Raw genomic sequence first — 144179 nt, forward strand, 5'->3', positions numbered from 1 at the left:
CAGGAAATTTTAATTTCAACAGTCCTGAATAAAAGTTTGACAGCTTCCATTGTAAAATACACGTTTGAATTCCACAGAACAAAATGCAGTGATGTGCGATAGAAGAATACTGTGTGAAGAGGTGTGGCACTGCACTTTGGCACACTTAAGACTAAATAACTTGCCTTACATTTCCTTGAACATATGTGTTTTATATATCATACTCTTCAGAAATACGTGTGCTATAAAATGAATACATTTTTGAAAAATCAATTTTTTTTTTTCAGATTTATGGTGTACTGTCTCAAACGCACGAGGAGGGGGTGGGAGGGGGGGGGGGCGCCACTATGAAGTTGGCACTATGTCAGGTTGGTGGGGAACATGTGCGGCAGGGCCAGTGCTGTATGTGTAACACTAGCCTCCACACTAGTATCAATGAGAAATCAAAAGCCTCATGTCCAGTCTGTAATGTAAACCCCAGAAGATAAGGAGTGTTTGCCAACTGTTTGTTGTATGATGTGCACTGTATGAGGGATGTGGGCTGGGGTGCCTAAACCAGTCTGTGCCCAGAGTTCACGGCACAGGGAGGGTGGCAGTTCCAAGTGGCATCTTCAAATGTAGCATGAAACCAGCAGAGGCAGTACACAGGATGAGGATTAAGCAGTGCTGCATGCATGCCCTATATTGGTTCTGTGGAGAGCTTTCCTGTGGTTTGGCTGCTTCCTCGGTAGAGGTGGGAAGGGATCAGGAGACAGTGCGGGTAGTGCATGACAGTTATTGCCAGAGGGCTGTGTGTCGCCCTGAGCAACCGTGTGCACTCTCGCATGCCCTCTGCTAGCTGAGCAAAGTGAACAAAGTGGAGTGAGGTGTGGGAAGGTGGGAAGTGGTGTGTAGGTGTGTGTACGTGGGGGGGGGGGGGGGGGGGGGTGGGTCAACATTATCATCCAAATGACCATTCAGGCTTGCAAGAATGTGACTGCCACAGAATGCTACATGCTTGATCTGTAAGGTGTAACTTACTTTGCAGTGGATCAGAAGCATGTGACAATAATTGTAATTGCAGTCCGTATAGGAGTTGGAGAGACATAATGTCCACAATACAATATCCCACAAGAATTCGACATTCAGTGACATGCAGAGTTACCACCAAAGTTGGGATGGGGTCCTACATCCTAAGTTCTCATTGTGTATAATATGATGCACAAGCTTGGAACGTCGAGAATGTTGTCCCCCGAGGTGAACCATGTACATGGATTGTCTTTCAAAATGGAAGTAATTAAGGAAACCCGCCGAGATGAAACAGTTTGCATAGATGTTGATGTAGGAGGTAAATCTGCAGTAACCGATGAAGGCAGTACAGTGTTGGCAGCGGTGAAATCTTAATTGAGCAGTTGAGGGTGTCCCAATGAGGCATCACCTGGGTTTATCATGGTGGGTTGACGTGATGACCGCATGCAGCAAAAAACGCAGTAGGAACAAGACTGGGGTAGGATGGCACACTACGGATGACCAAGGTCATCGAAGGTAATGTTGCATTAACATGCAGAAGATGGATGTGATATGATGTGTCTGTCACCCAAGGCCCATGTGAGGGGCTGAGGACGCACAACACAGAAGGTGCAGAAGTGTGGTTGACCATTGTGGAAGGTATAGTTGTAGCTGCAGAATGTGAAAACAGAGAAGTTGGAACATATAGAGTGTGGATGTTATTTGTATTGCAGAGACCCCAGGTCACCGAGTGGCAATAGTGAAGTACGTAGTACAGTAGTTGCACATTGCGAGGTAAGATCAAGGCTAGGTTAACAGGTTGGACAATGTCCAACGTGCTAAAATTGACATAACTGTGTGGAAACAGTGAAGCTGGTGCACTGTTTTCATGCCATTACGCAGTCAGTGAGGTTAGAGCATCCATTCAAATAGCTTAGGGGCAGAATTGCTCCAGCATCAGTTCAACCACAGAATGTGGAGCACGACACATCTGAGATTCACAGTGTACTGATGCAATGTAATGTGTAGTACAGGGTTTGACACATTGTACATTGCAGGATTCATAGTTAGTAAGGTGCAACACTTGGAAGTAAACAAACACCAGAATAACTTTTAACAGAATATAGGTCGGTCTGGGGCTGTACACACTCAGGTCAAGAAAACACACCAATTACACTTCTGGTACAATGCATCCAGATGCTACGAACTGTAAATTGGTAAACATAGAAGTCCGAGCAAACGTAGCTGCATTGTCAGTCCGTGAACAAGTGCAAATCCACACGATAGGCATCAAAAATTATGTTCGTGAGCACTGCTGGCATCACCAATGTGGCAATTCAAGTCCTAACGATGACATGGTAGAGGATGGAAATCAACAATAAGTGATTTGTTGTTAAAAATTTTAATCATACATAGAAGCACAATACAATTGAACAAGACACAAAGACCAAGAGAGCAGTCTCAAAGACCATAACATCAAAAATGAATGGTAGTGTTCTAGTGGAGAATGGTCACCAAAACGAACAATAGAAATTCTATTCCAAATTGTCATTTCTCATTACATACTGATTCACAGTTAAATGTCTGACAGTAAATATTTCATCCAAAGATGGCGTTATGGAGCTGTGACAGGTGATAAATACAAATGAAACAATTTTCTGTACAATGAAAAACCAGTTGAATGTCACAAATTTAACTTTTTTTTTTTTCTCTGGATGACTAGTTTCGGGCTGAGACCCATTTTCAGATCACTGTAACATAGCCAAAAATTGCATTTCCATAGATGCGAAAACCATGTCAAAAATGTGTAATGAACAGCACATTCAGAATTATCTGTATGCATTGTAACTGTTCATTGCACATTTTTGACATGGTTTTCCAGTCTATGGAAATGCAATTTTCGACTATGTTACAACGATCTGAAAATGGGTCTCAGCCCGAAACTAGTCATCGAGTGAACAAAAAAAGTAAAATTTGTAACTTTTGATGGCTGCTCATTGTACTGATTAACACAAGTTAATGTTATATTTTCACACATTCTATTTAACTCAGTTTTAGAGAAATAATCAGGACATGGGACAAAGGAGACAATGGGGTAAAGGTTGGGAAACACAAGGACAGGAACATTAACATGAAATGTCAGGTCTTTGCTCGTGATGTAGCCATCACAACAAATAACAGAAAAAAATCCAAAGCTCTACACACTTTACATGAAATCTCACCCATTAGCAGACCACAAATCTAATATGAAAATACATAGTACATGAACACAAAATCCGTAGACATATACCCACTGGAAGCGAAAAAGATAACACAAATAGAAAGTTTTAGATATGTGGGAGAGAGTGTACAGAAAACAGGACTGAACTCGACATCCAATGAAGAAAGGATTACAAAACAGATAGCATATAGATTTATGTGGAACTACTACAACAAAGCAGTATCTCCATCAACGCCAAACTAAGATACATATAATACAGTAGTCTTACCAAAACGCCTCGTATGCCTCAAAAACATCAGCATTCAAGGGAAGAACAAAAATCAAAGAGACAGAAAAATGAGAGAGGAAAATACTGAGAAAGATCTACAGCCAATTCAGAAAGTGGATATCTGGATAAATAGTCTGATAAAGGAACTGTATGAACAGACAGTGATGATTATAAACACCAGGAAAAGGAGACAAAGTTTACACATACATAGGATGAACAAAGGCCGACTTGGCAAGAAAATTTTTAACAGACCAATAACTTATATACCGAAAACTAACTGTGCCATGGAAACAATGGAAGATCTTAACAAACTAAACATCTCTACAGATGACAAGACAGATGGAGAAGGAGAGAGAGAAAAAATTGGGAAATGGAACTTTCAATTCCAGATTACAAAGGTTTTTCAGGAACCCCCAAATGTTCCTTGCAAGATGGTGCACACACTTGAGACTCTGAAAATTTTAGTCTATCCCTCCCTCTTTTGTTGTCGCAAGTATCTTTATTGTTAACTCTTTTAATAAGTTTTGAGAGGAGAAAGATTTACAATAAACTTTTTACTTATCTTCTTTTCTCGTAGTTGGTTCCACTTCTTCATGTCTAGGGGCTGATTCTTGAAGCTGAAATTGTTTACATTTTAGTTTCTCATGGTTCCAATTGATGTAATTAGTTTGGAAGAATGCCTGCACTGTATTTTTCTTTTCACAATAATTTATTCTCTCACATTTTACTGTATTACACGTCTATTGAATCTTCAAATTAACAAAGCCAAAATTACATTGTTCTTCCAAAATACAAAATCACATCCAGTGACATCAGAGGCATGCCCACTACTGCTTACTCTGCAGTAATAACAGTATTCCAAAAGGTTTGCAAGTTTTCTTGAGAAATGAATTTCTATAATTTATATTATTATCTTATAAATGACTCCAGAAATAAACATAATAAATAGTATCACATTACATAATTTTACGACGACTACTTGCACTCTTTTCAGGAATCGTGGACTGGCCATCTGAAGTAAAAATGTAGTTGCAATGTGGGAAGACAATTGTCTACCACTGTTAAAACACAAATTGTTAATCCTAGAGTGTTATTTTCCAGCTGCCCCAAACATGAGGTACGGACACTGACCAAACACCACCCAATCCGAGAACAGATGTGAAAAAATGGAAAGAGCATATATGAAAGTAAGCAATATGTACAACAAAAAATGTTTATCTGGAGATGTTAAGTTGTTGTTGTTGTGGTGGTGGTGGTGGTGGTGGTGGTCTTCAGTCCTAAGACTGGTTTGATGCAGCTCTCCATGCTACTCTATCCTGTGCAAGCTTCTTCATCTCCCAGTACTTACTGCAACCCACATCCTTCTGAATCTGCTTAGTGTATTCATCTTTTGGTCTCCCTCTACGATTTTTACCCTCCACACTGCCATCCAATACCAAATTGGTGATCCCTTGATGCCTCAGAACATGTTCTACCAACCAATCCCTTCTTCTTGTCAATTTGTGCCACAAACTTCTCTTCTCCCCAATCCTATTCAGTACTTCCTCATTAGTTATGTGATCTACCCATCTAATCTTCAGCATTCTTCTGTAGCACCACATTTCAAAAGCTTCTATTCTCATCTTGTCCAAACTATTTATCGTCCATGTTTCACTTCCATACATGGCTACACTTCATACAAATACTTTCAGAAACGACTTCCTGACACTTAATTCTATGCTCGATGTTAAAAAAATTTCTCTTCTTCAGAAATGCTTTCCTTGCCATTGCCAGTCTACATTTTATATCCTCTCTACTTCGACCATCATCAGTTATTTTGCTCCCCAAATAGCAAAACTACTTTACTACTTTAAGTGTCTCATTTCCTAACCTAATTCCCTCAGCATCACCCAACTTAATTCGACTACATTCCATTATCCTCGTTTTCCTTTGGTTGATGTTCATCTTATATCCTCCTTTCAAGACACTTCCCATTCTGTTCAGCTGCTCTTCCAGGTCCTTTGCTGTCTCTGACAAAATTACAATGTCGTTGGCGAACCTCAAAGTTTTTATTTCTTCTCAATGGATTTTAATTCATACTCCGAATTTTTCTTTTGTTTCCTTTACTGCTTGCTCAATATACAGATTGAATAACATCGGGGATAGGCTACAACCCTATCTCACTCCCTCCCCAACCACTGCTTCCCTTTCATGCCCCTCGACTCTTATAACTGCCATCTGCTTTCAGTACAAATTGTAAATAGCTTTTCGCTCTCTGTATTTTACCCCTGCCACCTTCAGAATTTGAAAGAGTATTCCAGTCAACATTGTCAAAAGCTTTCTCTAAGTCTACAAATGCAAGAAACGTAGGTTTGCCTTTCTTTAATCTAGCTTCTAAGACAAGTCGTAGGGTCAGTATCGCCTCACGTGTTCCGATATTTCTACGGAATCCAAACTGATCTTCCCCGAGGTCGGCTTCTACTAGTTTTTCCATTCATCTGTAAAGAATTCGCATTAGTATTTTGCAACCGTGACTTATTAAACTGATAGTTCGGTAATTTTCACATCTGTCAACACCTGCTTTCTTTGGGATTGGAATTATTATATTCTTCTTGAAGTCTGAGGGTATTTCACCTGTCTCGTACATCTTGCTCACCAGATGGTAGAGTTTTGTCAGGACTGGCTCTCCCAAGGCTGTTCTAATGGAATGTTGTCTACTCCCGGGGCCTTGTTTCGACTCAGGTCTTTCAGTGCTCTCTCAAACTCTTCACGCAGTATCATATCTCCCATTTCATCTTCATCTACATCCTCTTCCATTTCCATAATATTGTCCTCAAGTACATCGTCCTTGTATAGACCCTCTATATTCTCCTTCCACCTTTCTGCTTTCCCTTCTTTGCTTAGAACTGGGTTTCCATCTGAGATCTTGATATTCATGCACGTGGTTCCCTTTTTTTCCAAAGATCTCTTTAATTTTCCTGTAGGCAGTATCTATGTTACCCCTAGTGAGATAAGCCTCAACATCCTTACATTTGTCCTCTAGCCATCCCTGCGTAGCCAATTTGCACTTCCTGTCGATCTCTTTTTTGAGACGTTTGTATTCCTTTTTGCCTGGTTCATTTACTGCATTTTTAAATTTTCTCCTTTCATCAATTAAATTCAAATTTCTTCTGTTACCCAAGGATTTATACTAGCCCTCGTCTTTTAACCTACTTGATCCTCTGCTGCCTTTACTACTTCATCCCTCAAAGCTACCCATTCTTCTTCTACTGTATTTCTTTCCCCCATTCTTGTCAATTGTTCCCTTATGCTCTCCCTGAAACTCTGTATGTACAACCTCTGGTTTAGTCAGTTTATCCAGGTCCCATCTCCTTAAATTCCCCCCTTTTTGTAGTTTCTTCAGTTTTAATCTACAGTTCATAACCAACAGATTGTGGTCAGAATCCACATCTGCCCCTGGAAATGTCTTACAATTTAAAACCTGGTTCCTAAATCTCTGTCTTACCATTATATAATCTATCGAAACCTGTCAGTATCTCCAGGCTTCTTCCATGTATACAGCCTTCTTTCATGATTCTTGAACCAAGTGTTAGCTATGATTAAGTTATGCTCTGTGCAAAATTCTACAAGGTGACTTCCTCTTTCATTTCTTAGCCCCCAATCCATATTCACCTACTAAGTTTCCTTCTCTCCCTTTTCCTACTGACAAATTCCAGTCACCCATAACTATTAAATTTTTGTCTCCCTTCACTATCTGAATAATTTCTTTTATCTCATCATACATTTCCTCAATTTCTTCTTCATCTGCAGAGCTAGTCGGCATATAAACTTGTACTACTGTCTTAGGTGTGGGCTTCGTATCTATCTTGGCCACAATAATGCGTTCACTATGCTGTTTGTAGTAGCTTACCCGCATTCCTATTCATTGTTAAACCTACTCCTGCATTACCCCTCTTTGATTTTGTATTTATAACCCTGTAATCACCTGACCAAAAGTCTTGTTCCTCCTGCCACCGAACTTCACTAATTCCCACTATATCTAACTTTAACCTATCCATTTCCCTTTTTAAATTTTCTAACCTACCTGCCAGATTAAGGGATCTGACATTCCATGCTCCGATCCGTAGAACACCAGTTTTCTTTCTCCTGATGATGACATCCTCTCGAGTAGTCCCCACCCAGAGATCCGAATGTGGGACTATTTTACCTCCGGAATATTTTACCCAAGAGGACGCCATCATCATTTAACCATACAGTAAAGCTGCATGCCCTCGGGAAAAATTACGGCCGTAGTTTCCCCTTGCTTTCAGCCGTTCGCAGTACCAGCACAGGAAGGCCATTTTGGTTAATGTTACAAGGCCAGATCAGTCAATCATCCAGACTGTTGCCCTTGCAACTACTGAAAAGGCTGCTGCCCCTCTTCAGGAACCACACGTTTGTCTGGCCTCTCAACAGATACCCCTCCGTTGTGGTTGCACCTACGGTACAGCTATCTGTATCGCTGAGACACGCAAGCCTCCCCACCAACGGCAAGGTCCACGGTTCATGGTTCATGTTAAGTTAAGGCATTATAATACAGCAGTAAAGCCAGCAGTCCTACTTACATTTCGATGCAAAATTGCTTTGGAAGATTCGGAAAAGATACAAAAAAAAAATCTTGTGAAAAATATTAGTCCAATCAACAATAAAGAAGGCAAATCTGTTTTGAGATCAGATAAGGAAATATACTCACATACTGCCATAAAATAACAGATGAGATCAGGAAAAGACATGTTATACTCTATGGGCATCTAAAGAGAGTGGAGGAAGATAGATTAACAAAGAAGATCTACATTCTTTCAAAAGAGGAAAATAGGCAAAGAAAATGAGTGGAGAGGCAAGACAAAAAGGACTTAAATCCAAATTGAGCAAGAGACGTTACTCAACAGAAACAAATTCTGAATAGTAATCAAGAAATTAACAGGTTTCCAGGAAGATTGATAGGAAACAACTAGAATCAAAGGCCAGATGAGAGAAAAAGAGCTCTTTCTGAGAAAATGAAAAAGTTTTGGAGAAGAATGAAGGAAAATCAGGAAATTAGTGGGCAGAAACAATGAATATATGAGAAATTTTTGGAAGGAAGAGACAGAAAAAAAGGCTATGAAAATAGATTGGGTTTTTGTGCTCTGATAAAGAAGGAATTACTGATAGTAATAATAATTGTGTATGTCTTTAAAACATCCATGAGAAGTGTGTAAACCTCTAAAGGAGTGTGACAGTTGAATTTTGTCATCAACAGGTTGTGGAAGTGAAGGTTGGCAGTTATTATTCTGTAGGTTTAATAGACACAGTGGTGCTCTGGCGTACTATAATAACGTGTGTGACGAGGGCCTCCCGTCAGGTAGACCGCTCGCCTGGTGCAAGTCTTTCGATTTAACGCACTTCGGCGACTTGCGCATCGATGGGGAAGAAATGATGATGATTAGGACACCACAACATCCAGTCCCTGAGCGGAGAAAATCTCCGACCCAGCCGGGAATCGAACCCGGGCCCTTTGGATTGACAGTCTGTCGCGCTGACCACTCATCTACCGGGGGCGGGATCAATCCCTACTGAAGATGGGATGGGGAGATGGTTCTTTCTTTGGTTCTGACTTCCTGTGTTCTTTTTTCTACTTTTTATTCACCTTCTCTATCTTAATTATCTCTTTTCATAAAATTTCCTTGTATCAATCCCTCTTATTTGCAATGCAGTTTGAATTACTGACCATATTTAATAAACACTTTCATTAAAGGCAGTTTGCTGAGGTATAACAGGCATAAACCATTGTGCAGCAAGGGCCAAGTGATAGTGAATGACCACATCTAGTTAATGTGCTCATTAATAAATACTAGCCTGATATAAGATGTGTAGAAAGAAAGTAAGAAATGGGACAAAAGATCAGATAAAATTACTGATTTGAAATGGATCTGTGGTCAGGTTAGTGACTGTAGGTAAGAAAATTATTTGAAAGACAATGAAAAAGATGTAATTAGATTTAAGTGAACATGTGATAAATATATATTGCCTTTTGGGTTCCAGCAGTTATTATGTTAAAGGGAGTTGGAAGTTTACAGTCTGAAAACTGCCTTTTTTTACAAAAGGAAACGTACGCGAGGGACCAAAGTCCATGGGTTTGATATGTGATGGAAATGGGAGAAAAAACCTTGAATTCTTTATAAATGAATAAGCCAGGACACCAAAAAAAAAAAAAATTTCATTGTAGTGATAATTAGAAATGGTAAAAAAGTTGTAATTCTATTTTGGGTCTGTTCTGGAGGGTGCATTTAATAGCCTAAGTATTGTTTTAGGGCTTGCCAAAGGGATGTACAATGTTAATTTTTGATAAAAAGCTGTCTTTAAATATGTGCTGCTCTTTTGGGTAGGGTTTTGTTGTAAAAAATGTTTAATAAAAAGTTTTAAATGATTAAGAGATCAATCAGTGAAAACCGAAGTCTTCAGCTGTACACCATTGATCCTTAGAAGTAATGATGATGAAGGAATAGTAAGTAAGCTGTGCTACGAATGATAAAAGAATATATAAGAATACAAAAATAAAATTAAAGAAAAATATTTAAAAGCAAGTGATGCTGAGTCCTAAGAATACACTCTTCTAATTCAAGCTATAGTTAAAATTTGTTAACACACTAATACTATTCTTAACCAGCCCAAATTGTCCATTATGGTGAGTGAAAAGATAATTACATGCTCTAAATATATTAGACACGTTTGGTTTCAAATCTCATAAAAGCAAACAGCAAAAATTTTGAAAACTGGTGTATGGATTCCAAAAGCCAATGGTATGCTTACATTATATGAGGCACTGAGAGCACAAGCGGACTAACCCCGGAGAAGTCAATATGGAGGAAACAGGTCTCATAATACGGGCCCACAAAATAATGTATGTTTGTGATACATTGCAGCCTTGTAACATGCATATGATGTAACTGTGGTTTTATTGAACAATATTTTGACATAGATAAATTACAAAAGTACTATATAGTAGAATATTAGCAGTTTTGTTGTGGCTTAGTCCATTTTCGCTCCAAGTAGTTGAACATTCTCAATGACAGGTCCGTTAGTACGCTGATGCATGTGACAATAGTATTCATTACTAGTATACATTGTACACATTACATGTAACATTTTACATTGGTTTCTGTAATGTTACGCATTGTGTTACATTTCAAAATCATCCACAGGCAATGTTTCTACAGCATTTGATGACGTTTGTAAAGTTTTGTAGAAATCATGATGAAGTGGAGGTACATACGGAAGCAAACTTAGCAGATCCTTCTTTTTTGCCTCTGTAATTACATTTCCATTAGGATAAAGCAGTTCGAGATTGCTGATGCATGTGGATGTTCGTTTGGCCACATCAATTTCCTGAAATGGCTCTTGGTTTTGGTTCGAGTATTTATACAATATTTTGAATCTGTTGGTTGCTTCATACCGCAGCCACTGTATGTTCAACCATTGTACTTTACAATTGCCAGAAGACATTTTTCGATTCGTGATGTTTCTTTCGAGTTGTTTTGTTGAAAAGAAACATTCCGCATTCATATTAATTACCTTGAATGGATTCCTTTTTCTGGCACTCACTACCACATCATTCCAGTGTTTAGGACGGTAAATATTAGGAAAATACTTTTTTCGTTTCTGAACTAAGCCAAAATCCTGATCACAGGGCAGGTACGAGTGTCCGCTAACTAAAAATTTATGGTCTATTTCCTTCACAGAGAACTCTGAGCTGTTGACAATGTATTGGCACAGTACAGCAACCTTTATGTTTCTATTCTGGCCTCCGCACTGATCAGAGTGCATAATTAGTTTTTCAGTCCTGACAAAATTGCGTATGAAGTACAGCAAACAAGAACCAATTTCTTGTGGCCCTCTCGACGCAATGGATTCATGCCACAGAAACATGTATACATCATCATTGTGCATATTGTGGATGCCAAAGCAATATGTCCACAACTGACGTTTGTAATAGCAAACTCCAGTTGAGATGATCGGTGTAGGCAAAGTTTTCATCAAATCAAATGTTATCACTGTAACGTTACCATCTGATTTGCTAAGCAATGTATCACTATGTAAACCTGCCCGTGCATACGCAGCTTTTTGCTGATGGAATTCACGTTCTGCAATTAACTCCGTCCTCTCCTTATCATTATCGGCAGCTGTTATTTTTACCTGCAAAGCATCACATGTTCGACAAGAGTCGGACACTGGTGGATGAAATGACAAATTGAAGTTTTCGTAAAAAATTTTGCGGAAAATAAAATGAGAAACGGGCATTTGCTCCTCTGCACAGTACAGTGAATACATGACTGATAAATTTAAATCTGGTCCTAAATACTTTCTACCGTTATTTTTATGATACGCATAATGGCTTTCATACGCCGGGAATTTTTCTATGAAATGTTTTACTACATCAACTTTGTGGCGAGGTGTTTTATTACCAGGTTCACCTTTACCTCTACCATCACGAGGAGGGGTGGCTTTTTCCCCTTTATTCTTGAGTACCCTATCGATTCTTCCAGCAGATACGGCTAAAGTATTCTGAAAGAATCTTTTGCACACCCTCGTTTCAGACCCATTTGAATTGAGCAAGTAATACAATCTCGTCTTCTCCCTACGTGAATGTTGCTGACCTACGTAAGACCGTGCTTTATCAATGACTTTAATCATGGTAAACAGGAAAGCCGACTGCAGATCGTGGCTGCCTAAATTATAAAACTCATTGAACACTTGTTCCTGCTGTTCTTCGTTGATGTGTTTGTGGCACTCATACCGGCACGTACACTCGCTGATTTTCCGCAATTCCTTTCGAGGTACAAGGTTACCCTTACGGTTTACATACTCTTGACCTAGAGCTCTCCGTTCTTTCCTAACGTTACGAAGCCATTTATCTTCGTTTCTAAGGCGCTTCTTTCCTCGGCTCCGTACCACGGCATCGTCGTTCGTCTCTGGCACGTCCTCTGGAACAGTTGTTGCTGCAGCCGTGCTCGCTCTCGCGTCTCCCGGCACTTCCCCATCGGACGCAAACATCTCTGTAATAACAATATCCATCCCTCAATGTAATATTAACTACACTACAGTAATGGTCAACGTGTGCATTGGTATCCACAGGCGAAGCAATTGCTCAACACAACTCGGCGGGCGGTAAAACATTGTTGTACACATAACATTACAAGTGATCGTTACTTGATTACACAAAATAGCAATACATAAAGTATTGTTTGTATGTCATTCTGTTTTCGTATGGAAAACAACCTGCATTTTCTGAACAAAGTCACCATTCGAGATACGGTACATCTAGACGTGTTTGCATATGAACGCGTTAGTGTACAATCGACAATGTTATCCGCAAAAAAGGAATGGAACACAATAAAAACTAACCTTCCAATTGCTCCTCCACGCTTTTCGCAGGGGCTGCCATGCTGATCAACTGAAATACACGTCCACGTGGTCACTGGTCCAATACGTTGTTCCACACTAAATACACAAGTCTTTCGTTCGCCGGCGTCACGCGCAATGGCAGTGGACGGAGAGCATAGAGCACAAATGGACTATGACGCATAGTCCACTCCTGCTCTCAACGGTATCTATCGGCGGTTGAGTGCAACAGCAATGTTTACGTTGCTACATTAGACAAACCTTCAGATAAACAAACAGATCAACATGCATTGCATAATACTCGTATACTGTTATCACAACATGTCAATACCTCAAATTCACAAAAAGTGTGGGTTAGTCCGCTTGTGCTCTCAGTGCCTCATATATTTTCTGTTTTTCTCCACCCAGATCTCATAGGAGTGAAAAAGTACAACTGTTCAAAAATGCTGTTCCACAGCAAACTGAAAATAATAAGCGAGTCTGCAGAGTTTTTAAACCAAAAATTTGGCTTCTGTTGAAATTTCTTGGTGGTTTATTATCTTCTTCACGTCCCACCTGTCGTATATGACATGCAGAAGTGGTAATCTTTGTCTGCATACAGAACCCATGCAATACCAAAGATACATGTGTCAATAATCTGATCACCTACCACAGCAAATTTCAGTGCTCCGTACAGTCAGTCATGAAATCAGCTATTGTTTATCTGACATCCACAGTGTAAGAACAGCAAAATGATGTTAAGATTTTATAAAGGTATGTTTTCATTAATTTATTCACATCCTATCTTGAACCAATGCTGTTTTTTTTTTTGTGAACAGACTATGAAAGGTGGCAAGACTTTTGGATTTGGCTTTCTTTCACTCTTAATTATTCAGTTCATGAAGACAGGGACAATTAGGGAATTTGTATTGATATCTGATGACATTTTGATTGACATATTAAGGAGGGTTGACAATGGCTAAGTACTAACATTAGTACCTTATTGCATGGAGTAATTAAAGGTGACATGACTGTATTTATGCTTTGGTGGACAGTTACAGCTGTAGCTAGGTGAGGGAAGGCTCAGTGTGTGTACATAGCGAAGAAGGCTGCTTTACTGCTGTCAATTTGTGGAATAAGAGGGACTTGGACACATGTATGTCAGGTGACCCTGGGGGCCCCGGCTGCCGGCTGCCACTGTTACACAGTGAAACTCATGCTGGCGGACACAGGCCGTGAAGGGGGGGGGGGGGGGGGGAAGTCTCATAGCCTCAGGGAGAGATAAGCACTTAGTGAGCTGCTGCCGAGCTGCGATGGCCCGGTGCCTTGATAACTGTTCTTATCCAGGGAGAGAGCGTTCTTCTGAATCTCCAGGTATCCACCTGATGTTTCCTGTGGACCTTCCTGTCAATATCCATATCTGCTAGGATCGTGAAAAACATTTTGCCATGGTGGCTGAAATAGACCAGCATGGCAGGACGCTCATCACAATGTTGCCAGGACAGCTCTTTTGTATTTTAGAGTCATGGAGGCACCCTCAACAAGCTGCTTCCCATGCATACAGAGAAACAGTCTCTTGATTGGGACACCAATTGTCACGTCAGAAGATGTGCCAGTGGCGCCTATTCTTTGTCATGTATAGCAACAGGATTGGTGGAGGAGAATTTGCCCACCTTCTGGAGGGAGGCTGTATGGAGGATAGAGAATTTTGCAATTGGTGTGTGGAAATGCTGACACATTATTATTGCGTGATTTAGCTTTTTCAGAGTACCCCCCCCCCCCATGCCTTGTTTCTGGAAAACCACAGTGAAGAGATGGAGTGAACATTCAAGTGGAGTAAGATCAGGCTTAGGCTGTGGGAGGTGTTGAATTGGGTTGTCAGCCAATGGCCATTATAGGTATTAGACTGAGGATTTGGGACTTGCACATGGGGAACAAGATGAAGGTCCACTGTCTGAGTGGATGCAGGGGCACACTGGTCACCACATTGCTGATCCCAGCTGGTGTATGGTAAGGATTCTGCAGCTCCAGCACATCAGGAATTTTTAAGGTGTATTTTCACTGCCCACACCAAGCACTTTAAAACAGCCGCAGTCACTGTCCAATTTGCCTTTCGTGGCAGTGTGCAGCTTTGCAGTTCACAATCACTGTCAATGTATTAGTCGGATCATGTTACCATAGTTAATGTTAGAATAGGAGTTAATTTTCCACCCACTCCCCAACTTTGTCAACCAATTAATTTCATTGTACAATTACTTTGATGCAATCGATGTTGCTTCTATCATAGGGCACAAGTTCAGCAGAGGTGCTTGATGAATCATCAAGTGGTGATGAGGCTAATAAGACCACTTTCCCATCAACTGACACAGAATCTGTAGTATTGTAATCTGATGATAATTCAAACATAGCAGCTCCACTATTACTCCTGTCAGAATGACGAAGTAATCCCCCTTGGTGCCATGCAGATATGTTTGGGCCCTTGCAGCTCAAATAGCTTTAGAAAAAGCAGTTTGGGAAGGATTACGACTCGAACCAAACTACTGTAGCTGTATCGTCATTCATTCGACCTAAATTGTGTCTCTCCCCTTGAATTTTGAGTCTCATTTTTCAGGTGCGGCTTACATTTGAGTAAATACGGTAATTAAACCTTACACAGATTTTGTATTTTGCATATTATGTTTCTTAACTTGGGTACTGTACTTACACATCTGTACATTACACATTTTTCTTGTAACACTGTTTTTTATAATTTGAAAGGTATTTTCAACAATAAATGGAAATGAAATTTTTTCAAATTTACCCTAAAACACAGTTTATTTTCTGTCTTCATTTCTAATAGAAAATCGGTAAAATGAATACCTGGGTAATGCTGGGTTTGTCAGCTAGTTACAAATAAATATGATTTAAGTGTACATGATGAAGAAGCTTCAGAACAAAATATACTTACATTAGCACAGTGAGAGCTGTAACAGCACTCACACCAGCATGGCAAAAGGAAATGCACTGTTGAGTGGCATATATTACCGATAAAATCAAAAGTCTTCAACTGCAATTATACTGAGATAAGCACTGGTGGAGATGATTTTTTTTTTTTTTTTTTTTTTTTTGCCTCATAAAATAAAATAAAAATTAATGTGTTTTTCCAAAACAGACACATGAGTCTTACTTCTAGATTAGAGACTATTTAGGTTCTTTGGTGGTGGGGAGGAAGGGGGGAGAGGGAGCGAGTCTGGGGGGGGGGGGGGGGGGGGGGCGGAGAGAGTGGAATGTGGTTGTGAATAAAAGAGAGTGCGACAACTGGAGATCACATACGCTTGGTCACTGTAACTAATCCTTTAGATAACTTCAAATTGTGAATCAAATACATATGGTTAAAATGAACAGTTAAAAATGACATCAGCTAGCTGCTTTTAGGAAATTTACTTTAAAATATCTACAAAACAGACTGCACAAAAATTCAAGCATATCTCATAAAAACTGAACACAATCATGTATTTCAAAATTCATGAACAATCCTCTTAAATTTAAGGGTAACACGGAAAGTTTTAAGGTGTGCATTGTAAATTAATAAGCAACTTGTAAATCTCAACAATTAAATTCAGGAACATTTGTAGCTCAGGAAATTTGGGTCCCATATAAACTAAATGGAAAAAAAAAAAATGTACACATTTTATAAAAAATATCACTATACATTTTTTTTTTATTTTCAGCTACATAGTATGTACAAAATCATTCAGATAAAAAAATTAAAATCATGGATCTGTTCCATTTTTACAGACTACATATCCGAGGTGCTCCATTTGTGTGCTTCCTCTTCTCGAGCTCGCCTTGCATTTAATTCTTCAAACCATTTCTTTTCATAGCCATTAGAACGGTCAACTCCATCCCAGCGATGTCCTGGTGGTATACCAAACCTATTTGGTAAGTATGATCCTTGGTATTTCGGTTTTTCTGAAATGAAAATAATGAACTCAATGAGAATTAAAAATCATTTCAAAATGTGTTTCAAACCCAATAACATAAAACAGAAGCTTACTATTGAATAAATAACACTACCCTCATACAATCAGACAAATACATCAGGAAAATGCACAAAAACATGATGAAATTATTTTTGACCATTGACTCTTTCTTTCTTTTTTTTCTTTTTAAGATTTCTGCTTCATATACTATGATCCTGAGATAATCAGGTGCAACAAAAGTAAGCAAAAATGCAGTGTGATTTACCAGTGCAAAATGTATTTACTCTACCTAAAAATGAAGGCCATACTGCAGGAAATTTCACCCAGTTCACAAAAAGTCTTCAGAAGTCACAAAAGTGGCATAAAACCAACTGCACTATGAAAGAGGGCAACACCTTAATGCAATAACATAACAGATTACAATGGTAAGAACTAGAAACTACTAAGAGCTTTTCAAATGACTTAAAATGGGCACTACGAAGTTAACCTTAAATTTAGATCATGAAATTTGAGATTATTTACATGTCTCATATCTGTTCGAAACGTGGTAAAAAAAGACATTTCTTTAAAAGAACTTCATATATAATCTGCAAACATACTGCTCCCCTCTCTTATGTTTACTGAATAGCTGCTGCTGTACTAAATTTTACGATAAATGTGAATACAGACGCAAAGTCTGCTGAAAATGCAGAAATACAAACTTACCTAATACACACTATTTAATAAAGAATTATTTCCAGGTGCATTATTTTATCAGAGATAGTTTGAAATAATTATTTTCTGCACACACATGTCAAAAATAAACAAATTTTTGGTTATTGGTGCTGCACATCATCTGGCAAAGCCCAGTTCGGAAAGATAATGTGCGTAAGAATGTGTGTGCAAAATAAAATGTGGACAAACACATCATCATATCAGTGCACTTGATACTCTGATGCCGTGCCATGCCGTCTGTAGGCAGTCAAACTGTCTGTATAAGATATAACCCACGTAATGCAATGTTGCACTGAGCCATGGGATCTAGCATCTGGGAACAGGAGGGGGGGGGGGGGGGGTTGAACAGTGGCTGAATCAAATAGCATTAGAGGTATGACCCAAACTATCTTGTTAACAACACTCTGCCAACTTCAGCTAGCAAATGTGTGGTTGCCATTTCCAAAAGCTTTGTGTTGTGCATTGTTCGTTGTTTTCTCATTTTGAACTGAGTGAAAGACTAATCCTGGAATTACCACTCTCACAACACCAAAAGATGTCAGTGATCCCTCTGACAATATGGCAATGTAGACTGCTGCCCCGTGAGAGGGGAGGCAGGGCTTGTTTCCCTGCACTGCTCCTTTCCCCTCAAGTGGTCAATATTCTACTTTGTTTATACTCATGGCCATCTGTCAGTTCATGTGTCTGCACTCTACAGTGGAAAACAATACATATCACATATTTAGATCACACTGAAATTCTTCCCCTAGCATTTGAATACAGTTATTTTCAGTTCTACGCTAAGTGTCTTGAAGATTCTATCCTTAGCATTGTCACATATGGGTCACATGGCTATAAGTGCCCATAGAAGGTCAAATTAATATTCTGCAGATTTTTTAATTATCAGATTGGGTGGGAAAGGAAAAATAGTGTTGAGAAACATCTTAAATCAGACACACATTCAGTTAACTGATGGGAAAATGTTGCTGTTTCTCAACAGAAGTGTCATTTGGTGGAACTTAAATATAGCCAAAAGAAGAAAATGAAAGGCCAATTTAAACAAAAAGCTGTTAAAGTTTTCACAAAAGCAAATATTCCAGTCAAAAAGTTCCTCAATCACTTTTTTAATGATTTGAAAACACTAAGCCTTTGCTTTCACTCATGCAGCATGACAGCCTTTTAAATTTGTATGTCTATTTTTTTTTTTTTAATTAATAAAGGGGGAAAGGGAGAGGAAAATTATACATCTTCCAGTACCAAATCATGACAAAATTTAGAGTGGAACTTCATTTTTAACACTATCTGCAGGCTGTACATATGAACAATGAACCTGTGCAGTGCTTCTCTTCAACTCAACATGTATTCAGAAAATAATTTTTGGCCTACTACTACTACCACCACTACCACCACCACCCTACTACTACTACTACTACTACTACTACTACTACTACTACTATAGTGTGCACATTAGGTTATCAATCAGCCATGAGTGTAAACAAACCAGAACTTAAGACCACCACAGGGAGAGGAGCAATGCGAGGGGGCAACCTTGCCCTCCCTTTCATATCACTGGCAGCCTACACCAAAGTTTTTCGCTTCATCAAAAGCACAACTGACACACAATGATAGTGATCATCAGATGGGAAGTTTACACATTATAAATCACTAAAATAAGAAGGCAAAAGGGCACTATAAATTCCTGAAACAGGAAATAAAGGAAAACCTTACATTATGTCCATTTATTTACTAGACTGCACTAGACAAAAACACAATCAGCATAAATATGTTACTATTGTTTTGAATTATATTTTTAAAGTACCTTTAAGTTTTAAACAAAACGCTAATTGTACATGACAGAAAAGTGAAAATGTTTCTTGAAAGCCTACACGTTACAATGTCTTGCTTCTCAACATCAACAGAGATAATTGTAACAAACTAGAAACAGTGGACAATTTTATGGCCCACTTCTACTGCAACAGACTTGCCATCTTGTAAAATTTTTGAAATGTTTGGATCAGGAATTCCAAAAAACTTTTTATACTTGAAACTTCCTGGCAGATTAAAACTGTGTGCTGAACAGAGACTCGAACTTGGGATCTCTGCCTTTCATGCGCAAGTGCACTTGCCTGTGAGCACACACTCCACTGCAGAGCCAAAATTTCATCCTGGCATTTTATATTTTTTGATAACTGATACAGCCCATTCCCCTGGCACTCTCTCCAACTTTTGCAGGCCAACATACACAATTTGCACTGACCTTTCCAAAGGTGCCCTGTTTCTTGAAGATGGCAGATCACTTGTAACCAGGAACCAAACTCAGCCATAGGAAAAGTTATGGTAAAGCATTTTTCACTTACAAAGGTTCACAAATTTTCTTTGCAGCTTCAATCAGAGATGCCTTATCCTCCAGAGCAATATACTTGGGGAAATTTTAAGTAACGTAAGCTACTGCTGAAATACATGTCTCCCATCTTGTTAAGGTAGTCTGAGGGAAATTGGGGTAAATCTGGTGCAATGTTTTTAAATATCTTTAAATATTGGAGCTTTTACAAAGATTTTCTTAATACTGGAAATCAACTTGTTGACACCCAGAAAAAGCCAACCCTGTGATAGCCATGTGCTACACTGTCCATGTGGAGCATGTTTGGAAATGGGACTTCTAAAGTTTTCCCAGCTTTGTTCATGTATGGTGCAGTATCCAAGATGAAAAGTACTACACTGTTTCACTGAATTTCTTCGGGCTACAGTAACATCAATGAATTAGTAAATAACAGTGCAATAGTTGAATTGTTAACCATTTCCAGATACACTGTTATAAGCAGGAATGCTTTTACTGATTTGCCTTCTTAAGGATCTAACTGTCCAGCAATGACACTGGTAATAAAAACCATCCACAGGATCACTTGACTCGTCGATGGAAATAATTTTATTTTCTTTACTTCATCTTTAATGATTTTTATTACTTTATGGTAACATTCACTTATGTAACCCCCTTTTTTTTTGCGAACTTGACTCACTGGACACAGATTCATCCTTATACTCCTCCAAAAACTATCTTAATGTAAGATTCTGTATTTTCCAGAAAGGGTTATGGTTGTTGTTGTTGTTGTTGTGGTCTTCAGTCCTGCGACTGGTTTGATGCAGCTCTCCATGCTACTCTATCCTGTGCAAGCTTCTTCATCTCCCAGTAATTACTGCAACCTATGTCCTTCTGAATCTGCTTAGTGTATTCATCTCTTGGTCTCCCTCTATGATTTTTACCCTCCACACTGCCCTCCAATGCTAAATTTGTGATCCCTTGATGCCTCAGAACATGTCCTACCAACCAATCCCTTCTTCTTGTCAAGTTGTGCCACAAACTCCTCTTCTCCCCAATTCTATTCAATACCTCCTCATTAGTTATGTGATCTACCCATCTAATCTTCAGCATTCTTCTGTAGCACCACATTTCGAAAGCTTCTATTCTCTTCTTGTCCAAACTATTTATCGTACCAGGGTTATGGTATCAATAAAAATTTTGCATAAATAAAATGCAAATTGTTCTTTCTGACGCAATGTTACAACTGCTGCTGGAAGCAAAAAAATCTTTCTCCCAGTAGTCTTGGACAGTGCATTTTTGTGTTTGGTTGAACTAACAACATGTTGAGAAATGAAATATTTCTTTTCGTAATTTACTGATTGCTCACATATTTTGCACAGAAGTATTTTACCATCAGCAGACAAAACATTGGACCTAGAAGCATAAGTAACTTGGCAATTTGCTGTGTTAAAGGAACACTGCATTTTGACATGTTACTAGCTACCCTGCAAGACAATACCATAACAAAACCTGGAAGAGATGAATAAAAAATAGATAAAAAATAAAAAAAAACCTTCTAGCTTTGGCACTTGTTGCTTTTGAAGAAGGTATGATCATCAGTGGAGACTTTAATAATCCAACGAGCAAATGGGAAAATAACAGTTTTGTTAGTGGTGGGCATGACGTGACATTACTACAGTGAAACCACTATTTTACAGTTTCTTGAGATCCAGACTTAAAAAAACACAAAATTGAAGAGAAAATGCAGAATCAAGGACAATGTTAAAACCTCCAAAATATGAGCAAAAACACATGAAACTGGCATATATGATGAAAAATTATAATCCTGTTCCATACACTGTACAAAATCTGTGTATGTGAAAGAAATTAAAGTACGATACAAAGTTTATACAATTATTTGTGGTAATAAATTTACCAGTTCTTAAGAAATCACAGATGAGTAACAGCAAGTAAAAACTGACACTAGTGTTCTGGGTACAACGTAATTGAGCTATTTTCCAACATGCTACAACAAATTATAAGTCGAAACATGTGTTTTTGAGAGATCTTTCTTTTGTGCTCGCACAGAAAAAAAGCAAAAATTGATGAATATGGTGAATTAAACCAAAAACTGAAATACAGTGAAAGGTGTTGGAATCTTACATGCGGGGTATGTGCTTTCCTCCTATAGCCAATGGAAGTGCAGCATACTATGGTGACAGAAGTGCAATGACCTCTAGTATATTGCTTGTAAACTTTTCCTTGTTTATTGTGCTGATTAGTCGAAGTGACGTGTTCTGCAGTATTGCCAACGTGCACCGTTTGCACTTTGGACTCATCGCTTGCTGTAGGGTAAACACAGCAGGTTTCACAAAAGCACGTATATACACAAAAGTTTCCTTCACATGTGTTGTTTATACCAATGAATATGAATTAAAGTTAAGCCTCCTGTGATTTCAGTGTTTCTCTGTCCCAGCAATTCATACATTTACAACACTCTGCCTCCCATCACAACACATTAAACTTCAACGAGGACTGCAACAAAGACGAACAAGCCATCGCACAACTATTCGTCAAATACATCCTGTTAATTGCACATAGCAAATGGAATAGCCTACACTGGCTACAGTTGGTACACACATGATACATTCTGGATTCTGTCAACAGACTCCGAGCAAAACTACTGTAAGCAAAATTAATGCACAGTAGTGAAGGGCGTACGAGGTATAACTATATAAAGTAAACCTAAGTGGGAGCTGCAGTCACTCCATTTGCTATACACCGATCACATCAGCCGTACTTTGGAAAGAGCCACCAAGTAAGCTTGCTGCTTATCACTCTATATGCTAGAAGCCACTGCATTAGTGTGATGTCACCATGCTATACAGCTATTGGCTGCAGATGGAAAACAAACATCTGAGATGATGTAATCCAGCAACTTTCACATCTTTCACAGATTTCAGTTTATTTCCCCACACAGGCTATAAATTTTTGCTATTTTCAAGGTGAAAATAAAATGAAATAATGCTCAAAACTGCATGTTTTAAGGATAATCTGTGGTAGTAATGTGTTGGGAAATGACACAATTACCTCATACAAAAGCGATAGCGCAAGTGATAGTCTTTTCAGTTACATACTGTACAGTATTCCTAACAGCAAAACCCACTTTTTTCCTAATAGATCTGCTATATGACATAAAATTTTGAAATTTCTTTCTTGGTTGTTTATGAATTTGCAATTTGGTTATGTCAGCTGATGTTATGAGCATTGGTAAAATTGGTACCTAGGAGGAGAAAAATTAAATTCTCCCATCAACTTTGGCTTATAGCTTCTGTGCCCATTTATAGTTTATAATCCAGTACTTTAGGAATTTCAAATGTTTCATAAGGTAAGGTCTGTAAACTTAATATGTGTGTTAGTGTGGTGTGGCAGCTGCACTGAATGTTGGGTGACATAACAAGTTGCCAGGAAATGGTCCACCTTTCCTTGATTTTGACCAAGCATATTCTTTGAGTCTAGGTGTTTGAAGGAAAAGGTTGATAATATTGTTGCTGAATACAGTAGCACATCGGAAATACACGCAAAAAGACAAGACAGAGTTATAAGTGGCACAAGAAAAGATGGCAGACGGGCCGCTTCCTCACTTACTGGCTCGATCCGTCACTCTGCCTGTCCTGGTTTTCTATTGATGCCACAATCCAGCAGTAGTTTCATCATAATTGTGCGGTGGAGCTAAACATTGCATATTGCAAATGGCATTGGCAATGCGGATCATGGATTACACCAGCATTTCCTCTCTCACGTCTCCCCTCTCCTAAACAGTCTAAAATATTCCCTTACCTCCGCCACCAGCCACGTTGAGAACAGTCTGTCTTCTGTGCCACTTGTAAGTCATTCAGTATCATCATATGTCGATAAGTAGGAAACAGAACGAAGTCAAGCAAAATGTCAAGTATGAACAAAGAATTGAGGTAAACATTACTAGGAAGAAACATAAAATTGGCTATTTATCTCATGGGTTTTTGAGAAGCACTAAGAATTTATGGTGTAGAATCGCGAAAAATGTAAAATCGGAGAATGTAAAATTGGAGAACATAAAATTTAAGTTCCACTGTAAATGTCTTCTCTGAAAACTACCTAGAACAGATAATTTGGAGCCCCATTAATGATGGAAATAAAGACACAAAGGAATAAAAGGTGTTAGCTGCCAATTGGCAGTGATTTATATCAATGGTGCAAGTTGAAAATTTGTGCCAGACCCAGGTCTCCTGCTTAGTAGGCAAATGCGCTGACCACTATGCCACCCGGACACAGTTGTAACCACAATTGTACAGACTACCCTAGCACGCTTCTCAACACATCCAAATTCTCAAATTACATCACACACTGGTGACGTAGTGCCCCTGCTCATTAGCCTCATTGCTTGTGACATCTAGCCCATTCCTGTACGAGTTTGAACTAGGTGTGTATCTGCACTGAAGAGATCACTGGCCGTCATCACCGTAATGATATACAGGGTGTCTCACCTAACTATGCCACCTCAAATATCTCTGGAACAACAATAGATATTCAAAAACGATTTTCATTAGCATGAATGTACAGCAGGGGCTTAGGAAACCAAATACTATGAGAAATTTTAAAACATAAATAAATACTGTTTTCAACACAAACTTCTGTATTTTTAAATGGACACCCTCTATTATTTCGTATGCAATCAATAGCATGAAAAATCACAAAAATAATCCCATTAGCTGCATCACAATACGTCAATTACATGTTCTACCAACCAATCCCTTCTTCTTGTCAAGTTACGCCACAAATTTCTCTTCTCTCCAATTCTATTCAATACCTCCTCATTAGTTACGTGATTTGCCCATCTAATCTTCAGCATTCTTCTGTAGCACCACATTTCGAAAGCTTCTATTCTCTTCTTGTCTAAACTATTTATCATCCACATTTCACTTCCATATATGGCTACACTCCATACAAATACTTTCAGAAACGATTTCCTGACACTTAAATCTATACTCGATGTTAACAAATTTCTCTTCTTCAGAAACGCTTTCCTTGCCATTGCCAGTCTACATTTTATATCCTCTTTACTTTGACCATCATCAGTTATTTTGCTCCCCAAATAGCAAAACTCCTTTACTACTTTAAGTGTCTCATTTCCTAATCTAATTCCCTCAGCATTACCCGATTTAATTCGACTACATTCCATTATCCTCGTTTTGCTTTGGTTGATATTCATCTTATATCCTCCTTTCAAGACACTTCCCATTCTGTTCAGCTGCTCTTCCAGGTCCTTTGCTGTCTCTGACAAAATTACAATGTCGTTGGCGAACCTCAAAGTTTTTATTTCTTCTCAATGGATTTTAATTCATACTCCGAATTTTTCTTTTGTTTCCTTTACTGCTTGCTCAATATACAGATTGAATAACATCGGGGATAGGCTACAACCCTATCTCACTCCCCCCCCAACCACTGCTTCCCTTTCATGCCCCTCGACTCTTATAACTGCCATCTGCTTTCTGTACAAATTGTAAATAGCTTTTCGCTCTCTGTATTTTACCCCTGCCACCTTCAGAATTTGAAAGAGTATTCCAGTCAACATTGTCAAAAGCTTTCTCTAAGTCTACAAATGCGAGAAACGTAGGTTTGCCTTTCCTTAATCTAGCTTCTAAGACAAGTCGTAGGGTCAGTATCGCCTCACGTGTTCCGATATTTCTACGGAATCCAAACTGATCTTCCCCGAGGTCGGCTTCTACTAGTTTTTCCATTCGTCTGTAAAGAATTCGCATTAGTATTTTGCAACCGTGACTTATTAAACTGATAGTTCGGTAATTTTCACATCTGTCAACACCTGCTTTCTTTGGGATTGGAATTATTATATTCTTCTTGAAGTCTGAGGGTATTTCACCTGTCTCGTACATCTTGCTCACCAGACGGTAGAGTTTTGTCAGGACTGGCTCTCCCAAGGCTGTTCTAATGGAATGTTGTCTACTCCCGGGGCCTTGTTTCGACTCGGGTCTTTCAGTGCTCTCTCAAACTCTTCACACAGTATCATATCTCCCATTTCATCTTCATCTACATCCTCTTCCATTTCCATAATATTGTCCTCAAGTACATCGTCCTTGTATAGACCCTCTATATACTCCTTCCACCTTTCTGCTTTCCCTTCTTTGCTTAGAACTGGATTTCCATCTGAGCTCTTGATATTCATACAAGTGGTTCCCTTTTCTCCAAAGGTCTCTTTAATTTTCCTGTAGGCAATATCTATGTTACCCCTAGTGAGATAAGCCTCAACATCCTTACATTTGTCCTCTAGCCAACCCTGCTTAGCCATTTTGCACTTCCTGTCGATCTCATTTTTAAGACGTTTGTATTCCTTTTTGCCTGGTTCATTTACTGCATTTTTAAATTTTCTCCTTTCATCAATTAAATTCAGTATTTCTTCTGTTACCCAAGGATTTATACTAGCCCTCGTCTTTTAACCTACTTGATCCTCTGCTGCCTTTACTACTTCATCCCTCAACGCTACCCATTCTTCTTCTACTGTATTTCTTTCCCCCATTCTTGTCAATTGTTCCCTTATGCTCTCCCTGAAACTCTGTATGTACAACCTCTGGTTTAGTCAGTTTATCCAGGTCCCATCTCCTTAAATTCCCCCCTTTTTGTAGTTTCTTCAGTTTTAATCTACAGTTCATAACCAACAGATTGTGGTCAGAATCCACATCTGCCCCTGGAAATGTCTTACAATTTGAAACCTGGTTCCTAAATCTCTGTCTTACCATTATATAATCTATCTGAAACCTGTCAGTATCTCCGCTGGCTGAATTGGCCGTGCGGTTAAAGGCGCTGCAGTCTGGAACCGCAAGACCGCTACGGTCGCAGGTTCAAATCCTGACTCGGGCATGGATGTTTGTGATGTCCTTAGGTTAGTTAGGTTTAACTAGTTCTAAGTTCTAGGGGACTAATGACCTCAGCAGTTGAGTCCCATAGTGCTCAGAGCCATTTTTTTTGTCAGTATCTCCAGGCTTCTTCCATGTATACAGCCTTCTTTCATGATTCTTGAACCTAGTGTTAGCTATGATTAAGTCATGCTCTGTGCAAAATTCTACCAGACGGCTTCCTCTTTCATACCTTACTCCCATTCCATATTCACCTATTACGTTTCCTTCTCTTCCCTTTCCTACTATCGAGTTCCAGTCACCCATGACTATTAAATTTTCGTCTCCCTCCACTATCTGAATAATTTCTTTTATCTTATCATACATTTCATCAATCTCTTCATCATCTGCAGAGCCAGTTGGAATATAAACTTGTACTACTGTGGTAGGAGTGGGCTTCTTATCTTTCTTGACCACAATAATGCGTTCACTGTGCTGTCTGTAGTAGTTTACCCGATTTCCTATTTTCCTATTCATTATTAAATGATACCCCTGCATTACCCCTATTTGATTTTGTATTTATAACCTTGTATTCACCTGACCAAAAGTCTTGTTCCTCCTGCCACCGAACTTCACTAATTCCCACTATATCTAACTTTAACTTATCCATTTCCCTTTTTAAATTTTCTAACCTACCTGCCCGATTATGGGATCTGACATTCCACGCTCCGATCCGCAGAACGCCAGTTTTCTTTCTCCTGATAACAACATCCTCCTGAGTAGTCCCTTCCCGGAGATTCGGATGGGGGACTATTTTACCTCCAGAATATTTTACTCAAGAGGACGCAATCATTAAACCATACAGTAAAGCTGCATGCCCTCGGGAAAAATTATGGCTGTAGTTTCCCCTTGCTTTCAGCCATTCGCAGTACCAGCACAGCAAGGCCATTTTGGTTAGTGTTACAAGGCCAGATCAGTCAATCATCCAGACTGTTGCCCCTGCAACTACTGAAAAGACTGCTTCCCCTCTTCAGGAACCACACATTAGTCTGGCCTCTCAACAGATACCCCTCCGTTGTGGTTGCACCTATGGTACGGCTATTTGTATCGCTGAGGCACACAAGCCTCCTCACCAACGGCAAGGTCCATGGTTCATGGTGTTATGAGGTTCAATTTAGAATTCAACAAGGCAATAAAAGAGTATCAAATTATCTGCAAGTAATATCTGAAACATCCTTTCATCCCAATCAACACTTCACAAAGTTACATACAGCAAGTTACAGCATAAAAATTTTCAATAAAATTACAGATCAGATCACAGGATAGGCAAAATAGCTTCTGCATCATATCAGAGAACCGCAAACGTTTAAAAAGTGGCAAAACCATAACTATTTCTCTGCTGCACTGGATGACAATGACAAATGCATTAATGTTTGGCTGAGGATAAAATGCAAACTAAACGATAATTTGTCAATATTTTACAATATGAAATGTAATCAGAGACAAAATTTCACTTACTAACTTACCAAAAATTTACTTGGTAACTTATCATTATCCATTAATCAAAAACCAATCATTATAAGAGCATTTGTGACTTGAATTATTTACTGCAAAAACATATAACATAACAGATCCCATTTAAACGTTACAAATGGGACATGTATTTCAAATCATAAATGAAGTCTGTTTCACACTGTGGTCTGAAGCGAACTTCGTGACATTAAAAAAGACATGAATCTGGTTTCAATCATTTGGAATCAAAGAAACATCTTACCTATAATGCCCTACCTATGATAAGTTACATGCAATGGCCTAGTAGCAATCTCTGCCAATACCATCATTTACAAGACATAAATAAATCTCTTCACCTAAAAAGTTAATGTCTTTGTTTTAATTTTTTTTTTAAATAAGGTAATTACCTTTGACACCTTCTTCCTTTTTCTTATTTCGGATGTATTCAAGCATTGGATCACCTTCTCTCTCTTGGTCCCGCAAGTGTCTCTCCAGATCTGCATCATCAGCATATCTGGCCAATGGTTTTGACATTTCATACAAATCTTCCTTTAACTTCTCTGTTTGATCTTCCACTTGCTTCAACCTAAAATATATAACAAGGTAGATTTTAATGTTTCATCCTAAGTATGTAGATGATGATGCCTAATAATACGAAGAAAGTTTTTGGATGTAACTCTAAGCTTCTGCATAATTACATATGAGGTAAACTGTTCACTAGCTATGTCTTCTATACAATACAATTTTAGTTTATCTACATAGGTTATGCTCTATTTAACAAAATATCATGACAAATTATAGAGAATTCTGGATGGAAATACTTTGAGAATTGAATGTTTTATCACAGGACTAATGAATCAATAAATACCATGTGGACCTCAAACACATCACTCTTTAGTACCTGTGTATATTCTCTAGGCAGTAATGCACAAGTTATAAGTTATCTTGCAAAATATACATGGATATACCAGACAAATGGTATTTTCCATGAAAAGTATTCAACTTTTTGTTCTCTTGTGAGTCTTCCACTAAAGGCTGCAGTTACCTCAGAGTCAGAAAGTCTACAGTATTGCATATACTGCAAGTCTAGCTCCCGAGTTTATTACATCAGTTTTTCCAATTAGGTCCACAAAGTGACAATTAAAAAGGTCTAGGCCTCTGTCATCATGTACCAGTTCCCCTTTCTTTAATAACTAAAAACAGTTTACCCATTTTACTAGTTGCTACCCTCTGTGGCAGTGAATTTATTATTTTTAGAAATCCAGCGATCAACCACTTTTCTGGAGCAAATAAAAACAAACAAAAATAAATAAAAACACACAAAAAAAGCGACTGGTTGCTGTATTTCTTCAACAAAATACCTCAAACATGCTCCTTGACCAAGATCCTACAGCTAAGGTTGCGAAAATGACCCCTGGGCAATGGCAGTGCTATTGTCACCTTCCAACTGCAAAGCACAAGTGGCTGCAGGTGATACAACAGTAATCTACTGTGCTGCAACAACACTGAGATGACACATATAAAATTGTGTTACGCGAATGGTCAAGATACATGTGCAAAGCAGCAGTGCCTATCCCAAAATAACAGTTAGCAACCTCTTTCGTCAACTCTACAACAGATTCTTTCAACCATCTTTTTGAGGCATTGGTCTTCTGACTGGTTTGAAGTGATCAGCCACAAATTCCTCTCATGGACCAATCTCTTTATCTCTGACTACCACTTGCACCCAACACCCTCAATTATTTGTTGGATGTATTCCAATATGTTTTGCTGTAGTTGTTACCCTTTACAGCTCCCTCTAGCACCATGCCAGTTATTCCCAGATGTCTTCACACACATCCTTCCATCCTGTCCCTCCTTCTTTTCAGTGTTTTCCTTATGCACCTCTCTTTGCCAATTTTGCAGAGTGTCTCTTCATTCATTAAAGACCACCTAACTTTCAACATCATTCAATAGCAACACATCCTAAAAGCTTTGATTCTTTTCTTTTCTTGGTTTGCCCACAGTCCATGATTCTCTATGATACAGTGCTGTGCACCAAACGGAAATTCTCAGAAATTTTTCCTTCAAATTAAGGCCTATATTTGATAACAGTAAACTTCTTTTGGTCAAGAATGCCCTCTTTGTATGTGCTAATCTACTTTTTTTGTCTCTTTGCTTTGTCTATTCTGTTTATTTTGCTACTACAGCAGTAGAATTCCTTGATAGTGTCCAGTTTGTAGTCATCAATTTTATTGCTAATCTGTTCTCTGCTATTCCTATTACTTTCATATTTCTTCAGTTTACTCTCCGTAGATATTCTGTGTTCACTAGACAGTTCATTTCATGCAGTAGATCCTGTACCACTTCTTCACTTTCATTGAGTTAAGCCATGTCATCAGTAAATTATATTATTATTATCCTTTCACCCTGAATATTAACCCCGTTCTTGAACATTTTATTTCTGTCATTGCTTCTTCGTTGTATAGACCAAACAGTAGAGGCAAAGGCATGCAGCCCCTTTAACTCCCTTTTAATCAGAGCAATTCTTTCTTGGTCTTCCATTCTTATTGTTCCATCATGATTCTTAAACATATTTTCTATAACCCATCTTTCCCTACAGCTTAGTCCTATTTTTCTCAGAATTTCTAACATCTTTTACCATTTAAAATTGTCCAATGATTTTTCTAGGTCAACAAATCCTGTGAGTGTGTCCTGATTTTTCTCAAGTCTTGTTTCCATTATCAAGTGCAGCATCAACATTACCTCTCTGGTGCTTTTACCTATACAAAAGCTGAACTGATTGCAATCTAGCAGCTTTCCAATTTTATTTTCCACTCTTCTGCATATTATTCCTGTCAGTAGCTTATATGCATGAGATGTTAAGATGACTGTGCCATCTAGTAAACTATATTAACTCTGGAACAATATGCAGCTTTTGATATTTTAGTAATGTTTCTCACTACATACAAATATTCATTATGTGAGCAATAACGTGTACCAAGTTGTCGAATCCATTTAAATTATTTTCCTTAACCATGGCTTCTTTCATACTATGTTGTGGCAACAATTACTATTTTTACTAGCAAACAGTTACGATCAATACCATATACATCACATTTATATACTCTCAGGTGGCATATTGCACATTCTTCTAACTGTTGTAATATTATCAATCTTTCTGTTTTCCTTGTTAATATTTAAACATGACTTACGTTATCCACTATGGCCACCTAGATTTCAATAACACCACATACACTAATGAATAGATAAATTAGAGCACACTGCATATATTCTTATACATAAAACATTTTCTTTTATGTTGTTACTGTTCCGTACAATTCTGATGGTAAGATTAACAACTGATGTCCACTGCAAAGCACAAAATATTTTTAAAAGTTCATTCAGGATCTTTCTACAAATTAATACTGAAAACACTACAACTCGTTATTTGACACTTCTTGTTTGTTAGGCCTCAGTCACATTAAGTTCCTGTTTCTTCCACTGACACATGACCTTGTACTGCAATAATACGGTGTTAGCAAACAAGAGAAATTTGTTAACATCGAATATTGATTTAAGTGTCAGGAAGTCGTTTCTGAAAGTATTTGTATGGAGTGTGGTCATGTATGGAAGTGAAACATGGACGATAAATAGTTTAGACAAGAACAGAATAGAAGCTTTCGAAATGTGGTGCTACAGAAGAATGCTGAAGATTGGATGGGTAGATCACATAACAACAGCAAACAAGAGAATCAGACATTGTATAATTGTTTTCATTATATGCTTTCTTAGCTGTCATATCAGCTAATTCTCGTGGGGTTTGGTATTCTAAATTAATGAGGCACTCCATCAGCATATAGGATTTTCTCCATTACAAGTACTAATAACACACACTGAGAAGATATTCAATGCGGTGGCTGATGGAAATAACAGAATGGTCAAAAGCCTAAGGAAGGCAAACGAATTTTGACTAATAGTAATACATGTATGCAGGAATGAGAATCACATTCTACCTTCATGGGAGTTGTGCCCATATTTCCCATATGTTGCTTGGCCCTTGCATCACAGCGTGATGTGATAAAAACTGATGGTATCTGGAACACTGTAGTAGGTGCAGATAGAGAGCTATACCTTACAGCTAATATGCCAGGTGTGGTATGTTGTGGGAGCTACATCTTTAATTTTCTTTATAATTTAGGATGTCAACATTCCCAGCTACCTATTATTTGTTTATTAATATTCATGCCCTTCAAGTCTGTGAGGAATAATACTTTTTCAAATATTAAGAGTAGAACATAACTGTCTTAAGTGAAGAGTGAAAGAAATTTTGCACTCAGAAATATAGTGACTTGACATAACAGTGCCATGTATCAGAGGATTCTCATTTATCAATCTTTTAATGTTCTTAATAGCCCTTTTCGTCAGACACGGAACTCTGTATCTCTCATGTCTTGAGCAATATATGTTTGGAGGAAACTGTAATGAAATGTTTTGAAGGGAACAAGGATACACCAGTTGATGGGAAAAGAATAAAATAAAATACATAAAATTCACTGACAACATGGTGCTTTTGGCTAACAGATAATGAACATGGAATAAAATAACTCATGGTCTGAGTGTGACATGGTATGAATGAGGGATGAGAATTGATAGCAAGAAAACCACGAGTATGGTCACAGGTAAGAAACACACAATATTGGGAAGGGACAAATTGAAAAAGTAAAAAAATTCAAAATATTTACGCACCTTATTAATGAAGCTAAGCAAGCATTCAAAAGGAAGTAGCTACTATACAGAATACTGAACAAACAAATGACAAAAAGACTGGTTAAATGCTTTGTGTGGAGTGTAGTTTCATACTGTGTAGACACATCGCTGACAAGGAAAGACGCTGAAAATAGAATGGAGAGGTTTGAGATGTGGGTACATATATATGTAAGAGGACAGAAAAGATAATGTGGACAAAGTATTATGAATGAAGTATTACGAAGAGTCAGCAAAAATAATACAGGAGATATTAAAGAGAAAAACAAGCTGACTAGAACACTTGTCTAAGAAGACAATGCTTACAAACCAATGCTTTAGAAGGGATGGAGAAAGGAAAAAGGAGGAGAAAAGATAGTAGTTGACAGATAAAGTGAAAAACAGATATGGAAAAAAAAGGACAGAAGGCAGAAAGATTTGGGGGTAATATTATGAAAACACTTGTTAACAGGTAGAATACTACTACTACTACTACTACTACTACAACTGAAGATCTGAGCTAATTAGTTTGGTAACAACCAATATTGCATGGAGTGTTAAGAGTAACATGTGATGTCAGTTTCTTGAGTAGCCGGGAAGATACAGCTCTATCCAAACAGTCCTGTTACATCTGGGAAGGACTGGTAGAACTAGGCATGTATGACACAGATTGTCAACTTATGACTGTTTTTCCTCAACAACCACCAACACAATTAGGCACTGCCCCCCACCGCTCCTCCTTTCCATCCCCTTTGGTAAAATTTAAGCCACAATATCCAGTCACTGAAATGCACAGCATTTCATAGGCATACCCAATGGTGGTCACACTAAGTACCCAGAGTTTACAGCATTAGAAAACTGACTCATCCGACCAATCCAAAGGTTGGGATCTTAAAATTTGCCAATACTGATTGGATACAGGATAGACATGCCAGAGTCTGTTTGGAGGCCAGACGATCTCTCTTAGTTCTTAAGCCAATGTTTTAACCCAAAATACGATAGACTGTTTGAGAGAGAGAGGGAAGTACAGTTAGAAATGGGGAAGAATACTGGGTTACAGTATTTTAGGTGGGTTGGTGGGTGAGGGGAATATTACTAAGAGAAGTAAACAAATGTTGCATATTGAACAGAAGGAAAGGAAAAGATATGAAAGGATCAACCAGTTTACTGATCTATGTCTTTCACTTCTACCTCAAAAAAGTCTGGGAAGTCCAGGATGGAATAAATATTTAGTGGTCTTATCATTGTGCCTGACTGCAGCTCAATACCACCTCTGTGTGGGGAGTAGCAATCTATCAATTGTTGATATGTCCACAGGATTGTTCTATCATCTGCTTTATGTAATACACGTTTTAATATGTTTTACACTACAATACTCTAACGTTTGCTATTGTTGTTGATGGATTTAAAAGGACTCAACTATGAAGTTGGCAGTCCGTCCAGCCTCTGGTGAAGAGAAATAAATCAAGAGAGAATCGTTAAAAGTTCCCAAAAATTGATAGGTCTATTACTTTTGATTAATACCTGTAATGTGTCACTTTACATAAAGAGGATTAAAAAAGAAATAAGCACCTAATAATAGTAATATGCCAAAAGAGTGAAAGACACACATATACAGCATATTTAAAAGTAATTGTCAACTATTTTGAAATTTGGTAGTGAGAAATGAATACTTTCTCAAATCTGTACATTTGCTCCTGGTGGCTGAAGACATTTGGTTGTCAATATCTCTGTCTCTCTGACAACAGACAAGATAAACATTAAGGGAACGAATACTGTACAGCCACAGTCATTGTCACAGCGATTTGTCGACAGTGTTTACTACTTTACTTGTCTCTCTGTATTGAACTACTCTAGTGTACACATCAATCTGAGTGTTAAGTAGTCCACAGGCAGTTATTGTGTTTGCTTGGAATGTAGGTACTGAAGTTTCAGTCTTGTTAGTACATGTTATTGCACAGTAAATTAACTGCAACACTGTGTTTGTATCGTGGTGTCATATCTACTTACAAAAATTGCTTACTGTTATGTTTATTATTATTATGTTTGTTCTGTTCTTTACACAAATCATTCAGTGCATTTTCTTTTCTCTACCCCATGTCAGCAATGGAAGTGTACTACTTCACAAGTGATATGATGGAAATGATTTTCTGCTACGGGTTGGCAAATGGAAGAAGACCGTGAGCCAGTGCCCTCTAAGGGGGGAAAAATATCCACATCACAGAGTATCATCCAATAATGTGTTCAGCCAACTTTTTCAGCATCTTAAGGACAGAGGTTCTCTAGCACCTAAAAGATGAAGAGTGGATGGCATCTGTCAGTTCACATACAGCAAGCCACAACCTTGAAGGAGCAAGTGCTGCATTTACTGGACTTATGACCTGGAACCAGTGTGCGATGACGCAGCAGCAGAAGGTGTGAACCATTCTCTTTTCTGGGTGGTGCTACACGAATAATTGCTGTATCCATACCATCTTCAGTGCATCCAGGCGCTAAGGCCAGAAGACCAGTGTAGTAAATTGCAATCCTGTCAGCTGGTTGGTTTGTGGGATTGAAGGGACCAGACTACTAGGCCCATTGGTCCCTTTTTCCACAAACTTTAAACATCCACAAAGAAGGAAAAAAACCAATGGAGATGACAAGAGATGACACAGGACAAGAAAGACACAGACAGAGACCATAAAAAAGGAATTCAAATGACACCGAGTGTGATAGTGGTTGGCCGACCATAGAACAAAAAAGGAAAAGCCAACCACCAAGAAAGGCACTAAAAAACCCAGTCTAAAATCGTAGGCCAAAGGCCAGACACAACACAAAAAAAAGGACAAACACTTAGATCAAGCGATAAAAACCCCCTGCACAAATAAAACTCAAAACTAAATCTGCCATCACAACGTCATCTGATAAAAGCGCAGGAAGTGCATCAGGCAGCGCGAACGTCTGCCTGAGCAGAGTTAAAAACAGGCAGTCCAACATGATCTGGACAATAGTCAAAGCTGACCCACAGCGACATAAAGGCGGGTCCTCGCGGCGCAATAAATGGTTGTGTGTTATCCAGGTGTGGCCAATGCGCAGCCGGCAGGGGACAACAGAGTCCTTGCGAGAGACCCGCAAGGAGGAGCACCACGCACCGGGAGCCTCCTTGATGGCCAGAAGTTTGTTGGGTGAAGGAAGGGTGCACCATTTTTCACCCCAGGTGTGAAGTACCTTCTGCCATAAATCTGACCTGAGGTCACTCTCTGAAAGGCCAATCTCCAAGGCTGGTGCACCAACAGCCTGTTTGGCCAGCATGTCAACACATTCATATCCCGGGATGCCAACAGACCCAGGGTCCACACAAAGACCACAGAGCGGCCGCAACGGGCAAGAGTATGGAGGGACTCCTGGATAGCCATCACTAGATGAGAGCGAGGGAAACACTGGTCAATAGCTTATAAACCGCTCAGGGAGTCTGTACAGATAACAAAGGACTCACCTGAGCAGGAGCGGATATACTCTAGGGCGCGAGAGAGGGCTCGGCAGTGAAAACAGTGCAGCCAGCCGGCAATGAGTGTTGTTCATAATGATCCCCTAGAGTAAAAGTATAACCGACACAACCAGAAACCATAGAATCGTCAGTATAGACAATGTCAGAGCCTTGAAATGCGGCAAGGATTGAAAGAAAGCAGCGGCGGAGGGCCTCATGAGGGACTGAGTCCTTCGGGCCCTGTGCCAAAGGCATGGGCGGGGCACACACCACGGGGGTATACACAGGGGGCCCCAGTAAAGAGGTGGGAGAAGGAAAAACTCAAGCCCAGAGAGAAGAGCTCTGACTCGAACTGCGATCATACACCCTGACCAGGGCCGCCGTTCCGGTAGATGGACGACTGACTGAGGGAACAGGAGACTATAATTAGGATGCCCAAGCAAGCTATAAACATGTGTAGCATAAGCAGTCAGTAATCGTTGGTACCGGAACCGCAGTGGAGGGACACCAGCCTCCACAAGTATGCTGCCCGGAAAGCTCCAGTGGCGAGTCAGATCCCACTGTGAAGGATGGGGTCAAGCAACTGCAATGTGGAAAGTGATGCCGAACCATAAGCCAGGCTCCCATAATCTAGACAGGACAGAATTAATGCCTGGTACAGCTGTAGAAGGATAGACCGATCGGCACCCCAGCTGGTGTGACTCAATCAACGAAGAGTGCTAAGATGCTGCCAGAACATCTGTTTAAGCTGCCGAATGAGGGAGCCAAGCCAACCAGGTATCAAAAACCAATCCCAAAAAACAATCCATCTCCACCACAGCAAGAGGTTCACCGTCAAGATAAAGCCGTGGCTCAGGGTGAACAGTGCGTCGCCGGCAGAAATGCATAACACAGGTCTTGGCAGCCGAAAACTGGAAGCCATGCACTACAACCCAAGACTGCGCTTTGCGGAAAGCGCCCTGCAGCTGCCATTCAGCAGCTGCAATGCCAGTAGAGCTAAAGTATAGGCAGAAGTCATCAGCATACAAGAAGCTGAGACAGACATTCCCACCGTCGCAGTGAGCCCATTAATTGCAATTAAAAAGAGGCAGACGCTTAAGACAGATCCTGAAGTTACACCTTGGCCTGTATGCCTGTTCAGAGATGATTCATAAGCAGCAAAATCCTTGGGTTATGGAATGGGGTGAGGTAACAAGATGTTAGGATACTATAACCCCTTACATTACTGTTGTTTGCTATTTTTTAATATTTTTCTTAAACTTACTCTTACATGTGGCTGCATATTGAGGTGTAATATGGTATACTGACAGGGGTGCAACAGCAACTGGTTAAACCGTAAACAAAAGCAACAATAATCTTTGCCTGCTGACAATTTTTTATGTATTATACACAATGTGAATAAAATTTGAATAGTTCATTAACAGTGCTCATATGTGCATAATTAAGTGTGTGTGTGCGTGTGTGTGTGTGTGTGTGTGTGTGTGTGTGTGTGTGTGTGTGTCAATTAATTCTCACAATATTCTTAAAAGAGTTTGATGTAATTTGTTACACAGTACATAAAGAATAGTTATACATAGTTTAGGGGAAAATAAGTAGCAAGTGGAACTGTATATGGCAGTATCACATCATTTTGGTAGGAATGCTATAACCATATTGTGCCCTGTGGTTGGCAGTGATTGCACAGCTGAACTGGAGTTGCCACCATTGGTCTCTCAAAGGTGGAACAGAAACTTCTGCAAGGAGACTGTCGACAGGACTAGTATTAATGGCTCCAGTTACTAGTATTTTACTATGGAGTACAGTGTTTGATACCTGAAGTTGGATAATGCTGTTGTACAACCATAGTCGAGGCAAGAAATTTAAATTTTGTAAAATCTTAGTAAAACCATCCAACTTGTTCGCACAGGACTGTAGCTGAGGAAATGGGTAGCGTTAAATTCCCTCATGCAAGTTTACCTCGAATTGGCGTATGTGTAATATGCATGATTACTGTCAAATATTAGTCATAAAATGCAGGATTATTGAACTACTTGTAGCAGCTGATCACCTAAGTAAAGCTCAGGATGGAATGTGCAACCCTGTCTACATAAATACACACATCAAAAGAAGTTTTGCATCGCTCCAGTTCCCAGAACTCCTGAAGATTCGCAACCCCATTGTGCACATTGTGTGAATGACTTCCTTCAGGATAACGACATCGCTTGACTAGAGTGGCCAGCATATTCTCCAGACATGAACTCTATCAAACATGTCTGGGATATACTGAAACGGGCTGTTTACGGACGGCGTGAGCCACCAACCACTCTGAGGGATCTACGCTGAACTGCCGTTGAGGAGTGGGACAATCTGGACCAACAGTGCCTTGATGAACTTGTGGATAGTATACCACGACGAATACAGGCATGCATCAATGTAAGAGGATGTGCTACTGGTTGTTAGAGGTACCGGTGTGTACAGCAATCTGGACCACCACCTCTGAAGGTCTCACTGTATGGTGATACAACATGCAGTGTGTGGTTTTCATGAGCAATAAAAAGGGCAGAAATGATGTTTATGTTGATCTCTATTCCAATTATCTGTACAGGTTCCAGAACCGAGGTGATGCAAAACTTTTTTTTATATGAATATGTCTCCTTGTGTCTGTATATGTGTGGATGGATATGTGTGTGTGTGCGCGCGAGTGTATACCCGTCCTTTTTTTCCCCCTAAGGTAAGTCTTTCCCCTCCCGGGATTGGAATGACTCCTTACCCTCTCCCTTAAAACCCACATCCTTTCGTCTTTCCCTCTCCTTCCCTCTTTCCTGATGAGGCAACAGTTTGTTGCGAAAGCTTGAATTTCGTGTGTATGTTTGTGTGTCTATCGACCTGCCAGCACTTTCGTTCGGTAAGTCACATCATCTGTGTTTTTAGATATATTTTTCCCACGTGGAATGTTTCGGTAAGTCACATCATCTTTGTGTGTGTGTGTGTGTATATATATATATATATATATATATAAAAAGAAAGATGATGAGACTTACCAAACAAAAGCGCTGGCAGGTCGATAGACACACAAACAAACACAAATATACACACAAAATTCAAGCTTTCGCAACAAACTGTTGCCTCATCAGGAAAGAGGGAAGGAGAGGGAAAGACGAAAGGATGTGGGTTTTAAGGGAGAGGGTAAGGAGTCATTCCAATCCCAGGAGCGGAAAGACTTACCTTAGGGGGAAAAAAGGAAAAAAGGAGGAAAAAAGGACAGGTATACACTGGCACACACACACATATCCATCCACACATACAGACACAAGCTTGTGTCTGTATGTGTGGATGGATATGTGTGTGTGTGCCAGTGTATACCTGTCCTTTTTTCCTCCTTTTTTCCTTTTTTCCCCCTAAGGTAAGTCTTTCCGCTCCTGGGATTGGAATGACTCCTTACCCTCTCCCTTAAAACCCACATCCTTTCGTCTTTCCCTCTCCTTCCCTCTTTCCTGATGAGGCAACAGTTTGTTGCGAAAGCTTGAATTTTGTGTGTATATTTGTGTTTGTTTGTGTGTCTATCGACCTGCCAGCGCTTTTGTTTGGTAAGTCTCATCATCTTTCTTTTTAGATATATTTTTTCCACGTGGAATGTTTCCCTCTGATATATATATATATATATATATATATATATATATATATATATATATATATATATATATATATATATATATATATATATACACAAAGATGATGTATTCAGGTCAAAAATGGTCATCAGACACTGAAATTAATAACTTGTTATATAATATCATGGTCTGGAGCTGGGATAAATATAAAAATGCCTTCCTGGATAACAGCGAATGTTTGTTGAGACTATGTCGCAACTCTTGAAACTTATAAGTGTGCTCACACGGATTCCAAACAAGTGATATAAAATTTTCCAGAAAAGGGGCATAAGGCCCAATCGAGTGGTGGTGTGCAATAGCATCACAAATTGTGCAATCTAGGTGCAGGAAATGACTGGTGGAAATTTATTACTATTTTTCAAACAACTACCCAATTGTTACAACAAACAGCCATTATCTGTGTTTGGTGTGTATTTTCCTGGTTTCAACATGGGTACATTGATGCTCTCTCGCCACTGAGGGAAAATTCTCCTTCTTGCCCAATGCAACTGTAAAATTCTAGTGTTCTTTCTACTGTTACCGCCCATGTGTTGCAGCATTTGACTGTGAACTTTATAGTGTCCTGGAGAATTATCCGAACATAAGACAATGTTAGATTCTCATTCCTTAAAAGGGACATAAATTTCACTTGCTGGGAGCAGAAGGGTAAAGTGCTGCATTTTGCCAAGTATTGATAATCCGTGAAAGGATCATAATTACTAGATGCAGATATTTCCAAAAAATGTTCTGCTAGTACTTTTTGCAATATCCTCAGGGTCTACATCAATATCTGCATCTACATAGATACTCAGCAAGCCACCGTTACAGTGTGCAATGGAGGGCACCCTATACAACTACTAGTCATTTTCTTTCCTGTTCCACTCACAATTGGAGCAAGGGGAAAAATGACTTTCTATATACCTCCAAATGAGCCCTAATTTTTTGAATTTTATCTTCATGATCCTTATGCACAATGTATGCTACCGACAGGATCATTTGCCACTCAGCTTAAAATGTCGGTTCTCTAAATTTTCTCAGTAGCTTTTCTCAAAACAGAATGCTGCTTTCCCAAAGCAGCTCTGTAACACTTACATGTTGTTCTAACCTACCAGTAACAAATCTAGTAGCCTACCTCTGAAATGCTTAGACGTCTTCCTTCATTCTGACCTGGTACGGATCCCAAACACTTGAGCAGTACTCAAGAAAAGTTTGCACGAGCATCTTACCTGTGGTCTCCTTTACAGGTGAACCACTCTTTCCTAAAATTCTCCCAGTAAACTGAAGTCGGCCATTCGCCTTCCCCACAATTCTCACACACTCATTCCATTTCAAATCTCTTTGTAACATTATGCCCAGATATTTAAACGACACAATTGTGTCAACAGACTGGGTTCTATTACTTAAAAGGTCTTTGGGCTACCCACATATCTGGGATTTATTCCATATGCTCATTTCTTCATTAACAGCCTGAAATGGGGCACCATGTCAAATGCTTTCTGGAAATATAGAAATGTGGAAGCTGCCTGTTGTCCTACATCCATAGTTTGCAGTATATCATTCAGAGATATCAGATTTCTGAAAAATAATGTGTACAAATGTAGCACAGTTTATCTGCATTTGATACGATGGCAAGTATATCCACAGAATTGCTCTGAACATTTCCTTTTTCATTTTTTAATTAAAAACTGTACTTTCACCACAAGTTTTTAAATAAAATAAGTTGTTCATTGATAGATGTTGTTTATAGTGTTGGAACACTCTTGTCCATTCTCTAACAGCCTTTGGGGTTGCTTCACACCACCAAGGAATGGGTTAGTGATGACAAGAGCCCAGAGAGAAGGGGATAGTTGCAACTGCAGTAGCACAACAGCAGCAGTAGAATCTTTCACCACCTCATTGATTGCTTCCTCCTGATCAATGCTGAAGAACGCTTTGGAAGTGTAGGTTCACATGATGACTTTTAAGAGATCAGTTGGTACGAATTCTTTATTTATTTGGTCTGGTAGGGATAGTTTAGTAGGACATTGGTATTACTTATTGTTATCCAAGCAGACACATGAACAGAGGTGGCTACAGCTTCAACTCTGGTGTTAAGCAACGATGAGGTGTTTGAACATGTCAGTATACAGACTGCTTCAGAATTCTCCTCAGTTTTGCAAAAGGCATGGCAATTTTTGATTTTAGCAATGGTTATCAGCTGATGAAGATTTGCTAGATGGCAACAGTAACCATTACACCACCACTGAAAAATGGAAACTGTGAATGTGAAAGAGTGTATGGGTTATTTTGCTGGTTGTTTCTACACTTCCTGTGAGCATGGTGCGATATCCATGCATAAGGGTTCATCTGTTTTCAAAGGATGTTGCAACTGCTGCACCACATTTTTATTTCACTTCTATATTTTTTGATGATGATGACAATGATGATTGTGCAGACATGTGACCATCCACATATGGCTCTTTCATCCCATGGCTAACTCAGACTGCAGACTGCTGAGTTTGGGGAGCGCCTCAAAGTAGGAAGCCGATAAAATGTTTATACACTTGCATTTTTCATTCTTTCTTTCATACAGGGCAAGTCAGTGCGTGTAGATAATAACATACTGGAAAAATAACACACTTGGGATGTTGTTCGCATGGCCTAACTTCAGGCAGTACTCTTTCACAAATACATTCAGCACTGCAAGAACTGAAAACATCTTGTAGGTGGAGAAATATAAGGTGTAGGTTCACATATGTAGAGTATGACTAACCTTTACAGGAAGGATGTTCTCTTCTAAGGCAAGTATAAAGGCATCTGTGTCCACACCATTGTCCTCTGGACCTCTCTATAATGTACAAAATGGACTATTTGTCATTCTACATTGGGAAGCCATTCGTTATCAGCCTGACCTTGGATAATGTTGATGCTTTTATGCAGAATAATAGTGACAGTATGTCTCCCAGGTCAGTGCATGTTTGGTTGCACATGATGCAGATTTTGAGCAATAAAGACCTATTTCTAGTTCTCTCTAATGTGACTACTTCTCCAAGCATACCAGATATTACATAAACCATCCTGTTCCATTTCTCAGTACTTATCCCTTGTCCCATGGGATATTCAGAGGCAGAAATGCTATAGGTTGACAACTTTCTGCATCATCACTGCTAGCTTTGTCTGCTGGGATGGCCGTATCCTGTTTAATTTGTCTCATGTGGATGTTTGTCCTGATGCAACTCCAATCACGAGGCTCTGCATGTGGGCACCATCACCCACTGTATGGGTCACCTGTTGGTTGGTTGGTTGGTTTATTTAAAAGAAGGGGGAAGGGACCAAACTACGAGGTAATCGGTCCCTTTTTCCTAATGAAACAATGCCACAAGTGTGAGACTAAAACAGACGAGATGTATAACACAAAATGGAAAGAAAGGAAAAACCACAAGAGCAAAGGAAAGGCAACAAACAAAAGAGGACAAGAAAATAACAGAGAGTAAAACAAAATTAAATTACAGTGGCTGGCCGACCAAACTTAGATAAAATGATAAAACCCACCCTCACGAATAAAACATAAAAATAAATCAGCCAATGAGGCATTGTCAGATGAAATGAGCAGCAATGAGTCCGGTAACCCAAGATTTTGTCGCAGGGCAGTCAAAGTAGGTCAGTGCACCCGAATATGGACTACTGTCAACCGTGCGCCGCACCAACACTGAGGCGGGTCTTCAAGGCACAAGAGCTAACTGTGGGGCACCCAAGTGTGGCCAATGCGGAGCCGGCCATGGGTCACCGGCTTAGTGGTCACTGCTAAGAGTACCATTGTCCAGGAAAGACTGGTACCTACTCCATGGTTTGGATGGGGAGTTCACAGCTCAAGAATCACAAAATGGTACCTATGTTGTTAGGGGGTTACAGCCAAGGGGTACCCCTACAGCTCCATGTCAAAACAGCTACTGTGCTGCAGTTTTGGTGTGTACTTAAGCCCATATGATTAAGGTGTGCACAGGGTCTCTGCACAGTGTGGACTACGTGAGCACCACATAACGTGTCTTCACCTAAATGATCTTATGACTGTAGAATGAAAAAAAGTAGGGGACCATATCCTAGAGGGGGCCCAAAAAATATAATTAAATATCCAGAAATCATGATTGTGATCACAGCCATGATGTCCACTTGGGAGCACACCTAAAATCACAATCCTTCAGAACTCTGTGTGTCACCATCCACGATTAAGGAAGGAAAACTCAAAAGAAAGGTGCTTTTGAGGAGGAAAGGCTCCCTTGCAACTGAAAATGAAAGTTATTAGATGCAGCAGAATAAGAATTCCTTCCTTACATGATTCTGTGATTATTACAGTTAACTACTCTACTCAGTCTGTAACCCCCCCCCCCCCCCCCCCACAACACACACACACACACACACACACACACACACACACACACACACACACACACACACACACACCCTCTCCATCTCTCTCTTCCCAATAAAGTGAGCAGTTTCTATGCAAAACTGAATAATTCGGGACCGGGGAGGGGGGGGGGGGGGGAATACTTTGTTACTTTAGTTTGTAGTATGTATGCTAGTTGTTAAACCTTACCCTCTGCCCCATCTGGAATATTTTGACTTTTGTTCAGCTTCTGCTATTTGCTGCTCTTCTCGGTCCCGGGCCTCTTGTTCTAGATTCCTTCTTTTTCCTGTCTTCCTGTCTCGCAAAATAGCACTAACACCTTCTCCTGACACTGATGGGTCTAACTGCAAAGTAATATTAACCAACACAGCTGAAACTAAAAACAGAACTATTAACTTTTCTATTTAACATATGATTAATCACTTAATTTAATAATTTTTTGATACTTAATATTCTTCTTTTATAAAGGGAAAAATGGGATTAAGTAAATCTTTAGAGCTTATTACAGAAGATATCAAAATGAGATATGATAACATCACAAATGGACACAATACTGCACAATCTGTCAGCTGTTCAGTCAAATTCTAGTTACCACGAAATCTGAGATATTTAGAGATAAAACTAACCAAAGAAGAGGCAAAGAAGAACTCTTAAATGCACAAACATGTTTACAGACAGACCCACATCTTTGAAAAGCTCACTGCAGTTTTAATGTAGACAAATTATTGTAAACATATTTGCATGGTTCAAGGATTCACTGTCCAACAAAACTGGAATTAAAGCAGGACCAACTGATATAAAATGTTAATATACCGGGAGGTTATAATTAAACTTTTGCTACTTGAGGGGGTCCCTCATGAAAAACAAATGCCCGTAGACAATGAAACTTTGTGGAAAAATTTGTAAGGACATTCAGAAGAGAAATAATGAATAAACCACCAAAGGAAACGTGTTTTAATTACCACCTGAGGGGTAACTTTAACTGCACACCATGTTTGAGTTCCAAGTTATAAACATTGCTGAATGTGACGACCACCTGCATCCACGACAGCCTGGAACAGCACTAGGGATACCATAACTGTTCGCAATACTTTTCAAATGGTTGACCATGGAATGTTTAGCTGTCGAGACATGGCTCATGCATTGCTTAAAGATCACACATTGTGTCCAGATACTTGACCATGGTAACAGTAACTTCTTCAATTTATGGCACAATTGGCAGTTGGACTCTCCAAGGAGCAATTCCCAAATCACCAGTTAATTCAAACCTCTGAATCATGTTGTTCTACTCCTGTGCAAAAAGAGGACTTCGCTACACTCTTTCACTGTACTGATACTCAAGAAGAGCAGCATCATTGTTGCTATTGTTCTGACAAAATAGCTTTATGAGCAACGTTCTGATCACCTTGTCCTGAGCCAGGTTCACTGTCTGCAACAGTAATGCAGTCTTGTGTATCAGCCCTAAGTCACTGTGCCAGTACTGGCACATAATGGCAAGTCATGTCACTAACATTACTAACAATGCAAACCCTGCAGCACAACACAGTCTCAACATAATTTCATCCATTGGGTATCCAAATGGTAAAAAAGTTTTCTGTCAACACTGGCTCAAGTAGAAAATTTAATTATAACCACCCGGTAAATAATGGCACACCATTTCTTTCAAACCTTCCACATATTTTACTTCTCCCCCCTCCTCCAACACACACATCAAGAGCATATTTGGGCCTATTTTACATCCCTATCTTTTATAATGTTTTAAAATAACAACTTTATTTTTATTTCCCATTCAGTTTCTATCCAAATTAAAATATGTTTAAGATTTGGTGCTGCTGTTAGTCTTTCTGAACTTTTTACAGTCTAAGTAGTAGGCCTATGTTAATATGGAACATTACATTGTTGATTGAATACCAAAATCCATTCTTTATGTTAACTACTTTTACTTGTGTGATAAAAAGTTAAAATTGGACAAATAAGGGAGAATATTAAGAATTACTAACCTGGGCAAACATTTCACGTTCTCGTTCCTGAAAATCTTGAATCTCCTTTTTCAGTTCGTCTTTGGATTGCAAACCAGCTTTCATTCCATCTAACATTTTGGCATTACCTTTTTTTGCTCTTCCAGGACTATTTCTGGTATCAGAATTTTCTCTCCTGCTCCTTGTATCACTGCTGCCATCCTGCTTTATCTTTCTATGGGAGGTATCCTTAGACTCGTTTCTGCTTCTTTCAGGAAAGGTGTCACGGGTTTTTGTTGCTCTGGTTTCCTGACCATCAGTTTCAAAAGATTTCTTCGAAGAAGACTTAACTTGTGAATACTTCCTAGGGGGTGACGCATCAGAATCATTATCTGACTTGTTTCTACCAGAAGGTGAATTCTGCCTACGCTTCCAACGTGATGGTTCTCCATAATTTCTTGAAGGTGATACACTATCCCTGCTATGTTGTCTGTTCACTGAATTTTTGTCTTTGTACTTAGAGTGAGTTTTTTCAGAACTGTGACTTTTATGCAAGTTATCAGCAGTATCTTTCATAAATTTACTTGCAGAATCAAATCCAATACTCTTCTGATTGCTTCTACTTTCTGGAGATTTACTTCTTTCATTTCTGTTATAAAACTTTTTTGCAGGAGATTTTTGGTCAAACTTTCTATTTCTTATGAGCTCAAAGTCATGTTTCTTCACCGAGTTTTGATGGCCTTTCTCTACATTGTACTGGTCTATATTTTTCCTTTGTGATGACCCAATAATGTCAGAATGATTTTTTGTTGCTCTTGAGGGTGAACTGTACCTCTTGGTAGTTCGGGACGGTGACTCTCTATGTTTTGAGCTCCCCTCTGTACTGCCATCTGGTAACTGTTGCTTGTGTTTCTTGCGAGAAGACTGTTCTGATCCTTGTTGGTACCTTGATCTTTGAGCAGTGCGTTCATCTGGATACTGCTTCCTATGTCTACCCTGGCTGCTGGTTTGATGCTGTTTCACTTTTCTAGGAGGCGATTCAGAAGCATGCTGCCGCTCTCTTTGCTTGGGTGGTGATCTACAATACTTCACTGGCCTTCCTTGTGGTGATTCATCTGCTCCTGGCTTTCTAACTCTATGAGGAGATGATCTGTCAATAAAATCTTTCCTTACTTTTCTTGGAGGAGATTCATCGGAATCCTGTTGCTGATTTGATCTCCTAGGAGGTGATACATCTGAATCACTTTGATTCCTTGATCTCTGTAATGAGTATTCATCTGAATTCGATTTCTGTGACTTCCTGGGTGGTGATTCATCTGAATCATATTTCCGTGAGTGTTGCACTTTTTCAGTTGCACTCAGTTTTTTCAGTCTTCCAGAGTAATCAACATGGGGTTTCTCCTGAACTTTCTCCTTGTCCTTCGAGGGCATTTGAAACTCACGAGACTTTTGCCCTTTCCTTGGAGGGGATGCATCAGAGTCATTATCACTTCTATGTACAGTTTTTTTCAATTTTGCGTGTGGAGGGGAAATATCTGCATCACTATAGTTTTCGTTAGTCCTTGACAATTTGTTGTTCTTTTTTGGTGCTGCTGAATCATCTAACTCGCTGGAATTTCTTATAATTTCATTCTGTAATGTTTCTTTCTTCTTAGAGTTGTTACGGTCACTAACTTCTTCTGAACTTCCATTATACTTTGGCTTTTTTGTAACTGCTGGTTTTATGTCAATGGCTGTGATTTTTACATCATCAAGACCATCCTCATCAGCTACAACTTTCCACCGCTTTGTCCCAAATTGTTCCAATCTTTTAACTTCTTCAGGACGCTCATCAATTATTCCTGCAATTTGTGGAGCATCTTCTGCTAAGTTGTACAGCTCGATTTCATCATCATCTAGTGGTCGCATATTCTTTATGTCGATGTCATCATCCACAATGCGGAATCTGGAACAGTATGACAACAGAACTTAATGTGCTGTTTCATCTGAGTACAAGACAGTATATCAAAAGCTACAAAGAAAATCATTTGATTACAGTTGACATCAAATACCTTACATCATGGTTAGAATGTACTCTTCAGTAGCTTATGAACTCAGTGAAATGTTTTTATGAGCACGCATCCACATGCTTGTTTCCTTTTATCTAACAATCTTAGTTTACAAATACTTAAATATCGTTGTAAACATCTGATCAAAAATTTCCATTAGTATAGTACAATCCCACAACTGATACAAATCTCACAAAGTGAATGAAAAAAGTTTTTTGCTCTCACAAAGGAATCATTGATAAAATGTCATTTACACTAAACTACATGTGGATACTTTGTTATTCCCCATGATTTTCCTTTAGATTAGGAGTAACCAATCTTTTCATCCACTGCCCACTCTTGTATCTCTGTCAGTAACGAAATTTTCTAACTACCCACCAATTCCACAATTACATTCTTTTATAAAATAAGGAAGTAACTTCATAAAATTTATGAAGCAGAGTTATAGCAAGTTAAAACATGTAATAATAATTACTTTCCAAGTGCTTAACGTCAAAATTTTATGAAAATATAACAATTTTTTTTAAAACCCCTACTGCCCACCAGGAAAGGTGGAATACTCAGTAGTGCATTGCAGGGACCAGGTTGACCTTCACTGCTTTAAATGGTGAACTAAATATTTTTTGTAGTAAGTAATAGCTCACTGTGGTACAAGCTACCTACTGCAAAGAACTACAAAGAACTACAAAACATAACACTGAAAACTCTGAAATTCACTTTGCCACAAAATAGCTATCAACATTATTACATCAGACAACATACAAGCCAAACCCATAAATATATTTCTACTTTTGAATTGGGACTACATTAAAAATAATTGGCCACTTTATGTGATAACTGTCACGGAGTATAACCACCTTAAATATTAGAAAAATATCAATTTAAAAATGGCTTCATTTGTTCTACACATATCATCATCTGGCTTCACAAAACAAAGTAATGTATGAGGGAAAAAAAAGAAACAAGGAAGAAAAGAAGGTTTTCAAGTGCATGTCATATATTCAGACCTTATTTCAATAGTAATACACATCCAATTTAGTTAATTTCAAGAATTGAAGCTTAAACATAACTGAGTGATGACAATAAAAAGAAACAGTAATCCCATCCAACAAGTGATGGACTGTAATATTCAGGTATCTCAGTCGGAGAAATGTCATTGCACAACTATGTTTATGCCTCAGCATCTCGAAATAAACAAAACTGAGCGTGTACCAATACTGAAATAAGGCCTTCATATGTATTCAAGATATGAAACTCATTAAGTGGAACACAATGTCACTGTAACTAACAATGGTACACCTACAAAGGAAATCAAATACTAGCTATATCTCTAGTAGTTTCCCCATATTTGGATCCACAGGCTCAAGGTGTTTTCTGAAGGACAAAACCATTATTCCTACCACAGGCTTTTTAAATTGTTGGAACAAGCTGAAGTCTTAAGTCAACACTTATGTTGCATTACTAGCCAGCTTTGACCAGTGATCATTTTTCAATGACAGCTGTTGATGCTTAAAATTACTGCTGTATTTGACAATGGAAATGGACAAAAATTAAATAGTATAGGCAATGTAACACAAATGTTGAAAGCGAAAGAATCATTCTGCAGTCAGCTTCAAATGCCAATTCTCTCGATTTTCTCAACAGTGTTCTTCGGAAAAAGTGTTGTCTTCTCCATTTGAGTTCCCGAATACTTGTGTGTTGTCACAACTTATCAGTCAAAAATCCAGCAGGCCGCCTCTGAACTCATTTGATGCCTTCCTTTAATCCGACCTGCTGCCTATCCCTAAAACTCCAGCAGTGCTCAAGAATAGACTGCATTAGCAAACTATATGTAATCTCCTATCCCAAAATTCCCCCAATAAACCAAAGTCAACCATTCACCTTCCCTACCATAATCCTCACATGCTCGTTCCATTCCACATTGCTCCGCAACTTGATCCCAGATATTTAAATAATGTGGCTGTGTCAAGTAGGATGCTACAAGACACTACTAATGTTATATTCAAACATGATGAGCTTGTACCCCCCCCCCCTCGCCCCCCCTCCTCCTCAATTCACATAAACTTACATTTTTCTATATTAAGAGATAGCTGCTATTCATCATGCCACTAGAAATTTTGCCTAAATCATCTTGTATCCTCCTACAGTCACTCGACTTCAACATTTTTCATGCACCACAGCATTCCCAGCAAACAAATGCAGATTACCACTCATCCTGTCCACCAGATCATTTATCTATACAGAAAATAATAGTGGTCCCATCACACTTCGCTGGGGCACTCCTGACTATATCCTTGTCACCAACAAACATTCGCTGTCATGGACAACATACTGGGTTCCATTACTTAAGAAGTCTTTGAGCCACTGGCATGTCTTGAAACCTATTCCACATGACCATACTTTTGCTAACAGTCTGCAGTGGGGCACCGAGTCAAACACTTTTTGGAAATTTAGAAACATGGAATCTGCCTACTGCCCTTCAGCCATAGTTCGTAACATATCATGTGACAAAAGGGCAACTCTACATGTATAATGCTTTCTAAACTTGTGCCGACTTGTGGACATAAAATTCTCTTTCTCAAGGAAATTTATTATATTCAAACTGAGAATATGTTCAACAGTTCTGCAGCAAATTGATGTTAAGCATTCTGGTCCATAATTTTGTGTGTACTTTCTTTTACTCTTCTTATATACAGGTGTCACCTGTGCTTTTTCTCAGGGACTTTGTGCTGGGCAAGAGAATCTTAATACATGCAAGCTAGAGAAGGGCCAATGCCATAGAGTACTCTTTGTAACATTGAACTGGGATTCCATCTGGACCTGGCAACTTACTTGTTTTCAACTCTTTTAGTTGTTTCTCTAAGCCAGGAATGCTTATTAGTGTGTTGTATATAAGGGCATCAGTTCAATGGTCAAATGACGGTATGTGTGTATGATTCTCTTGCTTGGACAATTTCTTGAACATGAAATTTAAAACTTCACCTTTTATTTTGTTATTTCGAACTGCCACACCAGAGTGCTCAACGAATGACTGGATAGCCTTAGACACACTTAGTGATACAGGAGCAGAATTTTATTGAGTTCTTGGCCAGATTTTTTGCTAAAGTATGACACTGCAGTTGTATGCTTCATGCTTAGATCTCACAGATGCATGAATTCCTAGAAACCATTGCTTGTCGTTTTTGTATTTTCTTTTGAACTGACAGAGCAACAGCCTTTGCTTCCACAGCAATTTCTGAATTTAGTTGTTAAACCATGGTGGGTCTTTTGCATCCTTAATACTCTTACTAAACTCTTAGTTCTCCTGATCACGATTTATGATTTGTTTAAGCTTTGCCCATAATTTCTCTATGTCTATCTTACTTGATTTAAGTGATGTCAATTCATTGTCTAAGTGAGATGCTAACAACTGCTTATTTGCTCTTCTTGACTGATTTATTAACTTTTGTAATCATAACTGGTGGTGGGAGGATGTATTGGACAGGTCTTGCATCTAGGTCTGTAACAGGGGTATGAGCCATGAGGTAAGGGGTTGGGGGCAAGGGTTGTGTAGGGATGGACAAGTATATCGTGTAGGTTCCGTGGATGGCAGAATACCACTGTGGGAGGGGTGGGAAGGATAGTGGGCAGGACACTTCTCATTTCAGGGCACAATGAGAGGTAACTGAAAACTTGGAGGAGAATGCAATTCAGTTGTTCCACTCCTGGGTGGTACTGAGTTACGAGAGGGAATGCTCCTCTGTCGCCAGATGGTGTGACTATGGGAGGTAAGATAAGGTACAGGAAATTTGTTTTTGTACATGGTTGGGAGGATAATTCGGTCGATAAAGGCCTCAGTGTATTTTGATAGGGACTACTCGTCACTGCAGATGTGATGGCCACAGGTGGCTATGATGTATGGGAGACGACTTGGTATGAAACGGGTGGCAGCTGTTACAATCGAGGTGTTGCTGGTGGTTAGTAGGTTTGATATGTACAAAGGTACTGCTGCAGCCATCTTTGAGGTGGAGGTCAGCATCTAGGAAGGTGGCTTGTTGTGTTGAGAACGACCACGTGAAGTGAATAGCAGAGAAGGTGTTAAGGTTCTGGAGGAATGCAGATAGGGTGTCCTCACCCTCAATCCAGATTGCAAAAATGTCATCAATGAATCTGAACCAGGTGAGGGGTTTAGGATTCTAGGTGTTTAGAAACGATTCCTCTAGATAGCCCACAAATAGGGTGGCATAGGATGGTGTCATGCGGGTGCCCTTAGCCATACTGTGAACTTGTTTGGGAGGGGAAAATGTTATTTCACAAGCAATACGGAAAGTTGATCAGTGAAAAACTTACATGGAGCAGTTGCTACCACAATCCCTGACAAAAAACACTACCTCAAAAAAATTACATTAAAAGACCTCAGTACAATTTGGTAAGAGCATCTTAAGTGGATGGAACAGACGTGGCACAAAGGCAGGAAATCCTTCTCCTGTCTATATGAAACTTAAATACAGAGAAACATAACTCCAGTTCAAATAAAACAAAAAAAGTTTCCAGTCATTAGTTCATTCGTTAACTGCATTGTCTCTAGACCATAATGGCACCCTCTTGCTATGATGTGGAATATGTGACTCTACACCTGACTGTGTGGGGTGCCCATGAGGGATTTTTAGATGAAGTACACCACCCTCCAATCCACGTAATGGTAGGTGTTAGAGACTTCAATGTACGGGTGTGATTCAAAGAAACAGCCTCCACAAATGTAACGATTAAAATCCTTATCAGATGCTGAGATAATCATGACCATGTGCCACAGTTTGAAGCTCTCCTAGAAAGCAGTGGAGCCCACATGAAACTACATACAGAAAGCTGATTAAACTTGAAATTGATAGCTGTGAGAATTTTGGGGGAAATTCAAGTGTGTTTCAAAAGATTAGCAAAATGGGAGATGGAAGTACTGGATTTGTCACAGTACACAAGAATCTCCAGTCCATCAAGGCAGAAAGTGAAGCTGCATGCAATACTGTTTGGGAAAAACTCAGTACCAAGAATGAGCATAAACTTATAATAGGGATTTTATCAAAGACCATTCATCACACCTAGATGTATGTTGAAAACTACACAAAACCTCAGTTTGCTAGTACATATGTTTCCATACTGTCATTGGAAGAGACTAATCATCCATCAATCACTTGGGATTATTACAGATTTTAAGTAGCGGGTATGGCAAGACACTCTGCAAAACAATACTGAATGCTTTCTCTGAAAATTACAAAGAACAGACAGTTCTGATACTCACTAATGATGAAAATATATTCGATCTAATAGCAACAATCAGACCTGACCTTTTTGGTTGGTTGGTTGATTTGGGGGAGGGAGACCACACAGCAAGATCATCAGTCCTATCGGATTAGAGACGGTAGTCAAGCTGTGCCCTTTCAAAGGGAGCATCCCGGCATTTGCCTGAAGCGATTTAGGGAAATCACAGAAAACCCAAATCAGGATGGCCGGATCTGGATTTCAACCGTCTTCCTCCAGAATGCGAGTCCAGTACGCTAATCACTGCGCCACCTTGCTCAGTACCCAACCTTTCTGTCAGAACTGACAATTATTACTGAACTAGATAGGGCACCTAACACAAAAATGGAGGTTTGCGTGTTCAGAATGCTAGATAAAAGTGGCAATAGTGTCATATCTCAATGGGACACTTTGAACATTTAGCCCTGGACAGAAGCAGGTGGAAGAGCTGTTGCTCAAGTTTAGGATAATACACTCCTGGAAATTGAAATAAGAACACCGTGAATTCATTGTCCCAGGAAGGGGAAACTTTATTGACACATTCCTGGGGTCAGATAAATCACATGATCACACTGACAGAACCACAGGCACATAGACACAGGCAACAGAGCATGCACAATGTCGGCACTAGTACAGTGTATATCCACCTTTCGCAGCAATGCAGGCTGCTATTCTCCCATGGAGACGATCGTAGAGATGCTGGATGTAGTCCTGTGGAACGGCTTGCCATGCCATTTCCACCTGGCGCCTCAGTTGGACCAGCGTTCGTGCTGGACGTGCAGACCGCGTGAGACGACGCTTCATCCAGTCCCAAACATGCTCAATGGGGGACAGATCCGGAGATCTTGCTGGCCAGGGTAGTTGACTTACACCTTCTATAGCATGTTGGGTGGCACGGGATACATGCGGACGTGCATTGTCCTGTTGGAACAGCAAGTTCCCTTGCCGGTCTAGGAATGGTAGAACGATGGGTTCGATGACGGTTTGGATGTACCGTGCACTATTCAGTGTCCCCTCGATGATCACCAGTGGTGTACGGCCAGTGTAGGAGATCGCTCCCCACACCATGATGCCGGGTGTTGGCCCTGTGTGCCTCGGTCGTATGCAGTCCTGATTGTGGCGCTCACCTGCACGGCGCCAAACACGCATACGACCATCATTGGCACCAAGGCAGAAGCGACTCTCATCGCTGAAGACGGCACGTCTCCATTCGTCCCTCCATTCACGCCTGTCGCAACACCACTGGAGGCGGGCTGCACGATGTTGGGGCGTGAGCGGAAGACGGCCTAACGGTGTGCAGGACCGTAGCCCAGCTTCATGGAGACGGTTGCGAATGGTCCTCGCCGATACCCCAGGAGCAACAGTGTCCCTAATTTGCTGGGAAGTGGCGGTGCGGTCCCCTACGGCACTGCGTAGGATCCTACGGTCTTGGCGTGCATCCGTGCGTCGCTGCGGTCCGGTCCCAGGTCGACGGGCACGTGCACCTTCCGCCGACCACTGGCGACAACATCGATGTACTGTGGAGACCTCACGCCCCACGTGTTGAGCAATTCGGCGGTACGTCCACCCGGCCTCCCGCATGCCCACTATACGCCCTCGCTCAAAGTCCGTCAACTGCACATACGGTTCACGTCCACGCTGTCGCGGCATGCTACCAGTGTTAAAGACTGCGATGGAGCTCCGTATGCCACGGCAAACTGGCTGACACTGACGGCGGCGGTGCACAAATGCTGCGCAGCTAGCGCCATTCGACGGCCAACACCGCGGTTCCTGGTGTGTCCGCTGTGCCGTGCGTGTGATCATTGCTTGTACAGCCCTCTCGCAGTGTCCGGAGCAAGTATGGTGGGTCCGACACACCGGTGTCAATGTGTTCTTTTTTCCATTTCCAGGAGTGTATTTGACCACGCAGTGAATAGATCTGTTCCTTGTAATATAGTTAATGATGGGAGAGATTCTCCATTATATAGAGTCACCTTAACTACTACGGAAACAGAGACTACTACATTGGATGCAGAACACCGCATGGGCTATGAACAGAAAGATGCTAGCCTATCAAGAAGGAACATATATGAACTGAGTTCAGCCTTTCTGCTTTTGATTTGCTACCTTCAACTTCAGTCCCTGTCTCATCCATGACCATCTTAACACTAACTTTGGTGTCACTAATAGCCTTTACAGGTGACTTCTTTAGAGTAATAGTATCTAAAAATATATCACGAAATCCAAAGGAATTCTGATTATATGTAAGGCTATTAGTGACACCAAAGTTAGTACCAAGGCACTTATAGATGAGACAGGATTTGAAGCCAAGGTCTGCCAAACAAAAGCAGAAAGGCTGAATTCAATTCACTAATGTTCCTTTACAAAGAAAAATCTATGACTATTGCCACAGTTTAATTCTCGCATCACTGCAAAGGCAGCGATCAGATTCTACACAGAATTTGCAGCCGAGTTAGCTTTCTTTTATATGTCATATACACTTAGCCAGAACATTATGACCACCAATCTACAATCAATATAATGCCATCCCAACAAAAGCAGTGTCACCTGGCATGGAAAGATTGGTAGTCAGAAACACGCATGGTGTAAGGAGTATCAGAAAGTGTGCTGTCTGTGTGCAGAATGGGGAAGGCTCACAATCTATTCGAACCTGACTGAGGGCAGACTGTAATGGCTTGGGGGCTCAGTACGGGTGTTTTGGAAACTGTACAACTCGTCAGATGTTCGAGGATGCTGTGGTGTGTGTCTTCAACACATAACGACACCGTGGTGAAATTGCGTACAGATATCATGGGGTTGGGTAGCCAACCCTCATTACAGATGACAGACATCACAGGATGGGCAGACTGGTCAAACAGGACAGGCACTGAACTGTGATGGATCTAATATCACACTTCAATGCTGGGCAGAGTACAAGTGTGTCTAAAACACACAGTGCACCGAACACTACTAACAATGGACCTCTACAACTGATGACCCATGGATGTGCCAATGTTAACACCACAATTTTGGCAACTATGACAGACATGGGCATGTGACCATCATCACTGGACATTGACAGAGTGGCAGAGGGTTGCAATACCTTCTTCTTCAAGCCGGCGGGAGTGAGCGAATCTGTCGTCTCCCATGAGAACAGCTCCTTGACACATGTACTGCAGAACAGAGACAAGCTGGCAGCAGCTCCATTATGCTCTGGAGAACATTCAAGTTGGCATCCATGGATCCAGTGGAAATCATGCAAGGCATCATGATTGCCAAAGAGTATCAATAAACTGGCTGCAGACCATATATACCCCTTTATAATGATAATATTTTTTGACGGGAGTGGCATTTTTCAACAAAAGACCAAGAGTATGATGGAGTGGTTCAAGGGACACAGCAGTGAGTTCTACTTTATATCCTGCCCCCCCCCCCCCCAACTTGCCAGATCTGAACCTGATTGAACACATCTGGGATGTGATTGGATGTGGCATTAGAGCTGACCCCCCCCCCCCCCCCCTTCCTGGATTTACAGGAATTAGCTGACTTGTGTGCACACTTAACTCCCTCCAGTTACCTATCAAGGCCTCATTGTTTCCATGCCATAACATGTCGCTGCTGTTGCCTGTGCCACAGGTAGAAATACTGGCTAATAGGTAGGTAATCATAATGTTGTGGCTGATTAGTGTATGTCATAGATACCCCAAAGAAAAAACTGTGCCAAATAGGTGGAAAAAAGCAGAAGTGAGGTACAACCTAACATTCAATATCTCTAATCTATTGTAGAAACATAGAAGAAATTCTGAATACAGATATATCTAGGTATATCTAACAGAATGACCTCCCCTCCATGCCCACCAATAACATTCCAACTATCAAAACACAAATCACTTTTCTCACTTGAGATCCTTGAAAGATGTGGATAATTGCAGTAGCACAGATTCAGTATTTCTTGACTTCTGAAAAGCATTTGACTCAAAGCCACCCCTATACTTACTACAAAAAGCACGATCATATGCAGTATCAAGCAAAATTTGTGACTGAACTGAGGATTTTTTGGTCAGGAGAATGCAGCGTGTTAGATTGAATGGTCAATTAGCAACAGATGTAGAAGTAGCTTCATGTGTGTTACCGAGAAGTGTCTTGTGACGCTAGCAGTTTATGTTTTACATTACTAACGTTGTGGACAATATTAATAGTAACCTCAGACTTCACACATGGTGCAGTCATCTATGATGAAGTACAGTCTAAAAAAAAGCTGTACAAGTGTTTGGCATACCTTAGCAACTTGTTTTAAATTTTCAGAAATGTAAAATTTCGTACTGCAAAAAGTGAAAAAACTTAGTATCCTGTGAATATAGTATCAGTGGGTCAGTCTAAATCAGTCACCTTTAACAACAATTCTAGGGATATGAACTGGAACAGTTGTATAGACTTAGTCCTAGGCATAGCAGGCAACAGTCTTCAGTTAATTAGTATGCTACTAGGAAATGCTATCAATAAACAAACGAGACTGCTGACAAAATACTTCTGCAACCCATCCTAGAATATTGCTCAAGTGTGGGCAACCAATACCAAATAGGACTAATCAGAGGATACTGAACACACACAAAGAGTGGGGCATAAATGGTCATGTGTGTGACCCAGGGGAGATCATCATGGAGATGCTGAAAATAATAAACTGGCAAGTGGTTGAAGATAGTTGTATGCTATCCAACACACCTACAAGAACCAGCTTTAAATGAGAAATCCAGAAATACTACAATCCACCTTTCCTTATCCCTGTAGTGCTCCGAAGATAAAATTATACTAATTACAGCACAGACATAGATGTTTAAGCAATCATTCTTCAAGTGTTTCTTACATGAATATAACAAAAAGCAGCCCTAGGCAAGTGGTACATTGGGAATTACCCTACGTCACACACTTCACAGTGGTTCGCAGGGTATGGATGCACACTTTCTCAATGAAAAATGTAGCAACATGTATGTCATTTATATTACCATCTCTTACAATAATCTTATGGAACTTTTTCTGTTGTTTACATATTGTGAATACCACTTATATAGGAAAATTAAAGAATTGTGTTATCTCTTAACAGTCACAGAGTTTGTCTTATTTCACAAATAACTGCTAATTTCACATTCACATTTTTGTGAAATTTTTCTGTCTCTACCTATAGCAGATTAATGCATGGAGCACAGAAACATGTAACAGAAAATAACATTCACTCTAGCTTTATAGCATTAGCTCTTTTTCCACCTAAAGTACACAACAACAACAACAACAACAACAACAACAGACACCTAAACGTACACTCCTGTGGTCAGCAATGTTCCCCATTCCCTCAACACCAGCTGGAGTGCACAATCACATGTTTTATTGAACCTGGATTAATCTGAAACCATCAGTGACTCTTTGGCCTACAATGTTTGGTGTTTGTACTGTAACACGATGTTTTCACTAAGCTGTTACTGTTCATCAGTATCCCCTGAAACTGTTTAATCCATATTTGAATCAACTCACAGAAAATGAATGAATGTATGGATATTTTCAGTAAGATGGAACAACACCACACAAGCCATTGACAACCTTGTCAAGAGTGCACGAAGTTTGGCAAGAAGAAGACAATCAGCAGAGGCTGTGCAATCACCTGTCCACCTTAACTGCCTGAGTCCTCTTCCTGTGATTTTTTTCCTGTGGGGCAAACTGAAGAGTCACATGCACTGAAATAATCTTCATACACTGGAAAAGTACAAGCAGAGCATTGAAAATGCTTTGTTGATACCCTTCAGGTAGACCAATGTGTGGCTCACAGCTTGGTAAATCAAGCACAGTGCTGCATTGACATCAGCGGTGACCATTCCAGCGTCTGACATTCAGGATTTATCCCTTGTCAGTCTTATAGCAAAGATTTTTGAAACAATTTTATGCTGTATTAGGCTCCATCTAAAGTAAGTATTTTTTATTGATGTTCACCTCTTTTCACACAAGGTCTGTAAAAAGTATAACTGCTTCTGTGCATCCACATGTATTCTTGCTCTTAGTAGTCTAATTTTATCATCAAAATTTATGTGAAGACATCAACTGGATATTAAATTTCCCAAGACTTCAGCCACAAAACAGATGCTTCGAATTTTTTAACTAGATTTAATGAGGCATTTGATCTCTGCATCTTTGGTTTAATAATCTGACTTAAGCACAGATATGTGATACACACTGTGTCCCAGTACCAATTCAGCTGAGAAAAACGGTTTCTAACAAATTTTCAATATAAGACCCCCCCCCCCCCCCAATAAGTTGGCATCTGACTATTTATTGACAACAAGCTTTAATATACCCTCCATCTTCTGATCAAAATAGCCAAGTCACACTGGCTTGCTAGTGTGGACATTGCCATCAACAATGTGAAATACTTAGCTATATATTATGAAAATGGCCTGCCTCGGTAAGAATTGGTCACACCAACCAGAAGATGCAGTACTATCAAAACTAGTCAAGATTTGAGGAAATCATACAGCAGTCTCTTGTTGGTCACATCATCTTTCTTCAAGGTCTTGTAAGGCGTGTAGCACCATCTGCACAAGATAAATTTATACACGGACATTTGGAAAGTAGTGTCTCTTGTCACTTTTAGCACCAACACTGCATTACAGTTATGGTTTGTGTGTGACAGTGTCTCTCCCTCCCCCACTCTCCCCATTGTTGCTTTCATTTTCTGCGTATGTAGTGTAGTCTTAAATTACAAATGTTGGACATGACAAGTTTAGCAGTCACGTGTGTGACTAAAAACCAAATGGTTGCAGGATCAAATATAGGTCATTAAAATTTGCTAAAAAATGTCTTGATCACATAAATATTTTATTTAAACTGGTGACTGGTTTCAATTTATTGTACTTAGATCATCTTCAGATCTTGTACTAGTGAGAGTGGTATATCAGCTTCGAGGTGACAAATAATAACAATAAAGTGACAATATTATGAAAAGATAAGTTGCCACTCACCATATAGCAGAGATGCCGAGTCGCAGATAGGCACAACAAAATGACTCTTACAAATAAAGCTTTCGGCCTACGAGGGGCGTTTGAAACGTCCATGCAAAGTCCAAGAGATGGCACCACTGGCGTGTATCGAGGTAGTTAGTAGCATCTTCGGAAAGAATGCACACCAAGTTTCAGCCATATCGGTCTATTTCTTTGTGTTTGGCATTTGTGTGAATCAAGGAAGTCGAATGATTGTCAAAAAATGGACGAAAAATAATTGTGTGTGGTGATTAAACATTACTTTACGAAAGGCAAAACGCTTCAAGAGACTAAAGAGAAGCTTGATAAAAATTATGGTGACTGCACCTTCAATTAGAACATTTTATAAGTGGTTTCAAAATTTTCGGAGTGGTCATATGGGCACAAATGCTGCTGAACATTCTGGACGCCCTGTGGAGGTTATGACTCCAGAAATCATTGATAAAATCCATGATATGGTGATGGATGACAGAAGAGTTAAGGTATGCGAGATTGCTAGTGCTGTGGACATCTCGAATGAACGGGTACAAACATAATATTTTGCATAAACATTTGGACATGAGAAAGCTATCCGCAAGATGGGTTCCGCGATTGCTCACGCTTGAGCGAAAACAGAATTGTGTGAAGTGTTGCATGGATGGTTTGCCGCTGTTCAGGAAGAATCCGCAGGACTTTAAGCATCATTTAGTCACTGTGGATGAAACATGGATAAATTACTATACTCCTGAGACCAAACAATAGTCTAAACAATGGTTTACCAAGTGAGAATCAGCACCAAACAAGGCGAAGACTATTCCTTCAGCCAGAAAGGTTATGGAGAGTGTCTTTTGGGATTTGCAAGGGATGATGCTCATCGACTATCTGGAAAAGGGTCCAACTATTACAGGTGCATATTATTCATCATTATTGGACCGTTTGAAAATCGAGCTGCACACACCTCAGCCATAGTGGTCACAAAATTAATGGAAATAGGATTCCAACTCATTTCACATCCCCCCTGTTCTCCAGATTTTGCTCCCTCAGACTACTATTTGTTCCCCAATTTGAAGAAATGGCTGGTGGTACAAAGATTTTATTCAAACGAAGAAGTGATTGCAGCAACTAATAGCTATTTTGAAGACTTGGACAGTTCCTATTATTCCGAAGAGATCAACAAATTAGAACAGCGTTCGACGAAGTGTATAAGTCTAAAAGGAGACTATGTTGAAAAATAAAGGTTTACCCCAAACACGTAAGTAGCTTTTATTTTTGCACAGACTTTTCGAACGCCCCTTGTATAAGGCCTTCATCAAAAATTGGCACGCACGAAGGCAAACGCGACTCATACACACGACTGCAGCCTAAGCTAACTGTAGTCACACTGCAAGCAGCAGCACTAGTGTATGATGGGAGTGGCGACTGGGTGGGGGTAAGGAGGAGGCTGGGGCAGGGAGGGAGAGGGAGAGTAAGGTAGGGATGGCGGACAGTGCAGTGCTACCAGGGTGCATGCAGGGACGAGGTGAAAAGGGTAGGGCAGCTATGTGCAGTTGGGAGATTAGACGGGGGAGGGAGGGAGGCAGGGAGGGAGGGAGGGAGGCAGGGAGGGAGGGAGGGTTGGTTGATTGGTTGGTTGGGGGATTCACGGGACCAGACTGCGACGGTCATCGGTCCCTTTTTCCAAATACTAAAAATACCCACAGAGAATAAAAAAAATAAAAAAAAAAAAGTTCAACAGAATAGGAGACAGACAACACAGAACAAAAGAAACGTAGACAAGGACCAGACAAAACGAAATAGTATCACACAGAGTGTGACGGTGGTTGGCCGACCATAGGAACAAAAAAAAAGGAGAAGCCAACCACCGAGAACATATTAAAAACTGAGTTTAAAACCGTAGGCCAAAGGCCAGAATCAAAACAAAACAATAAAATAAAACATAAACACTCAGATTAAATGATAAAAACCCCCTGCCCGAATAAAACGCAAAACTAAGCCAGCCATAGCAGGGTCATCTGTTAAAAGGGCAGGAAGCGTGTCAGGCAGTGCGAACGTCTGCCTGAGCACAGCTAAAAGCGGACACTCCAATAAAATGTGGACCACAGATAAAACGGAGCCACAGCGACATAGAGGTGGGTCCTCACGGTGCAATAAGTGGCCGTGCGTCAGCCGAGTGTGCCCAATGCGCAGTCGGCAGAGGACAACAGACACCTGGCGGGAAACCCGCATGGACGACCGCCGCACAGTCGTCGTCGCCTTGATAGGGCGAAGTTTGTTTGACATGGGCAGGTTGCGCCATTCAGCGCCCCAAAGCGACAGAACTTTACTGGTGGCCTCTTTCACCAGGTGGTCAACATTTTCATTGCCGGGTATCCCAACATGACTGGGGGTCCACACAAAGACCACAGAGCGGCCACAACGTGCAAGAGTATGCAGGGACTCCTGGATAGCCATCACGAGACGGGAACGAGGGCAACACTGGTCGAGACCTCGTAAACCGCTCAGGGAATCGCCACAGATAAAGAAGGACTCACCTGAGCAGGAGTGGATACACTCTAGGGTTCGAAAGATAGCAACCAGCTCAGCAGTGTAAACGCTGCAGCCAGCCGGCAAGGATAGTTGTTCGTAATGGTCCCCCAGAGTTAGCGCATAACCGACACGACCAGCAACCATTGAGCCGTCAGTGTAAACAATGCCGGAGCCCTGATACGTGGCCAGGATGGAATAAAAGCGGCGGCGGAAGGCCTCTGGAGGGACTGAGTCCTTCGGGCCCTGTGCCAAGTCGAGCCGAAGGCAAGGGCGAGGAACACACCATGGCGGTGTACACAAAGTGGCCCGAAAAGGAGGTGGAACAGTGAAAACCCTAAGCCCGGAGAGAAGCTCTTTGACGTGGACCGCGATCGTACAACCTGACCGGGGCAGACATTCTGGCAGATGGACGACCGATCGCGGGAACAGGAGACGATAGTTTGGATGCCCGGGCAAGCTATAAACATGGGCAGCATAAGCGGCCAGTAAATTTTGGCGCCTTAACCGCAATGGAGGGACACCTGCCTCCACAAGTATGCTGTCCACTGGGCTGGTCCGGAAAGCACCAGTGGCAAGGCGTATTCCGCTGTGTAGGATTGGGTCTAGTACCCACAGCGCAGATGGGGATGCTGAGCCATAAGCCAGGCTCCCACAATCCAGACGAGATTGGATTAACGCCTGGTAGAGCCGTAGGAGAGTAGATTGGTCGGCGCCCCACCTGATGTGGCTCAGGCATCGCAGAGCATTTAGATGCCGCCAACACATCTGTTTAAGCTGCCGAATATGAGGCAGCCAAGTCAACCGGGCATCAAAAACTACACCCAAAAACCTGTGTGTCTCAACCACAGCAAGAAGTTCGCCATCAAGATAAAGCCGTGGCTCCGGGTGAACAGCGCGTCGGCGGCAAAAATGCATAACGCAGGTCTTGGCAGCCGAAAAATGAAAGACTGCACCTTACGGATAGCGCCCTGTGGCTGACGATCAGCAGCTGCAATGCCAATAGAGCTGTAGTAAAGGCAGAAGTTGTCAGCATACAGGGACGCTGAGACAGACGTCCCCACCGCCGCAGCGAGCCCGTTAATGGCTATTAAAAACAGGCAGACACTTAAAACAGATCCCTGTGGCACACCGTTCTCCTGGCCCCGGGAGGAACTATGGGAGGCCGTGACTTGCACGCGGAAGGTACGATACGACAGAAAATTTCTGATAAAGATCGGCAGAGGGCCCCAAAGACCCCATCCATGTAGTGTAGAAAGGATGTGATGACGCCATGTCGTATCGTACGCCTTCCGCATGTCGAAAAAGACAGCGACCAGGTGCTGACGGCGGGCAAAGGCAGTACGGATGGCCGACTCCAGGCTCACTAGATTGTCGGCGGCGGAGCGGCCTTTACGGAACCCACCCTGAGATGGAGCCAGAAGGCCCCAAGACTCCAGTACCCAATTCAAGTGCCGGCTCACCATCCGTTCAAGCAACTTGCAAAGAACCTCCAAAGGGGTCTTGCCTGATTTCAGAATGGGGATAACAATACTTTCCCTCCATTGCGACGGAAACACACCATCGACCCAAATACGGTTGTATAGGTCGAGGAGCCATCGCTGGCAGTCCACTGAAAGGCGTTTCAGCACCTGACAGTGGATGCCATCTGGCACAGGAGCGGTATGAGGGCAAGCGGCTAGGGCACTGCTAAATTCCCACTCACTGAATGGAACATTGTACGATTCTGGATGGTGGGTGTGAAACGAAAGGCTCCGACATTCCATCCGCTCTTTAATGGAGCGGAAGGCCAGGGGGTAATTCGCAGAAGCGGAACTCAGAGCAAAATGCTCTGCCAAGCAGTTTGCAATGACGTCGGAGTCAGTACAAACTGCTCCATTCAGTGAGAGCGCAGGGACACTGACAGGGGTCCGATAGCCGTAGACGCGTCGAATCTTGGCCCAGACCTGTGATAGAGTGATATGGAGGCCAATGGTTGACACATACCGCTCCCAGCACTCCTGCTTGCATTGGCGGATAAGGCGGCGGGCTCGCGCACGCAGCTGTTTGAAGGCGATAAGGTGTTCGATAGAGGGATGTCGCTTGTGACGCTGGAGCGCCCGCCGGCGATCTTTAATCGCTTCAGCGATCTCAGGCGACCACCAAGGCACAGTCCACCGCCGAGGGGACCCAGAAGAACGGGGAATGGCTGATTCGGCGGCAGTAACGATGCCAGTGGTGACCGATTGAACCACCACAGCACTGTCATCACTAGAGAGAGGCTCAATAGCGGCAGTGGAGGAAAACAAGTCCCAGTCAGCCTTATTCATGGCCCACCTGCAAGGCCGCCCAGAAGACTGACGCTGTGGCAGTGACAGAAAGATCGAAAAGTGGTCACTACCACACAGGTCGTCATGCACACTCCAGTCGACAGACAGTAAGAGGCTAGGGCTGCAGATCGAAAGGTCGATGGCGGAGTACGTGCCATGCGCCACACTGAAGTGTGTGAAGGAACCATCATTTAAAAGCGAAAGATCGAGCTGTGCCAATAAATGCTCAATGGCGGCGCCTCGACCTGTCACCACCGACCCACCCCACAGAGGGTTATGGGCGTTGAAGTCGCCCAGTAACAGGAAAGGGGGCGGCAATTGGGCTATCAGCGCAGCCAGGACATGCTGCGCAACATCGTCTCCGGTGGAAGGTAAAGACTGCAGACGGTAACAGCCTGTGGCGTCCAACACCCGAACAGCGGCAGCCTCTAAATGTGTTTGTAGAGGGACAGACTCACTGTGAAGAGAGTTAAGGACATATATGCAGACGCCACCAGACACCCTTTCATAAGCTGCCCGGTTCTTTTAATAACCCCGATAGCCACGGAGGGCGGGGGTTCGCATTGCTGGAAACCAAGTTTCCTGAAGAGCAACGCAGGAAGAAAGGGTGAAGGCTGATAAGTTGTCGGAGCTCAGCTAGATGCTGGAAAAAACAGCTGCAGTTCCACTGGAGTATGACAGTGTTCATGGCTGAGAAGGTGTGAAGGGACTAGGAAGGCAATTTACGCCACTTGTTCATTCGCTGCCACCGATTCAGAATCCGCACGAGTGACATCCATGGCGTCTGAGGGACCGGCGAGATCCAGGTCTTCAGCAGACGCCAGAATCTCGACCTCGTCCTCAGTCGCTGAGCTTGTTGGAAGCGGTGGGACGGGTGCCACCGCAATGTCAGGATTCTTGGGTACCTTTTCCTTTTTCAGCTTACTTCGCTCTGCCTTCGGTGGTTCAGGCTGGGAGGGCTTCACTGGGTCAGTCTCAGGGACGGACGACGACTGTGAGGCCCTACGACCAGGGACCGGTGGTTGTTTGAGCCACTTGCGGCTGTCTGCTTTTGTACCGGTTGGAACTTGCGAAGGGAGGTCCCCAAGGGACCCCTTCCTGGCAACAGGAGCCGAAGAAGTCTTACACTTCTCCGGCTGGGAAGGAGGAACTGATGTCCCCGATGGTTGGGGGGGGGGGGGGTGCTTCTGAAGTAGATGGAGCAGGAGCAACAGGGAGTGTAGTGCCCCCCACCAACAAGGGGGCAGATGTGGTTCTCTGGCTCTGAGAGCTAACGTTTTGGGGTGCAGCTATAGGAACTGTAACAGGAGTGACAGTGGCGGCATAATTGGACGTCATTCATACTGGATGCAGTCGTTCAAACTTACGCTTAGCCTCAGTGTAGGTCAGCCTATCCAGGGTCTTGTATTCCATTATTTTCCGCTCCTTCTGCAGAATCTTAACAGTCCGGCGAGCAAGGGGGATGGTGCTCCCCGCAGTTGACACAGATGGGAGGCGGGGCACATGGAGTATCAGGATGGGACGGTCGACCACAATCGTGACATATGAGGCTGGAAGCACAGCGAGCAGACATATGGCCGAACTTCCAACACTTTAAGCACCGCATCGGGGGAGGGATATAGGGCTTGACATCACAACGGTATACCATCACCTTGACCTTCTCAGGTCCTCGAAGGCCAAGATGAAGGCACCGGTGGCAACTTGGTGATCCCTCGGACCCCGGTGGACGCGCCGGACGAAATGGACCCCTCGTCGCTCTAAGTTGGCGACCAGTTCGTCAACGGACTGTAAAAGGAGATCTCTGTGAAAAATAATTCCCTGCACCATATTTAAGCTTTTATGTGGGGTGATAGTAACAGCTTCATACAAGCGAGCAAGGCTCGTGACTGGGCAGAGGATGCTGTTTTTATTAAGACTGACCCTGACAGCATTTTGGACAAGCCCTCCACCTCCCCGAACTTGTCCTCTAAATGTTCTACAATGAACTGAGGCTTCACAGACACAAACGATTCCCCGTCAGCTCTGGTACAGACGAGATACCGGGGCGAATACCTTTCGCTCTCATTCATAGCCTTTCGTTCCTCCCATGGCGTGGCCAGGGAGGGGAACGATTTGGGGTCATACACATTAGCCTTAAAGTGAGCTTTGGAACGCTTAGAGACTGCCGACGGCTGGCCGCCAGCGAGAGATGATGTACCACGCTTCATTGCGGGTCATCTGCCCTGATGCCACCTACTCCGACCAAGGGCCCTCCCCACGGGCGCCACCCAGCCACAGCAAAGGACACCTGGCAGGATGGCCATTGCCAGGAGTCCCAATGCCCCAGGGAGATGAGCATCTACTCCTTGGCATACGTGGGGAGTTAACGGTGCAGGCATCAGTAGAGCGATCCCTGTGTTGTCAGTGGGCTACAACCAAGAGGGTACATGGCAGCCCCACCACAACGGACTGGCTATCGTGCTGGATTTTAGGTGACATGTCGTCCATGGTTTTCATCTGTGCAGAAACTGGCACTGCTCATCGCATGGCGGAAAGTGCACGCAGGAACGGATCCACGCCCAAGAGATGGAGAGCGGGCAGGACTGCAATGCAACGAAGAATAAGCTGGCGAAAGTTCTCAACGCAAGATGGACACAATGCACCAAGTAAGGTGCCCTTCCCCAATCGGCAAGCTCTTCAGAAAAATTTTGTGATTTGGAGGTCAAACCCGACAGGGGACCATCACATAAGGCCGAAATGTTTGAGACTCCTTTTAGTCGCCTCTTACAACAGGCAGGAATACCGCGGGCCTATTCTAACCCCCAAACCCGCAGGGGGAAGGGAGGGAGGGGTGGGAGGTGGGCGAGAGGGTGTAACGGAAAAGGAGAGAAGTAAAAAGACTGCGTGCAATGAGGGCTGTATAGTGCTAGAATGGGTGGATAGGTGAGGACAATGACTAACAAAGGTTGAGGCCAGGAAGATTATGGAACGTAGGATATACTGCAGAGAAAGTTCCCACCTGTGCAAATCATAAAAGCTGGTGGTGGTGGTGGTGGGAAGGATCCATAGGGAACAGGCTGTGAAGCAGTCAATGAAAGAATGTCATGTTTGGCGGGGTGCTCAGCAACTGGGTGGTCCACTTGTTTCTTGGCCACAGTTTGTTGGTGGCCATTTATGCAGACAGACAGCTTGTTGGTTGTCATACCCACATATAATGCAGCACAGTCGTTGCAGCTTAGCTCGTATTTCACATGACTGGTTTCACAGGTGGCCCTGCCTTTGGTGGGATAGCTGATGTTCGTGATCGGACCGAAGTAGGTGGTGCTGGGAGGATGTATGGGACAGGTCTTGCATCTAGGTTCATTACAGGGGTATGAGACATGACATAAGGGTTTGGGAGCAGGGTGTGTGTAGGGCTGGACGAGTATATTGTGTAGTTTCGGTGGACGATGGAAAACCTCTGTGGGAAGGGTGGGAAGGATAGTGGGCAGGAAATTTCTCATTTCAAGGCACGATGAGAGGTAGTGCATTATATCCTACGCTCCTGTAACCCTCCTGGCCTCAACCTTCATTAGTCGTCGTCCTCACCCATCCAGCCTCACTGTTTCCATTTCAGCACTATACAGCCCTCATTCCATCATCACACCCAGTCTTTTTACTTCTCTCCTTTTCTGCTACCCCTTCTCTCCAGGCCTTCATCTAACTCCTGACTGCACAGAGCTGCCCTACACTCTCCACCTCATCCCTGCATACTCCCTAGCAGCACTGCCCTGTCCGCCACCCCTATCATACTTGATGAAGAGCTTATGGGCAGAAAGCTTTACTTGGAACAGTCACATTGTTGTGCCTATCTGCAACTCAGCATCTCCGCTATATGGTGAGTGGCAACTTTTCTTTTCATATTATTGTTACATTCCTTCCTGAATTTTCCTTTGTTTGATTAGCAATAAAGTGAAATAGTTATAAAATATAATTACTATGAATAGTATACCTATGACGACGACAGGAGCTTGGCTGGCTCAACAAGCTGCTCTAGAGATATAATCAACTGCTGACTGTTTCTCAGCTGCTCGTGGTACTTAACCAAGGGCAGCTGAGCAACAGTCAGCAACCTACTACATCTCTCCAGCAGGCTGCACAGCCAGCCCAGCTCCTGGCACCATCATGGGTGTACCATTCATAGTAATTGTTTTATATAACTATTTCGCTTTATCATTGTAATGAATTGTTACCTCTTAGCTGCTTTACTACTTTCTTTGCACTAAGCTGTGAAGGTCTAATTACAATGGATTAAAACTGGTCACCAGCTTAAATAAAAAACATGTGATCAAGAATGTTTTTAGTAAATTTTATTGATAGACCTGAGATCGCTGTTTTGCTAGAACAATGTTTCTGAAAATTATGTCAGATCACGGAATATTTCAGTCTGAATTTAACCCAGCCTTCACCTTCTCACATAATACTAGGTACAGAAAGATGGCTGAAACATGAAATCAATAGCAGTGAGAGTTTTGATTAAATTTAAGTGCATAGATAAAGTATAGGTTAATGGTAAATGGAGGTGATGCATCAGTGGCAGTACACAAACTTAAAACCACCAAGATCAAAACTGAAATTGCACCCAAATTGTCTGGGCAAGACTCAGTACCAAGGGTGTGCACAAACTTTTAGTTCAGGCCTCCTCTCAACCATCAGACTCACCTCCAGATGGAACTGAAAACTTTATTGAAAATCTAAAGTACATTAGGTCCCCAATCATACTGTATTCATTGGAGTAGACTTTAATCTTCCAACAATCACTTGGAAAAACTAGTTTTGTAAGTAGTGGATGTGACAAGATGTCCTTTGAAACAATACTATATGCAGTATCACGATGGAATTATATTGGATCTAATAGCAACAAATAGACCTGATCCCTTTCAGGAAATCAATACAGAAACTGGTATCTGTGAACATGAGGTAGTTCTAGAGAAATAATTACCAAAGTACAAAGGGCAATTAAAGCAAGCAGGGGGATTTATATTTTCAGTAAAACAGATAAAGTGTTGGTAGTATCCAATCTTAATATTGAACTCTAAACATTTAGCTCTGGAGAGGAGCATGGACCCTGCCTGGTATCAGTCACTGTAAAGAAAATTTCAAAGAAACAGATTACTACTCAATAGGTGCAAAACACAGCAAGGGGCCATAGGTACAAAAATGCTGACTGAAATACATTTTGCCTTAAGAGGGCAATGTATGAAACCTCCAATGACTACCACAACAGAATATTATCGAAAGCTCTTTCATAAAACCCAAATTCTGATCATAGGTAAATGCAATTAGTGGCACCAGAGTTAGTGCACAGACACTCGTAGTCAAGAGAGGGACTTACTGTAAAGGTAGCAAAGTTAAAGGAACACGGTTAACTCAATTTTCAATTGTTCCCTTAGAAAGAAAAATCCATGGGTACTGACCCAATTTAAATCGCACACCATTGCAAGATGAGTGATACAGGTATTGATGTAAGTAGTATTGGGGAAGCTGCCAATAACACTAAACTTGAACAAAGCATTAGGGCCTGACGGAATTTACGGCTGAGTTACCTCATCTTTGAACCGTAATATGCCACAGATCCCTCGAGGTAACACTGTGCCCATTGGATGAAAGCACAGATCACATCCATCTACGAGAAGGTTAGCAGAAATTATACGCAAACTGTCGTACAATATCCTTGACATCCATCTGCTGTAGAATCTTAGTACATATTCTGAGGTCAAAGATAATGAAGTATCTCTAACAGAATTACCTCTTCCATGCCACCCATCATGGATTCCAAAAACCTCAATCATGTGCAACCCAATGCAGACTTTTCTCATGACGTCCTGAAAGCCACAGACCAAGGCAGTCCGACAGAGAGAGAATTTCTCAATTTACAAAAAGCATTTATTACCCAAAGTATGATCATATGGGGTATCAAGCAAAATCTGTGACTAGATTGAAGGTCTCTTGGTAAGGAGGACACAGCATGTTATCTTGGTTGGAGAATCATCCACAGATGTAGAAGTATCTTTGGATGAACCCCAGGAAAGTGTGTTGAGACCCATGCAGTTCATGTTGGATGTTAATGACTAAGGCTAGGATTTTTTATGACTTAAAAAAGGGTCATTCCATATCAAATCACCCAATAAAAAATAAATTTTACACCCACCTCCTTAGATTTTAATGAAATTTGGCTCAAATGGTTCTAATACCATCCTGACAACACCTGCAAATTTTTTTTTGCTGTATCTCTTATAGTTTTTTTTAAATAAATTTTTAAAGTTTTTATGTTTTGCGTTTTCCAAACCTTCGGAAATGGTAAATTTAATTTGTATTCAAAACTTTAAAATTGCTTGTCTTAAAAACTCTTTTAGATAACATCATGAATTTTTGCAACAAGTTTTTTTATTATACATAGTTGAAGATAAAAATGATATTATTAAAATATATTAATATTTTCTATGAAAAAAATATATGTATTTCTTTCTTTCTTTTTTTTTTTAAACGGATGTTTTGTTTTATAAGAATTGCAATATCTAGAGTCTCAGACCTGATAGAATGCTCAAATTGTTTTAATTTACTCTTAAACATATAGGCTACTTGATAAAACAAAAATAATGATGGCTTTTTTAACATGTTTATTAATTATAGTAGATTACATTAGAATTATGTACAAAGATAGTGTACTTCCGACACTTATGTATAACCCAACTGATTGCTTGAAACATTGAATTTTTTGAGTAATTTTGTCTTTTTAATAAACATTAATGCTGATTCAAACTGTTTTTCCACTTCATCCAAGAGCTTTCAGTTCTTTTGATACAGTATTTTTTGAAGTAATACATTCTTCCAGTGCCGCTTGATTGAGGTGCGTCTACTACACAGACTATGTGCTCCAAAGGCACTATGCAAGAATCTTCTCTTTCAGGACAATAAAATGATGCAGCTGGTCCTGAAGGATGTAGAAATAGAATTTCTGCATCTACTTCATCATTGAATATTGTTTTTACCAGTCCAAAGTACCAGTTACCATAATAATTTGCAGCCACATAGCTATTTATGAATGGTTCAACACGAGCCGAATCAGAAGAAGAATGGAAAGAAAAGACTAAGTAGGGTTCTACACTATCTGTAGTCCTTCTAATTTCAAGGTTGTTTGTTGGAAGTGGTTTGAAGTTATGAAAACTTCTTGTTCCAGGAATGGTTCGGGTTGCTGAAAAACGTTTTTCTAGTTTTAACCGTAGCAAATCAGCTTCTTTTTTGTCAATAAAGTGAGAATGAATGTTTTCAATATTTTTTTCACAAAACTTGTACACCTCGATTGCTGTCATTATTTGTTCTTCGTCTGAAAGCTGTAGACTGGCTTTCCTTAAAATTCTTTTAATAGTTCCTCCTAGGCCATCACAAATTGACTTCCCATGATTTGTTGCAAAAAAAGTGTGTTGGACCTTCAAATTAAAGTCTCCCAAGTGTTCAGTCAAATTTTTAAAACTGTTTCTATTTTTGTACTGCCCGGCACAACCATCTGTAAAGTAGTGAACTGAGTCAATGTCAGTATGATGTAATGACAGCCACTTTGTAATTTCTTTTTGTACAAAGTTGACAAAACCAGTGTCATGTTTTGGTCATCACTAATAAAACAGTGGTTGGAAACAAAAACATTGTTTTCCTCATTTCTTAGAAAACTCCAACTGGGTGTAGAGTACAACCACCTCTATTCCAGTGGTAACTTTTGATCTCATTTTGTATAACAAAGGAATAATTTTCACTGAAATCCATCACAATAATTGCTGTTTTGGGTGGTGGGTCTTCTTTCAATCTTTTAAAGGCTGCTGATTGGGATTTTGCTATAAACGAGTGCGGGGTGAGCTTTTCCAATGACCTAACCAATAAAGAAATGTAGTCTTCAACACTGATAGACTGTTTGATCATTTCTGCCCTGTCTGTGTCAACCCACTAACTGAATACAATTTCTTCTTCTAAATCATAATCTTCACTTAGTTTTTCAGTTAAGTACTCAGTTAGTGCAGCATTTGCAGGACAGCTGTCGCAATGATGTAGCATGCAGTTTTGGTTTTCCATGTTGCACACAAGCATCTTAATTAGGTCTTTATAAGATTCTTCAATTTTCACAGCATCCAGTAATAGTTTAACAGTCTGGTGGATACTGCATACACATACAGTGTGTGTGCCTGCAGCACCAGCAAGGATACACCATTTAGGTCTCAAGAAAGACAATTTTGAAAATCCTACTTCTACCTCGGGATTCTCCCATTTGAAAGAATAATAGAGTTCTCTCAAGTTACACAAAATGAGTCTTTTTTGCATGTACACATTTTTTTGAACACTTACTTTGTATTTTGTTCCAGGTAGCACTCTGGAACTTTCATCCTTTTCATAAAAATCTGTTACAAGTCTCACTGTATTTTCAGAAAGAGTTTTACCTTTTTTTGGACCAGGAGTTTCCAAAATACCCTTTTCAGATTTTAGCTTTCTAGCTTGTCACACCATGTACTCACTTACATTAAATTCTTTCATCATTTTATTTCGACTCCAAGAATCTGGAGCCAAGGTCAGAATCTGGATTTTTTCTAGACCTCCCAACTGATGAAATCTTCTCTTTCATAAGAGAAATCATTACATCAAAATCCTTTGCTTTCTCAACCACACTTTTATCTTCTTCGTCATCATCAGAACTTGGTGCATCATATTTTAATGCTTTTGAAACCGCCTTTTTTGCAGTCTTTTCAATACTGCTAACCTTCCTTTTAAAATAAGACCCTTTACTTTGTTCTGACAAGCCATGAAGCTCTATCGGTATTAAACCTAAATTATCAAGAGCAATGTTTGTTTGTACGAGGGATTCATTCCTGGATTCCAATGATTCTAATTCAACCATGACTTCATCATCTGTTTCACTTTCATTGACTTCAACTTTAATTTTTCCTCACAAAAGTTACGGCATGTTGAGCAAAGCTTTTGTCCAGGTTTTATGCTAATATTTTTTGTCAGTAATTGTTTAGAAAGATCCAAGCCTACACTTCTCAACAATTTTTTGATGGGCTTTTTGTGTTTTTTAGTGGGTCTGCACATGTTGTTTGATACTTTTCAAAAACATTTAAAAAGTAGTAGCTGTGGTGTGAACATATATTCTTAAATTCACACAGATTAATTCCAGATCGTAAGTGGATCAAATCTTTTTCTTCCTCACTCAATTCAGATACCGGTTGTAACTTTTTTGAAGGTGTGTAGGTTGTTTGGAAACAGTCAGATTTTTTTAAATAATCCTATGCTACAGGTTTGAATATCTGACATACTGATTTCACTTTTGGTCTGATTACTGTTCTGGTTACTTTTATAGGATACTGGAAAAGAATCTCTGTAAACTAAGTAACAGTACTTACTGAAAGTTCGAATAAACTTAATAAAATACTATCCAAGCACTATTTAACACTGTAATAATTTTTTACTTCAAAACACAGGAGTAACAAAACAAAATCCAAGCGTACATTGTTACTCCAAGAAGACAAAAACTTATTTTCGGTGTCTAAGTCACTTGGTACTTTTTATTTTTAAAATATAATTAATATTATTTTAAAAATTAGATAACTATTAAACAGGTTAAAAAAGCCAACATAATTTTTCTTTTATCTAATAGCCTATACAAATAAGAGTATTTTAAAACAAATTTGAGCTTTCTATCAGGTCTGAGACTCTAGATATTGCAGTTTTTGTAAAACTAAACATCCGTTAGCTAAAAAAAAACTTGTAAATTTTTTTCATTTGGAAGATTTTAATATATCTTTATGGTAATTTTTTTAACATTTAGATATAATACACAAACTTATTCCAAAATTTCATACTGATATCTTGAGTATTCTTTAACATACAATTTTTTTTAGTTGTGAGGACACGTTTAAGTTACGATTTCCGACTGCTGAAACAACGCCAAATCTAAAAACTTTAAAAATTTATAAAATAAACTATAAGAGATAGAGCAAAAAAATTTTATAAGTGCTTTCAGGATAATAAAAGAAGTAATTGTACCAAGTTTCATCAAAATCTAACATGGTTGGTGTCAAGGCCTGGGTGACTTGACATGGAATGACCCAAAAACCACCACAATGTGCCCAAAAAGTATTTGGTTATGCCCTAAAAATTACAAATGTATGCACAATAATATAAAAAGTCTGAGCTAAAATGTTGAAATGACTTAAAATATCTGTTGTAAAAGAAATTCCATGAGTGGATCAAATATAAACGGGATTTTATTTTTAATTTAAATTAATTTATTGAAAAACTCAATGCAATTATAATTTATTTTTCCACGTAGTCTCCTGTTTTGGAAATGCATTTGTCCCAGCCTATGGGCAGCTAATTGATGCCCTCATCATAGAAAGAACTGGGTCATGTCACCAGCCAGTTGCACACCAAGTGTTTCACACTCTCATCATCTTCAAGTCTTCACCCTGCTAGAGGTTCTTTAAGCGGTCCAAATAAATGGAAATTGCAGGGCGATAAGCCTGGGCTGTAAGGAGGATGATTAAGTGTAGTCGAGTGCATTTCCTGTAGCTTGGAGGGAGTTAAAGCTGCAGTATGGGGTTGTGCATTGTCGTGGAGGAGGATGATCTGTTGAATCGATTGGTCTCATCTTTTGCGGCGATATGCACCTCTCGCCTTGTTCAACAGTTTGCAGTAGTAATCAGCATTGATTGTGTGTCACTCATGCAAAAAATCAATCAGCAAAATGCCTCATCGATAAAAAAAAAATGAACTGTTGAAAGAATCTTGCCAGCTGACAGTCCAGTCTTGGCTTTCAGCGGTGCTGCCTCCCCTTTCCACCGCCACTCCCTACTGGCTTGTTTGGATTCTGGAGCGTAGTGGTGTACCCACGTTAAGTCGCAGGTGACAATCTGATTCAAAAATGCATCACCTTCTTTCACAAACCTTGCTGTAAGCCTGTGACAGATCTCCAAATGTCTCAGCTTCATATTTTCGGTCAAAAGTTTAGGGACCCATCTGGAAAACACTTTACGAAACTGTAGGTCATTTGTGATGATTGCTTGGCAGCTTCCATAACTGAGTCCAAGTTTTTGTGCAATTTCTGATACTCTTGCCTGCCGATTGTCGTCAATAATGTCTTTAACCACACAAATGTTTTTATCTGTAATACTGGTCCGAGGACGGCGATCGTGTTGCTGGTTTTCCACACATTCTTGTCCTTCCTTGAACTTTTTATGCCACACAAACAAACGCATCCTTGATAATGTTTAATCACCAAACTGTGCAGACAATCTTTCCGCCGCTGTAACTCCTTCACGAGCAAGAAATTTGATAATTATGTGTTGTGCAATGGAGGGATGTACCTGTTGCTGAGACATCATGAGCATTACTGACGAAACAGCGGGAAATATCTAACAGTACACACTCCTCACTTCTAATGGTCCCACCTAAGCATAACAGAAGTGCGGGGCCAGTCCTACCAACTGTTGATGATCAGGAACAAAAATCCCGTTTATATTTGACTCCCCTCATAGTAAGTCAGTTCATCACAATCAACTATTTATTTAAAAATAAAATGAGAATTAGATATTTGTACGAATTGATCAATTCCGTGACTTGTAGGTATTGTACTCTCAGGATACTAGGTTTTGTTTTTCCGTTTTGTTAAGTGCACAGTTTTAAACTTCTAAACTTGAGAGCAAGTTTTCAATCTTGGCACCACTATTAAATCTTATGAAGTCCCAACTGAATTTTGGTGCAGCTTTATTTTGGACAATAATTTCATTGTATATAACTGCATCACCTATACAATGTCTGAGGTTCAGAACCTTCTACTGCACTTATTACATCTTGTTTATCCAGGAAATCCAGCCAAACTTATTCAGCTTTATGAGAAGAACTTTGTACAGTTTTGCTTTATGCTGACAGTCCCTTAAGTAAGTTAAACCATCCAAAATTTTGAGAATTGTTAGAAAAATACACAGACAAGTCTCTTCCTGGATCTTCCACATTAAGAAAGAACGAAGTCACCAGAAGCTATGAAAAAAATGCAACAAATCAGACAAAAAGTTGCAAACAAAAAATACCAGTATCAGTTGTTGCAACCACAGACACTATGAGTAGATACATTGAAAATGTCACTGTGGGAACTCTGAAAGAGGATGGTCCTGGCGAAAAGTGTCTAACAAACTGTGAACATTCAGAAAATGCAAGTTTTTCCACAATCAGTAAATTATTCGATTTTTCCACCATTAGTTGACTGTTTGACAGATCTATGGGTGCTTTGTGGCTTGTTGGCTTTAAGCATGACAATATACTACTATTCATACAGATGCTGTGCCTTATATGGCGAAAGCTACTGATTCACTAAAACCATTTTAGAGTAAAACGGTGTATTTGACTTGTTTGGCTCACACCTTACACGAAGTTACAGGAGAGGTTCAGTGATGTTGACAGATTTTCTAGGTGTGTCAAACAGGTAATTTTTGTGCACCATTTCATGTGTTGCAGCATTTAAGTTGTTACCTCCAGACATTTCTTATAACAATCTCCCTCATTTTGAAAACATGAGGTCTCCAGGACTGATGTCTACAACTGTTACTACCGTAACCTCAATATTGTGAAAAGAATTGTTGATTTATTGGACAGTAATGAATTCACTTCAGAGTACCATAAGAAAGACTATGCTGAAACTTCAGGTAACATATCATACATAAAATCAATTTCTTTAACTTTTCCTGCTGCCATAACTGATTTGGAGTAATTGGAATTGCCATCAGAGAAGCAGATAGTACTACCAGAAAAAGAATATATATATATATATATATATATATATATATATATATATATATATATATATATATATATACAGAGGGAAACATTCCACGTGGAAAAAATATATCTAAAAAGAAAGATGATGAGACTTACCAAACAAAAGCGCTGGCAGGTCGATAGACACACAAACAAACACAAATATACACACAAAATTCAAGCTTTCGCAACAAACTGTTGCCTCATCAGGAAAGAGGGAAGGAGAGGGAAAGACGAAAGGATGTGGGTTTTAAGGGAGAGGGTAAGGAGTCATTCCAATCCCGGGAGCGGAAAGACTTACCTTAGGGGGAAAAAAGGACAGGTATACACTCGCACACACACACATATCCATCCACACATACAGACACAAGCAGACATATTGCCTGCTTGTGTCTGTATGTGTGGATGGATATGTGTGTGTGTGCGCGCGAGTGTATACCTGTCCTTTTTTCCCCCTAAGGTAAGTCTTTCCGCTCCCGGGATTGGAATGACTCCTTACCCTCTCCCTTAAAACCCACATCCTTTCGTCTTTCCCTCTCCTTCCCTCTTTCCTGATGAGGCAACAGTTTGTTGCGAAAGCTTGAATATATATATATATATATATATATATATATATATATATATATATATATATATATATGAAAAGAAATGTCAAAGATAATGAAAACAAAGGGTATCATACCCTGTGTTCCATATTTCAACGATTTTGTTGCATGAAAAGTTCTGTCTTAATCATTTACATTTACATGATAGTGTCCATTTTGTTGACAGAGGTTTATGTATTAGAACCTCTTTGTATTTTTCAATAAGGCACAAACATAACATGTACTTCGCTACCAGTCAATTTCTTACCACAACCAGATTTTCTGCTTTCACATTTGTTGGCATTGCCAACTCTTAACCAAACTGCCACCTTCCAACCTAACCTTGACCTTGGGCTGCACTACAATCAGTTTGTCAACACAACCAAGTTTCAGAAGTGCAGGGGGGGAACCAATGTATAACGTTAGCCATCCATTTTAAATACACTCCTCCTGAGGAAGAGAAGGAAATTAGTGTTTCACATCCTGTCAATAACGAGCTCATTGGAGATGGAGAACAAGCTCAGATTAGGAAAGGATGGAGAAGGAAAGCAGCAGTGCCCTTTTTGAAGGAACCATCCAGTATTTGCCTTAGGCAATTTAGGGAAATCACAGAAAACTTAAATCAGGATGACCACACACGAGCACGAACTGTCATCCTCCCAAATACTTGGGTATGCTTCTCCTGTGTCAGCTGAAGTAGAATGCAGTTTTTCTAAGTACAAGGCTTTGCTGGCTGACTATAGAAAATTATACTGCATAAGCTTAGACTACAACACGATTTAAGAACACAATGAGACACCTGCCTGCAGTCCAGGGTCCAGAATGTCAGACGTTTCACAGATGAAGCAGGTTTTATACAATGAAATTATTGTCTGAAGAATGCTGCACAGCTAATAAGTTGGAAACTGATAAGATTAATTGAAATTTGTGCAAAGATTGGCAATTCAGTTTAAATGTGCAGAAATGTAAAACTGTGCACTTCACAAAGAAAGAGTCTCCTATGACTGAAGTACATATGAGGACAGAACTGGGCGACTCATACAAATATCCAACCACCAAACTCCAGGGATATGAAATGGAATGGAATGATCATGTAGGCTCAGTCATGGGTAAAGCAGGTGGCGGGCTTCAGTTCACTTGTAAAATACTGGGGAAATGCAATCAGTCTACAAAGGAGATTGCTTACAAAACAATTGTGTGAGTCATTCTCGAATACCAAATAGGACTAACAGGGGACACTGACAGAAGGGTAGTTTCAATGGTTGCAGGTTTTTTTGACTCGTGGGAGTGTATCATACAGATGCTAAAGAAACTGAACTGGCAGACACTAAAACAGACACATACTATCTTGACGAAGCCTACTTACAAAGTTTAAAGAACCAGCTTTAAATAATGAATCCTGGAATATATGAAAATTCCTGACGTATCACACCCATAGGGACTGTGGAGAGACAGATTAATTACAGCATGCACATGGCATATGAACAGTTATTCTTCCTGCTTTCCATAGAGTCAAATACATTATTTTCGTGAGGGCTGAGCTCGCAGCAACTTTATATCACCTTGCCCCTCCAAATTCTCTAACGTAAATGTAGATGTTTTCTTAATCTATTATAACACTAACTACAATAACATGAAAATTTCTGACAGCTATGTTGCAATTTTTCTGCCTTGAGATTAAAATGAAACAGGTCGCTTGGGGGAAGAGGGGGGGGGGGGGGGCTGCAGCCTGATAGGCCCCCATCCACCAGATTCACCTATGGCTCTCTGTATGTGACTGGAATGGAAAGAAATCCTAATAATTGGTAAAATGGGTAGTACTCAATATCATGCACTACACAGTAGTTTGTAATGTATGTACAGGGCTATTACAAATGATTGAAGCGATTTCATAAATTCACTATAGCTCCATTCATTGACATATGGTCACGACACACTACAGATACGTAGAAAAAGTCATAAAGTTTTGTTCGGCTGAAGCCGCACTTCAGGTTTCTGCCGCCAGAGCGCTCGAGAGTGCAGTGAGACAAAATGGCGACAGGAGCTGAGAAAGCGTATGTCGTGCTTGAAATGCACTCACATCAGTCAATCATAACAGTGCAACGACACTTCAGGACGAAGTTCAACAAAGATCCACCAACTGCTAACTCCATTCGGCGATGGTATGCGCAGTTTAAAGCTTCTGGATGCCTCTGTAAGGGGAAATCAACAGGTCGGCCTGCAGTGAGCGAAGAAACGGTTGAACGCGTGCGGGCAAGTTTCATGCGTAGCCCGCGGAAGTCGACGAATAAAGCAAGCAGGGAGCTAAACGTACCACAGCTGACGGTTTGGAAAATCTTACGGAAAAGGCTAAAGCAGAAGCATTTCTTAAACAGGAGATTGGAAAACCGATGGATCGGTCGTGGTGGAGATCATGATCAACAATTCATGTCATGGCCTCCACGCTCTCCCGACTTAACCCCATGTGATTTCTTTCTGTGGGATTATGTGAAAGATTCAGTGTTTAAACCTCCTCTACCAAGAAACGTGCCAGAACTGCGAGCTCGCATCAACGATGCTTTCGAACTGATTGATGGGGAAATGCTGCGCCGAGTGTGGGAGGAACTTGATTATCGGCTTGATGTCTGGCGAATCACTAAAGGGGCACATATCGAACATTTGTGAATGCCTAAAAAGACAGTTTTTGTATGTGTGTGCAAAGCATTGTGAAAATATCTCAAATAATAAAGTTATTGTAGAGCTGTGAAATCGCTTCGATCATTTGTAATAACCCTGTATTTAGATGTGAAGATTTGGGCACAATACATGGTTCCGCTTCCATATTAAATTATAGGTCCTCTTTCCCAGGCAGGACTAAAGGTGTGAGCCAGGTTGGGGACATGCTTGACTCCACAGCATCCAATTTAAAAACTTGAACCAGACTGTAGAGCCACACTAAATTAATTAATTACTATTATGCCATAAGTAAATAAAAGTGAGACACTGTAGCACCTAACAGAAAATCTACAATGAGTATTTTGGTGCCTATTATGAACGTATTTTTCACATCAGTTACATTTAATTTCAAAGGGGTGAGTCACTATTTAATAGGCTATGCTACAGATCAGCCAGTTACCACAAAAAGGTTTTTCTGCTTTCACAACCACAGATTTCGCCAACTAACAACTATAATGTGAAAATATACCCCAAAAGAAGACATCTGACATTATGTCACTGGTAAAACAGATAACTAGTATAAAAATATTCCTCTTAACGCGTAACTATTAGCCACAATTACGAACACTATGATTGTGTGTGCACAAAGTAAATACAGCCTATTCTTAGATTTAGCATATGACTCTTATAGTGTTTCATTAACTTGTGCTATGAAGCAATTAAGAGAAACATAATACCAATGTCCTTCATACTGTTTCAGTGTCAAGCATTATGTTCACTGCTGGGTTTGCTGTCATTCAGCATGTATTACATGAAATAATGGGAAAAATGTAACAAGATATACAGAGGGCACTTACAACAATATGATTATGCCACACTCAGGCATTAACTTGTAAACGCAAAATGTGATGTAATATGCACAAATACAGTATTTCAGATTGTGTAGTTCCTTGTAAATTCGTGAACAGTATTCAGGAATATAGTAATTAACCCTACATTCCGGCAGTATACTATGCCCTCTGTTAAGAGGATAACAGTGCACAAGATATAACAAATATTTTATACACTTCCAAATCTATTACAAACACACACATATAAAACGGCAACTAACAGTCGTAAAAGCATTTAATGCTTTATTTTTTGTCCAAAAAATAAATGACAAGTGGAACTTTTAAAATGAGGAAGAAAACAATTAGTTCATCGGGCAAGAAGTCAATATGAGATAGCAATATATACGAAGAAAATAAAATTGCAACGAAAGCAAGAGCTCTACGTTACCTTAATCCTCTCAAATGTCTCAAAGTATCATCTTGTATTCGCTGGTACAAGAGTTGCAAATTAGCACAAAAAGTATGACATGACGCTTTACATAGTTGGCACATCGAAGAGATAGCTCTTCGAATAATACACAGAAATACCACACACTAGATGATGTGCCGTTAAACGATCACTGCTCTCTCCAATATTAGGCGTTGAAGAAAACATTTCTCTTAACCTTTCACTCTACGAACTAGTGCAGCAGCTGATGACTACCAACTTTCTTTAAAACCAATTCATAATGTTATGTATACCTGTCGTCCGTCGATTTCGAGTTTTTCTTTTTCTTCTTCTTTTTCTTATCATCTGAGCCCGATGATAGGTATTTCTTCAGATACTCCTTCTGACTCAAAGCGTTCACCGACATCTTTAATTTCGACCCTCACACAAGCTTAAGGCCGCCAACATTACAGCAATTCTTCCAGTACAGTCAATCTTTTCCAAATACGTTAACTTCATACAAAGTTTCATGTCTATAATGGGTACCTTTTTAACTTTTAGATGGGTACATCTAAATTTCAACATGCGCTCTAAGAGTTAATATCAATCCGTGCATTTATTTACATTCACGAGCAACTGACGGCATATGTATACATGTAAACAACACTGCCCTCAATTAGTCAACGAATCGTGCAAGGTACCAATACAAGCTCCAAAAAGTCGCGCACAAAAATGCAGTTTTTCAGGGGGCCTCAATCTCGGGTTCTATTGATCACAAAGATACGGGGCCAAGTGTTTTCCCGGGTTCGATTCCCGGCGGGGTCAGGGATTTTCTCTGCCTTGTGATGACTGGGTGTTGTGTAATGTCCTTGGGTTAGTTAGGTTTAAGTAGTTCGAAGTTCTAGGGGACTGATGACCATAGATGTTAAGTCCCATAGTGCTCAGAGCCATTTGAAACATTTGAACCAAGTGGTTTGGGTAGCCCTTGGACCATTTACGTTTATACCTTTCGGAAAAAAGCGGGAATAGCGTAGCAATCCTGCAGCGCAGGGTCAAAATTTACAGATTACACACTTCCTCCAACCCAAACAAATTGAGCAAATCCGTTGGTTCTTTGGCATTAGGAGTGGTCTAGGATGGACGTTAGGCGGCTTATAAAAGTACCATTTGTTCATGGGCGGTTCCTAAGAAAACCTTGAAAAACCACGCCTTTTGGACACGAAAATTAACAGGTGTGGAGACGGGCACTTCCAGAATTTATGTTCATGGCAGATAGTCGAAATTTTTACCATATGTGCTAAACACGACATTCTCGCAGAACTTCTAAACTTTTATCCATATCATTAACCACTGCCGATATCCAGATGTTCAAAGTTAGCGTACGTGCAGAAAATAGGTTTTTAGTCGTTTTTTCGCCGTGGGCCGCAATTATCTAAATAACTAACCAAAGCAAATGACTGAAATTTTAACTGTACATTCCTTAGACATTCATCTAGTAACGCCTTTTCCCGCATTCGAAAGCCTGTAACCGTTACAAGATACATCCGGAAAACTATGATTTTCGGTTACCAAAAATAGCAATTATGGGGCGGTCTATTCTATAATTTCTGTTCACGGCAAATCGTCGAAATTTGCACCACTTGTCCTTAAGATGATGTTCTCGGGAAACCCTGAAAGTTTTTCGGTATCATTATCCATTACCGAAATAAAGAGGTTCAAATTTACTGTATTTATCGGCGTAAAATTCTCATGTAATATCCAACGTGAGATATAACTAGATTTAGCTGTCAAGGCGATTGTTCTAGGACCACTGCAAGAGTTCTCAGGTAACCAAACCACATGTTCGGTTAGCATTTTTTCAACCATAAAAGTTTATGACGTGCCGTCTCTGTATAATGGGGTACATCACGCCGACATAAATATGCACAAAATGGTCATGTAGTGACAAAAGATGGGCTGAAAAGGGTCTTAAACATGCCTGAAAAGAACTTAAAATGACTGCCAAACGTTACGTAAAACTGGAAACACTGTTAATTCAGTAAAATATTTTTAATAACAGATTTCCTTTTTTAAGATACAAGATGCGTTTTCGGTAAATTGCGATCGATGTGCAAAGTATCCAGAAGGCATGTACAGGAACTAATGTTATACTAATCTTATATTTAGCGTACTTCTTTGTTATTTATAAGTGTCAAAGTGTACAAATAAACTTTCGAAACTTTACTGACCTGTAGAATTCGTTTTATATAAGCAGCACACCCATCTGTAGCAGGAAAACAAAGGAAACTAGCGGAATAGGACCAGAAAAAATCAAATACGTTTTTCTTTAAAAGACTCACAGAAAAATCTGGAACCAGCTGCTTTATTCCTCATTCCGCCAACTTCACAGAAAATTTTAGCTTGCGAACATATTCGCGTTTTTTTTTCTTTTTTTTGTGCCAAGAGAGAGTAGCAGCGACACAGTGACGGTGGAAGAGAGAGGAGACAGTGCCAGTGGGAGAGTAAGAGACAGACAGACCGACAGACAGACAGAGAGATTGAGGGAAGACAGTAGAAATTAAAAATACAGTCGAGTGGAGACCATACATATGCTTGGGAGGTCTGGACCCTTTCAGAGTGGCGAATTTTAACAACTATAGTGGAGGGCGCACATTGGACCGAAATTTTAAACATATGGGTAACGGGGAAAAAGTATGTTGGGCCATACAGAATTTCTGAACTGCCGAGATATGGCGGAGACAGTGGCGCTGGCTAAGAAAGACGAAAGGAGAAACCATAACCGAGAGAGAAGAGTCCCTACGAGAGGGGGGGGGGGATCAAAATACCTGGGCATCATGATGGCCCCAGTTCTCTCAAGGGTTCGGATCGCCTCAGGGTGCTCAGTTGGCAAATATCGGACTGCTGTTGTAAAATAAATTTTGTATCATACTGGGCTTTATAAAATGACCAAAGATGACAACATTAATCACACTTCATAACAGAAGTCAGTGCTGCCAAGTCAGCAATATTATAGCTATACCTCCACTAACATAAGATTGCATGGGGAGGTTTGTCTCATCTTTTATTTTTCAGTTCTCTTCAAATCAATGGCAGATAGCCTCTTTCAGTGCCTAAGTAAAGAATTACTGTAATTACGCCATCTCAAGAATTCCCCTTGCTATTCTTCAAAAGATTACTATCCTCGTCAGCTGCACCCGGAACGTGGGAACTACCGGAGAGTAATAACATTGTAAAGCTTACCATATGCCTTCGTACATAGCGATAATAAGACCTGACCACAGTCTGTTACCACCACATCTTTATTCCTCTGTGTTTGCAACATGACAATGATTTGTTTTACAAACTTTTACAGTTGTGAGTTTGGTAAACAAATGTGCAAGGTTGGTTAAGTAATATTAATATTACGGAATCTAAACATAAGTCTGGGGCAATTAAGAGAAAAGTAAAAAGAGATAAAGAGTAGAAAGGGAAATAATAACAGACAAATTTATTCAGCCTAGCGTTTATTTATATCTCAAAGATAATTTTCATCTTTTCATAACGCATTTTCTCGAAGATTTAGGTTATTTACTAAAGTAATTTTTAGCATATTATGAACATTTTAAAAACTCATTTAGAACATCAACATTCAGGCTCCAATTAATAAGTTCAACCCTCACAATGCCAAAAGGGAGGGGGTAAATTATATCTACCTTTTGAAAATACTGTAATCTATTCAGTTAATTCATATTTTAAAATTTTGAAAAAATGTTTATTATTTTAAATAAATTCTTCTATCAGATTCCACAAATAATTTAATTTTTCAGTTAAATTTAACCCCAATTTCTATCTAAGTAGATGCCACAGAAAGAATGCTATTTCAATATTTTTAGGTGCAGGACCTTACTTACACCTTAACAGCTCTTTAAAAAGTATGTTGTGAATAAAAATCAACAACAGTTAACGAAATTTGTATCTTTAGTTTTTTCAGCGGTGCTCATCAAGTACTTCCACTTGGTGGCACATGTTATTGAAAATGCATTGACATTGCTAAGCATGTGCTAAAACATATTATATGGTTTTAGACACTGCTTACACCTCAGTACTTCCTTAAGAAGTCAACAACAATTAATGATTTTTTTGAAAACTATTATTGGGTGAGCATAAAGTAACCCCCCCCCCCCTGCCCTTGGTAATGCGCGTTATGGAAAATGCGTTGGTATTACTAGGGTTAACTACGATGAAAAGAGATTATTTTTTGTTCCAGATGAACAATAGACCAGTGCTCATAACAGTTTTGATGTAGAGTTTAAACATTTTCAGTTCTACAGCTAAGGAAATAGAAGAGGCACTAAAACGTGGTACACCTAATCATCCAAAACATTTTGCGGTAGATGTTAATTCCTTTGATTTCCTACATCTCTACTTCACCGTTAATTTCCGAACAATGAATGTGTGACCTGTGACTTGTTAGTTTGGATTGAAAGCCGATAAGCAGTATTGTGTTTCCCTTGCCGCCTTTTTTCTCGCCGGAATGAGACAGTTCGCTCGTGCTTCTCTTCAAAATCAGAGTATTCATATACATGAAAATGGAAAAAGATTATATGGCGGGATCCCAGGACATCAATCTAGCGTCTTCGTAAGGAATGTTACTTGAAATGGCGAGACTTTGAAATTTAGTTAAAACGCTGTGTTGCTGTATTCGAAAGAATCGTGAAGCAGATCGAAAATCTGTTTGGAAACAAATACTAAGACGGTTGCTTGATGTGACATTATTTCTTGGTCAAAGAGGCTTGTCCTCCCGAAGTTCTTTTCAGAAAACTGGAGAATCAAATAATGGAAATTTTAGAGCTCTTGAGTCACTGCGATCCAGTTCTAACAAAAACATTTGTCTAGTGACACATAATAAATTTCCCTTTAGTTGTGCCCTTCATACCAGGAGTGCCATCTTGCTGCAGAGAGAAAATGACATATCAGCAGTGCCATCTTGAAACAGAGATAAAATGCGAAGTATTAGCCAATTATTGGTGATGCAGTCTCTGATTCAAATGATGTTGAACATACAACATTCACCCCATTGACATGGGGCTCCTAGAACCGGATTTCGTAAACCGATTTCCCAATCCCGCTTCTGGGAGGTCACATAAACATATTTCATATTTAGTTCTTGGACTTAAGTTGTACAATAAGTTAAGTATAGATTTAAAAGAGTTACCTGTCAATATCTTCAAAGCTAAGTTGTACAGAATACTAGTAAATAATCCTTTCTACACAACGAATTTTTTGAAACTGAAAATACTGTCTTTCAACACTGTATCTAGTGGATGGCCTTATGTAATCCAAACTAAATTGTATTTAGTAATTAATGTTAAAAATGTAAGTTATCTTGACGTTGTCTATTGCTTTATGAGCTGAACGACAATGAAATTTGATTGATTGATTGATCGCTTGAAAATCGATTCTGGAAATCCGCTTCTGGTTACCAGTTTTTCAACTCCTCAATCGAATTTCGCTCCCATGTAAACGCAACCGGTTTTGAAACGTGTCTGGCTGTCAGGTTTCGTCTTGTTTTTACAAATTTTTGACTAATATGGATGGAGTGGCTTTTTATACAATGAAGGATAAGTATAAATATTAGATTGAAGCTGTTAACACGTCGTCTAATTGAAGAGAAAGAGTGATTGTGCTGCCTAAATCATAAACTGTAACAGCTGTTTTCCAGACGCCAGATGTAACTGGGCAAGGAAATCCGCTTCAGGCGTTAACATGTAAACACGACAGCGAAAAATGGTTTCCGTAATTCGGAATTCGTTTTCCGGAAGATGTGTCACATGTAAACATAGTGGTTCATTCTGCGTTACATTTACTACAGTAAGGAAAATACGAAATGAATGAACTGTTTTTGGAATTCGTAGATTGTAATCAGGAAACAGGAGTTGTGCCCTTTATTGCACATCTAATTCGATTATTCAATTCTTCTCTGTGAACGCCGCGGATAAGGTTATGATAACGGAAGTAATCTGAATGAGGCTTATTAAGGACCTCAGATAAATTTCCTCTGACGGGATCCTTTTGCAAAATTTTCTGTGTGCTTATCACAGCCTTAACATTTGTGGAAGGTACATGCAGCCGAGAGTTGTCGCAAGGCAGATACTATTTTCGGATTGGTTTAGCAACTACACAATCTCTTCAATTCCAGTGCTCAGATTGCCTCTGTAAGACCAACTGCGGCTGACTTAGAAAGGAAATACATTGATATTGGTTAAAGTTGGTTGAACCCCTTGTCTACAGAAGCAAATTACTGCAAGCTCGAAATACTACCATTGATGTTGAGCAAGGAACAATGAGAGATTATTAAATGATTTAAAATATCTTCGCAAAAATTGGGACAACGTTCTCTCTCAACCTAAAGCTGTTGCCAGTGCAATTAATATCTATTCCGATTGTTCGGAGATGCTCGCTAATAAAAGGAACTCATTTCATAATGAAACCAGGATTGGAGTGACAGATCTGAATTCAGAAGACTTATTCTAGATAATTGTTTGATATTTCGTTATTGACAATCTAGAGTCTGACTAGGAAATCCGATAAAAAGCGGTGAAGATTCTAGGTGAAACATTTGGGTTTTTATGGAAATACTCGAAGAGGTATGATAATCAGGCGACTGATGCATGCAAGTTATTTTTCAGTGACTATCAAAATGATGTCACAACAGATTTAGAGGAAGAATTTAAATATTTGTAAATTCATCCTTCAAACTTTGAGGAAATTACTTTCGAACCATTAACAACTTGAATAAGACACACAAGCTTAAAATTCCATGCTTATTTCCGAATGTATGTGTAGCATTGCGCATCTTTCGCACTCGTCCACTGACAGTAGCTGAGGCAGAAAGGGCACTGAGCACTGTGGACTTTGTTAAAAACTGTCCCATATCAATTATGCATTAACAACGCCTCACAAATTTGGGGACATTGCAACTGAATCCAATTTGCGAAAGGCTCATAAAGTACCACAGACAGTGTTAAATGCAAATAGGTTATAATATTCTACCATTACAAGACTCATCGTGTTTCACAGGAGTGTGTGCTGATGCCTTTTTATGCTGATGTCTGTTTCCTGAAACGTATGGGCACACTTGGGAATGAGACGAGACAGAACACTCCATAGGGCAATGTTACTGACACTAGACATTCATCAGTATACAAATCAGTATAACACTTAGCATTATGTTTCAAACTGAAGTGAAAGTAAATTAAACTATTTTAAAAAATAAAATTAAATGATGTGTATGTACATTTGAAAATAATTCATTACTGAGTAACATCTGAAGTCGAGCTTGTAAGTTCATCATTCATATTAGTCTTCTTAGCTGTTATATGTTCATAAATAATCAAGTTTTGAAACTATAATACAATACAATTGGATAAATAAAAAAATCTGATCACCAAATGGCAGCAGGAGAGAGTACAGAAGGAGTGTACTTTATTTATTTTGGAACAATTTATTAAGGTATGTAGTATATTCATGTTATGGAAATGTTCAAGCTGCCAGTGGCTCCATCTTCTGGCAGAGGTGGAAGGAAGAGGGATGAAGGGAAAGGACTGGCGACGATTAGGAAACGGAGAGATGTAAAAAAGTAGCTTCCCCAGGTCAGGAGAGACTTACTGGGTGAGATGAACATGAAAGACTGATTGTTGCGGAATGCAGCCAGACGAGACTCGAAAACCTGGGATTAGAGGTTTTCAAGTCTCCCCCAGCTGCAGTCCCCAACAATCGGTCTTTCCATCTCAATCTGTCCAGTAAATCTCCCCCGACCAGTTGTACTGGGCGACTTAATCCATAACTTTCCCTATTTCCTAAACCTCACCAGTATTTCTGTCATCCTTCTTCCTTCACTTTCAACCCTTCTGCCAGAAGAAAGAGCCATGATTCCAAAAGCTGGCACATTTCCTTAACTTTTACATAACTGTATTATAGTACCCTAGCTGTGGTGGTCTTTGGTTCCTGATTACTGTCTTCATCACTACTTTCAAGCCCAATTATTATCACTAGTCTGTTTGGACGTGTCCAAAAGGACAGACACAATATTTATCCAGCAGCCACTACGCATTAAGAGATTTAAATCATTGGGGAAATTTGAAAATTTGTGCCAGACTGGGAGTCAAACCCAGATCTCCAGCTTAAGAGGCAGATGCACTAACTACTACATCAACAGTGGTCACAACAATCGCACAAACTACTCGCTTCCCGCCAGATCCAAATTCTCAACTTGCCCACATATCACTGATGCAGTGCTCCTGCACATTATCCTCATTAACCAACCAAAAAGTCTCCTGGCACGTCTTCGGCCTAGACGTTCATTGCCTGGAGTAGAATTGTCTTCAGTGATGAATACTGCTTCAGACTGAGACCCCATGGCCAGCGAAAACGTATCTGAAGATACCCCGAGAAGCTGTGGAATACCAACCTGACAGTTACCCACTATACGGCCTGGCAACCAGGAATGATGGACTGGAATGTCATTTCATTTCATAGCATGACACATTTGGTTGTCATCTGCGACACCCTTACATTAGTATGTCGACGATATTCTAAGCCCTGTTTGTTGCCCTTCATGGTAAGCTGTCATGGACTTACATTGCAGCAGAATAATGCCCACCTGCATATGGCGAGAGTTTCTACTGTTTGTCCGCGTGCTCGCCAAATCCTTCTTTGGCCAGCAAGGCTGCCAGATCTCTGTCGAACTGACAACACTTGGAACTTTATAGGCATGGCTGTCCAACCACCTGGGAATTTTGACGATCTAACACGCCACTTTGACAGAATTTGAGATGATAGCAGTAGTGGGGTAACAAGGACATCGTCCCAAAGTAGGTCACCCCAGACAAGGATGTCACCCCAAAGTAGGTCACCCCAGGCAAGGACGTCGCCCCAAAGTAGGTCACCCAAGACAAGGACCTCAACCCACATTCCATTGTTGCCCGATGTATCCAAGATGGTGGTGATAACATCCAAAATGGCGGCGTGTAGACTTGGAAACAGTGCATGACATCATACAAAATGGCGGCCATGACGTCTTTCAATATGGCGGATTTTGGCAGGAACTTAGAATTTTGGCCGGAAGAAGGTCAATTGGGCTATCTCCACTAACCTAAACCCCCCCTCCCCTCTCTTCCCCCAGAAAAATAGCAGGAAGTTCAAATTACAACAGGAAAATGCATCAAACCTAAGAAAATTGGGGGAAGATATGTCACTTGGGTTACCTCCACTAACCTAAGTCACCCGACCGCCACCTCGTCCTAGGGATTGGTGAGAAAAGGACTCAGCCTGCACTGGGCTGCTGGAGAGAGTACGGAAGGAGTGTACTTTATTTATTTTGGAACAATTTATTAGGGTATGTAGTATATTCATCACAGTGATACAGAACACACGCCATGACATGCTTGGGGTCACACAGCCTACAGACATGCAAACCACTAAAAGACTCTGCAAACATGCTTGCTAATTGTCAGCTGTCGAAGTCATGCACCAGTCTTTATGTAAACAATTTGAGCCATTACCGCCATCCAGTGTGTGTGTTGATGACAAGGTCCAGAGCCCAACTGACCCAGAGGGAGCTGTCATCCATTCTGTGACGTAATCCAAGATGGCGGCAAACAGTGTGTTCACCATGTGGTCTAGTACCAATACTGCCACCAAAGGGTGCTGTCATCCCTCCTGTGACGTAATCCAAGAAGGAGGTCTTGGGTGCAGGAAAATGGCGGGAAAACGACTCTGCCTGTGCTGGACATGAGTCTTTATTTTGCAGGCAGTCTCTCCACCACGAGATCTAGAGTCCAACTGACCTAGTACACAGTATTGCCACCAGATGATGCTGTCATCCCTCCTGTGATGTAATCGAAGGTGGTGATCTATTGGGGGAAAATGATGCGAAAATGACTCAGCCTGCGCTGGGCTGCTGGGGAGAGTAAGGAAGGAGTGCACTCTATTTATTTTGGAACATTTTATTTATGTATGGAGTATATTTATCACGCTGACACAAAACACTAGCCCTGAAGTGCTTGGGGTCACAATACACAGTCTGCAGACATGCAAACAACTCCTAATTTACCGAAGTAATTTCAGTACAGACCTGCAAACTGCTCCTAAGTAATGCAGTATACAGATGTGCAGACACGAAATCAATTGTTAAACTGTCCCAATAATGTGTAACACAGCCTACAGGTCTGCTCACATAATAATACAATCAACGCGCACCACCCTCTGTCCACTGGACTGCACAGAAGGTTAGCGGCAGCCCCTGTGAAGTGACGGGGCCATCAGCTCTCAAACCACGCAGAGCTGTCCTCAAGTGTGAGGTGGCGACATCCATTTCATACTTGACACCTAACAAATTCCTATCAAAATATGTGTTCACCTAGACACCAGTCACCAGTGCAGACACTCACGGGGAGTGCACAGCTGCGAGCCGCCGCCGGAAACAGATGAAAGTTGCCTCTATTTTCGAGTAAACAGTCTCTGTTATACTGATGTCACAGAAAGCCAAGGTGCACTCACGCCTGTCTCATACGTGAGACACCTCTGGGTAGCACTTGCCTGTACCACTGATGACAGAATAGCACAGGCTGCTTTCCCCCTAACGGAAGATATGAGCTGCGTCCAGTCGTGCATACCTGCCCCAGCATCACTGACACCTCGGCGCCATCTAAAAGGTTCCCAATGATATTCTTACGTCACGTGGCTTTGTAAAAAATAACAGCCAAGTCGACCTCTCAGGAATTGTATAGTGTCCCAGAAGTAGTTAAAGCTCACTTTCTTGATGTCTCAGCTTTTATGCACGGAAATTATTTCCCTAACTGAACCTATTTACGAAAATAATGCCGAATGCAGTCTTCCTCGCGGACCGAACGTGTTACCCATCCTGTTTTCAACACACACAAACGTTCCATCTGCTATGTATGTTCTCTCTTACCAATACCTTCCAAGTACCGATCCTAGACTCTAGAACAATACTTTAGAGTTGATAGCTTGGTTATTTACGTAAAAATGCGTCGACCTCCATCCATCTGGAGTTCCATCACGTATAAAAATCATTCGTTTCTTGTTCTTCTTAACTGTCTGCTATTATATCAGGGCACTTTGAAATCTGTTACTATACATTGGTAAGGAGTACTAAGCTCCTCGACATGGACGCATCTCGAGGTGGGTGAGGACTCGGAAAGCTCCATTCATTCACGAAACGTAAGTGTAGTGGTCTTATTCTGGCCGGCTGCAGATTGATTCGCTAACGGTACTGCACGATGGGTTGGTCAATGGCATTGTGAGGAGAGTCTTTCACTCTCTGATTTTACCATAAGTCAGTGAGAATGCTCTGCGACTCTCATATGCAGAGACATAGATCGTAAATTAAACACTATGCTGGAGGTGATAGAAATATGTGGAGCACTGTCTGGTATACTTTGATGCTTTATGTGTTCGAGAATGAACACTGAATGGACGTACTGCACTGTCATCTATCCATGTTCGCAATGATACTGGCAAAATGGAGAGGGGGTGGTTTAGCTATGACACTGAAATTGGGGAAACATGCTGTCACATCACTGGCTGGTGTTGAAGTTACTGTAAAATTGCTAAGATTGTTCACGCTGTCAAATGTGATGCTCATTATTAGGGTACATTGATGGTGTCTTTTCCATTCCATCTGTGCAGTGGCATGCTGTTGGTTACCACATAATGATTGACTGATATCGTTTGTTTGAGTTGGGGAAAAAGTTTTAGTGGATGGACAGCACCTTCTGTGGTGGATAGCACCGAAACACTGATCGCGTACATGAGTGCAATATGAGGAGTCAGTCAAAGGGAATGCAGAGCCAGCAGCTCTTCAGTCAGTGTGAGAGATGAGTCTAAATGTAGAGCTCGTGAATAACCTTCGGACTGTAGTTTGGAAACCTATGCCAGCGCCGTAAAACTCTTCTAGTTTGCTTATGTTGTAACTGTCTTTTATTTAAAATCAGCCAATGTGCGGTGTGTTATGGCATCCGCTGCAATAATATGATTTACACCATGCAACGTCTAGTTTCGTGCAAAAGGCCGTGGATCAGAACTTCTTAATGTCAGTTTAGAACCTGGCACAGGTCTCGAAGTCGTGGCAGAAAAAAGGAAATGTTAGGCATTGTACAAAAGCATGTTAGAAAACAGTGTTTGAAACAACTAAACAGGACCAGAGGGAGCATCCCATGCAATTTAGTATAGTCTGCGGGATACAATCATTCGCGTCGAGTATAGGTGATCAAACTTTAAAGTGGCCTATGCTGTGCCTGTATATTTAATACGATTGTGCCATACAGGCAGCAGCAGTAGCAACAGCAGTTTGAGGTGTAAATTCAGTGAGGCGCTGGGTATACCGTTAGGACTGCTTGGATGGCTGCACACTGAGGTATTCTGGGGAGCGCACCGTAGCTATGCGTCATTGCGCTAGCATCAGTGCCTACGTGACTTCTAAATCGGATGAGCTTTTATAGTTCGTAATTTTTCTCTGTTTGGGGGGTAGAGAATAACGATTATAGCATGTTGGGCTGATTGATTTGAATGGACGCGGACCTGCTTCGGGCTGTAGTATCTGTATCTAGTTTGGAAACGTACCACACTACGTGCATTTCCACTGAATGGTCAAAACACGGTCCTGTTACAGTAATTCAGGTCGTTCTGTTTCTGCATGGGTTGCAGAAGGTGGTGGATATGTCTTTCTCCGACTTCTGCTCAGTTCCGACTTAAATTGGAATGATCACATGCGGAAAGCTGTATAAAAGGGAGCAGTTGCAAGATGCGTAGGGGGTGACTAAAAACACGTTGGACTTTTACTGTAGCAGCTAGGTTCGGGAAAGGTGACTCGTTTCGGGATATGAGAGTGCCAGAAATATGATTGAGTACTGACTGTAATCACTAAAGCAATTATCAGTAGGAACGAACACAGATATGTGCTTGAATGGAACGACCCGATTCCAAATCATGGACATCATTTCTAGCGGATAGTGTAATACTATCCGAGAAGAGAGATCTGAGAAGCTAGTGTACATTTTCTTACGACCTCAATCGGCACATCATCTACTACTACTGTTTGTGTTCCTTCTCAATCAGTCATCGCCTATAAGTCAGTGGATATATCATGGAACCTCTGATATGGCATCGAGACAGAATGCACTACAAATACTATAGAATTATCTAGCTGACTGATTCGCAAATACCGCTTACATACCATGTTCCTTAGCCGAATCGCTTTCAAAATGCGGTAATTTTATCAAGAGGTTGCACTGTGGTCTACGTGTTGATCTGATAATACATATTCCTACGATCAACGTTATGGCATTTGTCCAGAAAAAAACCACCTCATTCAGAGGTAATGTCGTACCTCTATTCGTAAAGCAGGTATAGCTTTTAACATGGATACTTGTGTGCACCTGTAGAACCAAGATCGCTTGTGACAGTAACATGCAGTAGTTGTTGGGATCGGGTTTGTTTAACATCTGGTCGATTTCATCTCCCTTTCTAAGACACAGTGGTAGTACTTGCAAGGAAAACCTGAGACATGTCCACCCATCGTTGATTTTCGGTCAGTATTATTTCATATTGTAGGCAATCGGCTATTGATGAAGTATTATACTTAGTAGTAGGGGATGCGCCATATATTCGCATTTGAGCATCAGGTTTATAAAGTATGTGTTTGTGGAAAGGAGATGACTATGTCCAGTCATAAGGAAGGCATGGATTTGTCTTGGAGTACTGTGGTAGCAAAGGGAAGAGTATGTCAAGTCATAAGAAAGGTTAGTGATACTTCTGTTTCCAGATCCACTGCCAACAGCAGGTGTATTTCCAATACTTCGCTCATTGTCGAATGCCGTTCAATTGAGACCGCGATCGTAACATTGAATTGTAAGTATAATGATAAAACTTATATGTGCCCGGTTTTCTAGAATGATTCCATGTATGCATGATTCACGTTTCCCATTAACGGGAACAGACGCCTGAATGCAGAGGCCTGTTGGAGTGTAGGAATGTATCTGAGTTAACTTTGCTGTCCTCTAGATGACCGAACAGCGAACTAATACTTAGTATGTGTTGGGTGGCTTTCGTGATCAAGTGGAAATTTGAGAAGATTGTGTATGGAGGTGCGTTTGTGGTGGATCGTTATTCCCTCCCATGTAAATTGTTCGATTGACTACTTCTGCACATTTCGCGCCTTTATATAGTTGACAGAAGATCGATTGTGGTGTGTGTATCTAGCATGTTGAAGACACGTTTGCCTGTTCTCTAGACATCGGAATGACCTTACTTGGCTTGTAAATTATAGGAATGATTTGGTATCTGTTACATCACCGACATCTGTATTCGAGAGTGGAAGTATCAGTTTCCTCTATTTGTTTCTAGTTACTCAGTGGTTTACAGTATGCTGCACCTCGCTACAGTTTGGGGTTTGTCGAGAAATAATTTCCAGTCTATATCTTGGGAATTATGTTGCGCTAGCGCTCGGTAGGATGCAGCCTACTGCTTGATATCGAGAAGTAGAGCGAAAATGGTATTATAATATGGCGACCTATGCGAAAATACGTGTGTTCTTGTAATCCCCAAGTCTGGAGATGTCCGTGGAAAAGCGAGCAAGCAAGGAAGGAGGTTCGGAGCAGAAACAGTAACGCGTTTGTGCCAAGGGTAAACTATCCCGAATTTGTAGAACAGTTTTGAGAGTGACTTCGGTTCGCTGAGGTGCTGTGGACACCCATCGGGCATAGATGCCCTAGTGCAGGGGCGGGCAAACGCTGCACGCGGCTCATGAGCACACAGCGCTGCACGTGTGCTGCTCGCGTGCAATCGTCGAACGGGACAGTGCCGACAGCCTGCAGGTTGCGGCAGTGTAGTACCAGGCTAAGCTGCGGACGTTGAAGCGAAGCGACCACTACGTAGTGAACGTTGTATTTCAATAACCGGAAAATGCAGAGTGAATCAAAGAAACGGAGAATTGAGATTTGCTATCTTTTAAAAAGGAATGGGAGAATCATTTGTTCTCTGTGGAAAAACGTGAAAATTGGAAATGTATAATATGTGACAGTATTGTCGCTGGTGAGCGGAAGTTTAATATTGAACGCCATTATAATAAATTTCAGTATGTTGCCGTTCTTAGTGCAATAAAAGAGGAATTTCTCAAGCGATTTGGGGATATATCTTACTTATCCCAAGGTTTTGAATAGTTCTCGAGAGAATCTGGTTTTTGTAGATGATTTTCATCTCAGTTTGCAAATGGAATTAATAGATCTACGGTGTAATTCTCGTCTGAGAGACAAGTTCCTTTTGGCAAGACGTGTAATAGATTTTTATCACGACTTTCCACAGCAAGAGTTTCCTCGTCTCCATCGTGAAGCCACGAAGATAGTCAATGTTGGGCTTGACATACTTTTGTGAGAGATTTTTTTCTGTTATGAAAATTAATAAGTCTTGGTTAAGAGTAAACATCAGTAATGAAAATTTACGTAACTGTTTGCGTTTGTCTGTATGTAGAAATTTTGTTCCAGACATTAAACGTATTGTAAACTCCACCTGTGATAATTAAAGAAAACATCGTAGGTAATAGGTACTCTTTCAAACCATGATTTCTGTCAAGCACTCCTACTAACCTCATTCCTTCATTTAACAAAGCAGGCCAGGAAACAAAACACATTACAGAGGAAGAAGCGGAGAGACGGTATGGTGGGGAGGGGTGAGAAGCGGGTGGCCATCTTGCCCCTGTGTGCATGCAGAACACCTGTTAACTGCACAAGTGCATGTGCACCCCACACGTGCAGAATTCCTGCCCGTCCCTGCCCTATTGCAAAGAGGAGAATATATAGGTACTGACCGTCTTCGCAGTATATGTACGATGATGTAAAAGGGATGATTTTGTATAGCAGAGGATATGAATGTTTACTACACTGACATGGTACTCAGTGATATATTGTTGGGTTGGAGATTGGTTTCGCGGTCTTATATTCAAGCTTCTGTCCTCGGTGGGGGAGCAGGATAAATGACCAAGAGTCTTTCCGCATTTGACGATATGTACGGCGCTTTGCGAGTTTTAGTTTTCGTTGTAATGTGTTGATCAGTGTAAAATAGTTTATAGCCGTTGAAAGTCTCGTCTGCAGAAAGAAAAAACGGCTGATGGTGCTGCGATACTGGCGGCATCAGTAATTGGTCAGGCAAATTCGATAAGAGCCAAGCATAGTGCTCGATTCACTCACATCCTTTGTGCTGGTATATAGGAGCCTCTACATAGCGGAGGGAAGATTTGTGTGTGTTGAAAGCAGGAAGGGTAACGTGATGGACCTGGTACCACGTTAGGTCGCGAGGAAAATTGAATTCGACTTTATTTTCGTAAACAGGTTCTGTTAGGGCAAGAACTTACATGCATACAAACTGAGACATCAAGAAAACGATCATTAACTGTTTCTGGGACACTATACAATTCCCGAGAGGTCGACTTGGCTGTTATTTTTTACAAAGCCATGTGGCGTAAGAATAACATTGAGAAGCATTTAGATGGCAAGTCGCCAAGTAGACATTTCGCGCCGAGGTGTCAGTGACGCTGGGGCAGGTATGCACAACTGGACGCAGCTTGTATGTTCTGTTAGGTGGAAAGCAGCCTGTGCCATTCTGTCATCAGTGGTAAAGGCAAGTCCTATCCGGAGGTGTCTCGTGTATGAGACACACGTGAGCATGCCTTGTAGTTCTGTGATGTCGTTATAACAGAGACTGGGAGCCTCTGCACCGGTGTCTAGGTGAACACGTATTTCGATAGGAATTTGTCAGGTGTCAAGTATGAAAGGGATGTGCCACCACCTTATTCTTGAAGGCAGCTATGCGTGGTTTGACAGCTGACGGCCACGTCATTTCACAAGGGCTGCTGCTAATCTCCTGTGCAGCCCAGTGGACTGGGGTGGCATGTGTTGATTGCATAATTTTGCAAGTGGGCCTGTAGACTGTGCTATGCGTTATTTGGACAGTTTAAGAGTTGATTTCGTGTCTGTACATCTGTGTACTGCATTATTCAGGAGCAGTTTGCAGGTCTGTACTGAAATTATTTTGGTAAATTAGGAGTTGTTTGCGTGTCTGCAGACTGTGTATTGTGACCCCAAGCACTTAAGGGCTATTGTTTTGTGTCAGTGTGATAAATATACTCCATCCATAAATAAAATGATCCAAAATAAATAGAGTGCACTCCTTCCTTACTCTCCCCAGCAGCCCAGCGCAGACGGAGTCATTTTCGCATCATTTTCCCCCAAAAGATCACCATCTTCTATTACATCACAGGAGGGATGACAGGATCATCTGGTGGCAGTACTGTGTACTAGGTCAGTTGGACTCTAGATCTCGTGGTGGAGAGACTGCCTGCAAAATAAAGATTCATGTCCAGCACAGACAGAGTCGTTTTCCCGCCATTTTCCCGCACCCAAGACCTCCATCTTGGATTACGTCACAGGAGGGATGACAGCACCCTCTGGTGGCAGTATTGGGTACTAGACCACATGGTGGACACACTGCCACCATCTTGAATAACGGTAGTCGCGTGATCAAATGATGTCACAGATGACAGCACCTTCTGGTGACAGTAATGGGTACTAGACCACGTGGTGAACACACTGTTTGCCGCCATCCTGGATTACGTCATGGAATGGATGACAGCGCCCTCTGGTTGTGGTACTGTGTACTAAGTCAGTTGGGATCTGGACCTCGTCATCATCACACACACTGGATTGCAGTAGTGGCTCAAATTGTTTACATAAAGACTGGTGCATGATTTCGGCAGCTGACGATTAGCAAGCATGTTTGCAGATGTTCTGTATCACTGTGATGAATACACTCCATACCTAAATAAATTGTTCCAAAATAAATAAAGTACACTCCTCCTGTACTCTCTCCATATGCCCAGTGCAGGCTGAGTCCTTTTCTCACCAATCCCTAGGAAGAGATGGCGGTCGGGTGACTTAGGTTTGTGGAGGTAGCCCAAGTGACATATCTGCCCCCAATTTTCTTAGATGTGATGCATTTTCCTGTTGTAATTTGAACTTCCTGCTATTTTTCTGGGGGAAGAGAGGTGAGGGGGGTTTAGGTTAGTGGAGGTAGCCCAGTTGACCTTCTTCCAGCCAAAATTCTAAGTTCCTGCCAAAATCCGCCATATTGAATAACGTCATAGCCGCCATTTTGGATGACGTCATGCAGTGTTGCCAAGTCTACACGCCGCCATGTTGGATGTTACCGCCGCCATCTTGGATACATCAGGCAACAATGGAAAGTGGGTTGATGTTCTTGTCTGGGGTGACCTACTTTAGGGCGACGTCCTTGTCTGGGGTGACCAACTTTGTGGCGACGTAATTGTCTGGGGTGACCTACTTTGGGGTGATGTCCTTGTTGCCCCACTACTGATAGCCCTCAGGACATCCAAACAACTCTATTAATCAATCAATGCCAAGCCCAGTAACTGATTGCATGAGGGCCAGAATTGGGCTAATGTGTTGTTGACTTTCTCAGTTTATGAAGCTCTTTCTGTTGAATATATCATCCAATTTTTCTGAAACTGTAATCAACTGGAAACAGCCGAATTGAAGTCTGTATGTTTCTTCCGATATGTGGACGACACATTTGTAATCTGGTCACATGGAAAGGGCCTACTACAAATATTTCTACAATATCTAAATTCCATCCATAGTAACATATGGTTCACTAAGGGAATCGAGGAGGATGGACAACTACTCTTTCTACATGTCCTGGTGCACCGCAGGTCAGATGGCTCGCTACATCCCAGAATGTAATGCAAGGCGACACACACTGACCTGTGTCTACATGCTTCCAGCTGCCACCAACTGGCTCAGCTGAACAGAGTGCTTAACATCTTGATACACAGGGCACATACGATGTTGGACGAAAATAACCTATCAACGGAACTCAAACACCTGGAAGAGAAAAAAGGCCTGGCGTTTCCCACCTTTTGCAGGCAATGTGTCGTCATAGAAAGGAAGACTGTTGAGGTAAGATCGACACGGTCTTCCAACCATTGGCTAAGACGCGAGTAGTTGAGAATTGAGAGACCTGGACCATTTTTCATATAATCAAAGAATCACAATAAATCAAACATTTCTTGTAATTCACCCACAAAAATCAGAAATAAATCGATTTTTTTTATACTTCCAAAAAATCCCTATTTCTGGTCCAGCCAAGCCTGCACGAAAAATCGCAAAATAAAAGAAAACAAGAAAATTAATTAAAAATAACATCAATAACCTTAAAAAGTCATCCATTTAATCAAAATCTGAAAAATCACCCTGCACAAGCCCGCATCAGCCTGAACGAGCCTGCACAAGTAAATATATAAGTAAAAGAACATTATTGATTCATTCATTGGATAAAAGTATATCATGTATTGGTTTACCAGTTTTCGTTTCTTTTAAACCTTTATATGTGAAGAAAATATTTTTTTCATCATTCACTGCTTTCAGAGTATGTTTGTCAAATATCTTAACATATCTGTCTGGTAATGTAATTTTAAATTGTCCATCTAGGATACACTTAACTTTCTTACCGAAGTTAGTATCAGCAATTTCAAAGTTAGATGCTTTATACTTTCTATTAATCTCAAGTTCATTCAGTTTTATAAACTCATATGAGTTGTTTAACTTAGCGAACAATTGATTATTCATTTTTGTTTGTATTTATACAGGAAAAAATTTATTAAATATTTATTAACAAATTTCTTTCTTAATAAATGGAGGAGAAAAGTCGACTGTCAGTGAAGGTGTGTAATAAATGTGGTGAGACCAAGAGCTTAGACTATTTCTATAGAAATAAGAATACAAAAGATAAACATTCCACTACATGTAAAACTTGTTCAGATGAGATACATACTGCAGAAATAATAGAGAAAAAATTCGAGCATATTTTCATAACTATGTAGACAGACATCCAGAAAGGTATGCAATCATGAATAATGAAAAGCAAAAAAAGATACCATGAAAATAAGAAAAAAGTGCTTGAGAAAGTTCCTTGTGAGTGTGGTAAATATATATGTAAAACATATCTCAAAAAACATCAACAAACAGGTGTCCATATGGAGAGGCTCAAGAATATGGAGAAAATCAAGAATATGGAGAACACTAAAATTATTGAACAATTATTGAATAAATTTTTCCCCTAATAAATGGAGAGAAATCTGAGAGCTCAGAATCTCAACACTATGAGAGTTGTTGATCTTAGACCTCTAGCTAGGTCTCTTGGTACAAGAGGATATTATAAAATGACAAAAGATGAATTAATCAGAACTATTGCTAGACACTATTATAATGTTAACCAAGTTAAGAAAGTAAATTTTGATACTCTACCATTTCTTGATGCAGATATAAAAGAAGAATATAAAGCAGAATCGAAAGATCTGAAGAATATATTTCCATTCTCTACAGATGTATTTCAAGAGCCATCAAAGAAAGATCTGAAGAATATATTTCCATTCTCTACAGATATATTTCAAACAACAGCAAAGAAGGAGTTGAAGGAAATATTCCCCTTCTCAACAAATGTATTTGAAAAGCCTAGAACAAGAAATACCAACCAGAGTTATTCTGTTGAGAAAGCTTTTTCAAACAGATTGCAAACCATCAGTACTGAAAATACTAACAACTTGATAGATCCAAGGTATTTCCTTACTTCTGTTGAAAAGGATGTGTTTCAATTAATAAAAGATAATCTAAAGATCCACAATGGCTTAAAAGTGAATATGCAATTATTCTGTGAATTTAAACTAGCCAATAACAATAAAACTCAAACATTTAAATTTAAATCATACAATCATACAATTACTCATGAGAAAGATATCAACAAATACTTAAAAAATGCAAAAAGAGAACTGTTACCAAAACTAACAGAGTTTCAAGCAAGAGGATCAGGATGGACATTAGAAAGGGTTATTGGAGTACAACTAGCAGTCAACAGATATAATCCTCTAAGAGGATCATCTTATATTGAATTGCCAGATGAAATAAAAAATAAAAAAGCGTGCATTAATGTGAAACATAATGACCAAAAATGTTTTCTTTGGGCTATTAAATCAGCATTATACCCTGCAAAAGATCATGTAGATAGACTTTCAAAATATAAAAAAGTTGGACTTGAAATTGATGAAAAACTAAGTAAATTCCAGTATCCAATTAAAATAGAAGACATTAAAAAGATAGAAAGTGTTCTGAATATCTCATTTAATGTATATTCTTTTAATGATGGATATTCCATCTATCCACTAAAACTGACAGGAAATAAAAGAGATAAACATATTAACTTACTATATTTTAAAGAAAAAGACAATGGACATTATTGTTGGATTAAAGACTTATCAAAATTAGCATCAATCCAGATTACAAAACACAATGGTCGTAAATTTATTTGTGATATGTGTTTACTCCACTTCAATTCTGAAGAAAAATTGAAAAAACATGTTCCAGATTGCTTAGTAAATAAACCGGTTAAAGTAGAACTACCATCTAAAGGAGACACAATCACATTTGAAAATTACCAGAATACTATGAAAGATCCTTTTGTGATATATGCAGATTTTGAGAGCTTGTTACAAAAAATTGACACATGTCAACCAAATCCAGATGAATCATATATGATGAAGTATCAGAAACATGAGCCATGTGGATTCTGCTACTACATAAAGTATGTTCATGGACATTATAAAGATCCTGTTGTGTATAGAGGTCCAGATGCCAAAAGTAAATTCATTGAGATGATTAAGAAAGAAGTAGAACAAATAGGTAACATTTATTCTGAGAAAGAACCTATGAAACCACTAACAACAGATGAAAGAAAAGCATATTCTAAAGCAAAGATATGCCATATCTGTGAAGGTAAATTAAGTGAATTACCTCCTTTATTGATGAGATTAAAACATCGCATTGAAAATAAAATAAAACATATTAATGATCAATTAGAGTCATTAAGAAAAAGAAATAATGATGAAAGTAATGAGGAGGTACAAAGATATAAAAACTCATTAGAATATAATAATAAGCAATTAGCAGCTTTCAATGATAATGCAGAAGGTAATATTAAAAAAGTTCGTGATCATAATCATTTAACTGGTTTATTCAGAGGTGCTGCACATAGTTACTGTAACCTTCGTTATCAGTTACCAAGATTTGTCCCCATTTATCTCCACAATCTATCAGGATATGATTCACATTTATTTGTAAAAGAACTTGGATATGATGATAAACCTATAGATCTGATTCCAAATAATGAAGAAAAATACATAAGCTTTGGAAAATGTACTGAAAATATAAAGATGAAGTTCTTAGATTCATTCAGATTCATGGCTTCTTCTTTAGATAAACTCTCATCTAATCTAAAGAAAGAACAAATGGAAAATACCAAGAAGTTCTTTTCAGAAGATAAAGTTGATCTGGTTATTAGGAAATGTGTTTATCCATACGATTACATGGACAGCTGGAAAAGATTTGAAGAAACACAACTACCATCAAAAACTGAATTCTATACTAAACTGAGTGATTGTGACATAAGTGATGAAGATTATGAACATGCGAAATTAGTTTGGGAAAAGTTTAATATAAAAAATCTTGGAGAATATCACGACTTGTATTTAAAAACTGATGTTCTCTTACTAGCTGATGTATTTGAAAACTTTAGAGAAACATGCATGAAAGCATATAGTTTGGATCCAGCATGGTACTATACAGCACCGGGATTAAGTTGGGATGCAATGCTGAAAATGACTAAACAACCACTTGATTTATTACATGATTATGATATGATATTGATGATTGAGAAAGGAATTAGAGGTGGAATATCACAATGCTGTAAGAGATATGTAAAAGCAAATAACAAATATATAAAAGATTTTGATAAAGAAAAGGACTCAAATTATTTAATGTATCTTGATGCTAATAATCTATATGGATGGGCAATGTCACAATATTTACCTTATGGTGAATTTGAATGGTTGAATTATCCTCAATTTTATGGAGAAAAAACATTATGAAAATGGTAGATAATTCTGAATATGGATACATTCTTGAAGTGGATTTAGAATATCCAGAACAATTACATGATGAACATAAATATCTTCCACTTGCTCCAGAAAATAAAATCATTCCAGGAACAAAAGAGTCAAAATTAATAACAACATTACACAACAAGACAAAATATGTGATACATTACAGAAATTTAAAACAGTATTTAAAACTGGGGATGAAGATGACAAAAATACATAGAATTCTCAAATTTAAACAGTCAGATTGGTTAAAGAAATACATAGATTTGAATACTCAAATGAGAACCAAGGCAACAAATGATTTTGAGAAAGATTTCTATAAACTGATGAATAACTCAGTGTTTGGGAAAACGATGGAAAATATAAGAAACAGAGTGGATATAAAGTTAGTATCTGATGCTGAAGTATGTGATATATTAATAGCTAAACCAAATTTCAAGTCTAGAACAATATTCAATGAAAACTTGGTTGCAATACATATGCAGAAGATAAAAATACAGTTCAATAAGCCAATATAGGTGGGTATGAGTATCTTAGATTTATCAAAAGAAATGATGTATGATTTCCATTACAATATTATGAAACCGAAGTATGGGGATAATATTGAACTGTGTTATCAGGATACTGACTCATTCATATATAACATAAAAACAGAATATTTCTACAAAGATATGAAAGATATGGATGAACTATTTGATACAAGTGACTATCCAAAAGATAATGAGTATGACATACCACAAGTTAATAAGAAAGTTTTGGGTAAGATGAAAGATGAGTGTAGTGGAAAAATTATGACAGAATTTGTGGGGTTAAGAGCTAAAATGTATGCCTATAAAGTAGACGAAAAAGAGAATAAAAAATCTAAAGGTGTGAAGAAATGTGTGGTGAAAAATAAAATATCGTTAGAACATTATAAAGATTGCCTCTTTAATAATAGGGAACAATACAGAACAATGAATCTCATTAGAAGTGAGAAACATGAGATATATACTGTAGAAGTAAATAAAAAAGCTCTAAGTCCTCATGATAATAAAAGAATTGTTTTAGAAAATAAAATAGATACATTACCATATGGTCATTATAGTAAATCAACAACATAAATGACATTAGTTGAAATTCTCTAATTGATTAAGTGATTCTTTCAAATTGCTTATGATATCCAACATCTTGGAAGTAGATTTTGAACAATCTATTCCAAATAATGAAAGATCAAATTTACCTGCTCTAACAACAGAATTTGTAAATTCACTATACTCATAGAACGTTTTATCTTTAATAAAGTATCATAATCCATTTGCATATCTGAAACTAGATTATATACCTGGAGGTATTCCTGAAAATTCTTTTGTAATATGTCCATATGTTTTACTTATTCCCTTACATTCATCAATTTCTACATAATAAACATCATCAAAAAATATAAAGAATATGTGTTCACAGCTCAATGTAGAATTACATTTTTTCGTAATGAAAGAGATGTTAAAGATGTTGGATAACCAAATTTTAACCTAAAAGAGGGTATTTCCATTATATACAGTTTGTTGTCAATGAATAAAATAACATCTCCAGATGGTCTTTGATATGCAGCAGTTATATTTTTAAATCCTTTGGAAGAAATGTTAACCAATCACTTATAAGTTGTGGTTTAGTGCATACATCTAAATTATCCAAATCCATTATCCAAACCCATTTTTCATAGTAAATATATAGAACCTGGTCAACAATCAGAAAGTTTTTAATTTTATTACTCAGTTTGCATAATTCTGGAGAATCTAAATCTTTTTCTTCATCATCAGTCTCCTCATCTTCCTCATCATCATCTCCTACAACTGGTTTCCCATATAAGCTTTGTACTACAAGAATATCATCTTTACTTAATTCAATATTGGAACTGTTATATAATGGATACATGATTGAGGTATTTTCTGCTGAATGAGGAATTCCTAATGTATGACCAATTTCATGAACTAAAACTGCATAAAAGTTTATCTTCTCTTTTGGAGTATTTGCATCAATCTCAAAGTACCAATCTTCATCTTGATCCATATGGATTTCTACAACATCATTATTAGAATTTGGGTAATTTGCATGAGCCAGTACACCTGATTTACCATCAAATCGTTTAGGACAATAATGTTGTCCACTTGATTCTTTCCTATGCAAACATCTCTTATTTGAAATGATGATGTCATAATTTGAACTATCTGCTTCAAAAATTATATCTGGATGCTCTTTCCAAGTATTAAAAGCAATTTCACTCAATTCTTTCATTCTTTTCGATGAACCTGCATAATACCATTTAACAGTTTTCTTATTCCATTTAGCAATATGTGAGGTAAAAGATACTGCATGATCTTCTACACCACATCGAGGTTTGTTTATCAGATCTAAAGTTTCTTGATCTATTTCACCAGTAGGTTTCAAATTAAACTTCTTTTGGAACAAAATTAAGGCATTTTTGATATCTGAAATTTCACCAATATTTGTTGACTCTGCTTCGAGATATCCAAATTCCTGTAAATACTTTATAATATTTTCTTTTTCATTACTATCTTCTCCTGTAGCTATCTTCACTAACAACAAGGTTACAATTAATATTTTCATTTATATAGGTTAAAATTATTGAATGAATAAGAAAATAATAAAATCTCTACTTCCACATTATTTATTGTCTTTAGTGTACTAATAGCCAATGTCTACACTTAAAATAAAAAAGAAAGATAAAAGAATTACAATATAACATTACTCTTATTAACCCAACTATTGTGAGAATTATCAAACCCCAACCACTTGACATATACTTTATCACCTTTCTTCTTCAATATTTTTTCAACAAGGTATACATCTGGATAATTTGTCTTCTGTAATTCATATTCATAGAAGGAACCTTTTATCTCCTCACCACTGCTGTCTTTTAATTTATATGTAACTGGATTGGATAACACAACATCTGTTATTTCAAATATCTCTGTTGACCAGTTACCAGTATATCCCTTTTAAAATATTCCTTTCAGTTTACTAATCCTCACTTTATCTCCAACTTTATACTTATTTTTCTCAAGGACTGTAACAACACTCTCCGGTTTGTAATTCTTATCAACTTCTTTTGGTTTCATTTTTATTGTCCTATGCTTCGTGTTGTTGTATTCATCAACCAATTTGGAGACTAAATCAATCCAATTATAATTACCTTGAAGAGCAAATCTCTTCCACATTTTCTCTTTTAGTGTTCTATTAAATCGTTCTACAACAGATGCTTTCATCTCTGTAAAAGTAGAGTAATGATTAATACCATACTGCTTCACGAGTTTTTCAACATCTTTATTATAGAATTCTTTACCATTATCTGTTTGTAGATGTTTAGGATGTCTTATATCAAATATTGTTTTAAATGCATCAGCTACATTTTTACCTGTTTTATCTTTAACTGGAATAGCCCATGCATACTTTGAGAAAACATCAATTACTGTTAATAAATATTTATAGCCTCTATTTACTTTTGAAATTCCTTTCAGTTTTCCAGAATCCATTTCTACTAAATCTACTTGTCATAAATCATCAATACCAAGTGAAATAACACTTCTTCTAGGAAAATTTTTTCTCATTGGTTTATGTAACTCGTTAATAATTTCTTCACGAATGTTTACAGCACCAGTGCCATGTCTACTATCATTCAAAAAAAATTTCTTTTAACGAATTTACTCTTTTTACTTTTACACACTGCACAAATACCTTCAATTCTCTGTCTACCATTTTTAGTTGTCAGTCTTTGAAGATGATGTGTCTCTGTATACTTCCTACACTTCAAACACCAAATATGATCATTCATTTATAAGTGTGAAAAAAAGATAAAAGAATTTAAGATGATTCATCTTCAGATAATAATTCCCCAAATAAGTAAATTGTAACATCTACAGGAACTGTTTTAGCTGATTCTTTAAGCTTTATAGTTAGAAAATTTCCTTTACTTATTACTAGAGATTGACTTTCCGAGTTGATTAAGCTTAGTTTGTCAAATATACTTATAGCAATATCAAAATCTTGAATATATAGATCACTATTTATATTTTTACTAAGTAATTTGATTCTTTTTAGCTTAAATTTGTACTCAAAATTGTACATCTTCTGTTCATCTCCAGTAAGAAAAGAGAATTCAATTATCTGCTTATCATACACCTTGTCCTGAAAGTTATCTATCTGTGTAATATATGGTTGCAAATCTGTTTTTGTAAAGTAATCTGAGAGAGCTTTCTCAATCTCTTTTTTACTGTAGTAGTTACTGAACTGTGTTAGAATACCTGAGTATTCAGCTTTACTAACAACATCCAATAATTTGTTTTCAAGATACTGTTTAGTAACTGCATCATATCCACTTATTGGATCAGCAATATTAACTATTCTTCTTCCCAGAAAATTGATATAACTCTTTGATTTCTTAAGAAGATCTGTAAAATACTTTTGAAACTTGAGAAAATTCTTTTCCACATCTCTGAGCTTGTCTAAATCAGGTAACATTATATCACTTGTCTCAGCTATCTTATTTCCAAAAATGTCCATTTAATGTATTTAAAATTTCATCAAACTTATAACCATCAGAGAAGAGCATTAAAACTAGTAAACATATGTGTCCACAGATATATTCATGAAATTTTTGAATCCTTTCTACATTATAATACAACTCATCTGATCCTAAATATTTAACCAATTCTGTTGGAATATTTCCTCCAAATGAATCAAACACATACTTCTTGTTACTGCTTTTATAATAACAAATCCAGTGTGTGCCAACATGATCTGATGTATCTAAATTTACGATACCACATTCAATTTTATTTGGCTTTAATGGAAGTTCATCAATCATGAAAACACCTCTAAAGTTCTTAATTTTCAGTTCTTTTACTAATTTTTCTATATCAAAATTACTTAAAGCGTGTTTATAGTTCTCAATTATTTTTTTGAAAATTTTTTTTAATCGCAGTACCTTTCTTCTTCTCCATCTCCCAATTATGTCTCTTTTGTTCTACCAATTCAGCATCTTCTTTCTTTTTCTTCTGAACTGCACTTGTAATTGCTGCAGCACCTCCTGCTAATGATCCTAATGCACCTAATGCCCCAAATAATAGTGGGAGAAAACCTCCTTCATGTTCATTTAAACCAGAACCTTCTTTCTTTTGTTTCAAGTATTCAAATATCTTTTTAATAACTGGAATAGCTAATGTTAAAATTAATGAGCCACCTTTTTTAATCTGAGTGGACTTTCTTCTCTTCTGAACATCAGTTAAATAATTATCAAGGAAATCATATTTATTTAATTCATCTCTGGATAATTTTATCTTTACAGATTTTGGTTTAGTTTTACCACCTGGAGTAATATTATAGTCAATTGAAAATGACTTCATTTATATAGGAAAAAAATTTATGTTATAGTCCCCAGCCATTATCATCCATTTCAATACCCATTCCTAATTTTCTTTTTCCATACATTATTCCTCTTACAGCAGTTGCTGCTATTTTCTCTTTCAAATCAGCATCTGGACTGTGCATTCTCTCTTTTGCTTTAAGTTGTAAAATTTTATCTGCTTCATGTCGGGACTTTAAATCTTTGTTATCTCTATATGCAATATCGTTTTCTTTAAAAGCCTCATCCAATGGATTGATTCCTTTATCCCCTCGTGCCAATCTTTCTTCTAACTTCGTAAATGGACCACAGTACGAAAAACCTGGAATATGCATCTCAGGAAATGGTGCATTGTTTAAAACCCAGTTGACTAATCCTTTACCATATTTCTCTGATTTCCAGAATGTGTGTGGTAAATTATTCAAAAATCTGATTAAATATGGAATACCTTTAGGATTATTAATTATAAAGTCATTAAATTTGTTTGTCAACATTTTAGTTATTGCCACCTTTTCATTGTGAAAGTTTTTATTTCCAGCTAATTCTTCTCCATGAATAACAGTTAATCGATCGATTAAATCTCTCACATCACTCATCCAAACATATTCAACAGGTTTCTCTGTATACTTTTTTATCAATCCTTCACCAGATCTTTTTGGGCTTGATTTGTTTCTCAGTTTCTGCCATATTGGTTTAATTAATTCATTATATTTATCACTTATTGAGTATTTTGAGTTAAGAGATTCATTAAATCATCTGTTGCTTTGTAAACCTTCCCTTTGATTAAAATTGTGTCATTATTAAATTTAACTTGTGAATCGCCTATATAATGTTTTCCATTTTCAAATCGTAGCCCAAATACTCTGTCATTAAGAGCTCCAAGGTATTTTGATACTGTTGGACCAATATAGGTAGTTGGAGGCAATAATTTCTCTGTACTCATCTTTTGTTTTTCTTTTTGTTCTACACTTTTCAGCATTTGTTCAAGGTGTTTCTGTTTTTGAGGTGATGGAGTAGAAACACTTGGAATATCATCATATTTAGGGAATAAACTTTTCTCAAATGATGTTTCAGTTGGTGTTGAAGGAATCGGAAATATATCATCATAATTTTCTTGATGATGATGATGGTAAGGAACCATCTGTTTTTCAACTTCTCTGTTTTCTTCAATTGCTTTCAACACATTATCACCTAAGCCCTCAATTCCTTCCTTAACTTGTTGAATTGCATCAATAACAGGCTGATCTTCTTTTTTATATTTCTCATACTCTGTTCTCGGTTGTTTCTCCCATGTTCGAAAAGCTTCTTTCAACTCTTCTTTTTTCTTTCTATTTCTCTTTGCTTTCTTAACAATTTCAGGATCATAACCACTATGCTTACTAACCTCCTTAGAGTGATCGTATTTTGCGAACATTTATTAAGGAGAAAATATTGTCATTTCTGTCGATGTTTATTAATCACCTTAAACATACATGTTTAATATTCACGTTGATGTTGATGTTCATGTTTGATGTTTATGTTTACATAGCAAGAAATTTTTTATTCTATCTCTGTACTTTCCATCATTCGCTTTCCTTGTTAAATCTATTGTAATAAAACCAAAATCATCATTCCAACATTTACTACACATTTCTTTAAACTCATCAAATTTCAGATCTCCACCTACAAACTCGTGATAAATGTGATTCAAATTTGTGTCATCCTGTCGAAATATATTCAAGAAGTTGAGATTATCTCTCACTAATTGTTTTGGAATCTTGGAATATGTCTGAGCTAAATAAAAACAATCTATTCCTTTATGTCTACCTCTAGTAAAGTATTCTCTAACAATGTCCTGATTTTCAAGAATGAAATCGTCAAACAAAACAACTGAATTAACTTCACATTCATCTAGACTTATTGAATCTTCATTGTTATCAATGAAAGTAACAATTTTGTCATCAATTTTTTCTTCAATTTTATTACACTTTTTTATAAACTCTTGGTATTTTGGCTGATCCAAACTTTTAGAATAAACATACAAATGATTTATTTTATCCCAATTTAATCACCCTGGAGCTAATATATAATTATCGATCATTAGAGTTGTTTTTCCACATCCACTTGGACCAATAATTGCACATCTTATTGAGTTAGGTAATAATTCCCCATGCTTATTTTTCGTTTTCTTTTCTTTTAGGCGTCATTTATTTAGATAAATTTTTCATCATTTAAATGAGTAGACTATATCTATTGAATGGTAAGACCTCAGTATTGAGAAAACGATTAAATGTTCCATTAAGAGATGAGTTTAAACAAGTTGCATTAGTTGGCTTTTATTCAACATTTCTCACACCAAATGTTACAGCTAAAAATAATAAACTGTATTGTGATGGAGAGACTATTGTTATTCCAGAAGGGCAGTATAGTTTGAAAAATTTGGAAAGATTTTTTCACATGAACAAACCTAATATAAGTATTAAACCACATGAAGTTTTAAATAGAGTTGTTATTGAAAGTGATGTTAAATTATATATGGATGTAAAGGATGGTATTGGAAGTCTGTTAGGCTTTAGTAATCAGACTATTAATGCAAATGAAAAGACTGTTGCTACTGATGTTCCCAAAATTATTTCATTTGAACTGATTAATGTAAGCTTTAATTTAGCAGATGGTATGTTTGTTAAAAATGGTGATCATTTTCACAGAGAAACAAATATTATTGCTTCATTTAAGCCGAATGTTGAGTTTGGTGCTCCCATTATTTATGAACCGAGTCATCCATTATTTGTACCAATACATGATAAAGTTCAGGATATAGTAATAACTGTAACTGATGAGAATGAAGAAATAATCGATTTTAATGGAGCTGATGTGACAGTTATTTTAGAAATGAATAAGAGTATTTTTGATCCTATATAAATGAACAGAATCGAGAGCTATCAATTTCAGTCATTTCCAGTAAACGAGAAGAGTAAGTTTAATCTGAATGTTCCCAACAAAGATGTGGAGATTAATATCAATATCGGTGATGGTTGGTTACATCCTAATCGAGCTCAGCTGTATATGAGTTTTGATGTTATTCATGAAGATGGAACAGATTTTTGATTTGATAACAATAAAGAAGGGGAATAATATCCTTTCTAGAATTGAGAACCCTTTTATTTCCTCAACAGTTTTACTTCAGTTAACTTCATCTCTTTCTGATAAAATATCTTTGGAAGGTATTATAATGAACAATGGGAAAATAATCAGGAAGAGGAATGAAGTTCTATATCCATTAGAATTGCTTGGAGGATTCTTCAAGGATTATAAAGAAATGATGTGGGAGGGTGATTTAACTATATCTTTTACATGGAGTTCATCTGTAACTGATGCTCTTCTTAGATGGTCTAGTACAAATGCAGATGGAAGTGTAGTAGCTGGAACACTTCCAAAAGAAGGTAAAATAGTTGTGAAAAGTATGGAAATTAGAGTTCCAATCGTAAAATATGAACCTGAATATGAACTTGAATTAAAACAAGAAAGACTTAAAAATCCAAAGATTCCAATATCTTTTTATGATTTACAGACTCAAGAGGTTGCTGGATTAAGTGGTAGCAAACATTTTGAATTAGACATCACAAATTATTATAATTCAATGGAATTTGATATGCCTTACTTCATATTTGTCGTATTTCAAACAGATAGAAAGAATAATCAGCTTAAAGATTCGTCACTATTTGATCATGTTAAACTGCAGAACATTTATCTGAAGAATGGAAGAAATGAAGTTTTTCCTCAGGAAATGTGGAATTTGAATCCACCAGATAACTTTGAAGGGTGATATTGATGTTAATCCATATAATTTTAGTACCAACTGTCCTATTTATGTTATAAATATGACCCGTAGAAAGAATGTATTAGCAACTCAGAAAACAACAATGAAGTTATGTGCTGTCTTTAATGATAAGATACCTGATAAAACATTAGCTTATATAGTTATGTATGGGAAAGGAAATTTAACATATGACTCACAACACAGAATTCTTACCGAAAATTTTTAATTAAATAAATGAATAAAAAATTAGAGAAAGTCGTTGATGTATTCACAGCATGTTTATATTTCATTGTGAAATATTTTAAGAAACAAAGGTGTGATAAAAATGAAAAATTTTGAAATCTCAAGTTTAAGATAATGTTTCTTTTATTTTTTTCTTATTTTATTAGATAGCTCTTTTAATGTAGATTATGTTAGCACTTTGAATTTTTAAAATCGGTTGCCCCTGCGAGTTATGCAACCCTTCTTACTTCTGTGTATTGCAGGTAGCGGTTTTTCAGGGGTAATAGTGCTGTCCAAAAATGCAATCAGAATTTGTTTATCTCTAAAAATAAAAAAGTTATAACAAAATTAAATTTTACATGCCTGACATGCCAACTGAAGTCGAGAGTTGTGTGGAATATCTTGACAGGTAGAAGTGTTTGTGGATCATGTTGATCTAAGATCAAGTGTTTCCTGACTTACACAAGAGATGGCAGCACATACATACATATAGGGAAAATATAGGGGCACAACTCATACTTTTAATTTGATTATTTCTTTAATAAGTAAAATTAAAACCTTTCTCTTACTCAGAAGGTGTTCATTTTAATTCATACTAGGAAACTGATGTGTTATAAATACCATAAAAAGTCTATTACTTCTTAATTTTTGACTTAAATTAACCAGATTTTAGAAACAACTTCGTCAGTCGAATACCAACTATATATACAATGTCCGAGCTTCTTAATGTCAGCCAAACTCTGTATAGTGCGCTGACCGAAGGGAGTGGCCATTACTGGAGGTCATTAAAGCGTTATGTGCAGAGAGAGCTAGCCATTTGGCTAAAACATTTTCACCCCGGGCGGGTTTGAAACCTGTCCTAAAGAGGGGTGATGTGTTTCAGCCCGAATTAATGGAGTGCTCTGTTAACTCAGAGATGGTCTCCGTGCAGAGCTGACGTACAGAGGGACAGAGACCTGAAACAGGGTATTTGGTGAGGATGTTTTGCTCCTCCATACCATGTTGACATAAGGAGGGTTGATCCAATGAATGAATCAATGGTGTTATATATTTACTTGTGCAGGGTGATTTTTCAGATTTTGATTAAATGGATGACTTTTTAAGGTTATTGATGTTATTTTTAATTAATTTTCTTGTTTTCTTTTATTTTGCGATTTTTCGTGCAGGCTTGGCTGGACCAGAAATAGGAATTTTTTGGAAGTATAAAAAAAATCGATTTATTTCTGATTTTTGTGGGTGAATTACGAGAAATGTTTGATTTATTGTGATTCTTTGATTATATGAAAAATGGTCCAGGTCTCTCAATTCTCAACTACTGACGCGCGCCTTATTAGAAACGCTGAAAGACGATGTCGGACTCAAGAAAGCGGGCGTTACAAAATTCCGCGCGGCTGCGGCAAATCCTGTATCGGCCACCTATGCCAATCGATTCAATCTGTCCTAGCAGAACATTTGATAAGAACTGGATACACGGCGAATTATGGCAAGACAAACGTACTGGTCTCCACATATAACTACGGGGACTGCAACTTCAAGGAGATCATATAAATTCGCTTAACAAACAACCTCATCAATAGGGGCACTGGTTACCCATTCAGTAAGGCCTGGAAATCAATACTAAGCTCTATCAAGGAGCAACGGTGCAAATGGACACGAGATCACTCCGCCACATCTGCCGAAGAGATACTTCGACTCTCCATCCGCCCCACCTACCGCAACCTCTGATTCCCCCACCACCAGAGACGCCGCGAGCCATCGGCGCACGGAATCGCACCTGGTTACGTGAGGGGTAAATAGTAAATGCAGGGAGAGGACAAACCATAATTACCGCAACCTCATGAAGCTCGTGGCAGAAGAATAGTGGCATTGCTTCACACACAATGTCGAGTCGCAGAAGCAGCTGCAGGAGGTCTTCCGCCACCTTCCAATAAAGAAGGAACTGGAGTTCCTGAAGCAGCAGCTCACTGCTCAGGGTTTCCCAGTCCATTCAGCAGGCCTGATGAAGTGGCCTAGGACACACAGAAATGCCTCTGTTCCTGGTTGTCCTGACCCACAACATCGAAACCCAAAAAACTCTCAAGGTGGGGAAAGTCGCAGTCTTTTCACTGAAGGTCGAGCCCCTTCGTGCAAAAGACAGGAGAGCCCAAGGCAGGGACCATGTGGCTCGCTACTGCCACAAGCCAGCCCACTGTGTGAAGTGCGCCAGACTGCACCAGGCCAGGGAATGCGGCAAGAAGAAGGCAGACCCATCGACTTACTGCAACTGTGGGCTGCAATGCCTTCCTCCACAAGACAGCCGCCAAACGTGTCCAGCCGGGACGCAGCTTTGCAGACGCCGCCTGGGGAAAGAGCCACCTGTGAATAACACATCTGCGCCGTCAACTGCGCCACAGGTGGCGCGTTACTCCGTCTGACGTCCGCGACCCCTCGCATCCTGTACAGCACACGCAGCAGCATCAGTCAGCACCCCAGCGACGGGAATGTCGCAGCCGCCGGAACGGACGCCAGCGAACTTAGTACACTCCTGCGAGCACCGAGCGAGCTTACGCACCAGATTCCAGCACTCATCGAAGCAATTCCGGCCCTCCAGGCCAACGGCGTCCAACTCCAGCAAAACCATGGATAATGCCCATATCCATGGTTTGACCATATGCACGTTCAATGCGAACAGACTGTGTTCCCAGCAGGGCGAATTTCGCCAATTCCTACGGGATGAGGATGTTGACATCTGATACAGGAAACATTCCTCAAACCCGGGGTGAATATATGAGCAGCAAACTATTGCTGCTACCTAGATGGCAGAGCAACCCATAAGGGCGGCACTGCCATCTGCGTCAAGAGGTCGCTGCAACATCATCGAGTCTACCTGCTGGAGCTCACCATGTTGTAGGCTACAGGTGTGACTGTCAACACCTGGGAAGATTCTCTTCGTGTCGGTATATCGGCAGTCCGCTAGACCGATACACGAGGCTGTCACTTGAGGGACGACTTTTCACTGTGAGAGATTTCAATGCGAAAAACCCTGAATGGAACTCTCGCCACACCAACGCCTGTGGGCGTCGGGTCTCTCGCGTTGGTCATTGAAACGGCGCAGTCTGCCTTGGGCCACTTGAACCCACACACTTCCTCGCCCAAGGCCGACTGGATGTGATCTACTTTACACTACTGAAGCGGATTGGATAATTCATGTACGCCTAGACGCATAGATAAGGATGAAGGAAAGGTATGAGAAATTGAACTTTATTTCAATTTCTATAATAATGTATCAAATCACTAGTAATATCTTAATCTTGCTACAGTTAAGAGCACCTCTCACCCATACTTTACTCATTTACTTTATAATGATTCCTGGTCCTAACAACCAATGGCGTTGTAGACATGAAATAAGATCTACCCGTATCTGTGGAATGTGCGATAAACAATAATTCCTCTATCAGTAAAAGATTCCAGTCCTTGTACTTTGGACACTTTATCTCCTGGATAACGCACTATAGCCACAGTAACCCAATCATTACCATGTTGATTGGCATCATTGTTATCTAAAGTAAAATCCACAAAACACTGAAGGGCCATGCAAAAACATTTGTCCATTTACACCATCAGCAGTGCTCATCACAATGTTATTGATAGCTTTATACACTGTCAGGTGCGAACGCCTTCGCCTCCTGTAATAACGCAGCATCTTTGTAGCCATTCAAGGCTGTTGCCTGTGTGGCAGCGACACGATGACTGAGCCAGTCTACCAGAATCACGACTTATATAGCTCGTAACGCCATGTTCCAGTCACCTATGAGATGAACTTCATCAGCGCCTCCCTTCCAGATCAGCGCCCAAGTTACAGAAACTTGGGCTGCGACCGTTTCCAAGTGGAAATACTAGAGTCTCTAGAACGTGCAGCTAACTCCCAAGTAGTCGGGGCTGATGCAGCCTTAGCTTCCCTCAACCGAAGGATATTACGAGCAGCAAACTCAGCCAACCCGAGACGACCACAGTGACCAAGAGACTTCTCGCGGCAATTACTGTCATACATCCTGGCATCTATCACGGAGTAGAATCGACCATGAATGGCAATTCTTTCGCCAACGCAACACCAAAAGCTGCGTCAACCGCATGCGACGGGAGATAAGGGCAGCACTCGAAGAACATAGGAACAGAGAATGGGCAGACTTAGTGCCCACGCTCTAGCCATACGACGGCAGCGACTGAAAAATCATGAACTTCCTGCAGCGCCGACAGCGCGTACCATCGCCATAAGTCGGCAACGAATACTTCAGTGAGTCAGATGCAAAAGCCAGCGTGATGGCCGACGCATTCGCTGCAAACTTCACACCATTTACCGATGTCGTGAACGAGGCACACAGCCCTCAGGTCGACGAACAACTCACAATCTTCCTAGCTGTTAGGAATGAAGAAGACGTAATCGAGCCAATTACAGAGGAAGAAGTTGCGGTGAAGAAGTTGCGATGCAACTTCGTTTCTTGAACATCAGGAAAGCAGGAGGCAGCGACGGTATCAACAACCAACTGCTGAAGGATCTCCCACGAGGAGCACACCAGCACTTAGTTGACGTTTTCAACGACATACTCCGCACGAGCAGCTACCCGGCTGTATGGAAAAACGCTGACGTTATGGCCGCCCGAAGACTGGCAAAGACGCACCAGGTCACTACCTACCGTCCCATCGCCCTACTCCCGTTCCTCTCGGAAGTTTTAAAGAGGCTGTACGCGAAAAGGCTGATGGAACACGTCACTCAGGAAGGTGTTATTCCAGACAAGCAGTTTGGTTTTCGTAGCGGTCACTCTACCTCTCACCAGCTTTGAGATTGGTAGAGGCAGTGTTCCTCGACATGTTCAGAGCGTTCGATTGCGTCTGGCACGACGGTCTCGTGTACAAATTCCTTGTACGCGGGATACTAAGATCACACACAGTCCTCTTCAGATCCTACCTAGCGGAGCGAACGTTCCAAGTTAGGGCAGACGATGGTACGTCCACAGACCGACAGATACGTGATGGGGTTCCACAGGGGTCGGTGCTCGGCCCCTTGCTGTACTCACTGTACACTGCCGACATACTGCGGGTGATGGGCGTCGAATTGGCTCTCTATGCTGATGACACACTGAAGTTGTGGCCATCCCAAAGACAGAGATGCACACCAGGTCACCAGCTACCGACCTATCAGCCTACTCCCATGCTCAGAAGTTTTCGAGAAGCTGTAGGCACTAATGCACATGATGCAACCCCAACTCAGGTACGGCACTCTGGGTTTGTGGTCAACGAAATAGCAGGTAAAATTCAACGCAGCGAAGAGCAAGGCAGTGGTGTTCACCCAAAGAATGCTACCGCCAGACCTTCCGCCCGTCGAAATCCTGCGCGCACCTATCCCATGGAGCAAGATGGCGAAGTATCTAGATGTTACCCTAGACCAAAGATTCTCCTGGGCGCCTCATATCCGAGGCATCAGAAGCAGAGTCATAGAGCGCCTTCGCGCTCTTTACCCGCTGCTTAACGCGCAGTCGACACTGCCTCCGCAACTCGGCATCACGCTGTACGTAATACTGGTCCGACCAGTGTTAGAATATGCAGCCGTGCTGTGGGGAAAGGCCGCAGATTCGCTCATCGCAACGCTGCAACGAATCCAAGATCGAGCTCTTAAGGTCGCCCTTCGTCTTCCGAGGGAATATTCCACTCGCGTACTGCACGAAGACACATGTATCCCTCTCCTGAAGGACAGATTCAGGATCATCGCGAGATCCTTCTACGAGAATGCGGGGGTATCCGGTAACGGGCTCGTCCATGACCTGGGCCACCAACCACACCACAGGTCAATAAGTTGGCCTGACCTGCAGTGAGGATAACTTTTTTGCAGCAGACACAGGATTTCATCATCCAAGGACAATTCATATAGGTGAAGTTCTTTTCTGTCCTTCCCCACAGGAACAGTAGTAACAGTATTTTATGCTTACACTGCACAACATACCAAGCAAGGAGAGCTCGCCAATGGAGCGATAACGACAGGACGGACCACTGAATCAGCACCATCTGATTATGGCGGAACGGTTATTCGCCGAAATATTGCGGGGATTCGACGATCGTATCCTGCTGGGCACCTGAGAACCCTTCAAACAGCATATATGTGGGGAAGCCTCAGATCATATATTACCAATCTCTACGAGAAGGATGTATACCATCGGGTGAAGAAACTGGATAAGATTCGAAACCAGAAACGACGTCTACCAAGTCCTCTCGCCTTCTTGTTAAGATTCAGGTACAAACACACCATACCTACTTTATCCAAAGTCATGCATCACATACACACGCCGTCCATAGTAACTTTGGTTCACTATGGGAATCGAGAAAGATGGACAACTACCCTTTCTACACGTCTTTGTGCAGCGCAGGTCAGATGGCTCGCTATGTCCCAGTGTGTAATGCAACGCCACACACACTAACTGTATCTACATGCTTCCAGTTGTCACCATCTGGCTCAGCTAAACAGGAGTATTTAACACCTTGGTACACAGGGCACATACGATGTTGGACGAACATAACCTATCAACGGAACTCAAACACCTGGAAGAGAATAAAGGTCTGGCGTTTCTACCTTTTGCAGGCTACGGGTCGTCCGAAATAGGAAGACTGTTGAGGTATGATCGACACGGTCTTCCAACCATTGGCTAAGACGCGCCTTACGAGGAACGCTGAAAGACGATGCCGGCCTCAAGAAAGCGGGCGTTACAAAATTCCGCGCGGCTGCGGCAAATCCTATATCGGCCAAAAAATGGAAGAGCGATCGGAATAACCCCAACGCTACACCCGCCTATGCCAAACACGCCAATCTGCCCTAGCAGAACATTTCATAAAAACTGGATACACAGTGAATTATGGCGAGACAAGAGTACTGGGCTCCACAAATAACTACGGGGACTGCAACTTCAAAGCACTGGCGGGTTAAATGGGGTGCTGGGGGTGGGGGGGGGGGAGGCCGTCACCCTTCCCCCTTTACTTTGTTTTACCTACGTGAAGAAAGTTCGTATGTCTTGGAGTAGCTAGAATTTCATCATGTTATGTTTTCACCCTGCTCTACGCTCTGAGAATTTCTTTTATTTAAAATTAAAATTTGATCTCTGAAGTGATATCCAATTTTAGTGAGACCTAGAGTGTATCACTTTATTGTTCATATTTGCTTTTCTCTAGTCTCTATATTTTTGATCTTTTCTATGTTCTATTTCAGGTCAAATTTTGTGTCCACGTACTGCTTATGACTTATCGTAAACAGCTGTATTAATCATAGTAGAATCACAGGACAACACCCACATCCATGCCCAAGGGGGTATTGTAACCCCCAGGCAGAACGGCCCAGCCGTCTGCAGCACGCCTGCTGGGATTTCCTGACTTCCGTACCTCCGACCAGTGGCGCGCGCTGTGTTACCTGCCGTGCCTCCCGTATTGTCAGTGTTAGAGCTGTATTCTTAGACATCTCATCTCGGGCTGAATAGCTTATACCAACAGTTACTTTTACTGGTGTCGACTGTTTCATTACTGTCATCTGTGTACCATGAAACGAGCTTGAAAGATAACATCTTTTTTTCTCTAAAACACAGAAGACAACAGGTGAGTTTATTATAGCGTAACATTATGGTTCGTAAGGTGTTATATGGACGAAAGTTGCTTGTTCATGTATATGTATTACTTAATTTTGGGACTGAGTTCTTATAGTCAAGCTGTTTGAGATTACACTACAATTTTTATAGGAAGAAGCGTTTGGTATATTATCTTCCATAGTTGTTAAACTAGTTTTCATATGATGCGGCTGTCTACTTAAATTGGAAAGTAGACAGTTTTTCTATGTATGTTACTTTACTTATTGGGCATAAAGTATTTTTATGGCCATCCGTCATCTTTGTGATCGATGAATCAAACCAGATTAATTTTATGTTCGAGAGAGCGACAAGTAATATTTTCATGGGCGGAAGTACTTGTTTTAAGGAGTCTTTTTGTGGAAATTGAACGATATTGTGAAGAACAGCCTTATCTTTCATGTTTCCTTGTATTTTTACGAACTGTTAAACTTGGTATCAGCGACGTCTACAGGAAGTACCGTTGCCTCGGAAGTTATTTTCAGCTGGGGGAGAGGGCATTCTGATGATAAAATTGCCAGTGGTCGGTCTCGTTTGAGATCTGCAGGCAGATTGACCGTTTTTGAGAATACATCGGATGGTCACATTTCAATAAGTCTCAGCAATGTATTATTATGAAAGATCGTTGCTTCTGCGCGTCGTTCCTAAAATAGCAAACGACTGGCATTGCGCTTGCGTGCCAAGTTGCAGGCCCTGCAAACAACTGCCTGCTTAACTTTTTTATTGCCGATAGATATAAATACGATACACGACGATTGCTACATTAATCTATAAAATAACACTGTACAATTAACAAACGAAAAGAAACAACTCATGGTCGCAAATTTACAAAGAAACAGAACATTCTTGCTTCATCATTTTGTCAATATGATGGCAATTTACCTATCAGGACACGTTTAAATCTCGTCTTCCATGTGAAATCATCCAATGTGTGACCTTAAGGCCTAATTACAATATATCACTTAAATGCTCATTTCCTGCGCACCGTGATCTGAAACCGAAATGTTTGACTACTAACAGGTAAGATACTTTGATGCAGTAGAACCTGAAATATCAGTATCAAATGGAAATAAACACAAGTCTATCTTTTCTATGTGCAGCATGTATATATTTTTAAAATGGTAAATACACCTTCGAATCTGTCAAATGCTTCCGCTACAAGACAGCAGTTATAACCACAGCTTAGATGTGCTTCATTGCAATTTTTTAAATAAGCCCCCTTATTTCAGTCAACTAACTACAAATTCACAAGCAGAAGGGTTTTGAGGACTTCCACATCTACTGAATTATGGCGTAAAGCTCTGTGTCAGATGTGATGTCTGACACGAAGCTTCATTCCGTCACTACAATCTATAAAAAAAAAAAAAAAAAATATCACAAATTTGGAACCACTTATCCGACTGATGGGAACCTTTTTAATTAATAGATAAATACTCTGGCTGTGTTTTAGTATTTATTTTGCTACTTTAGGTAACAAACGGAAGAAGCAATGTCTATTATACTCAATCAAGCCGGCCAAAAATTTGACGCCAGTCAGCCAGTGTACTCTTTTGCGGTACGCTGCGTGAACCTTAGGTACTATATAAAATTACGCAGTACAGAATTAAAGATCTCAGCAAGATCTAGGTTAAAAAAGTCGAAAAACAGCTTAAATCTCTAAAATACAACAAAGCTCCAGAGCCTGACGGAATACCTGTCACGGTATTTGAGACCGAATGAGCCCCCTTCTTGACCATAATTTACCGCGTGCCTCTCGAACAAGGAGTTATCCCCAGTGAATGGAAAAGAGCACAAAAAGGGAAGTAGAACGGACCCACAGACATTTCGGCCAGTAATGTGGAGCAAATGTGCGGGGCTCCTATGAGGCTGGACTAACGGGAAACATACAGCAAACATAAAGAAGGCCAGCACGAATGGTAAACAGGCTTGTTTGACTGGCGAGAGAGCGTTAGTGAAATGTTGAGAAGTCAGTAATGACAAACACCCGAAGAAAGACATATATCACGACAGATACATCTTGAAAAATTGCAGACGCAAAATCTTGGCAGAAGCGATGCATATTCTCCTTCCCCCTATGTATCTATCTCGCGAAGACAAAATTAGGTAAGTAATAGACTAAGAGCTCGCACAGAGGGGTTTAACAGTCATTCTTTCCGCCCGGGAATGGAATAGGAAGAAACCTTAACGTATGGTACCCTAGAGTACCCTCTGCCACACACCACACGGTGACTCGCAAAGTGCGGATGTAGATGTAGATAGTATTAAGCCTTTGATGCGCATTTAGGCCAAAAGTCTATTAGCAGAGTGAGTAGTCAAGCATTCATTTATGCCAACAGCTGCTTGTGCGTACTAACTGTGGCATGGCACGTAAGTTTGTGAGGAAGGAGGTTTCAACACGTATCATTTATGACTTTGGTGCAATGTATCATTTTCAGGTTCCACATCAGGTGAGCGTAATGAGATTGAGGACTCAGCACCGCCAATGCCTGCCACTTCGAAAGATCCAGGTGGTCAGATGAGCTGCGCTTCAGCTTCATTACCTGCAGATAACACTTCCGTTTCAGGGGTAACCTCCTGCTGCATACAGTTTCTCACATTCTACTTATAATAAGGGTGGGAAGACCGAAAGAAGGTTTCTGAAAAAAGAGCACTTAGATAAATATAAAGCATGGTTAGTTTTGTCTCCATCCAAAGAAGGTCTGTTTTGCAATTGTGTCCTTTCTTTGCGCCTACTCTTAAGGGTGGGTATCATGTGGGAAGGAAGTTAAACACATTAGTGACTGTACCTCTGACAAAATTTGCAAAGTTACTAGGTAAAGACGGTGACCTGGAAAATCACAGTAGAGCAGTATATTATCAGCAAACTTTAGGACGTGCCAACGAATTTTTGGTTTTCTACCAAAATCCAAATACATCGGTTGAAAATCAAGTTGACACGTACCGACTAAAGAGAACGAAAAAAAAAACAACGAAAACTGTTGTCATTTCCTGTGCAAAACGTCATATTTCTTGGAAGGCAGAACATACCTTTTAGAGGACATCGAGATGATAGCTCTGTTTTTTCTAACGATCCCGGACTATCAAGTAGAGGCAACTTTAAAGAGTTGATCAAATTTCGCGCCGAAGAATGTGGGGAAATTGAATTAGAAGCACAGTATAGCTCTGGTAATAAAAGACGCGCATTTTTAAGTAAAACTGTTCAATATAAGTTGATTGAATGCTGTGGCGAAGAAATTATTTCTCTATTTTTAAAATAATTGAAAAGCCACGATCGCTTCAATCGTTTATTACATGACCAGTTTCAGCACTCTGAAGGTGCCAACATCAGATCTGTGAAGGTATAACATAACAGGTTTGAGGGAGGGCTTACATGAGTTAATTATATACCTTACAATTATTACAGAACCACATACCTGAAACGTGGATTAACATTTATAAAACCATATGGACATCATGGTATATGAGGCAGAGCATCTGATAAAATCAGTCACAACCAATAAAAATATAAAAATCTCCTCTCATGATCGTTCTTTCCATAAAATATAAAACTGAAGTCACCAGATGAAACTACCACTGCTCGCCTAACACCGGTCGGCATCATCACTGCCCTATTCCGCGCAGGCTTACCTGCTGTGATAATAGCGGTTCACAACCGGCCACCAGATAGCGCTGTCCAAGCAGCGCATACATAGTCCCACGGTATAACCACTCATTAGTACTAAAACACGACTTTACTGTAACTGCTTGTCACATACCCATGCAAAGCCCACATTTGCGCATGCATTTCCTGTACATACTACAGTCACTATAAAGTACGACAATTACAAGGTAAAAGCATCTGATGCACAGACATTATCCATTAGCGCCTTACACAACTACATATTATAATTTACCTTTATTCATGTAAGGACGTCAGGGATATGCACACAGAAAGCTGTTCATAACACGACTCAGGTGCAATGTGACGAGCGATTAAAATCTGTATGCTGGGCTTTACCTGTGTAGGCACTATCGTCTTAGGTATTGTAAGCGCTGAAAAAGAACATAGTCACTTGCTATAAAGTATCTCACCATCTATACATTCGTTATGAGCAGGGTACGTATCAACTACGAAAACCTGCATAGGCACATGGAATTATGGAATGCCAGGTCAGGCGAGTTGGACAGAATGTGGCACGATATATCGCTCAGGAGGACATCCAACTACTCTGTCACTCACTGCCAAGCCCAATAACTGCTTGCATAAGGGCCAGAAGTGCCCCAACACGTTATTGACTTGCGCAATTTGTGAAACTCCTTCTCTTGCATAAATCATCCAGTTATTCTGAAAGTTTAACCAACTTTCTGTCTTCACCTGTACCAATTTCTGTCCCATTCGGATAATTCCTTCGTGGTGTGCCTGTTTTTTTTTTTTTTTTTTTTTTTTTTTAAAAAAAAAACTTCGTGTGTACTTATCCTTACATATCGACGCGAAGTGCGGTGGTCGGAACTTCTCCTTGCTGACCAAACATTATCGATTATTGTTCCGCCGGCCGAAGTGGCCGTGCGGTTAAAGGCGCTGCAGTCTGGATCCGCAAGACCGCTACGGTCGCAGGTTCGAATCCTGTCTCGGGCATGGATGTTTGTGATGTCCTTAGGTTAGTTAGGTTTAACTAGTTCTAAGTTCTAGGGGACTAATGACCTCAGCAGTTGAGTCCCATAGTGCTCAGAGCCATTTTTTTTTTTGATTATTGTTCCAGCACCAGGGCTCTAAATTGTTACGTCCGAGAAGATCGCCATCACGATCTCGGACAAGGAGGTGGATGATCAACAGTTAAAATGGAAAGAATCTCTGAAACAGCTTTAAAAAAACTTACAATAATTTTAAAAAATAACGCTTCCCTACGCACGCCATACGTGACACCCTAGTTTACACATTTGACTATCAGGCATGTATATCTTTTCTCACGACACGAAATGTGTTATAGGAACCTCTGAAAAATATGGTGTGCACAGCCTAGACTGCTTCTCATAAAGAAGCCTTTGCCTTAGTGTACTGCTTCTGCACTTTCAGTTATTCTAGAAACATCAACGACAGCGATCTCATAAGCGCAGAAATTCTAGGAAAACAATTTTATGCTTGTAAGTTGCTAGAGGACATAATGAACTAAACAGAGTTATGAAGCAGATTAATAACTGCCATTTTTCTATGTCACTAGTCAATAGCGGCACGGAGAGTTTGAAGGATCTGTGTGCTGAACTGCTTGCAGCTGATCAATAGTGGCAGAAAAGTTTGTGAGACTGGCTGCCGCCTTGGTCTAATTTTAGCTCCATTAACGTGGCGTGTCGTCCAACGATGTCGTTCCTCTTGCCTCTGAGTCACTCTGCTCTTGAGTCAATACGCAGACCGCAGCTGTCGAGTTGCAGTTTTCGTTTCTGAAGCTGTTAAGAGAAGATTGACTTTGCGGCTTTCCGTCTTCTTTGATGTTCTCGGAGCTGTTTGCAGCGCTAAGGACACCGTCGTCAGGGTAGTAGGACGAGAGTGAGAGGGAAGTTTATTTTCGGTAGGATTTAATGTTGTCAACAATGACTCATTAAAAACGCAGTGTCAGGTCGACTGGTACTGAAATAATGCAGTTCTGGAAAAAAATACATTTTGCCTAGAGAAAATTTTAGGAAAGTGAAAACATGAAAGTGGGTCCTCTCAAGTACATGGCACCAACTAAAACATAGTGCCATGAAAACGAACATTTTAGGATAGATGAAACGGTGACTTACCTGAATACCAGCTGAAGAACAGGAAATACCTGTAGCTAGTCAATTTTATTTTATAGCGCTCTGAAACTTAGATGGAGCTGTACGAGGCTATTCGTCCATTAAGATCCGATCCGTCGCGAAATGGGAACCACAGTGAAAATCCGATGAAGCTTTGCACAGATGTGCTGAACAGTGTCTCTAGGATGCATGTCGCTCACGCCACGTCACATCACTCTTTTCAATCCCTAACGTACTGTGAGCGTATAAAGATGTCTTCTGCCAGGTATGAACGCTTTCTGAGAGATTTAGCCTGATTTCATGTGACCCACAGAAAATAACTGTCATGCATTTCGTTCTTCATAATAATTCGCGGCCACACACTGGAGGAGCAATGAGACGCTTCTACAGCTTTTTCGATGGGAAGTGTTTGAGCACCCACCACAGAGCCCGGACTCGGCTCCTTCTGAGTTTCATCTCTGCTCACAGGAACCGCTGGCTATGAAGACAAGATTTTGGTGCAGAGAAGGAGCTGCAGACCAGGATAGAGAATTGCCTCAAAGCACAGGCAGCTGCTTTCTATGACGAGGATGTTGGACAGTTGGACAACGTTACGACAAGTGTCTAAGCCGAAGCGGCGACTATGTAGAAAAGTAGCTGCAAATGAAACATTTTTTTATTTTTACTGTGGTTTCCATTTCACGAACAATCGCGCCTTAATAAGCCAATATCCCTTGTACTACACGATTTATAGGGAACTAGTGGTATTCTTTGTAAGAGGAAATGAAAACACAATCACAAAGGTATATAAACTGAGTATTTACGGATTTGTGGGTGACTAAACTGTGTAGCTAAAGGCATAAACTTTTTTATTTATTTTTTATTGCAACCCCAAGAAGAATACCGGAGACAGAGATGAGTTTTTATGACTATCGAGAGCTCAGGTGGCAAGCGAGCACCAAGGAAAGAAGAGAAGAGTGAAAGGTAGCTGGAGGATACAGAAACTCTACACAGAGGAAGTAAATGAAGATGAAATGGAAGATGTAATATTGGGAGATGAATGTGACACAGCGCTGAATGATTAAGCCCAAACAAGGAACCTGTAGTAGACACCATTCCCTCAGAGTTATTTAGATCGTTGGGCAATGACAAAATTATTCCACCTGATATGTAAGGTGTATGACATAGAAGACTTTGTAGTAAGGGCAGCCACAGCTTGGATACATCATTTTGAAGATTAAAGCGCTTCAGCTGTAAGTACTTTATTTATAAGCACTACTGGTTTCTCAGCATTTTAGCTGCACCAATAAAATCAAGCGAAAAATTGCTGATGACGAATGCTGGGTCATAAAATTCTCTTTTATGAACAAAAAATGACGATTTTATTGCACCTGATGATGCAGTTAAAACACTACAAAACCGATCATGCTTATAAATTCTTACAGCTGAAGCGGTTGTATCTTCAAAATGGGTATGAGACAGGCGAAATAACCGTCAGACTTCAGGAAGAATGTAGTAATTCCAATCACGAAGCAGATCCCGACAGGTGTGATTATCACCGAGCCATTAGTTTAGTAAGTCAATTCAAATTCTGATACGATATTGTATTGACCTGAGCAGTACCCCACTCCTTGAAATTGCAGTTACCTTATTTCTTCTTATGAAACACACACATACACACTGGGCGAGAGAGAGAGAACATAGACGGGGATAGAGAGGAAAGCCAGACGGAGCCTTGTCTCAGAAGTCTAAGGCGGACTCTCGTAAATGTACTAAACGAGCACAGCCAATCTTCTTGAGTGGTTTGCAATTGAAGTGCCACCCGACTCATAAATTCATTGGCAGTGGAAGATCCGGTTCGCTAAAAAGGGCATTAACTTTCCATTACATTCTAGCGAACGTTGTAACGACACAAGTCAGGCATTTTACCACTCCATGTTTTATAAAAAAAAGTGCATGGCCGAATGTAGTGAGATCTCTATCCAACAACCTTGAAACTAGGTTGAGTTAAGAAAGTGCTATGAGATAGCTCATTAATTGATAAAGAAATGTTTCACTCTAAGGTGGGATTTATTGAGTGATGAAAATTCCTGGAAAGTCAAAATTTTGCACGAGACAGGGATTTGAATGACTCCACGCTGTAGCGAGGTATGATGCTAGAAAACAAGCATCTGTTCACTCCTTGTTAGACCTGAAAAGCATATAGAAAAGCGTCCATCCAATTCGAAAAATAGAAGAAAGGTGTTGATAGATTGCAGTTCTGACACCTGCCTGGATAACTCAGTTGGGAAGAACATTGCTCTTTTATCGTAGGATCCAGAGTAAAATCTGATCCTGGCTCACTGTTTTAATCTGACAAGAAACTATTTGCTAATACCTGTCTACATACAGTAAAGGGCTTTTGATGTATTGTGGAGTATGTTGCACGATTCATCGTTAAAATTATCAGGATGAAACGGGGCTCTGCTTGCTATGTCAGGTGTCTCTAATGCCATGTTTTATACTGGCATGTATGAATGGTGGTGCCTATCGTATCGGAGGCCTCAAGTCTGATACTCTTCGCGGATTTGTGGCGATACTCAGAGGAGCCGTAGGAGGTAGGAAAGTAAACATCCATCACATATAATACCGCAAGACTCGTCTACCAGGACGTTTTAAATGCGTCTTGTCGCACGCCTAACAAATGACTCAGACTACTTACCACAGTGTTAGAAGTACGAGGAGTGTTCAATAAGTAATACAAGATTTTTTTAAAGTGCTTGGTTTTATTCAGGATTTCAATACACCATATTATTCCCCGCTCTTTTGGCTACGAAACGCTATTTTTTAACATAATCTCCATTCAGTGCGACGCCTGTGTGACCGCATGGTACTTCTCTACTGGTCGACATCGAGGCCAATATCTTGCTGCTTCAATAACTTCGCCATTATCCGTGTACTTCTTCCCGTGGAGTACATCCTTCCACAGATGGTCCATTGTTTTCTTTATTGTCTTCTGTTAAGCGGCGAGGAATACTTGAGAACCCCAATTGGTGGACGAGTGTGTCAGCACTACCAACAGAGATGTCCAGTTGAGCAGAGAGGTGTGTGACTGATCCATCGATCACCTCGAGTGAGTGTGCGGCGCGGCACGTTATTTTTTACCGCCCTGCCAGTGTCCAGCAATGTTCATTTGTGTAGCTAAAAGCTGCATTAGAAAATACTAGACCACTACTGTCTATTGCAGGTCGCAACATACATAGAATTGTCCAGTAAACGGGATGTGGCTAACTACTGAAATAAAAGTTTTAACTTGGCAATGTAAATTTTCAGGTGTATTTTTACGATAAAGACCACAGTTAATACTGCCAAGTCCGTACTAAGTGGCAACACAATGTAAAGTTCACACGCACAGCACAATCACACACGTAAACAGTTTATCGAAGTTAATAGAGTTCACCGGATCGTTTAGTTATGAAAATGCTCGCTCAAATGTTGTGCACTTTGCTCTACACGTAATACCTGTTCCAGTCTTAGATCGCACAACACGCCACGCGGTTTTAACTGTCAAAAGCAATAATTTTGATATTCCGTACGAAATTCCACACGTCTTTCACTATATCGTTCACTTAAATACACTTTGTACTACTTCGCGAACTCGTAATTAGCATTTTTCCGCGATTTTACAGTACTTTCGTCGGCGCTGCTTTCAATGAGATGTTACTAGTTCGAAACCTTAGCCCCGACCCCCCTAGATCACACCAAAGGCTTTGTTCCCCGCATAGATTGGCGCGAGCCTGCATTTTTCTGATTGGCTGATATCACAAACAGCAGATCAGGTTGCAGTATTATCCCGCGCTAACCCGCTCTTTACTTCAATGACCAATCATAGTAAAACATTTCTTTCTATGTCAATTGCTAAATAAATAAATTTAGAAAAGTATCAAATATAAAATTACTCCTTCTGAAATTACCTATTGTGTTTCTACTCACGATTTATTAGTACATTTAATTATAGTAAATCCCCTGTATAGTTTAAGTGGTACTCTGTGAATAAACAAAACAATTTTCATTTACTTCTGTTCTTCTTCACTCATACAACAATCACACTGCTAATTACTACACATATAAAACAATTATAATTACGCAAATACATTAAATATTAATCAAACATAACTTTACAACATTATTTTGACTACGACTGCTAGCACTGTCCGTCAACTGCTGACCTCTGCGTCTACTAGTACAACTACGTGCACTCTGTAACTCAGGTCCATGTCAGCTGGTGACATCTGTCGATGACTCATGCCTATAACGATATCGTCCTAACAAGTGACGGGAGCGATGCGAAAGCGCTACGCCTCAAGTGTGTCCGCGGTTCTAACAATGCGGAAGTCTCAGCCGTGTGCAGCCTGCCGCGCGACCTTGTTGCGATGATAACAAACACCTTGCCCAACGAGCCATCGTGCTTTTGTTCACTGCCAGGTCTCCGTAGACATTCTGTAAGCCCATCTGAATATCTTCGATGGTATGGTTTTCAGAAAAAAAAGGCTCAATGGCAGCTCTCTGCTCGAAACACACCTCCGTTACGGACGCCATTTTGGAGGCTACGTATGTCGCTGCCACCTGTCTTGTGAAACTATAAGGGCTAAAGTGGGAATATTCCACGACGTCCCGGAAACAAATTCCAGATTTCCTCAACCGACAATGGCAGAGAAAAAAAAAGTGCTGCAATACTTATTGAATGCCCCTTGTAGATACGTATGCCGTCTTAGAACAACAAGTGGAAGGATAAAAAGGGTGTAAGACAGGAACTACAACTAAATTCCACAGTCCAAAAGGTTGAACGATAATTCTGATGAACTGTGAGCTATATATAGTATTTTTAGTTGTAGTAAAAATAACTTTCTGTGTATTAGTTTTTAGTGCAGATTTATAAAAAAAATTGTAAAAATGTTCTCAATCAGTGCTACAAATGGTTCAAATGGCTCTGAGCACTATGGAACTTAACTTCTAAGGTCATCAGTCCCCTAGAACTTAGAACTACTTAAACCTAACTAACCTAAGGATATCACACACATCCATGCCCGAGGCAGGATTCGAACCTGCGACCGTAGCGGTCGCGCGGTTCGAGACTGTAGCGCCTAGAACCGCTCGGCCACCACGGCCGGCACCAGTGCTACAGGAAAAAACTGTAAAAATATTCTCAACCAGTCTCAGTGTTGGGAGGTTCTTTTTCCAGCGTATTACTAATAGCGTGTATGTTAAAAGTATTTCTGTATTGAAATATCACAGTTAATTTGTACCTCAAGAACTGAATTATACCACAAGAGCTGATCTGTACCTCAGGAACTGAATTGTATCTCAAGAACTGTACTTCATCTCAAAAATCAAGTTGTATCTGTGTGAAATGAATAAATGAAAAAAATATCATCCACCCATTCGTAAGATAGCAAGAGCCGACAGGTGCGTTGTTGTTATTTACAAAAAAAAAAAAAAACATATCCCCTATTGCACTGTGTACATAAAGGATGTACATCACACACATGACATTAGTTTTTCTGAAGATCAGTGGTATCGAGGAGGTGAAGTTTAAGATGGAAGATAACAAAATGTGTAGAATGGTTGCATGGAAATACGCCTATCGTGCAGCACGAATTGGCTTATGGTAGCAGGAGGCACGTGACCGTGTCCGCTTCCAAAGAAATGTTGCGAACATGTCTAAAATAATATCTCCTGTCCTTGAAGAAAGCCACAGACATAGTATCCGGGCTTAACTGTATACTATCACAGCGGGAACAGGTGTGAACAGAAATCATACGCAGACTGTGAGATAAAAGTTAATTTATTTCTCATCCAACTTAAAAGTAATTTTACATTTTCATAAGCAGACACAGAAACACTATTTTCACAAATCTTCTATGTGAGTCGTGGAGAGCAGGACACCCACAGAATTCCAGGTCTTGAACAGCAGCAAATTTGAAGATTGGAAGCATACATACGACCTTCTCCTTCCCCTTCATGTCAATGATGCTCGAATAATCGAACAGACGTCATCATATCTTTATGGGGTGTGCCAGGATCATCCCAGTGAACTCCAAGGTAGAAATGTGCTAACCACTTTGCACTCCTTCTTGAAAGACCTCAGCGGTACAATATTTGCTGAGAGTGTTCAAATGGTTCAAATGGCTCTGAGCACTGTGGGACTTAACACCTGAGGTCATCAGTCCCCTAGAACTTAGAACTACTTAAACCTAACTAACCTTAGGACATCACACACATCCATGCCCGAGGCAGGATTCGAACCTGCGACCGTAGCAGCAGCGCGATTCCGGACTGAAGCGCCTAGAACCGCTCGGTCACACCGGCCGGGTGCTGAGAGTGTCTCCATTATTCCGACCTCTTCTGTGTGCGCTAAGAATGCAACATCTTTAAATGTGAACTGTCTACTCTCATCATCACAGAAACCATGAGGTAAAGCAATAGGTTAGTAAAAAAAAGTAGAAGCGTCTCACTTAGCTGTTGTGACAACGGAAAGACATTACGATTTATTACTGATCATTTCAGCTATACACCCAATTGACGCTGTCCATCAGTTGGCATCGTGCATTCGAGTCATAGTGCTTAAAGCAGGACTTACACTTTCAAATGTGTTCATCGCTTCTAAACACGACAGATAGAAAACTGAATCTGTGCGATATAACTCAAGTTCACGGCTTTCCGGATTGGGAAGGAGCGCCTGGTCCCCCGGCACGAATCCGCCCAGCGGACTTGTGTCGTGTCGATGTCCGCTGAGCCGGCAAGTCTGTAGATGGTTTTTAGGGGGTTTCCCATGTGCCTCGGCGAATGCGGGCTGGTTACCTTTATTCCGCCTCAGCTACACTATGTCGGCGATTGCTGCGCAAACAAGTTCTTCAAAAATGGTTCAAATGGCTCTGAGCACTATGGGACTTAACTTCTGAGGTCATCAGTCCCCTAGAACTTAGAACTACTTAAACCTAACTAACCTAAGGACATCACACACATCAATGCCCGAGGCAGGATTCGAACCTGCGACCGTAGCGTTCGCGCGGTTCCAGACTGTAGCGCCTAGAACCGCTCGGCCACTCTGGCCGGCAAAACAAGTTCTCCACGTACGCGTACATCACCATTACTCTACCAAAAAAACATAGGGGTTACTCTTGTCTGGTGTAGGACGTTCCCTGGGGCGGTCCACCGGGGGCCGAACCGCACAGTAAGCCTGAAAGAGTGGTTCGGTGTGGGGCGGCGAAGGGGTGAAGTGGACTGCGATAGTCGTCGTGGGGTTGTGGACCACTGCGGCTGCGGCGGGGACGGAGCCTCTCCGTCGTTTCTAGACCCCCAGTTAACATACATTACAATATAATACAATGGTATAAGTTGAGTTCAAGTGGTGACGACTCTTATCTATTTCATATAAATATGCGAGAACACATTACTCACATTTCACGATTTCACCCGCTCAGACATGTTGTAAGCAGTAGCATTCCCTATTCCCAGCGAATCCGTAGTCCTCAAGGCTAATTGTTCAAACATACGTATCCGTGAATAAAGCAGAATCGTGCAGTCACTATTCCCCTTAAATAGCTTTGAAATAGCGAAAACTAAAGCATGAACCTTGGCATCCACGACCATACTTTGCACAGTACTCTCACTACCACTACTCAAATTCACTATTAGAATTACGGTGCTGCTGCTGCTCCTCCTCGCCTCCAACAGCATCACCTTATTCACAGACATTCTGCACGCACTTGAAGTTGAATAACAGACTAACGATGGATTCACAGTGGCTATTGGGTGATATACAGCTGGTGCATTGAAGGGAAAAACAGAAGTCTGTTGTTCGTTTGGAATAGCAGATATGTAAAAACCTCCTAACAAGGTATCCTTTTGAAAATTCAGCCTCCACACACATGTCGTAGGATCTAAACACACACATGTTTAATTAAATATGTGTCATTAAGTCACCATTTATCGCACATATGACAAAATCTGTGTATAACGCTCTAACGGGTTGTTATTTTTTCGTTACAGACTCGAGGTGTTCCTCCTACAAAACGTTAAATAGGAACGGGGCTTGCCAAGAGGAACTTAAATTGTGCTTAGACTCGATACAGAACAGTTTTGCGATAATATTATGATATACAAACGTTTATCTACCCGTTTTCTTGGCCCTTAAAAATTAACGCCGTTTGGACGTACTCTAATATATTGCACTTGCAATGATGTCTCAGTCGAGAAATTTGTATGGTCTGGGTGTTCGGTCTACAATAGTTAACGTTTAAACGTGGCATAAGGCCCAAATGCACGAACAAAAGCTCCAACTTGGCGGTCCGAATATACAAGACGTCACTGTGTTGGCTGGATTTACATGTATCAAAAATACGAAAGGATTTCGTGGAAGTGGCGAAATTGAGAAAATAAAAAAGATGCGAGGGCTTTTATAATTGTAATTAAGCCATTTACTTCTCGACAGATATGTTATAACGACGGTCTGGCATTTGCGGGATGGTGGGGGAGGAGGGGGGGAGGGAGTGTTTGCTCCTGGGCAGCGCTATACGACACCCAGCTGGTGCGAGTGTGGACATACCAAATTTTTCGGACATATACACCTATAAATGATAGTCAGAAATGTTGTGCTGCTTGAACGTAAAGGTACTGTTCCTTATGTTCCAACCTATCACCAGACGTTTGTGCGAAGTAATCAGACTACTATTCATGTAAAAAAATTACTTGTGTCTAGTCGTAAGGGCAGGATAGATTTGACATGGTGAATTGAGATTTCAACGCATAGAGGAGTATATCCTGCTGTAAGGGCGTGATAGATTCATTCACAATGTAGCAATGTAAGGGTTCAACTGGATCTACTATAGTGTATAAACGGGATGGGCAGTACGGCTGTAACAAATTGGATACACAGAACTTCCCCTCATCGGCTCCCCTAAGCAGATCCTCACATGTCCTTTGTTGCACTATTGACTGCGATGTTTATTACAGTATACCAACCCATCGGTGATGTCTATCCAACTCTTTTCCGCCGGAGCACTGTTGATAATCACGTATTGAGAGACGCCTGTGATTTACAACGATGAAGAGAATCGAGACACCTAGCCGGTGCGAGTGTGTACGTATCGTAATTTTTTCGGGAGCTACACACATGATAACTGCATTGTTTGTTTGAAATGTGTATATGTTGCAGTGTAAAGTTACTGTGGTCAGCGTTCAGACATGTGCAAAGAAAATGACTATGTCCGGTCGTAAGGGAGGTAGAGATCTGACGTGGAAAATTGCGATTACAACGCATCGATAGCCATAAGGGTCATGAAAGATTTTACGTGGAAAAATTATGTCCTGACATAAGAATGGTATAAATATTGATATTTGCAGAGCCACAGCAGTCAGGAGAATGTATTTCCGATACTTCGCTCATTTTGGAATGTCACCAGATTGGGGTTGCAGTAGTAATATTAAACTGTAATTACTTTGATAAATATGTGGCTGGTTTCTTAGGACAACACCGTTGGTTTGCTGGGCATGTGGCGGAGGTAGCAGGTGGCCGGAACGAATTGACTTTTCCAGCTTAAGGTACAAGCCGTCGCTAAGCTTCCTGAACCAGTCAGGCAGCGTACAACCATGTCACCCTCTAGGTGGGTGAATAGCGAACTAATACTCAGTGTGTACTGGGCAGCCTTCGTGATCCTCTGTGTCACGAGTACTTTCCGTTTTTGACGTGGATATTTGAGAAGATTCAATATCGATCACCGACTTTGGTGCTGGAGCTATTGATAACATCCGAATTCCTACCACTCCAACCATTCCTGGACCCTTTCTACGGCTGGGCAGTCCTCTCCGGCGGGCTGAGTCCGGCTGCTGAACTAGTGCGATTGCTGAGGCGCGTGTACACTGCGGAAATTAGTGCTGCGTGAGTCTCTGGTCTGGGGCGCTGCGTGTGGACATCGGGAACTGAGCAGGTGGGATATGCAAGTGTTTCAACGATGTCTCATAGGTAGCCATGACAACTGCTAGTAGTACTGAGGTTGGATTGTGGTTTAAGTGTGTGGGGTTTACTGCTTCTCAGTGCAGTCTAGTGGACTCTGTCTAGCACTGGTATTTGCTGTTGTCTCTATTCTATCACGCAGTAGGCCCTTCCCCCTCTTCCTCATCTTCCTTCTGCTCCTCTTCCTCCTGCTCATTCTTCGTCATGGTGTAGCTGAGAGAACTATCTTAGGGGTTATATAGTGATTTAAAAACCCAATGCAGCGTCAGACTCCCGATTGATCAATTTGTTATTTCTGATAGTGGTATTGAGAGCACACACATTGGTTCAACCCCCCTGCAAATAGTTTAAGGATATAACATGCAACTGAACTGAAATTTGCGATTTTCAGCTGCCACAAATATAATGAACGTCGTACCAAATGACCCAACTGTGCCAATATCCACTAATAGGAGGCAAGAAAAATAAAATTCCGGAAGGGTTTGGGAACCGGGTAGTTGCGGGATTGAGTCTCGCCAAATATACTAGTCCTAGTATCCAACAATAGGATGCAAGGAAAATGGCCATTTACAAAGGGTATCTATTTAATTAATTAGTCAATCAATCTGATAGAGTGAAGGAATATTTCCAAGACATCCACAACTGGGAGTTTACCAGGTATTCGCTATTTACTCCAGGGCAAAGCTGCCACATGAGAGACACTACCTATTTCTTCTTGAATGTCTTTGTTTCATCCACTACAGGTTTCCATAGCAGTGGGAGCGTGAAAACAAAGGGCTCTACCAACGTCAGGTCATAATGAGTGGCAAGGCAAGCAGGGGAGGGGGATGGAAGGGAGAAGGGGTAGGGGGACATCTTGGTCTGTGTGTGTTTGCATACTCTCGTTCACACAAACAAGAAGTATCCACTTGAGACAGAGAGAGTATGAGAGAGAGAGAGAGAGAGAGAGAGAGAGAGAGAGAGAGAGGAGAGAGGAGAGCATGCGTATCGAAAGGAATTTCTCAGTTATCAGTATCAAAGGGTTGCTGCCACCTGACATTTTTGTTCGGGGATTAGCGTGATAACTCGTCTGCATGCTACACAAGGTGCTTGGCGCATGGTGTGACCAACAGCGGCCTGGGTCTGGACGTGCGAGAATACGCGAGGCGACTGGTGCGTGGTGTGGCCTGGCGGACTGTGAACGGTGTGTGCTTTGTAATTTAAAGATTTTTAACGGTGTAATTATGTACAGTGAGCTACGTTGATGGTGTTCCTTGAGCTATCGGAAGGCAAAGCACCACAGTTGTTCAAATACTCCACACTGACTTGTCACCTCAAGTGATGAAATAAACAGTATCCCATATGCTCCAGTAACAATATCCAATAAATTATTTAAACACCAGACTGCCAGTCAACTGAGTCTTTTTCCCACCAATTTCTGGGAGGTAGAGAGTAGATGGGTGGTAGGAAAGGGGTTAAATAATTGATCAATTTAATTAATTAGTCAATCAAATCGATAGAGTGAGACGGAGATATTCGAATAACTCAGGCCTGAAAGTGGGGCTTTTCCAAAGTATCGATTATCCCCAGTGGGTCATAAATCGACCCCAGGGGGTCAAAATCCATTCACCAGAACAATAGATTACGGGGAGGGGAAGGGGGCTATAAATCAATCAAGTTTGCCCATGAATGTTTGCAAGCCTCGAAAACAAAATGGTGTGATATCGGTTTCATCCCTCTACTACTAACGCTATGGCACTAGTTCATGGGCATGGGTCGTGAACCGAATTCTTGGTCAACCCTATTCTGCAGTGGCGGTGTTAACAAATTGGTCTCTCACTCGGAGAAATGTTTTCATCGCCAGAGTGGCTATGTCGAGAACTAAATATGAGTATACAGGGTGTTACAAAAAGGTACGGCCAAACTTTCAGGAAACATTCCTCACACAAAAAGAAAGAAAATATGTTAGGTGGATATGTGTCCGAAAACGCTTACTTTCCATGTTAGAGCTCATTTTATTACTTCTCTTCAAATCACATTAATCATGGAATGGAAACACACAGCAACAGAACGTACCAGCGTGACTTCAAACACTTTGTTACAGGAAATGTTCAAAATGTCCTCCGTTAGAGAGGATACATGCATCCACCCTCCGTCCCATTGAATCCCTGATGCGCTGATGCAGCCCTGGAGAATAGCGTATTGTATCACAGCCGTCCACAATACGAGCACGAAGAGTCTCTACATTTGGTGCCGGGGTTGCGTAGACAAGAGCTTTCAAATGCCCCCATAAATGAAAGTCAAGAGGGTTGAGGTCAGGAGAGCGTGGAGGCCATGGAATTGGTCCGCCTCTACCAATCCATCGGTCACCGAATCTGTTGTTGAGAAGCGTACGAACACTTCGACTGAAATGTGCAGGAGCTCCATCGTGCATGAACCACATGTTTTGTCTTATTTGTAAAGGCACCTGTTCTAGCAGCACAGGTAGAGTATCCCGTATGAAATCATGATAACGTGCTCCATTGAGCGTAGGTGGAAGAACATGGGGCCCAATCAAGACATCACCAACAATGCCTGCCCAAACGTTCACAGAAAATCTGTGTTGATGACGTGATTGCAAAATTGCGTGCGGATTCTCGTCATCCCACACATGTTGATTGTGAAAATTTGCAATTTGATCACGTTGGAATGAAGCCTCATCCGTAAAGAGAACATTTGCACTGAAATGAGGATTGACACATTGTTGGATGAACCATTCGCAGAAGTGAACCCGTGGAGGCCAATCAGTTGCTGATAGTGCCTACACACGCTGTACATGGTACGGAAACAACTGGTTCTCCCGTAGCACTCTCCATACAGTGAAGTGGTCAACGTTACCTTGTACAGCAGCAACTTCTCTGACGCTGACATTAGGATTATCGTCAACTGCACGAAGAATTGCCTCGTCCATTGCAGGTGTCCTCGTCGTTCTAGGTCTTCCCCAGTCGCGAGTCATAGACTGGAATGTTCCGCGCTCCCTAAGACGCCGATCAATTGCTTCGAACGTCTTCCTGTCGGGTCACCTTCGTTCTGGAAATCTGTCTCGATACAAACGTACCGCGGCACGGCTATTGCCCCGTGCTAATCCACACATCAAATGGGCATCTGCCAACTCCGCATTTGTAAACATTCCACTGACTGCAAAACCACGTTTGTGATGAACACTAACCTATTGATGCTACGTACTGATGTGCTTGATGCTAGTACTGTTTTGCAATGAGTCGCATGTCAACACAAGCACCGAAGTCAACATTACCTTCTTTCAATTGGGCCAACTGGCGGTGAATCGACGAAACTAAAATGAGCTCTAACATGGAAATTAAGCGTTTCCGGACACATGTCCATATAACATCTTTTCTTTACTTGTGTGTGAGGAATGTTTCCTGAAAATTTGGCCGTACCTTTTTGTAGCACCCTGTATAGGCATGAAGAATAAAGATGTAGAATGTTAATAATGTTTGTTTTGTTTAAAAAGTTATGCGTTTTCAAGTAAACATTTGGAGGAATTACTTTCCAGCACGCCCTCATACACTGAAGCGCCAAAGAAACTGGTATAGGCACGTGTATTCAAATACAGAGATATGAAACAGGTACGATACGGCACAGCGCCTAAAAAAGACAACAAGTGTCTAGCGCAGTCGTTAGGTCAATCACTGCTGCTACAATGGCAGGTTATGAAGATTTAATTGAGTTTGACCTTGGTGTTATAGTCGGCTCACGAACGATGGGGCACAGCATCTCCGAGGTAGCGACAAAGTGCGAATTTTTCCGCACGACAATTTCACGAGTGTATCGTGAATATCAGGAATCCGGTAAAACATCAAATCTCGACATCGCTGCTGCCAGAAAAAGATCCTGCAAGAATGGGACCAACGACGACTGAAGAGAATCGTTCAGCGTGACAGAAGTGCAATCCTTCTCAAAATTTCTGCATATGTCAATGCTAAGACATCAACAAGTGTCAGCGTGCGAACCGTTCAATGTAGCATCGTCAATGTGGGCTTTCTGAGCCGAAGGCGCACTCGTATACCCTTTATGACTACAAGACACAAAGCTTTACGTCTCGCCTGCACCCTTCAGCACTGATATTGGAGTGTTGATGACTGGAAACATGTTGCATGGTCGGATGAGTCTCGTTTCAAATTGTATTGAGCGGATGGACGTGTATGGCTATGGAGACAACCTCATGAATCCATGGACTCCACATGTCAGCAGGGGACTATACAAGATGGTGAAGGCTCTGTAATGGTGTGGGCAGCTGGAGTGATATGGGACCCCTGAAACGTCTATATACGACTCTGATAGGTGACATGACTGTAAGCATGCTGTCTGAACACTTGCATCCATTTTTGCCCATTGTGCATTCCGACGGACTTGGGGAATTCCAGCAGGACAATGCGACACCCCACACGTCCAGAATTTCTACAGAGTGGTCGACGAAGGCATTTCTGAGTTTAATTACTTTCGCTTTTCACCAAAATCCCCAGACATAAACATTGTTAAGCATATGTGGGATGCCTTGCAACGTGCTACTCAGAAGAGATCTCCACTCCCTCTCCTCTTACGGATTTATGAACCACCCTGCAGGATTCATGGTGTCAATTCCCTGCAGCACTACTTCAGACATTAGTTGAGTCCATACCACGCGTCGTGTTGTGGCACTTCCACGCGCTCACGGGGGCCCTACGCGATATGAGGCAGTTGAACCAGTTTCTTTGGCTCTTCAGTGTATATTAATGATTTGTCAGATAGTATCAGATGCGCTATAAAATTGTTCGCTGACGATGCTGCTGCCTGCAGGGAAGCATTGTCGTTGGAGTATCGTAGCAAAGCGTAGAAACACCTAGCGAAGTCTTCCACTTAGTGTAATGAATGACAGTCCTCTTTAAATTTAGATAAATGTAAGATAATTCAAGTAATAAAGAGGGAGAAGTCGATGTCATCTGATAACAAAATTAGCGGCGAATATCTTGAGCTCATCACTAAGTATTTAGGGGCAATACTAAGAAGCGATCGATCATTTAAAATCGGTATTGAGGAAGACGAATGGAAGACAGATTTGCTGCAAGGATTCTGAAAAATACTACGCATCTTTGAAGAAAATGGCATACAAGACGTCAGTGCGACCTATTCTAGATTATTTTTCTGGTTTTTGGAGCCCTAATCAAGCAGGTACGACGGCGACATCGAATCAATTCAGAGACGACAAGTCGTTATAGTAGTTCACACCAAAGTGCAAGGAAATTAAATTGGAATCCTCGGAAGAAGGATGACACAGTTTCCGCGAAGCCCTTTTCTGTATGTTTACACCATCCTGAACCTGTATCCTAAGAAGACTGTCCGATTATTATGTTCCCATCAACATTCTATGGGTGGGCAAAAAATGGAAACACCAAAAAGACAACACATTATCATGCCTAATACCAATTAGGAAAAAAGCTGGCATTCGAAACAACTTCTAGTCGTCCCTGAATGGATAAATACAGGTCCTGTGTGGTTTTCAGGGGCCTCTTATACCACACTTT

The 144179-nt window shown here is 40.3% G+C and overlaps 2 protein-coding genes across 3 annotated transcripts; both read right to left on the reverse strand.

Annotated features, from left to right (window-relative positions):
- Window positions 1–16498: 16498 nt before the first annotated feature.
- On the reverse strand, window positions 16499–83560 carry LOC126236503 (BUD13 homolog). Of its 2 annotated transcripts, XM_049945860.1 has the most exons (5): window positions 83109–83550; window positions 46394–48296; window positions 44583–44737; window positions 28594–28772; window positions 16499–16781 (listed from the first exon to the last, which is right to left on the reverse strand). In XM_049945860.1, the coding sequence occupies exons 1-5, from the start codon at window positions 83219–83221 to the stop codon at window positions 16609–16611; spliced, it is 2523 nt and encodes an 840-aa protein (XP_049801817.1). In that variant the 5' UTR covers window positions 83222–83550; the 3' UTR covers window positions 16499–16608. The 2 variants fall into 2 exon arrangements, with proteins under 2 accessions (XP_049801817.1, XP_049801818.1); XM_049945861.1 differs by lacking the exons at window positions 16499–16781; window positions 28594–28772 and having other exon boundaries at window positions 44633–44769; window positions 83109–83560.
- Window positions 83561–107443: 23883 nt separating this feature from the next.
- On the reverse strand, window positions 107444–117705 carry LOC126235132 (uncharacterized). Its single transcript, XM_049943864.1, has 2 exons — window positions 117531–117705; window positions 107444–108426 (listed from the first exon to the last, which is right to left on the reverse strand). Exons 1-2 carry the CDS (start codon window positions 117703–117705, stop codon window positions 107444–107446), a joined length of 1158 nt encoding a protein of 385 aa, XP_049799821.1.
- Window positions 117706–144179: the final 26474 nt, after the last annotated feature.

The sequence above is a fragment of the Schistocerca nitens genome, chromosome 2 (assembly GCF_023898315.1).
Source record: "Schistocerca nitens isolate TAMUIC-IGC-003100 chromosome 2, iqSchNite1.1, whole genome shotgun sequence".
Taxonomy (NCBI): domain Eukaryota; kingdom Metazoa; phylum Arthropoda; class Insecta; order Orthoptera; family Acrididae; genus Schistocerca; species Schistocerca nitens.

Excerpts from the sequence above, each read along its gene's own strand:
- LOC126236503 (XM_049945860.1), bottom strand. The coding sequence starts at position 83,221 with ATGTCGGTGAACGCTTTGAGTCAGAAGGAGTATCTGAAGAAATACCTA. Across the intron at positions 48,297-83,108 it reads TCGAAATCGACGGACGACAG|ATTCCGCATTGTGGATGATG; the intron begins GTATACATAACA and ends ATACTGTTCCAG. Across the intron at positions 16,782-28,593 it reads AAAGGAAGAAGGTGTCAAAG|AAAAACCGAAATACCAAGGA; the intron begins GTAATTACCTTA and ends TTTTCATTTCAG.
- LOC126235132 (XM_049943864.1), bottom strand. The coding sequence starts at position 117,705 with ATGCGAGGGGTCGCGGACGTCAGACGGAGTAACGCGCCACCTGTGGCG. Across the intron at positions 108,427-117,530 it reads CATTGCAGCCCACAGTTGCA|TGAAGATAGCTACAGGAGAA; the intron begins GTAAGTCGATGG and ends CCTTGTTGTTAG.